Source organism: Triticum aestivum, chromosome 6B (assembly GCF_018294505.1).
Source record: "Triticum aestivum cultivar Chinese Spring chromosome 6B, IWGSC CS RefSeq v2.1, whole genome shotgun sequence".
NCBI lineage: Eukaryota > Viridiplantae > Streptophyta > Magnoliopsida > Poales > Poaceae > Triticum > Triticum aestivum.
The window spans coordinates 701,279,824-701,419,533 of record NC_057810.1 but is presented as its reverse complement, the minus strand read 5'-3'; the positions used below and the strand labels follow the sequence as shown (position 1 = coordinate 701,419,533).

Sequence of the window (139,710 nt, the reverse complement as noted above, 5' to 3'; positions counted from 1 at the left end):
CGATCATCGGCACGTTCACCAGCGGCAGCAGCACCTGCGGGGACAGCGCAATTCAGGTGCCGCCGGGGGGTAGGGTTTGGGGGGAGGGGGGACGCGGTACCTTGGGGCGCTCGAGCGTGATGGGGCGGAACTTGAGCGTGAAGCTGTCGGCGAGGAGGACCGCCTGGAGGGGCGAGCGCGAGAGCTCGTCGGCGTCGTCCCCGGCGGCGGCCCCGCCGCGGGACTTCTTCTGGGACATGGCTGCGGCGGCGGCGGCGGCGGGGAGGGGTTGGGGAAGGTTTAGCTTTGGTCGCTCGCGCCGTCGTCGCCGCCGTGGCTCCGCTAGTATCGCAGCAGGGAGGCGTAGTGGGTCGTACCTGGGCTTTGGAGCTTGGGCTTTTTCGGGCTTATAGTGGGCTGAGTGGGTCATGCCTTTTTCAGGCTTGTGGGGGATTGAAGCACGGCCATTCGTTCAGCCCATCTGTGCTGATCGAACTTGCCTCAAAAAAAAAAAACTGTGCGGATTGAACAAAGCTTGCATGCTCGATTTTAGAGAAAAGGTCTCGAAACTTTGAGGCTGGTAGCTTAGCTAAATTTGCTTTTGTCTTTAGATGTTGGAAGGCATGTGTGGTTCCTTCAACCACATGACATCGTAACGATTCCGTTGAACTTGAATAACGAATCATTATACCCATCAAATAAACGCATGCTTGATTTTAGAGAGAAAAAAAAAGGTTAGATTTTAGAGAATTTGAAATGCTTGTTTTAGTTTTATCAGAAAACTGTGTTACTTGAGTCCACTTTGGTTCATCCACAGTTGTGTGTCTAAAGAAGAAACAATGATAATTAATTAATGTGTGGGCATTGACCAAGTTAGACTCTTCATTTGTAGTACTATGCCTGTTACGGTGTATTTCTTGAGGTGTAATCTTAGACATACGACTTTCTATAAACCACATTTCATGAAACAGATCTCAAAAAATAAAAGTATGCCATCTCAGTCGAGTGAGGCTGAGCCCGCACACGAGCGAAATCTCCCCCCGCCCCACTTTGCTCGAATGACTACCCTCCCCTGCCCTCGCGCGACCCGCTCCTCCCTCCCCTTGCGCGACCCCCTCCTCTGCTCTCCTCCCGCGACGCAAAACCTAGCCGCCAGATCTGCATTGAGATGGGCCAGTAGCTACCCCGCTGTCGGTCCCCTCTTTCTCCAATCTCTCCGCCGCGCCGCCCCAGCTCCTGTCCGGCCCTTCAGTCGTCGTCGGCCCGCCATAGCTCCTGGCCCCAGCCGTCAACTCGCCTCCGCCGCCGTCCCTGCAGTACCTCGCCAGTTGGGAGACGTAGCCGCTCCGCCTTCCCTTCCTCCTCCCCCTCCTTCCCTTCCTCCGCCCCCTCCTCCCCTTCCTCCCCGTAACCCACTCCTTCCTACCTCGAGCCGGGAAACAATGAACAGGGACGAGTTCTGTTGCTGTGGATCTAATCGTATGCTTAATTGAAATATGATACTTTTATTTTGTTTACTGTCTATCTTCTGTACGGAGAGTGTACTATGGTTTAGACAAAAAAATTATGCATAAAGGAATTTGTGAACTATCTATCTTCTGTTCATTGCTTGTGATGCTGAATTTTTTTTGTTGTGCTAAGTTTACTGTTATTTGTTTGTATTGTCGTGGATGAATTGGCAAGAAAACGAAGACAACTAATTGTGAGAGGAGCCGGTCTAGTGGTTGGATTGTATGCTTACATGATGCTCATGTTTAGAAGATCTAGGCAACAAACACCGAGGATAACCGTGGGCAGCATGGCCGATCGTGCCATATCTAGAGTCAAATTTGAGATATATTTATTACTCTAGTGATATAAATTGTTCTAATCAACTAAGAATGAGAAAAGCTCCTTTTTTTCGTTTGTGTGCTATATTTAGAGAGAGAAACTTATTGTTGGATAGCATCTATACTTCTATCGAGGAACAAGTTGCCATGTTTCTTCTAGTAGTTGGCCATAACCAAAGGTATAGGACACTACAACCAATCTTTAGAAGATCTACCGAAGTCATTAGTAGGATATTTTAAGGCAGTGCTTTATGCTGTTGGGGAGTTGAGAGATGAGATGATTCGGCCTCCCTCCAACCATTGCCATCGTAAAATACAAGAAAGCACCCGCTTCTATCCATATTTCAAGGTAAAAAAAATTCCAAACAAAAGAGAAACAATTGATGAGACTTATGAATAACAATCATTTGTCTTTATTAACTAGGATTGTGTTGGAGCAATAGATGGAACTCATGTGCTTGCTGGGAACGCCTATTGTTGTGAAAGACAAAGATAAACCCAATGCCATGGAGGGGCAAGGAACAACTGATGAGGTATTGCAACATCTTCCTGGGTCTAACGTTGTACTTCCTACTGCTAGTGCCACTCAGGACCCTTCACCTACTTCAAATAAGAAGAGAAAGAGGGCATCAGGTTTGACCGAGGAGGACTCGCTCCAGTGTAGCAACATGACTGATGCTATGAGATTGCAAGTGCTATAAACAACACTTGTCATGCTGAAACACACCCTGACTTGTACAAGGCTATCATGGACCTTACCGTGTTTGATCAAAATGAGCGCTTGGCTTTTTAGATTATCTCACAGAACATAAGGCAAAATGCCTTAACTTTGTGAAGATGAATAACGAAGTCCGTCAAGTAGCGTTCAAACGTATCTTGAAAGCCAATCATGATCTTCTTTGAGTTGATGTTAGTTGGTGCTCGTTGACACTATCCCTTTTTTAACTATCCCTTTTTTAACGACTATTATAGCGTATTTCGAATGAGGCTATGTAATATGAATCTAGTGATGGACTGGTTATTATGTCTTATGTAATTTGAATCAAGTGATGCACTGGTTATTATGTCTTATGTAATTTGAATCTACTGATGCATTGATATAAATTATGGTGATTATGTCTTATGTGAAATGTTAATTTTTTTTTCATATATCATTGTTCAGATTATGTTGGCATGGTAATGGTTTGTTGCTCGAATCTCATCGAACGTAAGGCAAAAATTCCGTTCATGCAGCCTACCTCATACAGGCTACCAAACACAGTCTCAACACACCATGTCTTGTCTGATGCAGGCTATCAAACACAGTCTCAGCTCAGCATGCGTCAGTACATACATTGCTACCAAATAGCCGCAGTTGCATGTACTCGGCATGTCTAGACTAAGCATGTCTCAAAGGGGAACAACTATGCTAGGGTGGGAATAGCTACCAAACACACCCTTAGGTCATAGCAATGCACGAAATTCGAGTATTTAACCAAAAGCTACCATATTTCGTCGATATGTGCCCATAAATTACCATTTTAAGAATTTATGCCAAAAACTACCATTTTTTTGCTAATCAGTGACTAAAACCTACCATGTTCGTAAATCAACCGATTCATCCTTTTAAATGCGCTTATGACAGCCTTGGCCCGCATGTAATTGCTGACATGACATCATAAGTCAACGCCGTTTGATTGACCGTTAAGTTCGTATGTGGGGCGGCAGCCAGCTGCGACATCTGCTCCAAGTCCGACTACCGCGTCGCCAACATGTCGTTGGTGCTGCTTCCGTCATTTGGCCACAACAAATACATGTCCTCCTGCCCACGGCAGCGGCTAGAGGCGGACGGCTACAAGCAGCTCGCCCCGCTGCGCGGAGGGCAGCGCGGTGGCCAGCTCCTGCCCGCGGCAGCGGCTAGAGGCTGCCGGCAACTAGCTCTCGTGGCTGCGCGGAGGCCAGCGCTTGCCCACGGAAACGACTAGAGGCGGCCGACAACCAACTCGCCCGGCTGCGCAGAGGCCAGCGCGGCGGCGAGCTCCTACCAGCGGCAGCGGCTAAAGGCGGCGCCGCGGCTGTCGAGCTCCTCCTGCTTTTGCCGTAGAGATCCTGCCGGCAGCGACAAGCTCCTCCTAGGTGGTCGTCGATCTCCTGCTTTGTCGTAGAGATCCTGCCGGCGGCCGCGAGCTCCTCCTGAGCGGGCGGTCGTAAGTGCCGGTGCACACCAAGTGTTCGATAAAATGTCCATGTGACGCTTAACAGTCAACACAAACAGTCAAACAACTTGATGGTCTGTCAGCCCTGACGAGTGGTCCCAACCTGTCATAGTCAAGTTTATTTTTTGCTAATCAGTCGTTAAGTCGTTGTGGTAGTTTTTAGTCATAGATTTGGAAAAAAGTGGTAGTTTTCGGCACAAATCATAAAGTGGTAATTTGTGTGCAGGGATCAATGAATGTGGTAGTTTTTGGTTAAATACTTCATAAAATTCAAACCCATTTTTTTCTTCTAAAAATCTGAGAAAAAGTGTGTAAATGTTCACATGATGTGTGCTTGTGATCCCCAGGAATTTTAAACCCCACTGTGATCTACACACAGGGCGCGGGGCAAGAAGATCAAGCATGAATAGTGCAAAGGGAGATAATATACACATTTGGTTTTTGTCTTCTTTTGTTTCTCTAAGTGTGAATCGAATATGGATATGGATTTAAAGTTAGACATATATTTGTGAATATTCACAATTTTTTTCAGAAAGTTGGAAACTTTCAAATTTGGTATATGTGGTAGTATATGACGGTATCATCTAAAATGTGGTATCACTGGATACTCTCCAAGCGAGTATGCTACACGCACGGACTTGTTTTTATGGATTCAGCGGACTGTGAATAGGTGGCAATTTTTGATTGGAAATTAGGAGCAAGGCGGGGCCCATCTCCATGAAAATCAGAAGGGGGAGAAGATTAATTAGTGTTGAGATGCCCGTCAAATGCATGTATTCCTCCGTGGATTAGGCCAACTCCAGCGCGCAACCCCATCATGTCCGGGTGCGTTCGTTTGGGGCAAAACGGATAAACCAGATGGCCCAACGCGCGGGCGCAAACGGACTTTTGTCCATTTTATGTTCGCTTTTGACCCATCCCGGCACAAGTTTGGGCTGCTTTTGGGGTGAAACGGACAGCGCGCAGACGGGCGGGACGCGCGCGCTTGTCCTCCCCTGGCCCGCCCGTCGATGGCACAAAACACCACCCGGGCGCCCCATTTCGCCCCCCCCCCCCCCAAACCCTCCCATGTCCCGCCCACCACCCTCCCCGTCCATAGCCGACGCCCCACCGAATTTCGGCGGCCAGTCCGTCGATGCGCCAGCAAAGGTGTAGAAGAAGGTGGCGAAGGCTCCGAGGAAGCCGCGGTCGGAATGCACGCTGGCGGAGCTCGCAAAGTTGGACGCGGAAACGGCGAAGAGGAGAAACCGGAGGGCGGTCGTCAAGGGCAAGAACACCGCGGCCAAGTTCGCCACCGAGCACGATGAAGTGGAGGCCGTGCGGCGCAAGGCCGAGGTCGACGGGAAGGAGGACATCGTCAACAAAGCGCACGCCCTTCTCATGCTTGGGATTGCTAGCTCGTCGGCCCGGCGAGCACAGGCTCGTCGGTCGCCAGGCCTCCGCACTGCCCCTCGCCGATGTCGCGGACCACGCCTTTGTTGCCCGCATTTCCTCCGCCGAGGCTTGATGGCCAGACCCGTTTTTCGGCATCGCCGAACATTGGCGTGATCGCGCCGTCCACCCCATGCCCCTCGGTCGTCATCGACCTCAACATCACCCCAGGGTCCAGCAGCGGCGGCCGGCCGGCCGTCGAGATGCAAAGAAAGCAAGCACGGCCGCCGTATACGGGCACCATGCCGTCGCCCCGCGTCCTGTTCGACGAAATGGCAACCCCAACGCCAACGGTCGACGACCCCTTCTACAGCCAGTTCATGGGGAATGTAATCTTTAAGGGTGGGCATGGTCGTGCCTACGATCCCGACGAGACCCAAAGTCAGGATGGCCGCGCGCCAGTATGTTGCCGATGAAGAGGCCCACGACCATGCTGACTACGACCATGGTGATTCGTGGCATGAAGATGATGACATCTATTGCGAAGGTGATGGTGATGAAGAAGAAGGCATCAATATTGAGGGTGAGCCATTGTTCATCGACAAGTTCACTCAAAGAGCAGAAGCACAAAAGAGAAAGAAGAGCATTCGTATGGTTCATACACACAAGAAGAGGACAAGTTGATTTGCCAAAGTTGGATGGAGATTAGCCAAGATCTGAGGACCGCTGCGCAACAAAAGGGACTTGTTTTTTGGACAAGAGTTCAGAAAACATTCCACGATAGAAAATTGTTTGTGCCCTACCAATTTACGAGCGACCGTGGCATCACCTCGATTCAAAAAGAGGTGGTTGTTCATCCAACAAGAATGCAACAAGTATTGTGCCGCACTTGAGAGCGTTGAAGCACAGCCCGTGAGTGGCCTCGGCATTGGGGACATGGTATGCTCTCCTCATCCTAGTTCTTTTGTTGCTACGGCCACGAGTCTTCGGCCTTCTATATGTTTGCATGTTCAATTGTTGTTAGTTATGTAGGCATTTCAATCTTTGAAAGCATTCAAGGCCCGGCACAATGACAAGCCATTCATTCTTACGCATTGTTGGACAATCATCAACAATTGCCCTAAGTTAAAAGATCAATACAGTGAACTTCAAAGGAAGAGAGACAAGAAGACGGCTGCGTTGGCCGGAGGTGGAGATGGTGAGGCGTTGAAGAGGCCGAGGGGCAAGACCAACTCCAAGGTGGACAACATACGTGATGCGTCATCCATGGCCTTGCATGAGACTTTGCACGGCATGATGTCTCAAAAAAATGTGAGGGACGAGAAAAGGCGACAAAGCAAGGACGAACAAATGAAGCAATACCTAGAGCTTCAAAGGAAGAAACTTGAGATGGAGGAGGCGGCCAAGAAGAGGAAGATCGACATGGAGGAGGCGTCCCGACAAAGGCAGCTCGACATCAAGGCCGCCAATGTCACAGCCAGGCAGAGGCAGCTCGACATCAAGGCCACCAACGCCGCAACAAAGCAAAGGAGGTGACCCTAGCGATCATGAGCGTGGACTTGAGCAAGATGAGCGAGAAAGACAAGGAGCTGGTTCGAGGCCAGACAAAAGGAGATGTTCGACGCCGACGGCCTGAACTAGATCGTCTGTTCGGCCATGGCCGTTCTTTTGGAGGCTGGCACGGGTGCCTGCCGCTGGCTGTGTGCTGACGAGAAACCTATTCATTTTGAGGGCTGGCTGTGTTGCCGGCGATAAAACTATTTATTTTGTAGGCTGGCTCTGTTCTCGGGCCGCTGGCTTTGTTGCCGGCGAGGACGTGTAAGGGCCGCTGGCTCTGTTGCCGTCGAGGACGTGTAGGAGCCGCTGGTTGTGTTGCCGGTGTGAACTGGGGCTGCTGGCCTGAACTTGGTCGTGGTTTGAAAATTTGGCGTTTGAAAAAATGATGCGAACAGGATGCAGTCGGGATGTACGCGTTGGGCGCACGGCCACCGCATTCCAGAATTGGCCCGGTCACAATCTCATTACCCTATCCAAACGGATAAAACCCGGACAAAACAAACGTCCGTTTGAGGTCGCGTAGTGGAGTACATTATGGCTCTCCAAGCTGGCCAGCTAAACCGGAGGTGCTCGATCGAGGCATCCAGTCCACAATACACGCGGAGACGTACGCGACTTGTCTCTGGCGTGGAATTGCGGATGCTCTAGCCTAGAGAGCCAAAGTCGCACTCGGCGAGCTGTCGTACGTCCAGCCGGTCCTCCATGACATCATGCATGACTAATTATTAAGATTTCAGCTTGGACGATCATGTTGGGGTTCAGCGTGAATCACATTCACATCCGCGTGTGCGTGCTCCTGTCCGTCCACTTTGATATGATGCGTGCAAAGGCTAAATTAGTCGGGATACGCACTGGCTCACGTCTCATCCTAATTGTTATTGTTATCTCGTTCTAGCACACGCCTGCCTCTGCGAACAGCTTGCACTGTCGATCATCACCATGCTGTCCAGCTCCAAAGCCGGCGGCAATGGCGACGGGGAGCACCTGGTTTGCGTGACGGGGGCAGGGAGCTTCATCGGGTCGTGGGTGGTGAAGGAGCTCCTCCTCCGTGGCTACCATGTCCGGGGAACCGCCAGGGATCCCGGTAAGCGCAAGCGTCGGTCCATCCAGCTCTCTCATTTCCATCCCTTCGCTCGACTGATTGGTTTCATTTGTTCGTGAAGCTCACCGCAAGAATGCGCATTTGCTGGCAATGGATGGAGCCGGGGAGAGGCTCAACCTGTGCCGCGCCGACGTCATGGACGGCAACAGCCTCCGCGCCGCGTTCCATGGCTGCCGCGGCGTGTTCCACGTCGCCTCCCCGGTCTCCAACGACCCTGTCGGTTCACTGCCTCCTCTGCTCCTCTGAAACCTCCGGACGCGCGCCACCTAACACGGACATGGAGCACTTACTAGCCCGTGCTGCTTGCGTGCAGGAGCTCGTGCCTGAGGCCGTGGAGGGGACGAGGAACGTGATCAACGCGGCGGCTGACGCGGGTGTGGGGCCTGTGGTCTTCACTTCCTCCTACGGCGCCGTGCACATGGACCCCAACCGAAGCCCGGACACCATCGTTGACGAGACGTCCTGGAGCGACTACGGCTACTGCAAACAAACCGGCGTACGTATGATGAAGCTCGATTCTATCCTCCCCACCTTTCTCGCCGGTGAACTAACCGCACCGATCCTCAACTCCTCATGCGCAGAACCTGCACTGCTGCGCGAAGATGATGGCGGAGGTAGCGGCGACGGAGGAGGCGGCTAGGAGAGGGCTGGAGCTGGCGGTGGTGGTGGTGGTGCCGGCGACGACCATCGGTCCCGCGCTGCAGCAGACGCTCAACTTCAGCAGCGACCACGTCGCCCGCTGCCTGACGGGCGCCAAGCCGGCCTACCAGAACACCGTCACCGCCTACGTCGATGTCCAGGACGTCGCCCGCGCGCACGCCCTCGTCTACGAGCACCCCGACGCCTGCGGCCATCGCTACCTCTGCGTCGCCGCCGTGCTGCACCGCGCACACTTCCTCCGGCTCCTCCGAGACCTCTTCCCGCAGTACCCCGTCACCGCCAAGTGCGAGGACGACGGCAAGCCCAGGGTGAGGGAGTACAGGTTCTCGAATCAGAAGCTCGGAGATCTGGGCTTGGAGTTCACTGACGTGAGGAGAAGCTTGTACAAGACGGTGATATGCCTGCAACACAGGGGGCATGTCCCCATCATCGTGCCACGTCAACGTGCATCTCTACTTCTAATGGAGCAGTTGGTAGTCTCGCTTCCAGGTTTTTTTTCGTCCCACCACTTTCGTCCGGTTTTTTTTCGTAGGTTAACCATCGTAGATTTTTTTCGATGCTGGTTTCTTATTCATCGGTTTATTTACCCCTCAGCTCTTTCCTTACAAATCAGCACTTTCCAAACGTGCACGCAATCACGGATCTAAATTTACTAACTTATCCAAATCAACTGATACCTTCCATTATTGCAAATTTCTTTAGGAAACAAATAATAGATTTTAAGGAAACAAATAAAAAATTTTAAAGATGCATCATACTTTACTAACAATCACTAAAAAACAAATCTAAATTAATTAACCTTACCTTAAATCATTCAATCACTTTAATTAGAAAACATTTTCTTTCCTAACTGCAGTTGGTAGTCTTGCTTTCAGGTTTTTTTTTGTCCCACCACTTTCGTCCGATTTTTTTCGTAGGTTAACCGTCGTAGATTTTTTTCAATGCTGGTTTCTTATTCACCGGTTTATTTACCCCTCAGCTCTTTCCTTGCAAATCAGCACTTTCCAAACATGCTCGCAATCACGGATCTAAATTTACTAACTTATCCAAATCAACCGATACCTTCCATTATTGCAAATTTCTTTAGGAAACAAATAATAGATTTTAAGAAAACAAATAAAAAATTTTAAAGACGCATCATACTTTACTAACAATCACTAAAAATCAAATCTAAATTAATTAACCTTACCTTAAATCACTCAATCACTTTAATTAGAAAACATTTTCTTTCCTAACTGCACTCTGCTTAGTGTGCACATAACAATCCGAAGTAATTAGAGTCACATGATTGAATCCATTTATTTAGAGCGACATGATTGAATTCATTTATTAACAATAATCCTCACCAAAAGTGCGTTTAGCAATTTTAGAGGGCGGACCAAAACTCTGCCATCCGCTCGCCCGCGTTTGTTTAGGTACAGGAAAAAATGTCATAATATATGGAAACAACACGACCGGGGCGGCGGCGCAATCTTCGGGGATAGGGGATCGGAGGAGAAGGATTGGCCTGGCAGCATGATCGGGGTGCTTCCCCGCGGCCGCGGCCGTCCTCGCGATGCCACCTACCCGAAATCAACGCTGCTCCCTGCCGTCAACCGAGGCGGCGCCGCCTGCCCTCCTACCCACGGTCCGCTGCCGCGTGCAGCTACGGCGGGAGGAGTAGCGACGGGGCCGAGGTCCTTCATGCGTTCCGGGATGGAGGCCATGATATCGTCCAGGTCGTTGCTGCCTCCTACACTCAGGGTGTGTCGCCGAGATCGAGGCGAGCATGAGGAGCTGTGGCCACCGCCATGGTCACCCCATCGCAGGGGATGGAGCACGCCGTCGGCCTACAGCTTGTGGAGATCACTGTTGCTCTTCAGGTCGCGTGGTGACCGGATCTTGCCGATGTGTCCCTCCCCAACGACCTCCTCTTCGCCCGGTTGGCCAACATGGATCTCGCCACTGCTGCCCTCAACTTCTCTGCCTCGAGCTCGACTGTCAGCCACCATGGATCCCCCAGCTGGAGGGTCACGTGAACCAGCCGTCCTCCCATGCTGCAGCGGCGAGAAGGTGACATGGCTCTCCGTACACGAAGAGTGGAGTTTAGTCAAGTACTTATATACTTGGCTTCTACTGCTGATCCATGTACATGGAGAAGAACAGGCAACCGCTCATTCATGCTTCGTTCCACTCCTTTGCGCTACATTACTGGAGGTGACATTTTCCTATCTCTCTATGTTGTAACAAGCCTGCTGCCTGCATAGTATATGGATTTTTTATTTAAATTTATCGCTGCTTAGTGCTTTGTTGCAATTGTTCACCCAAGATTCTTATATATAATCTGAGTGTATGTAGGCATACTTAGCTTTGCTATTCCATTTTTTCTGGCGCATAGAAATAAGAGTATTGTCCAGATTAGGTATTCAATTGAGTATGGTATTTGGATTGCTATCAGAATATCTTTTCTATGCATGTGATTTCTCACATCTGGTTATAATATTTGTGAAGACGTGCATTGCACGTGCACTTGGAAGCGGGCCCGTGGCCCGCGCTGGACGGCGCCGACGCCGACACGAGCCACCTCGTCCGCGTATTCTTGGAGCTGTGGCTGGTCGATTTACATGAAATTAATTCCCCCAGTTCTGGTGACAAATATAATACACATAATCCATATTGTTATGCACTAGCGTGTATGTGTGAAATAGATTGATTATGGTCCCGTACCCAATAAGATAGATATGTGTGTGTTAGAGAGAGAGGGAGAGGGGGATAGAGAGTGAGGAAGAGGGAGGGAGAGTGTGTGTCTGTGTGTGTGAGGATTTGATGGTAAAAAAGATCGCCAATGTCGTAATATTGAACTCTTAAAGTTAATGTGGCCCCGTTGCAACGCACGGACGTTCTTCTAGTGCTTGTAAAAGACCAATGTGTGTACACGAACTGAACTCAATTCAACAAACAAAATAAGTTTTCTTTTCATTTTTTGCGGCGTAAAAGTTGCGCAACAGCAAACACACACCACGGTATTCAAATCACAATTGGCGGGGCAAAAATAATCCCTACAGTGCAACATCCAGAAAACACGACGTGCAACATCATTCAGTGGGATAAAAGGTTTTTGTCGACTTCAAGGCGTCTGTGGTGACTTCGTAAAATCTCAAGATGCCAATTGGCTCAGCCTCTTAAGGTGCTCATAAGGGTAGGAGATGCGCGCGTGCATTTATAGGATGTTCGTGTATGTGAGCGACTTCGATTGTATTGTGTTTTTTTAGAAAAGGAGGAGGACCCCCGGCCTTTGCATCTGGACGATACATACGGCCACTTTATTAATTATTCTCACAAGACCTTACAAAGTCATACAACAATAAGACTAAAGCCACCGTCTAAGCAATAACTGTCGCTACTCCTATCCAATTAATGAAGGGGCGCTGATAGCCTGGGCCTAATACCAAACAGACATCGCAGCCAGACCTAACATCTAAGACCTGAGGTCCCAACCAGGACGCCTGCCGGGTATGGGCACCCACCAGTCCAGCGTGCTCCTCAACCAGGACGCCTGCCGGGTATGAAGCCGCCGCAACCACTTGCCACCAATCCATCTTCAGAGCTGTCTGCTGCATCAACCTTGCCCGGTCTAGCTGCCGCCGACGCCACCACGACGCCAGACAGTGTCGACCTCCTACGCGTGTCCATCACCACACATCTGACGCCAAGCCTCCGCTGCTCCATGCCGCCAAGAGCCACCGCCATGAATATGTAGAACGAAATACCGCTCCACCGAAGAAGCCATCCGCTAGTCCCTCGAGCCCGAGTGCATCTCCAAGAATGCCGCCCCCAAGGGGGTAACGACACATGAATGCGGCCGACATCCAATCAATTGATCTAGGGTTTCCACCGGAGGTATTGGGTGGGTTTGGGATTTGTACCGTCCCAAGGAATCCACCTGACAACCTGTGCACCGTCTCGACCGCCTTCAAAGCCCCAGATCTAGCCACCTAGATCCGGCGACCAACCGCAACAACAGTGCCATCGTAAGAGTCCTGGCGCACCTGCCACTGCCAGAGTGTGCCTCCAGTGAAGCCTGGGAGGAGGGCTCCCATCCCACCTCACCAAACCGCGAGAGCCGCCGAGATGGATCCCGCACGCTCGTCACTGTCTCTGAGCCGAACCAGTCTGCAAACAAATCGCCGTCACAGGTCCGCCTTGGACAGGGACTGCACCACTCCATGCCGTCGTGGGAAGCCTGAGCTTCACCCGCCACCACCATCAAGGGCCGCCGCCCCGAGATCCAGACAGAACATCGCCGCTGCCACCGGCCTTGTTCCGCCGCCACCGACCGGACACTGCGACCTCCGCCGCCATGCCACCGACAGATCTGGGCGAGGATATCCATCCTCCCCGAGGGCACACGCTGCAGCCTCTTCTCCGCGTACCTCCGGTCGCACAGGAAGCCACCGTGGCCGCGTGCCCACCCCTCGCCGAATGCCGCGCACGTGCCGTCCTGCCGCCGTCGAAGCCCTCCGCCACGAGGAGACCCGCACGCAGCCACCACACAGCAAGACGGCGACCCATCTGCAACCGCGCCATTGGGCCCACCTCCGTCAAGATCGTCGCCGCCGCGCCACCAGAATCCTCGCGCCCCGACGCCTCCGCCCGGCCTGGCCGCCCCTGCAGACCATGGACGCGAGGAGGGGAGAAGGCCCCCGCCACCAGCCACCGCGGGGGACTTTGCCCCGGCGGCTCTGGCCGGAGGCGGCGGGGAAGGGAAGGAGGGGGAGGGCGAGCGGCGGGAGGTGGCGGTGCCGCCCGAGTCGCCCGCGGGAGGGGCGACGCGGGGGCTAGGGTTAGGGGCCCAAGGGTTGTCGATTGTATTGTGTTAAAAAGTTGAATTCCCAGAACTTCACTTGCCACCTCCTCGGAGATGTGAGTGAACCCAACCACTGAATGGCCGATGTCTAGTAGGGAATGTGTCCCACGAGCTCGTGCGGGTTCATTATTGATCTAGAGTAGCTCAATGGTAGGGGCACTACTGTCTTATGTTCCGGGCCAGGGTTTGATCCCCACGGGGAGCAAAAAAACATTTGGTTAGTTCTCTTCTAGACATGAACGTGCATTGCATGGGAGAAGAAAAATGTCATACGCTCAAAAACATCTGATTAGTTCTCTTGTAGACATGAAGGTTGTAAAAAAAAATTAACTAAAGTGTGAGAAAACAAACATAATAGATTACATTACATGTTCTTATTTAATCATTTGATCAAACATTTTTTTGCCGCATGTTCGCCTTATACTCTTTCTCAGTCAAAACTTCTATAGTTAAACAGATTCAAAGGTTTAGATATACATCCTTTTTTAGGAAAAACTTTCGATCTATTCATCTTCAATCATGGTAGTACAACAAACACTAGAAATAATATCCCCTAGGTCTGGCGACTAGGGTTCTCTAGTCCTCTGGAGGCGCCGCCACCAGAGTTTACTACTTCCGTCCGGCAAATCGCGTCGATCGTACTCAATTCCCCGATCTCACGACCACCCCCCTCCTCGAGATCACTTCCTGGACTCGGTTGGGGAAAGGATCGGCTGCGAGCTAGGGTTGTCGTAAGGCTGTCATGGCGGCTTCAGGAGAGGGCAGCGGGGTAGCAGGACTGGCCGTGGAGGATACTGAAAAGCTCCTGCAAAGGCTGAACCTTGAGGATGATGAGGCTGATGATCTGGTGTGGGAGGATGAGATAGATGCTTAGGAGATTAAACCTAAGTGGCTTGCCCTTGGTCGCCTCCTGACAAGCAAGAACTTCAGTCAGAGCGCTTTGATCGCGGACATGAAAGCAACATGGAACTCTGCTCAAGAAGTGGTTTGGAGAAGGATTAACTCAAATTTGTTCTCAATTCAATCCAATTGTTTAGGGGACTGGAATAAGGCTATGCATCAAGGGCCATGGGATTTCCGTGGAGTTGCTTTGATTTTGACCGAGTATGATGGATTCTCAAATCCGGAGAAAGTAAGTTTGGATAGGCTGGAAACCGTGTGTCAAATCCATAAACTACCATTTTCACTACTTTTGGCCACAGGCGAGATAGAGTTTTTTCTTGAAATTGAGTTCGGACCGATTACTCATAGAAAATGACTACAAAGACGGAGTATTGAAAAGTGAGAGTGCTTTGAAGAATCTTGCTAGCCGTATTGGTAAAGTTGAGGAGGTGCAGGTTACTCTGCCAAATGGATTTGTGTGGGAGTTCATTAGGGCTAGAGTTAAGCTTGATGTAAACAAAAAATTAACTCGGGCCGTTGGCATAACAAAGGGTGGACAAACAGAGAAGTATCTAGTAAAATTTGAGAAACTACCAACTTTTTCCAATGCCTGTGGTCTGATGGGACACTGGCACGAAGAATGTGGCACAGGAGAGCATGATGTGAGTAAGTTTGAATGGGGGAGTTTTTTGCTTGCCACAAGGAGAGGCAGAGGAGGAGGCCGTGGTGATCGAAGCTCAAGCGATCGTCAGAGAAGTGGGAAAGAGGACTACAGTACCCGTGGTAGGGGTCCTGGAAGAGGATTTGGTCGAGAACATGCAAGTAATATGGACCAGAGCCACCCTGTTGATCTAAAAAATGGGGGAACAACTCATGTTAGTTGGAGGCATAACTCTGTACATAATGCAAGTGCAGGTTTAGAAATTGTGGCTGGAGGGGGTTTTGGCCCAGTTACTAATAGTCAGGATGTGAGGACGGCAATGGCCTCGGACAATATCTTGGGGAAGAGGTTAGCAGCGGATAGTAATTCGGGTGCTTCTTCTGAGATGATAACAGGGTCTGATTTGGTGCCGGGGACGACCCTTGTTTCTTATACTGAATCTAAATCAGAAGCTACCCCTGAAACAGCGACAGTGGCAGGAAAAGCCAGCATGTTTGAAGGAGAAACAGAGGAGGAGGAAGACAAATCCACCCTTGTGGGTACACCCCAAAAAAATGCAAACAGAAAGAAGCTGAGAGGACGTGAAGGCCAGGCGGTGGACAGTAACTTCAACATGACAAATGAAGCAGGATCGACGACACCCCTCGAGGGTGATCGCCGGGAGCAATGAAAACCATCGCTTGGAACTGCCGTAGTTTGCTCTCGGCCACGGCAGTTCGTGAGCTCCTGGATCTACAGGAGCGAGTGAGGGCGGACGTGATTTTCCTCTCGGAAACTCACATGAATAAGGAAAAAGCTGATGAGGTGCGGCGTAAATTAGGTTTAGATGAGATGTATGTGCAAGAAAGTGATGGTAGATCAGGAGGGTTAGTTCTGTTTTGCAACTTCATTAATAAAGTGATTTTGAATTACTCCTCGCCCTCTTTTATTGATATTGTTTCTATGAGGGGGGATGAGGTAGATTGGAGATTGATAGGGTTTTACGGCTTCCCAGCATGGGATCAACGACACCTGTCATGGACTTGCTTGCGTGATCTCCATAAGATGGTAACCATCTGTGGGCTATAATAGGAAATTTCAATGAGATTTTGTATGCAAATGAAAAGGAGGGAGGTAATCCTCGACCGAACAATATGATGCAAGCTTTCCGGGACTGCTTGGTGGAGTGTGGACTAGAGGACATGGGCTATATGGGAGACTTGTACACTTGGAGGAGAGGAGAGATTAGGGAAAGATTGGACCGGGCAGTGTGTAACTCGCAGTGGTCTACCAAATTTCCGAAAGGGGCGTTGATCAATGAGAGTCATGTCCATTCGGATCATAGACCAATTATACTTGACACCGAGTACCAGGAGGGTGTTCAATTTAGCAGGACGACAGGAGGCCAAAAGTTTGAAGCTAAGTGGTTGAAGGAGGAAACAGTGGAAGAGATTGTGAATACAGCATGGAGTCGGGCCAAACTTGCTGGCTTGGGTCCATCGTTAGCCGACCAAACTCGTCTGTCAAGTCAGATCTTCATCAATGGGATAAGGAGGTGTTACAGGGGCCAAAGATAAGGATCAAAAAGTTGAAAACAGAATTAGAAAATCTTCGTTGTGGATTGAATAATGCGGACAATAGAGCTAGGCAGAAGGAAATCCGTGTTTTGCTTGAAAACTTACTGGACCAGGAGGAGATCTATTGGCTCCAAAGAGGGCGCGCCAACTGGCTGTTACATGGTGACCGAAACTCTAACTTTTTCCATAATGCAGCCACTGCCAGGAAGAAAAGGAATCACATTAGAAAATTGTTGGATGACACTGGAGTATGGCGTCAAGGTACAGAAGATCTAAATAAACACATTACTGATTATTTTGCTAAACTGTTTACTTCCGAAGTGCACGGTGCAGATCAGAATGTAATTTCTCGAGTTAAACGGTGTGTATCACCAGAGATGAATAATACCTTGCTGGCACCGTACACTGCTGATGAGGTGCGCAATGCCCTGTTTAATATAGGCGACCTGAAAGCGCCAGGCCCGGACGGGCTACATGCTGTTTTCTATAAGCGATTTTGGCCAATGCTAGGAGATGACCTCATTGAGGAGGTTCTTTTGGTAGTGAATATATGCACTATACCGAAAGGTTGGAACGACACCGCAATCGTGATGATCCCAAAAATAAACACACCAGAAAAGGTAACACAATTCAGACCTATCAGCCTTTGTAATGTAGTTTACAAGGTTATTTCCAAGATGATTGCAGGCCGATTGAAGGTAATCCTCCCGGAAATTATCAGTCCAACACAGAGTGCATTTGTTCCTGGTAGGCTCATCACTGATAATTTCCTTGTGGCATATGAGCGCTTTCATGCAATTAAAAATAAAAGATCAGGGAAGGAGGGACTGTGTGCAGTCAAGCTAGATATGCACAAAGCTTACGATCGAGTCGAGTGGGCTTTCTTGGAAGGAATTATGCTGCAGATGGGATTTCACGCTAATTGGGTGAAGATGATTATGCAGTGTGCCACTGTGGAGTATCGGGTTAGATACAATACTGAGGAAACTGAATCTTTCTCGCCAACGCGCGGTCTGAGACAAGGAGATCCACTATCTCCCTATTTATTTCTGTTTTGTTCAGAAGGGCTAACTGCACTCTTGGCGCATCATGAGGACAGGGGAGATTTACAAGGAGTCAAAGTGTGTCGTGAGGCACCATCTATTTCAAACTTGTTATTTGCTGATGATTCACTAATACTCATGAAAGCAAACAATCAGAATGCCCAGGTCCTTAAAAGCATCCTTGATTCGTATTGTGCAGCATCGGGACAGCTGGTGAGTGTGGACAAATCTAGTATTTTCTTTAGCCCTAACACGGATGTGCTTATTCGCGCTGAGATGTGCTCGACCCTCAATATATTGACCGAGGCATTGAATGACACATACTTGGGCCTCCCAGCAATTATTGGCATGGACAAAATAGATTGTTTTCAATTCCTTATTGATAGAGTGAACAAAAGGATTAATGGATGGAAAGAAAGACAGTTGTCGGCAGGAGGTAAGGAGGTTCTACTTAAATCGGTTATACAGGAAATTCCATCATATGCAATGGGCGTCTTCAAAATTCCTAAACAAACTTGCAAAGGAATAACTGACGCAATGTCGCATTACTGGTGGGGTGACAGTGGTGACCAGAAAAAGATGCATTGGATGGCTTGGTGGAAGTTGTGTGTACCGAAACAACAAGGAGGTATGGGGTTTGGGGACATCCATTGCTTTAACCTTTGCGTTGTTGGCTAAGCAAGCATGGAGGCTAGTGGACAATCCAGACTCACTATGTGCAACAATTCTCAAAGCAAAATATTTTCCGAATAGTGATTTACTCAATGCAAGCCTCAAGAAGGGTGCCTCATTTACTTGGCAGAGCATAATGTCAGGGGTGAATACACTCAAACATGGATATATTTGGAGGGTGGGAGATGGTACAAAAATTAATATCTGGTCAGATGCCTGGGTGCCAGGTTCGGCGGACTGAAAAATCATCACACCCCGGGGACATAATATTATTTCAAAGGTTGTTGATCTCATCGACCCGGTCACTAGGCAATGGGATGAGGAGCTAATTAATCAGACTTTTTGGCCTGTAGATGCGCATCAGGTCATGGCTATACCATTACCAGCACATGAAATGAAAGACTTCGTTGCATGGAGTTATAACAAAGGTGGTTTTTTCTCTGTCTGCTCAGCTTACCACATGGAATGGAACCATCAACATGGAAGGAAACTGAGACGAACAACTGGTGTTGAAGCTATGGGTAATAATGGAATCTGGGACAAAATCTGGAAATTGCGATGTCCTGCAAAGGTGAAAGTATTTCTTTGGAGAACACTCAGGGGGACTCTTCCGTGTAGGGTTAATCTAGCAAACCGTCACATCAAAGTATCGGGACAGTGCCCAGTCTGCAACTGTGGAGCTGAGGATGTGACACATCTCCTGTTTAGATGTAAGAGAGCAACAGAAGTTTGGCGCCTCCTGGGACTTGAAAATTTTATTAAGAAAGCATGTGGTGTGGATAGAGCAGGTGGGGCTGTCCTTGATTTTTTGATGCAAACTCCAGCGAAGGAAATTGCACTAATCGGCCAGGCTAATGTACATGAGCTAATCTCTATCACTTCCTGATACATTTGGTGGGAACGAAGGAGAGTGGTTTACGATAAGGTCATACAGAGTGCAGAGAAAATGGTGTCATCAATTAAAGCAATTACAGCAAACTTCATAGCTTCCATGGCGCAAAAGGCAGTAGCTAAGCCGGAGGGATGGATGAAGCCGCCTGCTATGTCGAGGCAGCGTTTAACTAGGAGCTTCTCACAGGGGCGGCTGGAGCCGTGCTACGGGACTCCTCTGGATCGTTTATAGCTGCAGGGAATTGGAAACTGGAGCATTGTGTTGATGCTCTGTCGGTTGAAGCAATGGCTCTAAAGAAGGGCCTAGAGTTGGCACAGATGATGGGATGCAATAAACTGATGGTGAATTCCGATAATCTAGAGGTGGTGGAAACGATGAATAACGGTGGTCGCTCAATGGGAGTAGCGGCAGCTATTTTTGATGATTGCTACAATCTGGCTTGCGAGTTCTCTCGATCTTATTTTGATCACTGTAATAGATTAGCAAATTCAGTAGCGCATAAGCTAGCTAGTATGGCTATGAGAGCTCATTCTTCTCTGTGGGTGGATAATGCACCGCCGGAGATTCTCCCTCTCTTACTTAATGATGTAACAGTTATCAGAAGCTAATAAAGGGAGGGAAGTATTTAAAAAAAACACTAGAAATAATAAAAATTAAATCTAGATCCGTAAACCACCTAGCGACGACTACAAGCACTGAACCGAGCCGAATGCGCGCCGCTGCCATCGCCCCTCCCTCGCTGAAGCCAGGCAAAACTTGTTGAAGACAGTCGGAAAGTCATCGTGCTAAGGCCCCATAGGAACAACGCACCAGAACAACAATTGCCGCCGATGAAGAGTAGCGTAGATCAGAGCAATCTAAGCTGAAGACGTGCGAACATAGACGAATGACAACCAGATCTGAGAAAATCCACCAAAGACAGATCCGCCGGAGATACGTCTCCACACGCCCACCGGCAATGCTAGACGCACCACCGAAACGGAGACTAGATGGGGAGACATTTATTCCATCTTCAAGGAGCCACCTCCGTCTCGCCTTCTGAAGAGAACACAAACCCTAACAAAACTCAAAGAAAGATATAAAAATGAAGCCCTCCCACCGGCAAGGACCGGGATCCACTCCGCCCTCATGGCCCTAAGGCCACCGAAGACGAGGAGGACCAGCGCTGGCGCCGACGGGAGGCAGAGGAACCCTAGCTTTTGGGAGCTGGCATGGAGAATACATCAGAGGAGGGATACAATAATATAGCTAATCCTTATCGAGCTATGGACGTTGTTGGTTTCCTTTCCATCTTACATGTCCTAGTAGTCACTCAGTATGAGTTTGTGAGGGACACATAGCCAAATCCAACCCCAAAAGAAACATATATAGCACCAAATCCGACAACACAAACACATGCATGCACACGTTAACACGTCCATGTGATGGACTCAGAGATATACCGGTCTGTGAAGCCAAACAACATCCATACGTTGTATGCCCCCCCCCCCCCCCTCCCCGCCACACACACACACACACATTCTTTCCCGTACTTTCATGTGTCGATCGCAACCATATTATTGTCCCGAGTTTCTCTTCCACGAGCTCGTCCATCTCTCTTCTAGCCTCCCCCGACGCCAGGCCTAAGGAGTGCCAGTGTTATAGGCGTCAGCTGCTCGCATCGGTGCTTCATTAGACCTTGTACAATGGGAGGTGCTTAGGGAAGATGCTTAGAGAAATAAATCAGATTTTTTTTAAGCACCGGTGCTTATTTGTACAGGATAGACGCTTAACTAAGCGCCTCTCCTATAGAAATAGGCACCGGTGCTTCAGAAAAATCCGGTTTATTTTTCTAAGCATCTCTCTACGCACCTCCCATTGCACAAGGTCTTAGGGCATCTCCACTAGGCCCCCCAACAGCCCCCCCAGAGGCCTTTTTCATCGCCGGCGCGTGTTTTTTCTCCCAGTCATGCCCCCAGAAGCTCAAAAAGCGCCGGATTTCGTCAAAGTTACGGCCGGCAGTCCCGACCCAAACCCACAAAGCTGGGGTGCAGCTGAGGGCGCCGGCGATTTATTTCGCATGCATCGGCCCACTTGCCAGCCCCCCTCTCTCTCCTCTCCTCTCCTTTCTCTATTTTCTTTCTCCTCTCTCCTCGCAAGCATCGGCCCACCACCTACCACACACAGCCGGAGCGGGGAGGGGCTCGCGCGGCCATCCGTGGCGGGCCTCGCGCTCGCGCGGCCGTGGCGGAGCACGGCCGGGGCGGAGCATGGCCGGAGGAGGAGGAGCGGGACGACGGGGCGGAGCGGGATGCTGGGGGCGGGGCGGAGCATGGCCGGAGGCGGGGTGGTTGGGGGACTGCCGGCGCTGCGGCGCAAGGCGAGGCAGGGGATCGCGCGTGCGGCCGGGGCCGTCGCGGCGGAGATTCAGACGTGGGCTGACCACGAGCTCGCCGCGCGCCTCGTGGCCGCGCTGAGGGAGCAGGACGACGCCCGGGCGCGCGTGATGCTGGCGGAGCTGGAGGCGCGGCTGCTGGGCGCGGGGCGGGGGCGCCGTGCGTGCGCCGCGATGCAGCCGTGCAGCGTGGCCCGTGAAGAGCACGCAGTCTGCGCGGCGCGGGGAGGACGTCGGCGGCGGCGGCGGAGGGCGCGCCGAGCTCGAGCAGCCCGTCGCCGGCGGCGGAAGACGAAGACGCGGCCGAGGAAGTCGCCCGGTCGGCTGGGGTCGTCGCCGACGAGCTCGAGCTGGCGTGGCCCGGCAGTGCCCACAACATGTTTATTGTAATGACAAAGCAAAAAAAAAAACGCAACCTGGGGGGCACAACGGCTGGAAAATTTTTGCACCCATACGCAAAGTTAGCGCCGGGGCCTCCCCAGGAGGCCGAAAAAACGCCTCCTGGGAGGCACAACGGCTGGAGATGCCCTTAGGCTGCTGTGCCATCCGAGACTGCTAGTCACCAGCTCTTTTTTTGCGAGTTAATTCCTTCCTTCATACGTCATCCTCTCTTTGTTGATGCCTTGGTTGTTGATTCTCACAACTCGCAAATGTCTATAAGTTGGTCTGATTTGATGAAAATGAGCTGGGTGGGATAATTAATTAGTAAACGGTTCCAAAATTAAGCATCACAAGCCACTTTTTTAGCGGACCAATAACATACATTCTGGACCAAATATGAAAGCTGGATTACGAACCGGGTGAACGACCCAAACACGTACGAAGCTGTACAATTGCCTAAAAATGAAACCGGACGAGCGACTCGATCACGTGCAGGAAAGCCGTGTGAAAACAGGGTTTTGACGTATAGAATGAAGTGCCCCGTGCAATGCTTGTAGTCATTTTTTCTTTGGTACTTAATTGTATGTGCATCTTTGATTTAATTTTATGCTGGTTTTCCTTCAGTACACATAATGCATGTGCCTATGGACTTTTTCTTTTGACGATCATGTATGCATGATTTTCCTTTATTCCTCCCCGGCTAGCTGCCATATTGTAGCTGAGTTGGTTGTAGCCCTTATTGTGGGACCTAATATCCTGAACTCGAGCCCACCAGGCGCAACACTATTTCTACTTAATTTTAGGAACTGCTTGCTAGCGGCCAATTCAGGAGTAAGAAACATTCTTCTCTTTAATAGTAGGTATAGGTATAGATATAGATTTTGTAATCTTTACATGGGCCCATGTTTGTGTGCGTTTTGTTTGTGAATATGAAGCAAAGGCATATACAGACATGGTTCATATACCTTCTATATATGTATACACGTACACGCGTGACGTACACTCATTATCATGTTAAGTAAAACTTCTAAATCTCAGCCATTATTATTCTAATCAAACCGTAGAAATAATATTAGCACATGTGGATGAATATAATCGCTTGTTTGTCTTTTATTTTAATAATAATATAATAGATAGATATGCCGAGGAGTGCTTGCTCCTCTGGTCTCCTTTTTGTTTTATAATTGATCTAGAGGTACCACGGCCACGAGAGTTATAAATACATGTTAAGACTTCTCCAAGTGCCGATGGAGTTCTCCAAATATTTTCAAGTTACAATTCTCCACGAAGACATCTAACCCAGTAATTTGTGTTGTCCTGAACTCATATGATCTAGCTTACTTCATAAGAGGTAAGAAGTATTCGATTTTAGCCGTCCATTGATTAAGGTTATATTTGCCCGTGTAAATGTTGGGTTTATGGTCAGATTATTCATTGAATTATTTTAAATCTTTTGAATTCTTTCTATGCGTAATTTTGTAGTTATGTATGCCTTCCGATCTATAAGTCTTCCTTGGCCAATTGAATGAGTAGACCTTCCGAGGAAGTGGTGCATAGTGGTGGGTTCAACCCAGCACTGATCTTGCCCAATGACAAAAAGGGCAAAGGCACATATTGTGTTGTTGCAAATAAGGATAAAATGATGGGGTTCAGTCATATTAATTGATCCTACTCTGTTTACATTATGTCATCATGCTTATTGTGTTACTCTATTTGTATGAACTTAATACTTTGACATGCATGCTGGATAGCGGTCTTCGGGTGGAGTAATAGTAGTAGACGTCAGTAAGTTTAATAGTCCACTTGTGCCATGAATGATCACAATTATAACTGCAAAATTTTATCAATTGCCCAATAGTAATTTGTCTACCCACCGCTGCTATGTTTTCAAGAGAGATACCACTAGTGAACCTATGGTCCCCGGGTTTATTTTCCATCAATACAAAAGTCTATATAATTGCTCTTTTTATTTGTTCTTTACTTCCTACCACTTTGTGTATCACTATATGTGTTTAACCTTGTAACCGGCAAGAACAAGAGTAGTGACGCCCCTGCCTTCGTTAGATGCAAGCAATTGTTTTGTTTGTGTGCAGGTGCTGCCAAAGTTGTTCGTGTGCTGCCTCCTACTGGTTCGATCAACCTTGGTTCTTAACCGAGGAAAATACTTCCCACTGCTGTGCTACATCACCCTCTCTTCGAGGACCCAACGACTCTATCGTGAGTAGCTAGGGCATTGCAGAAAGGCAAGGCTGTTACAGTGCTGTCTGTGGGCAAGGGAGATAACCGACTGGGTTGGATAAAAATACGGGTCAGCAAACATAGTGGCTGGAGGGTGAAGATGAAGGGTGCCATTATATTTAAATACAAATAAAAATCACAATGATTTTCGTGAATTCGAAGGCAAATGTGCGCCTGACAATCAGAGAGAACCAGATTGAAACGTCAATGGTTCTTAACTATATCGTGCATGGCGAAGTTTTTTGTTTCTATCATGCTAGTTGAGAGTGTGTAAGACTATCATTGATTATCCTATCAGAATTCTAACCGGACCTAACTAACTATTTCGTTGCTACATTACACATATTAATGTGATGGTGCTACTCGTACACTTTGATCATGGTTCTACTTGGCCATACATATCTTAAATTGATATGTGTGCATCTACACCTAACAGATTATCTGATAGGTCTGTACACCTTGGATCAACTAAAGCTTAGGCGACTAGAAATTTCACAAACCTTTGTTGTTTTTTGAACCATATGATTCTGCTGTGATTCATGTTCACTGATCTAGAGACAATGCAACATCGGCTGTGGTGTGGGGTCACAGTTGAGGCTGGGACACCGGTGTTGGAGAAGAAACACACGAGCCTAGGGTTTGAGAAATTGTCAGAGAGCGGTGACAGGACCCACAATGATGACAATTGGGTGAGGGCACTGTGGAGGCGAGGCGATAGTGGCACTGTTCGTGGGCAGGGGAGATAGCCGTCTGGGTTCGATAGAAGGATGGGCCAGTAGGCGTGGTGGCTAGAGGATGAAGATGACGAGGTGTCATTAGATTGAAATACAAATAAAAATCGTGGTGATTTCGTGAATTCGAAGGCAAAGGTGCACCAGACAACTAGAGAGACCTGGATTGAAACGCCAATGGTTTTCAACTATACCGTGCATGGCTAATTTTGTTGTTTCTATCATGTTGGTTGAGAGTGCGTAAGACTCTCATTTATTCTCCTATCAGAATTCTAACCGAACCAAACTCCCTATTTCATTTGTACATCACACGTATTAATGCGCTGTATGGATGCTACTTGATCATGGTTGTACTTGGCCATGCATATCTCAAATTGATATGCATCCATCTATACGTAATATGTTGGATCTGTCTTGGTGTATGTAATCTCAAATTGATATGCATCCATCTATACGTAACCCATCCATCTATACAAATAGGTTCGTATACCATGCATGGCTAAGTTTGATGTTTCTATCAAGCTGGTTGAGAGTGCGTAAGGCTATTGATTCTCCTGTCAGAATTCTAACCGGGCACAACTCCCTATTTCATTGCTACATTACACATAATAATGCGCTGTACGGGTTCTACTCGTACACTTCATCATGGTTGTACTTGGCCATGCATATCTCAAATTGATGTGCATGCATCTACACGTAACAGATTCGTTCACACCTTGGATGTGCGAAAGTCTTCTAAATTACAGGTATGTGTCCTCTTCGTGCGCTTGATTATGGTTGTACTTGTCCACCACAAAAATGTTAGGTTGATAAATATGGGTGAACATATATATCACGTGCGGCTGGCCTTTTAAAAGTTATAAGCATGTCCGCTTCGGATGCGGCTCCTCCATAGTACTGCTATTACTGCACTGATACAGTGGATACAAGTACAATCTCCCGTTCACATGCGATCGGAAGGCCAGCTCTCCTTGCTCTCCTAAATTTGGCCTCTTCCGGTAAGAGCATCTACAGCCGGAATTGACAAATTCGATCCCCTCAAACGTTCGCGGATGCGCCCGCGGACAGTGACCCGTCACGCCTTAAAAAATGCATTTCATATTCGGATACCTCAAATTAGAAACCTCAAATCCATATTATTATCTGCAACGTGAAACATAATCTAAGCGGAGCTCGTTCGATTGCGCTCCCCTCTTGCCCGGCTCCGCCCTGGCCATGTCCGGCGGTCGGCTGCGCTCCTCAGAGTGTTGGTCCGGTTGCCGGCAAGGTAGAGTAGGGCATGGGACACGAGCCGGCTCACGGGACTCGAGGCGTCGCCGTCTCCCATGCCCTACTCTTCCTCGCCGGAGCCCGGAACCCGAACGATGCCGGGCGGACGTCAAATCGATAACGGATCTGTTTGGGGATGAGCCGCCGGCATCCACAACGGTGCGGTTGCATCGCCCAGACTGATGCCCCATACAGGGCACTGGAGAATGCGACTCCGCCTCGGCGGCGTCCGCCGCCGAGTCCCACGCCCGGTGCCTTGCACGGCGGGCACGACGTGCCACGGCCTCGTGGGACGATGGTGCGTGCTGAATATCGGCGCGCCAACGGAGGGGTTGCGCGTCCGCCAGCGCGTTCGGACGCCAAACGGACCGCACGGCCTCCGACGAGGCAGCTACAGCTTCTAGATCCATGCGCCATTTGGGCGGACGCAATGAATTCCCGACAGATGGAGTCTGAGCGCAGCCGTGCACGGGCCTCCTCCCGGGCGCGGCAGAGCGCAAGCCGGACGACAATACCTCCTCGGGGCCGTGTGGGTTGAGCTCGGGGTCGACGGATCTGGAACTGAACGACTCAGATCCGCTGGCCACCATGCCGGAGATGGCCAAAAGGAGCCGGAGATGAACTTGGGTGGCGGAGGGGATTGGAAGAAAGCGGAGTGAAGTGGCTAGGGTTTGGTCCGGTGAGCGGATGGGGAGAAATTTATGTGGGGGTCGGGTGGGCAGCATGGGCCGGGTCTGACATGGCGGGCATGACCGAGCGCGGCCATATCCGCCCCATATTTGGGCTGGACATGGGAAGTGCCGGTCAGCCCGGGCATTTGAGGGCCGTTTGAGGGGCCCGTCTGGGTCAAAAAATCGTGACCGGATAGTGACCGAGCGGCCCGCCCGGGCATATGAGGCAGGTTTGAGGCGTCCGACTGTAGATGCTCCAAGTCCACCAATGTCGCCTCCGACCTCGACTCTCTCAACCTGTTCACCAACGTGCAGGCGCCGCTCTCGCCGGCTGGAACGCCGGCCATGACGCGGACTTCTACGTCATGAGGTACAACATCCAGTGCTGCTTATGACAACGACCGTGCAGATGTAGTTTTTTTCGAAACGGAGGCATAAGATTCGCCTCATCCATTAAATAAGAAAAGAGTTTAGAGTGTTACAAGTAGCCCACATACATGGCATACAATTACTCACGTAAAGTAATAAGCCCTAACTTTTTAGCAACCGCGGTAACCCAAAGTTTGGTCTCCTCTAGGATGATGTTAAGGAGAATGGGCGGTGGCGAATACTTGTGTCGGAACATCCGAGCATTTCTTTCATTCCAAATAGTTCAAGACACAAGGATGGTGAGAGAGGCCATGACTTGTCTATTAGGGTTTTGATTGTTGGTTCTCTTATTCCACTATTCGTTGACGGCCTCGGTAAGATGACAACTGAAAGTGTCCATGCAACCATGCCACATCAACGATCATGCATGGTGTTCCACTCATATTTTTGTGGCTATGGACGGTATATATGTTGGACGCTTGAAGCAAATATTGCAAAATGGGTCTCCTCGTGTATATTTTTATCAGATGATTATATGCTTTATTTATACATAAGTTTTATCAAGGTTCCGCAGCAACACGCGAGCATCATCTATTATCTACTTAGCGATGCAATAATAGCAGTACTGTAGAGGAGGAGCCGAACCCGTTTGCTTCGTATCTTCAGCGTTTCCAGGCATCTCATTTCCATTTCTGTGTGTTTTATTTGGGTCAGAGACAACCCGCTTTCTTCCTTGACCTCTCCCATGGCCAACCATCCAGCTACACTTAGACAAAAAAAGAGGTCTAACTTCCGACTAAGGCCTCCTTTGGTTCATATGATAGGAATGTTATAGGAATAGGAAAATCATAGAAAGCGAGATGACATGCATCTCAATTCCTATAGAGAAAGGGATGTCATTTGATGCATATGATAGGAATTTTTTCATTGAGTTAAGCTAATGTTTTCTTTCCTCCAAAATATGAAGGATTGATTCTTATCCTACGTAGGAACAGGAATCCATTGCTACAAACCAGATGGTCTCAAAGGAATTTTTACTTTGCAAATCCTATAGAATTCCTATAAATTTCTTACAAACCAAAGGAGGCCTAAATTAGTTTCACCTCCCAACTTCCAGCTTTCATTTTCACCTCAAAATAAATTATATTTAACCTGATAATAGTACAAAAAAAGCTTTCATTTTTTCCTTTAACTTTCAGCTACACTTAGATATCTCTCCTCCTAATGTACAAAATTATCTATTTAACCTGAAAATAGTACTAAAAAAGCTTTCATACTTTTTCCTTTAACTTTCAGCTACACTTAGATATCTCCTAAAATATAGATTTCCTACTTTAAAATAGATAACTTTTTAGTCAAATTTTTACGGCTTTCGGACTCCAGGAACGACAAGTTTCAACCCCTAAAATGAGGGGAGGGGGGGGGGGGGGTGAGTAAAAAGTAGAAAAGGACTCTAGATATCTGGTTTGATAGCTTGTTGGTCCTCCACCCTCTCCATCCTGCACATGCCGGTTGCGCACCGTAGTAGCCATTGCTGGATGTTACTCATAGCATCCACGTAGGTAATTGCGAAGTCATTGGTCTCTGCCGTGGAAAATGATCCTAAAGGATATACAACCCACGGAACAAAACGAAAGTGGGTCGATCACGCCTAGATGTCCACCCGAGTCAACGAATGAGGAAATCAAGGTACGTCATTGTTTTTGAAGCACCATTGCCCTGACAAAGATACAACCCACTCCCTCTGCTTTGCGAAAGGCAAAAAATTGCACCTGCTTGATCCGATCATTCACGCACCACCGAAGCCGTAAAGAAGCCCGAGGATACCTTATTGAGCACTATTGTAACCGCCATCGTAAGTTTCAAAGCGACAAATGATGAATATACCTATCTGCCTTATATCTCCACTAGACCCGATGGCGCATGCACCTCTGGGGCAGGAAGAAGTCATAGGAAACATTATTGAGCACCACCACCACCACCATCGCTGGAAGGGCCGGACTGATGATCAAGTGGACACCTACCTAGTGACCTAAGACAAGGTAAACTATAGGTCCCACTGGTTGATCGTGGCCTCCACGCACACCCATGGACAGTGGCTGATCTAGGGGTGGGTCGTGGGGACATGGGCCCGCAAACAATTTGCGGAACTTTATTTACTAGTGCATTCACATGTATATTCAGTACTTTATTAACTATTTGTAATGTGTTTTGACAAAAAAATGCTACCCTTTGTAATGTTGCGCCCACGTTGGTCAAGTTCTAGATCCACCACTGCCCATGGAGGGAGCTGCGGAAGAGAGGGAGGTTGTCGATCTACCAATGGAGGATGGATGGCGGCTTGGGAACCTTATACCGGGGAGGATTCAAGAGGAACGACACGATTCAGATAGGTGCAGCTCTTCACTTCTTTTCACAATTCAATATGATACTCAACAATACATAGAACTAAAACTAAACTTTTAACGATCCACATGAGGAGAGATTTCATCTCGGTCGTGTAGTTTGCGCGCACATTGGAAGAGGTGGAGGCGATAGAAAAGGTGATGATGAGTAATTTTGTGCACTAAGGACCGTAGTCTATGTGAATATATAAGTGGAGAGAGAGAGAGAGAGAGAGAGAGAGAGAGAGAGAGAGAGAGAGAGGGCAAATATATGTCCTGTTATGGAATGCCGTGTTGGAACCTATGATCATGTGTAAGAAATGATTTCACTTGTTATATATTGTTTTAAAAGAAGCCTTTTATTGGTTTTTTAGAAGTGCCAAGCTGATACAACTGCAAAAGAGTTCAACCTCTTGACCTCTACATCGAGGATGTACATAGCCAAAGTCACGGGAACAAGCATGGTATTTGATGGAGTGAAAACACTCAAGATGCATGTCTTGATACGAATGCTAGGTCACCGTCTTTGGCTTGCAAAATAGTTGGGCGCTAGATTCCACCATCAAACATACACTAGGTACAATACCTACAAAGTCAAACTGACCAACACAAAACAGTTACAGCTAAATCACTCAGCTTACTTATGATGCATGCGTCGATTGATGCAGAGGCCGAAGGCCAACCTCCTTTTCTAAAAAAAAAGACCACTCAACTTACCGCTAAGACACCCCTAACCCCCACCCCTCCCCAAAACCAATTACCAAGCATAATGGTAACGCCTCAAGAGTGGTAAGCGCCACACGACTCTAGCAAAATTCCAATAAAAGATGTTGCACGCCAATTCATTTACTAAATGAAAACTTTTGTTTCCATAGTTGCCTGATTTTGGTCCCCGGAAAAAGAAAAAAAAGATAGTTGCCTGATTTGGATCTGTATATCATATTGCATTTGGTCCCTGTACATTGATTTGACTGAAATGTAAAGTGTCTTTTTCGTCCACTACTGATTAGGCAAGCCGCTTGTTCTATATATGCCAGTATGGCATGTGATCTGCTCCTGTGCCCACATATGTTCATTTAGGAAATTCTGACGAGTAACTAAACCAGCCACGATCACAGAAGTCGACATGTCTTCCCATTCCGAAACCAGGTCCAACAGCAATGGTGAGAGGCAGCAGCAGCAGCAAGTTTGTGTGACCGGAGCAGGAGGCTTCATTGGTTCATGGGTGGTGAAGGAGCTCCTCATCCGTGGCTACCGTGTCAGGGGAACTGCCAGAGAGCCTGGTAAGTAAATGAGTAGCTTGCACATCTCTAGCATCCTTAAATTAGGTGCTAATTAAACTGCATATACGTTAGTGTTTTTTTCTTCTTCTGAATATATGCTTATATAATTCTTCAACTTTTGTCACATCTTCTGAATAGGTGCTAATTAAACTGCATATACGTTAGGTTATGACAACCGCAACCAGATTACATGTTACACTAATGCAACACTAGCTACTAGTACAATTATAGGACCCTCATCAGAGCTTGTGAGTTTGTTGAACATGGAGTACATAATACATGCTACCATGCCCAAATGGTTGCACCAAAAAATCAGCAATTCCAGCATCTCCATATACGCTATGGTCTTGTTTCAAAAAAAAAAAAAACACTTTGGTGAGGGTGAGGACTACGAACGGATTCATTACACAGCCAAGTGGATAACCTGTAAAAAAATGGAAACTCTTTTTTGTTATTAAAAAAATATATAATTACAATATTTTGAAATAGCCAAACATAAAGCACTTGCTCCCATCCGATTTTGAGCTTTAAGTAGTCTATCGACCCCTCTGTCAACCAGTTCCAAAAAACATATACACTAATCAAGTTGCAATTATTCATGTTCGGAATCAAGTTTTACAAGGCTACATGGTATTAGCTAGTAATGATATGATATATAACTATATATCGGTGTAACTATCAAAAGAGTGACAACTTTTTAACATGAAAAATAGTATATGTATAAATTTTGAATATCAGGGGGACATCCACTCAAGTGTTAAAATACATTTACCCTTTTTGCCATTTGAAACCTAGCAGTATCAATCAAAATAATCAATTAGAGTAGATTTTTTTTGAAAAAAAAATTAGAATATTTTTAAGCAGCATCAATTAGAGTAGAAAAAACGTGAAAAGAATTCAGAATATGTCTAGGTCGATTCTTGAAATATACAACTTCAATTCAGTCCTTGTTCTTTGGAGTTTGCTTAGCAACTACTCGCCCCGTTCCATAATTATTGTGTGGTTTTACTTAACAACAATAATTATGAAACTGTGGGAGTATGTACCGACTAGCGACTATACGGTCCCGGTAGTAAAACGAGGTGATTGATACATGCCTGCTATGACTGTGAAGCTGATCACAAGAACGCCCACTTGCTTGCTCTCGAGGGAGCCAAGGAGAGGCTATCCCTGTGCCGCGCCGACCTCCTGGACCGCGACAACCTCATCGCCGTGTTCAGCGGATGCCACGGCGTCTTTCATATCGCCTCACCGATCTCCAATACGGACCCGGTAAGTTCACAAACATTCTTCTTTTTCGATAAGGGGAAAGCCCGGTATCTGCATCATAAAGATGCACACAACCATTGTTCACAAACATTCCGAAGCTTGAAGATATATAAGGAGTGATCCTTACTGAATTATGAGCTTTTAGGACCTCATGGTGGTTGCCGTGGAGGGAACCAAGAACGTGATCAACGCGGCGGCGGACGCGGGCGTGCAACGCGTGGTGTTCACCTCCTCCTACGGTGCGGTGCACATGGACCCCAACCGGAGCTCCGACGCCGTGCTCCAGGAGTCATGCTGGAGTGACTACGAGTTCTGCAAGCAAACAGGCGTAAAAATCACAGCTCCCCTCTTGCGATCCTGACCGAATCTCAGGCTTTAAAACCTCATTGTGTGCCATGCAGAATCTGTACTGCTGCTCGAAGATGATGGCCGAGATCACCGCGAAGGAGGAGGCGGCCAAGAGGGGGCTGGAGCTAGTGGTGGTGGTGCCGTCGGTGACGATCGGCCCGGCTCTGCAGCAGAAGCTCAACCTGGGCATCACTCACATCATCCGCTACGTGACGGGCGCCAAGAAGACCTATCCCAACGCCGTCGCCGCCTACGTCGACGTCCGTGAGGTCGCCCGCGCACACGTTCTCGTCTACGAGCGCCCCGACGCGCGCGGCCGCTACCTCTGCATCGGCGCCGTCGTTCACCGCGCCGACTTGGTGAAGCTCCTCGGTGACCTCTTCCCCGAGTACCAGATAACTGCCAAGTAAGTACGAAGACAAATGAACTTCTGGCCGTGCATGCCTCCCTACGAAAGCGATGTGTAACGAGTATTTCTATCATATGACGTGCATGGCATGGCAGATGTGAAGATGACGGCAAGCCTATGGCCAGGCCATACAGGTTTTCCAACCAGAGGCTCAGGGACCTGGGCTTGGAGTTTACTCCCCTCAGGCAGACTTTGTATGACACAGTGGTATCGCTGGAGCAGCAGGGTCACCTGCTTCTGCCTGCGGTTCCGGGGCCAGAGCGTGCACGCCTCTAAACCAACATATCTACACATGATGGGAGAGCTACAAATTATCCTTATGCATTAATACTGCAATAGCCGAATACCAATAACTTGCGCCTGTTTACGATAATATAATCCAATAAGAAGTATGGTCTTATTCTGATGGGCGTGGAGTTTAGAAATAAGTTACAAAAGCCAACGGGGTTGTGGAGCGAAGAAAAGATATCATTTCTGTAGTTTTGGTAACATTAACTAAAGAGGTCGAGACCACTAGGCATCGGAGAGGAAGCACTATGAACTGGGACAACTGCTGCCACATGTTTTATCCTGAAAATACGTCTAAATGTCAAAACGGGTTGTACCGTGTACATAGCCGACAAAAAGGATAAATGAAATATAAATGTAAGGCAAATATCTTGAAATAAATGTAGGATAACATTTCAACTTGGAAGGAAAATTTTGAGCTTGTTCGGGCAACGGCCAGACCCTGCGTTGGGCACTTATTCAACTCTTCGACGCTGCCATGGTCTAGGCTTCCTGTATATGAGCACAATTTCCGAATGATCAAATCACCCGATGAGAGCATCGGGGAGTAGAGATATCGATTGAGAGGCGCGCGCGATCGAGACACCAACCGCTTGCGAGATGAAGCTCCTGATGGACATGGTCCCGGACTCTCGCTCCCCTCATTCGCCGCCATCCTCCAAATCATTTTCCTCTCCCCCCAACCGACATGTCATCTTGGATGGCGAAAAACTGGGTGGTGCATGGTCCAGGGTGAAATAGCCCACTTATCCCTCCAACGGGTTTAATTCACTTGGGCCTTCATCCTTTTTTCTTCTTCTGTTAACTACTCCTTCTTTTACTTGTTTACCATGACTAGGTGGTCAGATTTGTAGTGACTTGCATATGAGTAGAATATTTTTCCAAAACAACTGTTGTGAAGATCATATTGAGCTAAGGCTACTCTTGCCTAGTTATTCTGTTGGGAATAAGCCGCGGCGGTGCATCGAGCACGTTGGGCGCGTGTATGGGCACGTGCCGGACGAGCTGGACGCGCCGGGTCCGCGACGGGTGCGTGCATGTGTGCAGGGGCGGATCCAGGCTAGTACTGGGCCCCGGGCCTGCTTCATTGCTACAGTGTTTAACAGTGTCAAACAGTGCAAACAACACCACATTCAACAAAGGATTACATTCACACGCCCCGGGCCCAGGCCCCAGGGGCCTGGGCCCTGTCTCCGCCATTGCGTGTGTGCGTGCGTTGAGTGCATGGGCATGTCCGTGCGGGTGTGCGGGTGTGCGTGAATTTAGGGAGTAGCTGTTAGGCCGGGCCGCGTGGCACGATCGAGGGCGCGGTCGCTGGTGCTCGCCGTGGGGCGCGCGCTGCGGAGCGCGACGCGGGCACGAGCGGAGCAAGCGGAGCGCGAGCGATCGGGAGGGAGTGGAGGAGTGGGTTCGAGCCCGGTGCGCTGGCTCAAGTATAAAGTCGCGCGAGGGGGGCCTTGTAACAGCTGTGGGTTCAGCTCGAGTACGTGCTCGAGGGAAAAACTGAAAGCGTTCGTGCGCTGGTACACCACCGTGTCTTCCTTCTCCTCGTGTCTCCTTCTTCCTTGCTTCAGTTTGGTCCCCGGCGAGGTGACGCAGAAAGAGAGCTAGGGTAGAGGGAGAGCTAGGGCATAGCCACGGCGTCTGAGAGAGCGAGGAGGAGCAAGGCAAGGGACTGGCGGTTCCAACAATTGGCATCAGAGCCACGTGGAGGTGGGAGCTCGCCGGCGATGTCCATCGTGCCGTACGCCGGCGGATCGGGCGGTGCAGTGTCGCACCCAGCGCCCGTGCTCACGGGCGACAACTACACCACCTGGGCCATTAAGGTGGAGGCAGACCTTGATGCCGCAGGGGTGTGGGAGGCGGTGGTGCCGCCGGAGGACGCGGCGTCGGCGGTGATCGCCAAGAAAGACAAGCCGGCGAGGGCCTATCTACTCCGGGCGCCGATGACCTTCTGTTGCAGGTGGCTGCGAAGAGGACGGCAGCGGAGATATGGGCGAGCTTGAATGCCAGGTTTGTGGGCGCAGATCGTGTGCGCGCTGTGCGGTTCGGCACGCACCGGGAAGAATTTGAGCTCCTGCGCATGGCGGAGTCCGAGTCTCTGGACGCGTTCGCTGGGAGGCTCGGTGGCATGGCGGCGCGCTACGCGGCGCTGGGCTTAACCCTGGAGGATGCGGCGCTCGTCAAGAAGTTGCTTGACTCGGTGCGGAACCGCCTGTACGCGGCAGTGGCCGGGATCGAGCAATTCTGCAATGTTGGCACGATGCTGTTCGAGGATGCGTTGGGGCGGCTGAAGACTTTTGACGAGTGGCTGAAGCGATGCGATCAGGCACGCGGCGAGTGAGCTGATGGCGAGCTGCTGTACGGCGGCGCAATGGAGGGCGCCGGAGCGGCGCCACGGCGGAGCTCGGGACGACGACGGGGCGCGCAGCGAGGCGGCGGGCTTCGGCGGCAACAAGAAGGGCCGGTGCTACAAGTGCGGCGAGCGGGGTCACTTCAAACGTGACTGCCCGCAGTGGAAGAAGGCGCCGGCGCCGGAACATGCACTGCTGGTCGACGGCGACGTCGAGGACGGCGGGCTGCTCTGAGCCGCGGCTTAGGGCGCGTGTGTTGGGAATAAGCCACGGCGGTGCATCGAGCACGTTAGGCGCGTGTGTGGACACGTGCCGGACGAGCTGGACCCATCGGGTCCGCGGCGGGTGCGTGCGTGTGTGCGTGCGTTGAGTGCATGGGCATGTCCCTGTGGGTGTGCCGGTGTGCGTGAGTTTAGGGAGTAGCTGTTAGGCCGGGTCGCATGGCATGATCAAGGGCGTGGTCGCTGGTGCTCGCCGTGGGGCGCGCGCTGCAGAGCGCGACGCGGGCATGAGCAGAGCAAGCGGAGCGCGAGCGATCGGGAGGGAGTGGAGGCGTGGGTTCGAGCCCGGTGCTCTGGCTCAAGTATAAAGTCACGCGAGGGCGGCCTTGTAACAGCTGTGGGTTCAGCTCGAGTACGTGCTCGAGGGAAAAACTAAAAGCGTTCGTGCGCTGGTACACCATCGTGTCTTCCTTCTCCTCGTGTCTCCTTCTTCCTTGCTTCAGTTTAGTCGCCGGCGAGGTGACGCAGAAAGAGAGCTAGGGTAGAGGGAGAGCTAGGGCATAGCCACGGCGTCTGAGAGAGCGAGGAGGAGCAAGGCAAGGGACTGGCGGTTCCAACAATTGGCATCAGAGCCACGTGGAGGTGGGAGCTCGCCGGCGATGTCCATCGTGCCGTACGCCGGCGGATCGGGCGGTGCGGTGTCGCACCCAGCGCCCGTGCTCACAGGCGACAACTACACCACCTGGGCCATCAAGGTGGAGGCGGACCTTGATGCCTCAGGGCTGTGGGAGGCGGTGGTGCCGCCGGAGGACGCGGCGTCGGCGGTGATCGTCAAGAAAGACAAGCCGGCGAGGGCCTATCTGCTCCGGGCGCCGACGACCTTCTGTTGCAGGTGGCTGCGAAGAGGACGGCAGCGGAGATATGGGCGAGCTTGAAGGCCAGGTTTGTGGGTGCGGATCGTGTGCGCGCGGTGTGGCTCGGCACGCTCCGGGGAGAATTTGAGCTCCTGCGCATGGCGGAGTCTGAGTCTCTGGACGCGTTCGCTGGGAGGCTCGGTGGCATGGCGGCGTGCTACGCGGCGCTGGGCTTAACCCTGGAGGATGCGGCGCTCGTCAAGAAGTTGCTTGACTCGGTGCTGAACCGCCTGTATGCGGCGGTGGCCGGGATCGAGCAATTCTGCAACGTCGACACGATGCTGTTCGAGGATGCGTTGGGGCTGCTGAAGACTTTTGACGAGTGGCTGCGGCGACGCGATCAGGCACACGGCGAGTGAGCTGACGGCAAGCTGCTGTACGGCGGCACAATGGAGGGCGCGGGAGCGGCGCCACGGCGGAGCTCGGGACGACGACGAGGCGCGCAGCGAGGCGGCGGGCTTCGGCGGCAACAAGAAGGGCCGGTGCTACAAGTGCGGCGAGCGGGGTCACTTCAAACGTGACTGCCCGCAGTGGAAGAAGGCGCCGGCGCCGGAACATGCACAACTGGTCGACGGCGACGTCGAGGACGGCGGGCTGCTCTGAGCCGCGGCTTAGGGCGCGTGTGTTGGGAATAAGCCGCGGCGGTGCATCGAGCATGTTGGGCGCGTGTATGGGCACGCGCCGGACGAGCTGGACGCGTCGGGTCCGCGGCGGGTGCGTGCGTGTGTGCGTGCGTTGAGTGCATGGGCATGTCCGTGCGGGTGTGCGGGTGTGCGTGAGTTTAGGGAGTAGCTATTAGGCCGGGTCGCATGGCACGATCGAGGGCGTGGTCGCTGGTGCTCGCCGTGGGGCGCGCGCCGCAGAGCGCGACGCGGGCACGAGCGGAGCAAGCGGAGCGCGAGCGATCGGGAGGGAGTGGAGGCGTGGGTTCGAGCCCGGTGCGCTGGCTCAAGTATAAAGTCACGCGAGGGGGGCCTTGTAACAGCTGTGGGTTCAGCTCGAGTACGTGCTCGAGGGAAAAACTGAAAGCGTTCGTGCGCTGGTACACCACAGTGTCTTCCTTCTCCTCGTGTCTCCTTCTTCCTTGCTTCAGTTTGGTCGCCGGCGAGGTGACGCAAAAAGAGAGCTAGGGTAGAGGGAGAGCTAGGGCATAGCCACGGCGTCTGAGAGAGCGAGGAGGAGCGAGGCAAGGGACTGGCGGTTCCAACAATTGGCATCAGAGCCACGTGGAGGTGGGAGCTCGCCGGCGATGTCCATCGTGCCGTACACCGGCGGATCGGGCGGTGCAGTGTCGCACCCAACGCCCGTGCTCACGGGCGACAACTACACCACCTGGGCCATCAAGGTGGAGGCGGACCTTGATGCCGCAGGGGTGTGGGAGGCGGTGGTGCCGCCGAAGGACGCGGCGTCGGCGGTTATCGCCAAGAAAGACAAGCCGGCGAGGGCCTATCTGCTTCGGGCGCTGATGACCTTGTGTTGCAGGTGGCTGCGAAGAGCACGGCAGCGGAGATAAGGGCGAGCTTGAAGGCCAGGTTTGTGGGCGCAGATCGTGTGCGCGCAGTGCGGCTCGGCACGCACCGGGGAGAATTTGAGCTCCTGCGCATGGCGGAGTCGGAGTCTCTGGACGCGTTCGCTGGGAGGCTCGGTGGCATGGCGGCGCGCTACGCGGCGCTGGGCTTAACCCTGGAGGATGCGGCGCTCGTCAAGAAGTTGCTTGACTCGGTGCCGAACCGCCTGTACGCGGCAGTGGCCGGGATCGAGCAATTCTGCAACGTCGGCACGATGCTGTTCGAGGATGCGTTGGGGCGGCTGAAGACTTTTAACGAGTGGCTGCGGCGACGCGATCAGGCACGCGGCGAGTGAGCTGACGGCGAGCTGCTGTACGGCGGCGCAATGGAGGGCGCCGGAGCGGCGCCACGGCGGAGCTCGGGACGACGACGGGGCGCGCAGCGAGGTGGCGGGCTTCGGCGGCAACAAGAAGGGCCGGTGCTACAAGTGCGGCGAGCGGGGTCACTTCAAACATGACTGCCCGCAGTGGAAGAAGGCGCCGGCGCCGGAACGTGCACTGCTGGTCGACGGCGACGTCGAGGACGGCGGGCTGCTCTGAGCCGTGGCTTAGGGCGCGTGTGTTGGGAATAAGCCGTGGCGGTGCATCGAGCATGTTGGGCGCATGTATGGGCACGTGCCGGACGAGCTGGACGCATCGGGTCCGCGGCGGGTGCGTGCGTGTGTGCGTGCGTTGAGTGCATGGGCATGTCCCTGCGGGTGTGCGGGTGTGCGTGAGTTTAGGGAGTAGCTGTTAGGCCGGGTCGCATGGCATGATCAAAGGCGTGGTCGCTGGTGCTCGCCGTGGGGCGCGCGCTGCAGAGCGGGACGCGGGCATGAGCAGAGCAAGCGGAGCGCGAGCGATCGGGAGGGAGTGGAGGCCTGGGTTCGAGCCCGATGCGCTGGCTCAAGTATGAAGTAACGCGAGGGGGGCCTTGTAACAGCTGTGGGTTCAGCTCGAGTACGTGCTCGAGGGAAAAACAGAAAGCGTTCGTGCGCTGGTACACCACCGTGTCTTCCTTCTCCTCGTGTCTCCTTCTTCCTTGCTTCAGTTTGGTTGCCGGCGAGGTGACGCAGAAAGAGAGCTAGGGTAGAGGGAGAGCTAGGGCATAGCCATGGCGTCTGAGAGAGCGAGGAGGAGCGAGGCAAGGGACTGGCGGTTCCAACAATTGGCATCAGAGCCACGTGGAGGTGGGAGCTCGCCGGCGATGTCCATCGTGCCGTACGCCGGCGGATCGGGCGGTGCGGTGTCGCACCCAGCGCCCGTGCTCACGGGCGACAACTACACCACCTGGGCCATCAAGGTGGAGGCGGACCTTGATGCTGCAGGGCTGTGGGAGGCGGTGGTGCCGCTGGAGGACGCGGCGTCGGCGGTGATCGTCAAGAAAGACAAGCCGGCGAGGGCCTATCTGCTCCGGGCGCCGACGACCTTCTGTTGCAGGTGGCTGCGAAGACGACGACAACGGAGATATGGGCGAGCTTGAAGGCCAGGTTTGTGGGCGCGGATCGTGTGCGTGCGGTGTGGCTCGGCACGCTTCGGGGAGAATTTGAGCTCCTGCGCATGGCGGAGTCTGAGTCTCTGGACGCGTTCGCTGGGAGGCTCGGTGGCATGGCGGCGCACTACGCGGCGCTGGGCTTAACCCTGGAGGATGAGGCGCTTGTCAAGAAGTTGCTTGACTCGGTGCTGAACTGCCTGTACGCGGCGGTGGCCGGGATCGAGAAATTCTGCAACGTCGGCACGATGCTGTTCGAGGATGCGTTGGGGCGGCTGAAGACTTTTGACGAGTGGCTGCGGCGACGCGATCAGGCACACGACGAGTGAGCTGATGGCAAGCTGCTGTACGGTGGCACAATGGAGGGCGCGGGAGCGGCGCCACGGCGGAGCTCGGGACGACGACGGGGCGCGCAGCGAGGCGGCGGGCTTTGGCGGCAACAAGAAGGGCCGGTGCTACAAGTGCGGCGAGCGGGGTCACTTCAAACGTGACTGCCCGCAGTGGAAGAAGGCGCCGGCGCCGGAACATGCACCGCTGGTCGACGGCGACATCGAGGACGGCGGGCTGCTCTGAGCCGCGGCTTAGGGCGCGTGTGTTGGGAATAAGCCACGGCGGTGCATCGAGCATGTTGGGCACGTGTATGGGCACGCGCCGGACGAGCTGTACGCGTCGGGTCCGCGGCGGGTACTTGCGTGTGTGTGTGCGTTGAGTGCATGGGCATGTCCGTGCGGGTGTGTGGGTGTGCGTGAAATTAGGGAGTAGCTGTTAGGCCGGGTCGCATGGCACGATCGAGGGCGTGGTCGCTGGTGCTCGCCATGGGGCGCGCGCTGCAGAGCGCGACGCGGGCACGAGCGGAGCAAGCAGAGCGCGAGCGATCGTGAGGGAGTGGAGGCATGGGTTCGAGCCCGGTGCGCTGGCTCAAGTATAAAGTCACGCGAGGGGGGCCTTGTAACAGCTGTGGGTTCAGCTCGAGTAAGTGCTCGAGGGAAAAACTGAAAGCGTTCGTGCGCTGGTACACCACCGTGTCTTCCTTCTCCTCGTGTCTCCTTCTTCCTTGCTTCAGTTTGGTCGCCGGCGAGGTGACGCAGAAAGAGAGCTAGGGTAGAGGGAGAGCTAGGGCATAGCCACGACGTGTGAGAGAGCGAGGAGGAGCGAGGCAAGGGACTGGCGGTTCCAACAATTGGCATCAGAGCCACGTGGAGGTGGGAGCTCGCCGACGATGTCCATCGTGCCGTACGCCGGCGGATCGGGCGGTGCAGTGTCGCACCCAGCGCCCGTGCTCACGGGCGACAACTACACCACCTGGGCCATCAAGGTGGAGGCGGACCTTGATGCCGCAGGGGTGTGGGAGGCGGTGGTGCCGCCGGAGGACGCGGCGTCGGCGGTTATCGCCAAGAAAGACAAGCCGGCGAGGGCCTATCTGCTCCGGGCGCCGACGACCTTCTGTTGCAGGTGGCTGCGAAGAGGACGACAACGGAGATATGGGCGAGCTTGAAGGCCAGGTTTGTGGGCGCGGATCGTGTGCGTGCGGTGTGGCTCGGCACGCTTCGGGGAGAATTTGAGCTCCTGCGCATGGCGGAGTCCGAGTCTCTGGACGCGTTCGCTCGGAGGCTCGGTGGCATGGCGGCGCGCTACGCGGCACTGGGCTTAACCCTGGAGGATGCGGCGCTCGTCAAGAAGTTGCTTGACTCGGTGCTGAACCGCCTGTATGCGGCGGTGGCCGGGATCGAGCAATTCTGCAACGTCGGCACGATGCTGTTCGAGGATGCGTTGGGGCGGCTGAAGACTTTTGACGAGTGGCTGCGGCGACGCGATCATGCACGCGGCGAGTGAGCTGACGACAAGCTGCTGTACGGCGGCACAATGGAGGGCGCGGGAGCGGCGCCATGGCGGAGCTCGGGACGACGACGGGGCGCGCAGCGAGGCGGCGGGCTTCGGCGGCAACAAGAAGGGCCGGTGCTACAAGTGCGACGAGCGGGGTCACTTCAAACGTGACTGCCCGAAGTGGAAGAAGGCGCCGGCGCTGGAACGTGCACTGCTGGTCGACGGCGACGTCGAGGACGGCGGGCTGCTCTGAGCCGTGGCTTAGGGCGCGTGTGTTGGGAATAAGCCACGGCGGTGCATCGAGCATGTTGGGCGCGTGTATGGGCACGCGCCGGACGAGCTGGACGCGTCGGGTCCGCAGCGGGTGCGTGCGTGTGTGCGTGCGTTGAGTGCATGGGCATGTCCGTGCGGGTGTGCGGGTGTGCGTGAGTTTAGGGAGTAGTTGTTAGGCCGGGTCGCATGGAATGATCATGGGCCTGGTCGCTGGTGCTCGCCGTGGGGCGCGCGCTGCAGAGCGCGACGCGGGCATGAGCAGAGCAAGCGGAGCGCGAGCGATCGGGAGGGAGTGGATGCGTGGGTTCGAGCCCGGTGCGCTGGCTCAAGTATAAAGTCACGCGAGGGGGGCCTTGTAACAGCTGTGGGTTCAGCTCGAGTACGTGCTCGAGGGAAAAACTGAAAGCGTTCGTGCGCTGGTACACCACAGTGTCTTCCTTCTCCTCGTGTCTCCTTCTTCCTTTCTTCAGTTTGGTCGCCGGCGAGGTGACGCAGAAAGAGAGCTAGGGCATAGTCACGGCGTCTGAGAGAGCGAGGAGGAGCGAGGCAAGGGACTGACGGTTCCAACAATTGGCATCAGAGCCACGTGGAGGTGGGAGCTCGCCGGCGATGTCCATCGTGCCGTACGCCGGTGGATCGGGCGGTGCGGTGTCGCACCCAGCGCCCGTGCTCACGGACGACAACTACACCACCTGGGCCATCAAGGTGGAGGCGGACCTTGATGTCGCAGGGCTGTGGGAGGCGGTGGTGCCGCCGGAGGACGCGGCATCGGCGGTGATCGTCAAGAAAGACAAGCCGGCGAGGGCCTATCTGCTCCGGGCGCCGACGACCTTCTGTTGCAGGTGGCTGCGAAGAGGACGGCAGCGGAGATATGGGCGAGCTTGAAGGCCAGGTTTGTGGGCGCGGATCGTGTGCGCGCGGTGTGGCTCGGCACGCTCCGGGGAGAATTTGAGCTCATGCGCATGGCGGAGTCCGAGTCTCTGGACGCGTTCGCTGGGAGGCTCGGTGGTATGGCGGTGCGCTACGCGGCGCTGGGCTTAACCCTGGAGGATGCGGCGCTCGTCAAGAAGTTGCTTGACTCGGTGCTGAACCGCCTGTATGCGGCGGTGGCCGGGATCGAGCAATTCTGCAACGTCGGCACGATGCTGTTCGAGGATGCGTTGGGGCGGCTGAAGACTTTTGACGAGTGGCTGCGGCGACGCGATCATGCACGCGGCGAGTGAGCTGACGACAAGCTGCTGTACGGCGGCACAATGGAGGGCGCGGGAGCGGCGCCATGGCGGAGCTCGGGACGACGACGGGGCGCGCAGCGAGGCGGCGGGCTTCGGCGGCAACAAGAAGGGCCGGTGCTACAAGTGCGACGAGCGGGGTCACTTCAAACGTGACTGCCCGAAGTGGAAGAAGGCGCCGGCGCTGGAACGTGCACTGCTGGTCGACGGCGACGTCGAGGACGGCGGGCTGCTCTGAGCCGTGGCTTAGGGCGCGTGTGTTGGGAATAAGCCACGGCGGTGCATCGAGCATGTTGGGCGCGTGTATGGGCACGCGCCGGACGAGCTGGACGCGTCGGGTCCGCAGCGGGTGCGTGCGTGTGTGCGTGCGTTGAGTGCATGGGCATGTCCGTGCGGGTGTGCGGGTGTGCGTGAGTTTAGGGAGTAGCTGTTAGGCCGGGTCGCATGGCACGATCGAGGGCGTGGTCGCTGGTGCTCGCCGTGGGGCGCGCGCTACAGAGCGCGACGCGGGCACGAGCGGAGCAAGCGGAGTGCGAGCGATCGGGAGGGAGTGGAGGCGTGGGTTCGAGCCCGGTGCGCTGGCTCAAGTATAAAGTCACGCGAGGGGGGCCTTGTAACAGCTGTGGGTTCAGCTCGAGTACGTGCTCGAGGGAAAAACTGAAAGCATTCGTGCGCTGGTACACCACCGTGTCTTCCTTCTCCTCGTGTCTCCTTCTTCCTTGCTTCAGTTTGGTCGCCGGCGAGGTGACGCAGAAAGAGAGCTAGGGTAGAGGGAGAGCTAGGGCATAGCCACGTCGTATGAGAGAGCGAGGAGGAGCGAGGCGAGGGACTGGCGGTTCCAACATATTCAAGTGTGTGGATAACACTAAAGTCAGTGGTCAATATTGAGTTACTTGAACTAGCCAACTTATCCAAATGTCTAAATTAATGGGCAAGAATGAGCAATATATTACAACACTTTCTCTCATGCCTAAGCTGCTCGAAGCCATAGAAGTGGGATCATTGTAGGTTGCAACAACATTTTGTTGAATAATGCATTAGCCGGGTCTTATAATCGAGACATCTTAGCATTCATATCATATTGAGTTACATGCTCCAGCTAGTTCATTCAAATGTCTGAACTTATAAAAAAGAGTGAGCAATATATTTTGAGAGTCAAAAGACTATATGCTCTGGGTAACTCTTCTGAAGGAAAGTATGTACGTGCAAATCCTACAAGTGGGCATCTCTGGCATGAATCAGCTATGTGAATAAATAATTTGATGATGTCATCCACACCCTTTTTTGAAAAAAAAATCAGCACTATGAACTTAATAGCTTAAGCAACGAAGAACTATATAGGATATAGTGGTGGATTATGGAATACACAACCGAACAACTTAAAAAGACTCATCTCCCTTGACTGGCTGTGCATCCTCCATGTATTTCAAAAAGAAGGTGATTGCAACTCTAGATATGCTTATCAATTGTCTTATGCATTGTAAATTATTGATTTGTAGAAATCCGGGCACTTTTCCTAGCCATTCCAGCTTGCAAGATACACCAAAGGTTGACTCTTATGACATGATAACATTTTGTGTGCTACAAATGTTGAACAATCGCAGCCAAACACATGCCGGCTTGCTTGTTCTTTTAGGGCAACTCCAACGGGCAAACCCAAACATATAGAAATTTTGTCCGCCTTTTGTCCGTTTAGCTGGCCAGGCGGACACCAAATAAAGTCATTTACATGAATTAAATTAAGAAAACACAACTAGAAATTAAATAAACACTAGATCTAACTAGGGTGGCCGCCGGAGCACGCGCGCGCGGTGGCGCTGGAGCCTACTGCCCATCCTCTTCGTCAACGAGGTCGATAAAGGTTGGAGGCGACCATGGCCATGTAGTGTGGGTGGTGGTGGTGGCCCTACCGCCGGTGCGCGCGGTGGCGCTGGAGCCTACTGCCCATCCTCTTTGTCGACGAGGTCGATAAAGGTTGGAGGCGACCATGGCCATGTAGTGTGGGTGGTGGTGGTGGCCCTACCGCCGGTGCGCGCGGTGCGCTGGAGCCTACTGCCCATCCTCTTCGTCGACGAGGTCGATAAAGGTTGGAGGCGACCATGGCCATGTAGTGTGGGTGGTGGTGGTGGCCCTACCGCCGGTGCGCGCGGTGTCATAGATGGTGCCTCCTGCTTCTCGTCTGCGGGCTCCTCCTTTGGCTCTGGCGTCGCTGGCAACGTGGAACTCCATGTCCACCTCTGCCCCAATAGTGGTAGTAGTGGTCACGGCTCCGGCTCCAGCTCCAAGTGGGGACGGGCACGGTGGCATTCATCACCGATGCGTGATGCGCTAGGGGTAGGTCAGGCCAGAGCGCGAGCTCATCCAACATGGAGGCCTCGAGGGACTGCTTGAGCGCGTTGTCCTCGGCCTGCTCCTCCTTCACCATAGGAAGCCATGACTGCTCGAGCATTGGAGCACTAGCGTGAGGTGGCGTTGGACCATGCGCATGTGCGAAACATGAGTGGCGGCGCTGGTCATGCTCACCAACGAACCATGTGTCCCAGTAGGGGGACTCCTCGGCGAAAATCGGATCATTGAGGAGGTCGTCCGAAAGTACTGGCGGTGGATTTCTGCTGCCCGTGCGCGACCAGAGGCCGAAATGGCTGGTACAGGAACCCTTTCTGGGTTCAAGTGCCAGCCGTTCAGTAGGTGCACATCGGGCGGGACACTAGGATGGCCGCCTCCAAGTACATGCGGTCCAGCCACGGCAGCAGAGCCCTCGGCGTCAAGGTGAACGGGGCCGTGTAGCGCCGCCCTGAGGAGGAGCCGGCCTCGTGGTCGTGCTCCCTTGGAGTCCACTTCCACAACATTGCGACAGTGGTGGGCTAGGGTTACTGTTGGCCCGGGGGGGGGGGGGGGGAGTGGGCGCCTTCCCCCATCCCCACATGTGTGGCATTTAAAAGTACTAGGAGCTGGTCGTTGGGTGGCTGGCGTGTGGGCCCGGGATGGACATCAAGCGGACGTGCGATGCTTCTGTCTCCTATCCACGAGGACGCAAATCAAAAGTCAAATTTGGGCTGGAAATGAGACCACGCGGACATGAAACGTGAAATGAGTCGCCACGTTGGGCCGTGGTTTCTATCCACGCGGTCAAAAACTGACATGCGGATGAAATGCATTGGAGTTGCCCATAGAGTAGACTTTTGTTGTTGTTTAGTCTCACGAAGAACAAATCTTGGGAAATCTACCTAGTTATAGATTTGTTGACAAGGTAACAAATGTAATCATGGAATCTTTGATGTCTCAGGGGTAAGATTTGGCTAATGTTGTTGTAGATGCTGTTACGCTTTGGACATGCAGGGGCTTATATATACGCGCACACGCATACTCTATCTCTACGAGTACCTTTGAGAGACTGAGCCGGCATAAAAAATACTGAAACAAATTTTAAAAAATGCGAACACCGGGACTTAACTTGGTGGGCTGAGAATACCACTGCCCTTCTAACCATACAACCACAGGTTGGTTCACCCATGTCATGGAATGTTTGAAATGTAATATAGTATACACATAAAGAAATCAGTGACACACTACTAATAAAATGTAACATATAATACGTGAAACAGAAACAATTTTGTATTATTTCAGAGACAAACAAATGCAACAACATACACATGAACAAATCAACTACATGCTACAGCTCGCTTGAGTACCATTTATTTAGTAATGATACAGAGGAATTTTTGCTGAGAAACTGTGATACAAAGTTGGCGAGAGCGAACCCACCCTACATGAACTTGGCCTTGATAGCGTCCACTTGGCTGTTGTCGATCCGGAAGGCCTTGGCCAGCACATCGCTAGGCACCGGCGGTGCGGCAGCGAAGAGCGTGGTGGCGATGACTTGTGTGCCTTGGAGCTGGCTGTTGAAGCCGGCGATGATGGAGGCGGGGCCACGTCCCCTGTTCTGCTGGAAGTGCACGAGGCCACGCGGGAAAACGAACACGTCTCCGACGGTGACAGTCTTAGTGAAGAGCTTGTTGGCGGTGGTGATGAAGCCCACCTCCAGGATTCCTTGGGTGACGAAGATGATCTCGGTGGCGCGCGGGTGGGTGTGCGGCGGGTTCTGGCCTCCGCGCGCGTAGTCGATGCGCGCCATGGACACACCGAGCGTGTTCACCCCAGGAAAGGACTGTACATTCGCCGCCGTGACGTTTGACCCTGCCGGGTTGTTGGTGTTGCCGGCGTTCTTGAGACCGGCAAAGAAGAAGTCATCTGCAGTGATGGCCGCCTTGCATGGGAACCCGTTCAGCTTGATCGCTGCCGCCATTCATTTTGAGGAAAACACTGCATCAGCAAGAACCGGCACGAAAGATGCAAGGACGAGCTTGAGAAAGATGATGACTCACGGGATGCCAAGTCGGCGACGCAGACGTCCTGGAGCATGTCGGCGCCCCCGGCCAGGGAGGAGGCAGCTAGCGAGAGGAGGACGGTGCAGGTGGCAACCGCGGAAAACTGAAGCATCACCATGATCGATTGGCCAATGCTTGCTTGCTATCAGCTTGGTGGTGTAGTTGTGAGAGTGCTTCTTGGGTGTGGAAATTAGCAACGGTAGAGCTGGTACTTATAGGCAGTGTGGTTTGTGTATGGACTATGAAACTATGGATAGCATCGCCGCCTCAAGGTCGTAGGCTTGGGGATGGGGAGGGAAACACGCAAGAGCCTGCGCATCTGATTCCATTAATTTGGAGCCAATGGGGATATATTACTGGCAGGCTAGTTCCTGCTGCACATGCGTTCTTGAAGGACCATGATCCATCCATTCGGTGGTATATCCCGTTGGAGACAACAGACCCGAGTTGCACATGATAGTTTGTATCGTACTTAGACCAAGTTGAGCTTATTTTTCGGGCCGGGGTGGCAAGCTGTTCATTTGGATCAGAGAGGAGTCATCATTTGGTCAATTACTCCAAGAAACTATCCTGATTTTACTTCTGACTTTTGCTGCTTACGAGTCACGAGGCTGAGCTGGGATAGCTCTCGTACAGAGAAGAATAGAACCCATGGTGGAATTGTCTGACCTAGTCCTCCTGCATGTTATGACGGAGATCTCTTGTCAAGAAAAAAAGATTAAGAACATCTACAGCTGGATTTAACAAATCCCGCACATTAAATCGTTCGTGGACGTGTCCGACCACTGTCCGGGCATGTTTGTTTTGACCCCCTATTTGTTCGTGCATGGAGCCACGGTCCTCATTTTCTCTTTGTATGCCCGGTCACTTGCATGTGATTAGAGAAAATGAAGAGAGAAAGAAAAGAAAGAATAAAAAAGAGAAAATATGGTCCAAGGTGTGCCGCAACCTACGTGGCGGACTAACCTGGCACGTCCGCGTGCCCTCATGTCCTCTCCATATTTGATCTCAATATGAGGGTTTGCAGACAAACTAGACGTGTAGGGATGATATAAAGGGTCTAGCTAGGTTATCTTTTCCCTTCTTCGGTCACTGACTGGGTGCGCCCACAGATGTTTGAGGAGGATTTGAGGGGATCGACTGTAGATGCTCTAAGGCCACGTTCTAGTGTTGTGGAATCAATCAAGTTGATATCCTTAAAGATCGAGTTGGCAACGACCGTTTGGTTACCGGAAATCATGAGTTCATGGCGACTCCCGGTAAAATTCACAGACCAGTTAAAAAGCCAAGCTACTTATGCTGACCAATCAGATGCAAACCCTGGCAGCTACAGAGCAAATCAATAGCTGGCCGGCTATCTCTATCACTGAAAATAAGTGCTTGCTCGTGGACAAGGAAGGAGACACTCTCTTCCCTTGTCCGAAACGCTCATCGTCGTCTACCAGTTGTCGTGTTCCGGTCGTAGCCAGTCTGGGCAGCCGGAAACTTGGCATTCTTATTTAGGTCCGGTGATTTGAAACATTATCTCCCCGAGCAGGCATGCGGGCTGATGCTCCTTTTAGGTCAGTTACACTTGGAAGCTAGCAAAGGTAGGCCATCGCGCTGGCTTGCTTTGCCATGGTACCATGCTAAAACACCCTTAATTAACAAGTACTCCTAATGCTACTTACCGTATGTTTGTTTTGGGAACGAAATGGAATGAAATGTAATGATTCCATTCCATCAGAATGGGTCGATTCTGTTCCTGTGTTTGGTTTAGAACAATAGGTGGAATGGAATGGTTATGTTCCAGTGTTTGGTTGAAGAGATGAAATAGAATGATTTGGTTCTTCACCTCTTGAGATAATTTTCAACAACCATGATTGACCATCAACATATAACCCTCTCTTTATGTAAAATTTGTACTCAAAACAACTTTTCTGAAAATAGACAACAAAACTTATCCCCAATTTCAACAGAGCACACATATGTAGCTCAATCAAGCTAAGTAATCTATTTTCTCTATTTTCATCAACAAAGAACAAAATTGATGCTAGATCTGCTACTGCTGCTTCAAAATTGACACCACAGATGCTATTACTGGCACTACTAAAATGTATCATCATCAGTACCGTGTAAGCTTAGATTGCTTGCCTGATTCGTAGCCTTTAGCAGTAGAGGCAGATGAACTCTAGATTAGAAGTAGTCACAGAAGCCGAAGTTGAATCGATCAAACAGTTCGTGAGCTGCTCTCATGGTCTGGTGAGTGGGTTGGGGAGCGGGGCTCCACCCCCTTGTCAGAGTTGTAGGGGAGCAGGTCGCCACCATGCCCGACGCATTCCCCCGATGTCCAGATCTTCGACTGTGCGGTCTCCTTCGCTGGTTGCTCCGCGTGGTTCCTGCCATGGGCGTCGTCTTCTGGCGGCGGATCTGGGAGCGCTCAGATCTAATCAGGGATGGAGGCTGCTGACTGGGGAGTGGCCGGTGGCCCTGCGGGACAGAGGTGGTGATGCAACTGGTGGCCAGGCTCTGCAGGTGCGGTGTGGCAGGGGCGCCATGAGCATATGGCCAGGGCGTGGAAGCGCGAGGTGAAGCGGTGGTGATTGGAGCACCAGCGACACTGAGGTGCTGTGGGTGGTCGAGTTCAGATGCACATGATGATGGATGAAGGTTCGTCGAGCAGATCCGGGTGGAAGCCGTGCTCTCGGCTAGGTGCCAAGGCCGGCGATGGCGGCGCTTTTCTGTGTCATATCCTTCCTGAAGGCATCGCCGTGGAGAAGCTCAATACCTCAATCCGCTACCTCCGGGGGAAACCCTAGCCCTCTTGGGGGCGTCATTCTTGGAGGTTGCATTTCGACTCGAGGGACCAGTGGAAGGCGACTTTGGTGGAGCGATGCTTCATCTTATGCAATGATGGCGGCGGATCTCGGCAGCGTGGCGCAGTGGAGAATCGGTGTCCGGTGCGCGGAGATGGACTCACGCAGGAGGAGGACGCTGTCTGGCGTCATGGTGGCGTCGATGGCAGAGAGGCCTAGTAAGGTCGATACATCAGGTCTCTCTGAGGATGGATCGATGGAAGATGGAGGTATGGCCCTTGCAGCGTGCGGTGCTCACTGGGAGTGTGACGTACCGGTATGTGACCCAGTCTAGGGAGTGGCTTGGAATGGGCATCCGGCTTTAGATGTTAGGTTTTGGTGTGATGTCTGTTTGGTATTAGGCTCAGACATTCGACACCCCTTCTTCAAGGGTTAGGAGTAGCAACAGGCGTTGCCAAGATGGTGGCTTCAGACTCTTTGATCTATTACCTTGTAAGGTCTTTGGGAATAATTAAGAATATGGCCAAGGACATGTTTGGTGGGGGCAGATTCAAATTACGCAACCTATCTATTAGAAATTGCACGCATGCAAAAGAAAAAGACACAAAGGGTCACGAGTTGATTTTTTTGGAAAGGCCTTCTAGCTTTATATATGTCTGTGCTTCCAATGGCGGTCGAAGACTTGGGCTACCATTTGATTCCCTTGAGTGGGATCTTTGTAAAGTCGGTGACCTTGCTGATGTTGGTCTCGTGCTTTGATCTGCTCCTCGTATACATGGTAATGTCCTGTTGTGATGTCCACATAAGGGTTGTGAGTGTGTACACATATCAATGCAAGATGCTTCGGCTTGCAGCAGGGACTTCTTCATGGAAAGTGGGGGCGGCAGTACAAGACGAGTCAAGTTTTGTGATGCCTTTGAGCACAAGGTCTCGAACTCCGGAGAGAAAAATCTTGGTTTGGCCTGCTTTTTCTTTTACCTGTCAATGGTAGTGGTTCACATCATCTTCTTGTTGGAGGCATTATCTAGAGTTTACTCGGACTCCCTCTTCGTGGTGAATACCCATGATCTAGCCCCAATGGGTGGATCTAGAGACATCGACACTTGCAACATCGTTCGTGGAGGAATGGTTGTCGAAGCACTTTTCCCATAGCCGCTCTACCATCGACGGTGGTTGATGTTGATAGTTGTTGATCCATTCTTGAATTCGCTTCGGTAGGATATTTGAAGGGCGCATGTTTTTCTATTTATTTTGCTTGTGTGTGGGGGGGGGGGGGGGGGGGGGGGGGGGGGGAGTGTGCATCCTATCCATGCAGAAGATAGGCGTGTACTCATTTTTATATATTCTCTTGAGGCGACATTATGAGTCAATAAAATGTGCCTTCATATTTCTTTAAACAACCACTAGGTTAGTTTTATCTGCAATACTACAGAAGCACCAGATTGAGAGAAATAGTTTTCTCAAAATATTATCTCAAGTTAATAGACATAAAATTTTCTAAGTGGAATGAAATACATGTCATGTAGAGACATGCAAGTGGGTGATCAAGCGGTTCTTCTCTCTTGCCGACGTCACTAGCTACCGTTACGGCCCGCCTCTAGTGGTCTTGTGGACCTTGGAGGTGCGATGGACCCTAGTCCCCCTCTGGTTCGAGGGTTACCATCGGATCCGAGCAAGGGCCGGCAGTGCCTTTGCTTCGAAATGAGATCATTCCTGCTCTGTCTCACTCTAGCGCCAGCGGATGGCATGTGAAGTTTTGTCTCACGACTAGGGTGTTTGGATTCACTGGGTTGTTCTGGAGTAGTCAACATCCATGCTTGATTCGAGCGACAACAATGGTGCTCGTGGTGGAAGCTTTGCCATTTGCATTTAGGGCGGTGGTCGCTCTAGTGATTGCTTTCAGTTCTTGGAAATGATATTCTTCCTCCTCGGTGGTTGAGGGTGGTGGATCTTGGGGTTGTGGTGCTCGAGATGTTTCTCGGGGGCCATAGGTTTTCTATGACTCCGGCAATTTCTTTGGCCCTGGATGTTGATCTGATAGTATTAATGACTTCTGGTCCGCACTGAGAAAATGTAGTCTGGCTCTAGCAGGAATGGAACGGGAATGGTGTGCCTTCTACTCGTTCGGTTGGTTGAAGACTAATGGCTCTATAGTGGCTGACTTGTAATTTTATCTTTTGTAGGGGTGTTTTATATCATTCTAGAGGTCATTATATTGAGTTGAGTGCTTTGTTGCACAAAAGAAACATTTACAGAAATACGACCATACAACCACAACCCCAACAAATCCAGCAGCGAAGTTCACATATACTCCCTTCGTCCCAAACTATAAGATGCATCAATTTTCTTGAAATTTAAACATATATATGTTTGACCAAGATTATAAAATAAAATATTAACATATGTAATACAAAAAAATGAAAATACTTTTCATGATAGATCTAATGATATAGATTTGCTATTATAGTATGATCTCATTACAATTGAAAGAAGAAGAAAATTAGTATGATGTTTGATGTAATTTTATCTTTTCTAGTTTTTTGTGTCTTGTTATCTTTTCATTGTACTGGCTAATGTTTTTCGGGTTAATTTTACATAAGACGTCCTTTTTGTCATATTTTCTCAAAAAATGCAACCTTTCTATTTATCCCACCACGAGGAGCCCACTCATCGGTGTTATTCACATTTTTTGTGTGCTTTACCTATGTTTTTTCCATCACCTCGTAGCCACGTGGAGGCCACACCATCACGGGCGACCTCTATCCCAGCCACCGTATGCTCTGGCGTCCCGCATTCTGGTCAATTTCCGATGGCCAAGCCTATGAGCTGGTGTGGCGGCAGTACTCGACACCAGCAGGGGAAGCGCAATGGGGGGCGCCTTCTATCCTTTAGCTGCCAGGGGTTCAGGTGGGGAGGGAAACAAGCAAGAACTACTTGCTACACAAGCATCCGGTTTCATTAATTTGGAGCCAATAGGTAAATGCTAGTTGTTTTATGCACTGGAATGGTTAGCCGGTACCTACAGGTCATGCCTCTTAAAATATTTATTGCACAATAAACAAAGCCGAATACGCAATGTTATTCGGTTTGGAACTTTTGCCATATGTGCTAAACATATTGAGGCTTTTGGTGATTCATTATGAGTAGTGCAACAAATATCCAAGGGTTGTCAATGTTTTGACGAATCATTTATAGTTTATCTTGGGGAATGTCTAGATGCAAAATTTACCTTGGGTTGCTTTAAAATTGTTCATATATCTAGACATGACAATTTGAGAGAGTTGGCACAGCAAGCGTCCGGCAACTATGTTAACCATGGTGTATTGTATTTCTAGTAATAGCCGATGCTAGGTTTTGTCAACATAGGTAAGGCCAAACCGAAGCCCACCGCTTCAGCTACTAATGACATTTTTATGCAGACGAAGTAAGGATTGAAGGAAGTTCATTCTTAATTATCTGCAAAATCCTAGCGAAAGGGTGAATAATATGGTTCGGAGGATGGTTTTGATCTATGAAACCTTATCACCGGATTGTTATTGAAGTTGGGAAAGTTTCACCCAAACTTGCATCGAAATATTCACACAAGCAATGGCCGATATAAACTTATCGTCCTAAGCATACGCAAAATGGCCGATGAAGTGTTGACATCATCCTTAGAGCAAGCTATGTGCAAGTTATTTTCGGCACACAAGCTTTGCCGAAAAACAGGGGGACATGTGTTGACACCAGATTTTGGGACGGTCGATAACTTATTTAAGATGACCTCAAATGGATAAGTGATCTACATAAAAAAGTTTCATATTGTCCATACGAACATCTTTGAAGTTTGGGCCATCACCATCCGATCTCATCTCGAAGGCCGAAGTTGTGTTCGAAATACTGATATTTTGTATTCAAAACACTATTGTGCACATTACGCCCCCATGACTGCCTCGTATGGAAAAGGGATCTACACGGATTGTCTTCGTCTCGTCGAAACAATCGATTTTGATATAAGAATTGTTCCAATCCGAGTTTGTATGCAAAAGTTAAAGCCATCAGAATGCAGCTCTATCAGGAGGCTAAAAGTGGCGCGCCCCACCAGACACATGTCTGATGGGTAGCGCGAGTAATAGCCCGATTTGCACGAGGTAGTGCGAATAATAGCCTGTTTTGCGCGACTAATTTGACCCTCAAGACGACCTCTGATCAAAAAACGTTCAACATGAAAGTTGTTCTTCTTGTCGAAACGGTCAAGATTGCTTTTAGGCTCATTTCCATCCGAGATCGTTGACCATCATAAAAAAGACCCGCAAGGTGCAGCCAGTTTAAACCGAACAGTTTTGAAAAGTTCGGACAAAACCAATCCGAATTTGACTAGGGTTTTGGACGTGAATCCAAGTCTTTTCCTTGCACAGGAAGTCCAGCCGCCTCTTATTTATCTAAGGGGTGATGGCCGATTGAAAAACACACAATCGATCAAATCATCTACCACCTTTTACCTTTATCTTTTCTCCTTAACCCTAGTTCTTCTTCTTCCTCGTTCTTCGTCTGTTCTTCTTGTTGCAGGGCGGCGAAACTCGAGGCCCTAGGGGCGATCAGGTCGATCCTAGGGCAGCCCATAGCCGCCGCGCGCCCAAACGGGGTCCCTCCCGGGCGTGTGGGGTTTCGGGTCCTGAAAAGCACCCGCCGGATTGCCTGCGTACCGCGCTTCCGGCCGGGTCTCCTTAAATGTGAGCTGCGGTGCATCACCCTCGGCGTTGGAGGTACACGGTGACGTGTTCGTGTGCGAACAACGCCTTCTATCCTTTAGCTGCCAGGGGTTCCGGTGTGGAGGGAAACAAGCAAGAGCTACTTGCTACACAAGCATCCGGTTTCATTAATTTGGAGCCAATAGGTAAATGCTAGTTGTTTTATGCACTGGAATGGTTATTTTTTTACTAGAGCCGGTACCTACAGGTCAAGCATCCACAATTGGTCTCCTTTTGGGGATTCATGCCCTTGTTTTGTGTATAAGAGAGATGAATGGGAATACACATGAAAACATGTACCTGCGTCATACGATTTCAGCTTTTAAAGAGGAGAGAGAGAGAGAGAGAGAGGAGCCGAGAGAATAGTGCATGCATGCATTCTCTCACCCCATACACTTCACATGCGTTTTATTTTCATCCTCATATTTTTAATGATTCATATCTTTTGAACAAAATGTTCCTTATTGAAGCTATTTATATATTTCAATTCATGGTGTAAAGACCTTTAAAATGTTTCACTATTTCATAGAAGTGATTTCTATGATTTCAAACGTTTTCACAAACTGAATTATGGAACTCATGAACACATTGAAATATCTTTCATATATTATCAGTTTAATAAATTTCTAATAAACAATTCCGCACTATTTTAACTGATTTGAAAATATCAATTTCAAACATTTGAAAACACAGTTTCGGTCATTTCAAAGAACTGGCTTCGTTCATTCCATAAAACTGATTTCATTCATTTAGAAAAATCATTTCATTCGTTTCAATAACAAATTCAGTCATTTGAAAAATCGCTTTTCAAAAACATATTTCACCCATTTTTTAAAAACAGATTCCATTCATTTCAAAAATTGATTTCACTCATTTCATATAACACATATTGAAAATATTCCACTCATATATTTGAAAAATACATGTTTCATTTATTTGAAATAACAAGTTTAACGGATTTCTCACCGAAGTATGTGTCATGTGTATGAACAAATGATTTCACTCATTTCAAAAAGTTATTTTGGTTTCATTATTTCAAAAAACTATCATCTTAAAAACAATTTCATTCGTTTCAAAACAAGATTTCACTAATTTTATAAATAATTTGAAATAATCAGCTTCACATTGTGTAAGTAACAAGTTTCACATTTTTGAAATAATAAGTTTCACATATTTGACACTGAAATATGTTTCATATGCATGAATACAAATTTCATTCATTTCAAAAAATTGGTTTCACTAAATTGAAAAAAGTTATTCCACTTATTTCGGAAAACAGATTTCACTCATTTGAAATCTTGAAATTTAAACAGGTTTGAATGTATTCAAGATTGGTCTTGCTCTAAAGGTCTTGGTGCCAGGAGTTCAAATATATATAAAAAATCAAGAACATAATTTTGGGTTGAAAGATTAAATGTTCAAAAATCTCAAAAGGAAATTAAATTATATGACTTTGTGCAGGGATAGATCACATGCATTTTGATATTATAGAGGTTAATGGGAGATACAAATTCTCTCTGGTACTCTCTCTTGGTTTCTGACAAAAATTACTGGTAACAAGACAAGCCGAGTTGACATAATGGGAGATACAAATTGAAGCAAGGTGAATACATAAAATTGCACGCATCTCTAAGCCTTTGTGTGCTGAATGCTTCACCGGTAGCTACCGGTTCCGGTAAAAAGAGCTTTGCGTCTTATGCTCTCCTTGCAGGCTTGTACCTGCTACACATGCGTCTTTGATTCAATCCGTGATCCATCCATTCAGTGGAATATCCTATGGAGACAACACACATTAGCTTCGTCGGCCTCGATCAACATGGGCGTTGTGCCAGGAGCAATGCACAATTGCACATGTTGTTGGTGGCTTATCATGTAGTTGTGCATGCTAAGTTTGTAGCATTACAATTTCTGTTTTTGGGACTGTTCATAGCAGAAGGGAGATTATTTAGTTCACAGATTAGATTTTTCTTAAGTCAAACTTTTTAAACTTTAACCAAGTTTGTAGAAAAATCAAGATTTAAAATACCAACTCAATATTGCTAGATTCATCATGAAATATATTTCAATATTGTACTTATTTGATACTATAGGTGTGAATATTTTAATATGATGTTGGTCAAATGTTACAAAATGTTTAAGATAAATCTAATATATATGCATAGTAAAAAAAACAGAGTACTGTAACCTTTAAGAGTTTGAATCATTAAGCCTCCCGTGAAACCATCCAGAAGGTTCCAAGATAGTGTTAGCATGTTGATAGTATCATATGATTTGTATCTGTCTCTATCTCCCTTCTCCTAGCGTGCAAGTCACGATTTAGTCATGGTTGTATCAAACTCATTGTGTGTGTATCTCGGAATAAGCATCCATTTATTAAAAGACTGTTGCGCTCTCTATAGAGGGTGAGACGCTTCCACCAAAGTTTAGAGGTGCTACATGCATGTACATGTATAACCTGCCAGTTGCTGGCAAGCTGCCTCAGCGAGCGGTCAGTCTCACTTGCATAACGGAGGAGTCATTTTCCATGTAATCATCAATCGTACGTACTCTGATTTTTCTATGAAGAATGATTTTGACTTTTGCTGATTGCAAAAGCTGATCTGGGACAGCTCTCTGCACAGAATAGAATAGAACTAGTGGTATTGTGCGAAATAGCCTTCCAAGTGCATGTTTGAGGGAGACCCCTGGTAAAAAAAAGACCCGTTCTAGTACGGTATACATACATCAGATATACCAGAATTCTGTTGTGAAATCGATCAACTTGACAAGTGGATGACGGCTGACTGGTTACCAATATCATGCCGACTCCAAGTAAACTCACAGATCTGGTACAAACCCAAGCGACATGCAACTACAGTTGCCCGCATGTACACGGACGTGCAAAGTTAACTACATTTGTGTGCGACGATGTGGGTGTGCAAATGTAGTTGTGTGTCGCATGGGAAAAGACAAAGTAAAATAATAATAAACATAAATCGATAAAAAAAATCCACATGAATATTCGCGTAAAATCAGATGGTGTTGGAGATTATGACATGAGATTTGCTGATTGCCATCTAGACTGAAATTAGCAAATCCGGTATTTCTAACATGGGATTAACCATTTTTTAAATTTAATTTAAGACAAATCTAATATGTGAAGTAAATAAAATAAACAAAGGGATAACCGTTCGAGTTTGAATCATCATCGGAGCTTATCCGAGATACACATGCAATTAATCTATTACTCCCTCCGTCCGAAAATACTTGTCATCAAAATGGATAAAGAGAGATGTATCTAGAAGATACATCTCTCTTTATCCATTTTGATGACAAGTATTTTCGGACGGAGGGAGTACAACTCTGACACCATTGTGACTTGCACACTAGGAGAAGGATGATAGAAATAGATACAAAGCATATAACTATCAACCGGGTAACAAGTCTATCCACGAAAGGGCAGATGCTCCCACCAAAGTTTACTAGTATTTCGTACATGTATATGCATACCATGTCTGATTGGTGGCAAACTGTCTGAGGAGTCATTTTCTACGAAACTATGAAGCGCATCCGTACAGAGTACAGATTACCTTCTGACTTTTGCTGCTTGCGAAGCTGAGCTGGGACAGCTGCCGTACAGAGTAGAATAGAACTAATGTCTAGTGGTATTGTGCGACTTAGTATTCCAAGAGCATGTTCTGATGGAGAACCCTCGTCAACAACAAAAAAACAAGATCCCATATACACACAAAGCATATGTCAAATTTATGCATCGATTGATGCAGAGGCCGGGGGTTTAACCTCCTTTTCTAAAAAAAAATACACACAAAGCATATGCCAAAATTGTGCTTTGAAATTGATCAACTTGACGAGGGGGTGACGGGCGTCTGGTTGCCAGAAATCATGGTGACTCCAGTCCAGGTAAACTTATGGACCGGTGGAAAACCAAAACCAGATATTGGATTTGGAAAACCTAGCCCCCCCCCCCCCCCCCGGCAACTCGGGCGGCAGCGCGCCTTCCCACCTCCTCTTCCCCTCCCTGCCCTCCCCCGCCCTCGCCGGTGGCTGGCGGCGGGGCCCCTCTCTCCGCCGCGCAGGGTTGGCCGGTGCGGGGCGGCTTGGTCTGGCGGCGACGCCGGGCGTGCGTGGGGGCTCGGTGGTGCGGCGGCGGTGGCTCCCGGCGGCGGCGTGCGAGCGGCAGCGTGGTGGACGATGATGGCAGCGCGGCGGCTGCGTGCCCGTGGTGGCGGCGGTGGTCGGGATCTGACCACGGGCTGCTGCGGGTGGATCTGGTGGATCCCTTCTCTTCGGGCTCTGGCTCGGCCTCCCTCTCCTCTCGGTCGGAGCCGGAGGTGGGGGCGTGCCGGCCGGATCTGACGCAAGTTTTCTGGCAGGCGGCGTGGGTTGGGGCAGCGACCGGGCGTGGCTGCTGCTCCGGCCATGGGCGGCGGCGCGGGAGGTCCGGGGGTGGTGGCCTCCTGGTGGCGCGGCAGCTACACGGTGGCCGGTGGCTCTGGCCGCGGCAGCGGCCGGCTTTTTCGGCGTCGGCCCATCTGCGGTCGGGCCTTTTCGACCTTTGCTTCACCTCCTCGTCGTCCGGGCTCTACTTGCATCGAAGGGCTGGCCCGCTCCCAGCTATGGCCATCGCTCGTCTCGCGCCCGGTGCCGCGAGACCGAGCTCGTCTCGCGCCCGGCAGCAGGACCGAGCTCGTCTCGCGCCCGGGGCTGCAGGACGGGGCGATGGTGGCCAATCGTGGCCGGCCTATTGGGTCTCGGCGCTGGGGGCCGCTCAGGGGTGCGAAAGGCTGGGCCTTTCCGCTCGTCTCTTTGGTTGGGGTAGCGAAGGGTCTCGAGTGAGGTGGTGTCTTGGTCTTGGATGCCGGGGCGGCGGCCCTAGTGGTGGTAGCACGGAGCTCATGGGCAGAGCCCATGGCTTGGTGCTGCCCGGCTGCTATGGCCGTGTGGGCGGCGTGGTGGCCGGGGTGTGGCGTTCGGTGGCGGTGAGTGTTGGCCGGGGTGAAAACCTGCTCTATCCTGGGACGGACCGGCGACAGTGAAGCTCGTTTCCTTTTTGAAGCCGTCGTCGCGACTCATTTTGCCCGTTGTGTTGCTCCAGGGGAAACTCTGACTCTCTAGTCGGGCGGCGGCGGCACTCCGGTGTTGTATCCTTCCTGAAGGCGCCCGCCTTGAAGTCCACAGTTCGTTGTATGCGGCTTCATCTCTTCATAGATAGGAATGGTGTTGCTGCGCCCAGCATCTTGTCCGAAACGCTCGCCGGCATCTTGTGGCGAATTTACCAGTTGTTCTGTTCCGGTAGGATTAGGAACATCACAGCCCGTCATGGCGGCCGGGAACTCGGCATTCTAAACAGGACTGGTGGCTTGAGATTCTATGACGCACGAGTATAGAAATTATTATCTTACCGAGACGGCATGGGGTTGCTGTTCCTTTTAGATCGAGTTAGTTGGGAGGCAGCAAAGGTGTGAAATTAATTTGAAGACTGTTGGTTAGACTATGAAAACTAGATGATACCCCGCTTGTTGAAAATTTGGGTTGATAACATATGATTTGTATTTGATTGTGTAGAGATGTAAAATATTTATTGAACATATGTAGAATAATTAAAAGGAAAACATTTTTATATGCATGGTTGAATGTTGTGGTTGGTCTTTCTCTATACATGATTGCATGTTGAGGTGGGCCTTATCTCATTTATAGTTGTATATGGTGAGGTGGCATGATTGCATATTGAGATAAATAAGTTAGTGAGGATCACTCTCTTATGTATATAGGATAAGGTACGGGCATCTCTAACATGAACCCTTAAAACAAAAATAGTATCTGTCCCTCGACGGCAAGCTCACCGGCCGTGAGCCTCGGGAACTGAAGCTGTGGGAGGGGAAGGATAAAATGTGGGGCATGGCCGACTTGGGACACCAGGCGTGTCCTAGTCCCATTTCCTATTCTTCCGTGCTAGAGTCCGACATGTTGATGGCGGCGGACGTGGCCGGCCGGCCTCATGGTCATTGTGGCGGGGCATTTGTCGACAATGGTTTGTCGTGCAATTGCATATGCCGAGTTTGTAGTGTTAGAGTTTCTGACCCCGTGTAACTACAAAGTAGAATAGAACTGGTGGTATTGTGCAACCTAATCTTCCAACAACGTGTTATGACGGAGACACCTCGTCAAATCAAAAGGTAAAGAAAAATATGTCATTCTAGTGCATACATACATAGCATATGTCAAAATTGTGCCGTGGAATTGATCGACTTGACGAGTGGATGACGGACCAGGTAAACTCACTGAGGGGGTAGAAACTCAAGCGACTTCTACTAAACAAAGCAAACCAATAGCTGGCTCGTTATCTCTATCACCGACAACACACATACCCCGCTTGTTATTACGTGTGTGTGCTCCCAGAAGAGGGATGCAGCGAGGATGAGGGGGAGAAGGAGGAATGAAGGAGTGGTGAGGAGGTTGCTAGGATGCAGCATTGAGGTGCGCATAGGTCGCACAGAGGTAGGAAAAGACATGGATGGAAGATGAGTGAGTTTGGTCGGCCCTATAAACCATCTAGTGTGAACATCACACATCTTGCATAGAATGTTTGTCCAAAACAACTTTTGTGAAGGTCATTTCTGAACTACTTCTACCTATTCATTTAGGAGTGTGCACAACAATAACGACATTGGTAAATATTAAATTACATACAACAACCGACATCTGCAACACCGATGGTGGTCTTCCTGAGGAGCACGTCCCCATTGTGGATGTGGGCAGGATGGAGTAACCATGGGAACGCCAATGAAATGTGGCCACTTTAATTTCTTAGCCATTCCAGCTTGCAAGATAAATAAAAGGTCGACTTTTTAGATGAGAACATTAGTGTGCGTACAAATGTTGAACAATCGAAGCCAACACAAGCTTGTTTGCTCGTTCTTTACAGTAGACTTTTGTTGTTGTTTAGTCTATATAGAAGAAATCTTAGGAAATATGCAAAGTTATAAATTTGTTGACAAGTTGAAAATAACTAATGTAACATACACGCCAAGGAATGTGAGATAATTTCTAGCATAGATGCGGGGGCACACAGTCCCCTTTTTCTTTTGGCATGCGATTTTCAATCATCCATATCTTCTGAACCAAAAGTCCAAATTAAATTTCGTTTTCATGTTCGTGTTCTGGTGATGATGGCTTTCAAATGAGATCATTTTGAATATGTTTGTATGATTTTTTAATTTTCATTAAGTTTCAACTTCTGAAACTTGGTACGGGCGACCGGCAAAATCGTGAATTTCTGATCCTGTGACCGACAAAAATGTTGAACAATCGAAGCCAAACACACGCTTGTTTGCTCATTCTTTTAGAGTAGACTTTTGTTGTTGTTTAGTCTATGTAGAACAAATCTTGGGAAATCTGCCAAATTATAAATTTGTTGTCAAGTTGAAAACAACTAATGTAACATACACGTCAAGGAATGTGAGAGGATTTGTAGTACAGCTGCGGGGCATGCGATTTCTTTTGCATGCGATTTTTCATCATTCATATCTTTTGAACCAACCAAATTAAATTTCGTTTGCATGTTTGCGTTTCTGGTGATGAGAGCTTTCAAATGAGATCCATTTTGAATAAGTTTGAATGAATTTTTAAATTTCTATTAAGTTTCAACTACTTAAACTTGGTGCGGGCGACTGAAAAAATCATGTATTTCATATCCCGCGACCGACAAAAATGTTTCAACTACTGAAAATTGGTATAAATTCATAAGTTTCAGAACATGCGACCGACAAAAATGTACATTTCAAAAACAGAAACTTAAAAATTATTGTGCCCTCGTGCGGGACCAGCAACTTTGCGGATCACGAGGCAATAGGGTGACCGGCACGGCTAGGCAGGTGCGCGCTCCTGCACGTGCGTGCCCCTGCGAATTTCGGGTCAAGGAATGGATCAAATGTATAACATACACATAAAAAAATTAGAGGACACGTTACTAAAATGAACATACACTATGTGAAACAGAAACAACTTTGTATTATTTTGAAGACAAATAAATGGAACATACACATAAAAAAAATCAACTGCACGTTACAGCTCGCTTGAGTATCATTTATTCAGCATTGAACACACGGTTATTCTTCCGAAACGGATGGAGAGTTGCCAACTGCGGAGGCACCCACACTACCTGAACTTGGCCTTGACGGCGTCGATGTCCTCGTTACTGACCCGGAAGGCCTTGGCCAGCACGTCGCTAGGCACTGGCGGCGCGGCAGCGAAGAGCGTGGTGGTGATGACTTGTGTGCCCTGGAGCTGGCTGTTGAAGCCGGCGATGACGGATGCAGGGCCACGCCCCCTGTTCTGCTGGAAGTGCACGAGGCCACGCGGAAAAACGAACACGTCTCCGACGGTGACAGTCTTAGTGAAGAGCTTGTTGGCGGTGGTGATGAAGCCCACCTCGAGGACTCCTTCGGTGACGAAGATGATCTCGGTGGCACGCGGGTGGGTGTGCGGCGGGTTCTGGCCTCCCGGCGCGTAGTCGATGCGTGCCATGGACACGCCAAGCGTGTTCACCCCAGGGAATGACTGTACATTTGCTGCCGTGACGTTGGACCCTGCCGCGTTGTTGGTGTTGCCAGCCCTCTTGAGTCCGGCAAAGAAGAAGTCGTCTGCCGTGATGTCCGCCTTGCATGGGAACCCATTCAGCTTGATCGCTGCCGCCATTCATTTTGACGAAACACCACATCAGCAACAACCCGCACAAAAGATGCAACAACGAACTTGAGAAAGATGATGACTCACGGGATGCCAAGTCGGCGACGCAGACGTCCTGGAGCATGTCGGCGTCACCGGCGAGGGAGGGGGCGATGAGCGCAAGGAGGACTACAGCAGAAAGCTGAAGCATCACCATGATCGATTGGCCAATGCTTGCTTGCTATCAGCTTGGTGGTATGGTTGTGAGAGTGCTTCTTGGGTGTGGAAATTAGCAACGGTAGGAGCTGGTACTTATAGGCGGTGTGGTTTGTGTATGGAACTATGGAAGTATGGATAGGATCGCCGTCTCAGGGTCGTCGGCTCAGATGGGAGGGAAACACGCAAGAGCCTGCGCATCTGATTCCATTATGTTGGAGCCAATGGGAATATACTAGATTAGTTGATTTTTGCACTCTTGCTGGCTAGTTCCTGCTGCACATGCGTTCTTGAATCGATCCATGATCCATCCATTCGGTGGTATATCCTGTTGGAGACAACAGACCCGAGTTGCACATGATATAGCTGTTATCAAGTTGTTTGGTCGATCGATCCATGATCCACCCATTCGGTTTGTATCGTACTTAGACCGTATAGCTGTTATCAAGTTGAGCTTATTTCTTGAGGTTGGCAAGCTGTTCACTTGGATCAGAGAGGAGTCATTTGGTCAATGACTCCATGAAATTATCCTGATTTTTCTGTGGCTTCTGACTTTTGCTGCTCGCCAGGCTGAGCTGGGATAGCTCTCGTACAGAGAAGAATAGAACCAGTGGTGGAATTGTCTGACCTAGTCCTCCAAGCGCATGTTATGAGACTGAGACCCCTTGTCAAAAAAAAAGAAAGACTAAGGCCACGTTCCAATGTTGTGGAATCGATCAAGTTGATCTCCTTAAATTCACAAAACGGTTAAAAAACCAAGCGACTTATGCTGACCAATCAGATGCAAAACCTGGCGGCTAGAGAGCAAATCAATAGCTGGCCGGCCGGCTCTATCACTGATAGTATGTGCTTGCTCATGGACAAGGAAGGAGACGCTCTCTAGCCTTGTCCGAAACGCTCACCGTCGTCTACCTGTCGTGCTGTTCCGGTCGCAGCCGTCACGGCAGCCGGGAACTTGGCATTCTTATTTAGAGCCGGTGGTTTGAGATTGTAAAACGGGCGAGTATGAGACATTATATCGTTGAGCAGGCTTGCAGGTCTGCTGCTCCTTTTAGGTAAGTTACTGTTGGAAGCTAGCAAAGGTGGTTGGCCGACGCTGGCTTGCTTTGCCATGGCACCATGCTAAACACCCTTAGTTAACAAGTACTCCTAGTCCTTCTTAAGGTTTCTCCTGTTTTAAATGGAACAAGGACATGTTGGGTTGGAGCAGGTTCAAATTACGCAACCTATCTATTAGAAATTGCACGCATGCAAAAGAAAAAAGACACAAAGGGCTCACGAGTTAATTTTTTGGAAAGGTCTTCTAGCCTTATGTATATGTATGTGCTTCCAATGACTGTCTAAGATTTGGGGCTACGGTTTGATTCCTTTGAGTGGGCTTTTTGCGGCATCGGCCACCTTGTTGATGTTTGCCGTGTGCATTGATCTGCTCCTTGTATACATGGTAATGTCCTGTTGTGATGTCCACATTAAGGTTGTGAGTGTGTACGCATATCGATGCAAGATGCTCCGGCTTGCAGCAGGGACTTCTTCATCGAAAGTGGGGGCGACAGTACAAGATGAGTCAAGTTTTGTGATGCCCTCGAGCACAAGGTCTCGAACTCTGTAGTGAAAAATCTTGGCCTGACCTTCTTTGATTTTACCTGTCAATGGTAGTGTTTCACATCATCTTCCTGTTGGAGGCATTATCTAGAGTTTACTCAGACTCCCTCTTCGGGGTGAAAACCCACGATGTACCCTTGGTGGGTGGATGTAGTGATGTCGAAGCTCGCTACATCATTTCCTTCTTGGAGGCATTGTTGTTGAAGCACTTTTCCCATAGTCCGGGTTCTGACATCAAGGGTGGTGTGTGTGCTTTTTTTGGGGGGGGGGGGGGGGGGTCGTGTGTGTGTGCGTGCGCGCGCGTGCCCCCATTTTGATGTATTCTCTTGGGGCGGCATATGAGTTAATAAAATGCGCTCACTGTATTTTCTTTAAAGAACCACTAGGTTAGTTTTCCTGCCAGTATTGCAGATAATCCAAATTGACAAAATTGGTTTGCTCAATAAATTAGCACAAGTTTTTAGACATGCAATTAAGTTGTTAAGGGGAATGAAGTAAATGTCATGTAGAGAAAGGAGAAAAGAGGACGATCAAGACGTTCTTCTCTCTTGCCAACGTCAGTACCAGTATGGCCCGCCTCTAGTGGCCCTACAAATGTTGGATGCGCGATGGATGCTAGTCCCTCTCTGGTTGGAGGGCAACCATCAGATCTGAGCATTGAGGGGGTGGCAGTGACTTTGCTTTGGAATTAGGTCATTTCTACTTTGTCTCACTCTAGCGCTAGCGGATCAATGTGAAGTTTTCGCCTCACGACTAGGGTGTATGGATTCACTGGGTTGTTTTGGAGTGGTCAACAACCATGAGTCGCTTCGAGCAACAACAAAGGTGCTCATGGTGGAAGCTTTAACAATGGCATTTAGGATGGTGGCCATTCTTGTGATGGCTTTTGGTTCTTGATATGGCATTCTTCCTCCTCGGTGGTTGAGGGTGCCGGATCTTGGGGTTGTGGTGCTCGGGATGTTTCTCGGGGGCCATAGGTTGTCTGTGACGCCAGCGATGGCTTTGGCCCTGGGATGTTGGTACGACAATATTGATGACTTTTGGTCTGCAAAGAGAAAATGTAGGCATGCTCTAGCAGGAATTGAGCAGCAATGGTGTGTCTTGTACTCGTTCAGTTGGTTGAAGATCGAGGGGCTCCATAGTGCCTGACTTGTAAATTTATCTTTTTGTAGGGGTGTTTTCTATCATTCTAGAGTTTATTATATTGAGTTGTGTGTTTTGTCGCAAAAAACATTTATAGAAATATGACCATCCAAAACCACAACATGCATCAATTTTCATGAAAGTCAAACATATATATGTTTGACCAAGACTATAGAATAAAATAGCAGGTAGCTCTTGATTGTTTCCCTCCTAGTGTGCAAGTCACGATTTAGTCATGGTTGCAACAAACTCATTGTATGGTTATCTTGGAATAAGCACTCATTTATCAAAGACTCTCAAGCTTTCTATATAGTGTGAGACTCTTCCACCAAAGTTTAGAGGTGCTACGTACATGTAGATGTATAACCTACCCTGTTGGTGGCAAGCTATCTTAGCGAGCAGTCCGTCTCACTTGCATCAGAGATGAGTCATTTTCCATGTAATCATCAATCGCATGTATCCTGATTTTGCTGTGAAGAATTTTTTTTTTACTTTTGCTGCATGCAAAAGCTGAGCTGGGAGAGCTCTCTCGTAAAGAGTAGAATAGAACTAGTGGTATCGTGCGACCTAGCCTTCCAAGAGCATGTTCTGATGGGGACACCTGGTTAAAAAGAAACCAAGAACCCCCCCCCCTCCCCCCCCCCCCCCCCCCCCCCCCCCCACGCGCGGTTCTAGTAAAATCGATCAACTTGACAAGGACGACTCCAAGTAAACTCACGGATAGGGTATAAACGCAAGCGACATTCAACTGCAGTTGCGTGCATGTGTGTGGACGTGCAATTACAGTTGTGCATGACCAGGCGGGTGTGCAAGTGTAGTTGTGTGGGGCGTGGGAAAACACAAAGTAAAAATAGGAAACATAAATCAATCAATAAAAGAAAAGAAAAATCCACACAAATCATCTTATAAAATCAAATGATGTTGGATTAGATAAGACTTTGTTGATTGTGATCCGGATGAATATTAGTAGCAAATCCAGAATTTCAAATACAAAATTGATCAAACTTTACAAATTTCAACTTAAGATAAATCTAATTTGGGATGTGAAAGCAAAAAACATAGGGAATAACCGCTAGAGTTTGAATCATCATCGGAACTTATCCGACACATGCAATGAATTATTACAACCGCGACTCAATGGTGACTTGCACGCTAGGAGAAGGGAGATAGAGATAGATACAAATCATATAACTATCAACCTGCTAACAACTATATCCCTTTTTTTTGTGATGCTAACAACTCTATACACGAAGGGACAGACGCTTCCACCAAAGTTTACAAGTATTGCGTAGATGTACATAGCCAAAAAAAAGAGAGAAAAAAAATACATGTACATGCATACCATGTCTGCATGATTGGTGGCAAGCTGTCTGAGGAGTCATTTTCTATAAAACTATGACGCGCACCCTGATTTTGTTGTGAAGAATGGCTTCTGACTTTTGCCGCTTGGGAAGCTGAGCTGGGACAGCTGTTCGTACAAAGTAGAATAAAAGTAGTGTCTGCTGTCTAGTGGTATGGTGCGAACTAGTACTCCAAGAGCATGCTATGATAGAGAACCCTCGTCAACAAGGAAAGAAGAAGATCACGTGTACACACAAAGCATATGCCAAATTGGTGTTTTGAAATGGATCAACTTGACGAGCGGATGGCGGCCGTCGGGTTACCAGAAATCATGTCGACTCCAGTTCAGGTAAAGTCACGGACCGGTGAAAAACCAAATCGGCTTGTGCTAAACAATCAGATGCCATTCGGTGGCGGCTACAGCGTAAACAGTAGCTGGCCGGCGGTCTCTGTCACCGACAATACATGCGTGCTCGCGGACGAGCGAGGAGGGGGCCTTTTCTGCCTTGTCCGAAGCGCTCGCCGGCGTCTTGCCGTGAATTTACCTATTGTCCTGCTCTGGTAGGTACATCACAGCCCGTCTCGCCAATCCCGGTCTCTTCATCCTCTCTTCTAATCTATTAATATATGATACGCATGCGTGTGAGTATTCTAGAAAAGAACAGCCCGTCACGGCGGCCGGGAACTTGGCTTTCTAAATAGGACTGGTGGTTTGAGATTGTACAACGCCCGAGTAGGAAATTATTATCTCACCGACCAGGCATGGCGTTGCTGTTCTTTTTAGATCGAGTTAGTTGGAGGGCAGCAAAGGTGAGAAAATAATATTATGATCGTTGGTTGATGGACTATACAAACTAGATGATACCCTGCGTGTTGAAAATTTCGATTGATGACTTATCATTGATTGCAAATTTTTGTTGATAGCTTACCAAGATGATCGGTTGATAACATATGACTTGTTATATTTGACTAGTACTTCTTTTCCTTCTCAATATCCTACCTCTGGGCGCTCATTTCTGTTGCTCTTGGAGGCAAACTGTTCCTGCATTTTGCTCTTTCCAAAGTAAGGATTGAAAATGTTACCCCTAGATATAGGAAATAACTATGATATTAATGTATGTCTTAGTGAATGACCATATATCTGGATTTTCACACAAGATAATATCCATTAATAAGTGTGCAGTAGAAAACAAGAGCGGTTTTTATTCACAACATACCCTGTAGGTTGGTTTACTTCCACTGCAGAGACATCATCAACCTCCATTTCGCCGCTGACCTCGAGTGTTTTTGTAGCATGCGATTGAAATTCATTAAATTTGTCACTTAGATATGCTACGCAATATGCACGGATTTTGGTGGAAATCTCTATGGACTTTGAAGAAGCAAGCCTTGCATTGTCCAACAAAGACTGAGTCTCCTTGGTGATACCCTACAGATCATTGGTTTTGCAGTTGATGTAAACAAAAAAAAACAAAATAAATTGAAAAAACCCTTTACATATGTACAGTACAGTTCTCATTGGAGAAAGGAAGGCATACACGTACCAGAAGGAGCGCGTCAAGATGGATAGACCAATCCCCTTCGAACATTGCAAGTTCCAGGGCACACTCCCGAATTTCATAGCATGTGGTGTACTCTTCATAGGGAACAGAGGACCCCTGCCTCAGCCACTCAATCATCAACTCAGCCTCCTTCATAATACACTTGAAGCGATCCATCCATTATTTTAGCAAATAGTTGACAAAAAGAAACTCGTGAGGCTCTTTCATCTATGACAATCAATTTGTTAAAGTTGAACAGTGAAAAAATGAATGAATACTAAATGGCCACTTGTTAATTCCGATTCTTAGAGATAGCTACATACAGCAGCAGCATAGGTGGCAAAAGGGCGTCTTGATTCACTTCCTGCATCGTCCACAATGTCAGACATGCATTTCTGGACGCAATTGCTCCAAGACTCATCAAAAGATATGGCTTTGGCCCTCTTAATCTTCCACTCAGAGCACAGGTCTTTCTCCTTCTCTAAACACTTTAAAAGAAGGGAACAGTGGTTACATGTGCAATTAGGGAAGAATAAGAATGTTAAAAAATTCAAATAAAATAATAATACTCCAAGGTGTATGTTGTATTGAATTTAAAAGAACCCTTGAGGGGTTTTGTCTAAGTGTACCCTTAAATTTGTCTTGGGTTTGTTGTTGCTGTAAAGCTGCCATTGAGATGAAAGTATGTAGGACCTCATGAACGGAAACAAGGTCAAAAGAGTACATAGGGTTGCATATACTTGTGAAAACAATGACATGTACATATCCCTGGTAATTACTCCCTCCGTCCCATAATATAAGAACGTTTTTGACACTGGTGTAGTGCCAAAAACGTTCTTATATTATGGGACAGAGGGAGTAATTGACTATTATCTACTGTTTGTACCAGTGACATGATTTATCCAAACTGAACTGCTCTGACAGTTTTATAAATTCGTTGGGTTCCTTTGTAAATTCATGACAAGACACAAATGAGAAGATGCAGCTTTAAGTGTAGCTCTACAAAATGTCTTGAAATTTAGTAAAGTATGGAACCTCCATTCAATTAATGAGGAAAACTCTGCGCTTGTATTGCACAGCAGAAGATGTAAGAATATATTGCAGAGCCATTATACCCTTCGCAGTAGTTTATTTCAACAACAGGAATTGCATACGGATTTCGAGAGAACACAAGCCCGGTTGAGGCAGGCAGGCAGGCAGTGACTTTAATTACCTTCAAGGCAGCGTCGGCAGCTGCTTTGCTGTTATAATGATCAGAAGCAGCACCACTATTCAAGTTGTAAAACTGCTCCAGGTAGGACTCGTACATGGGCAAGTCAGATGGATCCTCTAAAACCAAATCATAAGGAAGTAGCCTGTCCCATCCCCACAGTTCCTCGAACACAACTGATGTAGCCAAAGAGCCATCCGGCCGTTGAGGAACCAAGAGATTTGAAGATGATAGGAGGAAATAAAAGTAAATTAGAGGACAACTCAACCAAACGGATCCGAGTTTAATATAAGCTATAAATCAATTACCAGGGAATTTGAGAATTTTAACCGGCGGAATCCCCTCTATATCAATCCAGCCACGAAATTCCTCCCATCCGGATGCTTCCAAAGGGGCATCGACACTCTTGCAGCGGACGGCGCCGCCGGAGATGTAGGTGCAACCTTCCTCGTCTGTGATGGCAAGGTGGCCCAAACGGCTGGCCTCGATTTGGACCCCAAGCTCCTTCGACATTGCCGTAGATTAGAACTTGCTCTTGGTTTAGGGTTTGGTGGTTGCGGCGCTGCGTGTGCGGGGTTTTTTTGGGTGGGGGGAGGATGAGGAACGCTCGCGACTAAAAACCCTTCGTCGCTCGCTCGGCTCCCGCGAGCCGACGGGCGACTCTGCGCCGCCCCTTCCTCCGCCCCCCTCCCTTCCTCCCTCCCCCCACGCCGCCGCCAGAGGGCGCGACCGGGCAAAGCCCGGCCGGCGCCGCCGGCGGCGGGAGTCCTTCCTCATCCCTCGGCTGGTGGTGGCGCGGGACACGGCCGCTAGGTGGAGGCGCCATGTTGGTGCGGGGCATGGCGGCGCGTGGCTGCAGCGGTGGCGCATGTGCGTGTTGGCGGCACGGCGGCGGGGTTGTGCGTGCTCTGCCTGCCCCTTCGGTCGGGTCTGCTAGGGTTCGCCCTCCTCAGATCTGACGTGGCGGCTACCATGGTGGCGCGATGCGGCCTCCCTTCCGTTGGTGCGTGCGTGTCTCCTGGTGGTGGCGGGCTGCGGGGGTGGTGCCCGATCTGGTGGTCTTGCTTCAGCTCGTGTTGCGGGATGACCTAGATCTGGCGGCCACCATGGCGGGCGGCGCGGGCTGTGGATGGCTTGGGCTGCGGTCGACGGCTTCTTCCTTGCCGCTAGGCGGAGGTAGCAGCGGCGTGGTGGTGGTGCTGGAGGTGTGGACCGGGGTCGCTCCGGGCAACTTGGTGTTGGCGTCCGGGGTGGATGTCTGGTGGCGCAGGTGCGTGTCCGGCGGCTCCGACGCTTGGAGCTCGCCTGACTGTGCAGGTTGGGCAGTGGCCCGGTGTGGCTGCTGCTCCGGCTGTGGGTGGCTCCACGGCGGCTTGGCAAGCTGGCTACGGCGGCGGCTGGTTCCCTGGTGTCGGCTTGTCCGTAGGCCGCTTGTATCGGTCTTCGATCTATCTCCTCGTCCGGGTGTTATTCCCGTTGAAGGTATGGCCTTCTCCCAGCTGTGGCCCATCGTTAGTCTCGCGCTAGGGCAGCAGGACCGTGCCCGTCTCGCGCCCGGCAGCAGGACCGAGCCCGTCTCGCGTCCGGCAGCAGGACCACACCCGTCTCGCGCCCGGCAGCAGGACCGTGCTCGTCTCGCGCTCGATGCGTCGGGACGAGTCGATGGAGGCTAGTTTGCCATGGGGTCCGCTCGTCTTTTCGGTTGGGGTAGTGACTGGTATCGAGTGAGGTGTTGTCGAGGTCTTGGATGCCGGGGCAGCGGCCCTGGTGGTGGTAGCGTGGTGCTCTTGGGCAGAGACTGTCGCTCGGTGCTGCCCAGTGGCCATGGCTGTCGTGGTTCTAAGCCTGACAGTAGAGTGGGGGGTAGGTATGGAGAGGCAAGGTCCTAGCTATGGAGAGGTTATAAGCACAAAGGATGTACGAGTTCAGGCCCTTCCCGGAAGAAGTAACAGCCCTACGTCTCGGAGCCCGGAGGCGGTCGAGTGGATTATGAATGTATGAATTACAAGGTGCCCAACCCCTCTGCCTGTGGAGGAGGGTGGCTTATATAGAGTGCGCCAGGACCCTAGCCAGCCCACGCAGGAGAGGGTTTAAGGTGAGTTAAGTCTGGGGCGTTACTGGTAACGCCCCACATAAAGTGCCTTTACTATCATAAAGTCTACTTGATTACAGGCCGTTGTAGTGCAGAGTGCCTCTTGACCTCCTGGTGGTCGAGTGAGTCTTCGTGGTCGAGTCCTTCAGGCCAGTCGAGTGAATCCTCGTTGGTCGACTGGAAGGCGACCTCTTCTAAGGATGTCCTAGGGTAAGTTACTTGAATCAGATCCATGACCCTACCCTAGGTACATAACCCCATCATTAGCCCCCGAATGGATTGAGGCTTCGAGTGAAGAAGGAGTTGATGTCGTTTCCGATTAATCTTTGTGCTCCGGTTGTGCGCTGTTCCGGACCAAAGAATCCCTTCGTTGACAGGGAGCAATTTTGCCTTCAGTCGACTCGATCCATTCTGTTTTTGCGTTGAGTGATCTTTCAGGCTTCGACGATCTCCGAGCGACGGATCGCCGGAAACACCGCGCCTGACAGACTGATTTGTTGCTCGCGGATTCCGCGGGATGCGAAATTTTGGGGCGCGCGCGAAGCGGGGCGGACCGCGGCGTTCGGATGGGACGGGGCATGGACGCCTCGATCTCCGCGCCGCCTTTTTCGCCACGTATCCCGTCTGCATAACTGTTCCAGATATGACTAGATCGACCGGGCCCACCTGTCATCCACTCGGAAGGGACCTTATAAATGTGCCCGGCGAGGATTTCTGTGCTGCGCCTTAGCATTCTCCCCCTCTCTCTGCTTCCTTCTTCCCTGCTCAGCGTGCTCGCTCTCGCCCCCGCACCACTTCCCTTCGCGCATCTCTCCGGCGACCATGGCCAAGGAGAAGACGGCGGCGCTGGAGCGCGCCAAGAAGGCATCGGCGTCGGAGAAGGCAAAGGGGAGATCCACCAGCCGCGGAGGGTCCTCGTCCAGATCCCGCCTGCCGAAGGGCTGGGTCCAAGGAGACTGGATCCAGTCGACCATCACAGAGAAGGACCTCCTCGACATGGCCAACGAGGGCTTGATCCCTCACGGAGCTGCGAGGTTGCCGGGGAAGGAGTGGCAGCCACAGCCAGAAGAGGGTGAGTGTGTGCTTTTGGCCACTCATGTTGATCGTGGGTTTTCCTTGCCGCCAAGTATTTTCTTCCGTGGCTTCTTGAATTTCTTTGGAGCGCAGCTCCACCACTTTACCCCAAACTCCATTGCCTATCTTGCTGCGTTCGTGTCCATGTGTGAGGGTTTCTTGGGCTGTCGACCGCACTGGGGTTTGTTCAAACATATATTCACGTGTCGATCTCAGACCATGAAGAAGGCGAGCCCCGGTGATGAGAGAACCCGAGTCGTCCAAATGTGCGGGGGGCTGGGGATTCAGGTGAGGAATAAGAGCACCTTCCCGCCCATGACCTTTCCCGAGTCCGTTAGAGGCTGGCAGTCGACTTGGTTCTACTGCCAGGTCCAGTCGACGCCAGGGCAGTCGAGTGGACTCCCTCCGTTCACCATGGACCGAGTGAGCAAGCCTTCCCCTCTGAAGCTGATTCCGGAGGAGAGAGCCGACGTGAAGATGTTGATGGAGCGCGTGGTGCAGTTGGTATTATAGAGGTTAATGGGAGATACAAATTCTCTCTGGTACTCTCTCTTGGTTTCTGACAAAAATTACTGGTAACAAGACAAGCCGAGTTGACATAATGGGAGATACAAATTGAAGCAAGGTGAATACATAAAATTGCACGCATCTCTAAGCCTTTGTGTGCTGAATGCTTCACCGGTAGCTACCGGTTCCGGTAAAAAGAGCTTTGCGTCTTATGCTCTCCTTGCAGGCTTGTACCTGCTACACATGCGTCTTTGATTCAATCCGTGATCCATCCATTCAGTGGAATATCCTATGGAGACAACACACATTAGCTTCGTCGGCCTCGATCAACATGGGCGTTGTGCCAGGAGCAATGCACAATTGCACATGTTGTTGGTGGCTTATCATGTAGTTGTGCATGCTAAGTTTGTAGCATTACAATTTCTGTTTTTGGGACTGTTCATAGCAGAAGGGAGATTATTTAGTTCACAGATTAGATTTTTCTTAAGTCAAACTTTTTAAACTTTAACCAAGTTTGTAGAAAAATCAAGATTTAAAATACCAACTCAATATTGCTAGATTCATCATGAAATATATTTCAATATTGTACTTATTTGATACTATAGGTGTGAATATTTTAATATGATGTTGGTCAAATGTTACAAAATGTTTAAGATAAATCTAATATATATGCATAGTAAAAAAAACAGAGTACTGTAACCTTTAAGAGTTTGAATCATTAAGCCTCCCGTGAAACCATCCAGAAGGTTCCAAGATAGTGTTAGCATGTTGATAGTATCATATGATTTGTATCTGTCTCTATCTCCCTTCTCCTAGCGTGCAAGTCACGATTTAGTCATGGTTGTATCAAACTCATTGTGTGTGTATCTCGGAATAAGCATCCATTTATTAAAAGACTGTTGCGCTCTCTATAGAGGGTGAGACGCTTCCACCAAAGTTTAGAGGTGCTACATGCATGTACATGTATAACCTGCCAGTTGCTGGCAAGCTGCCTCAGCGAGCGGTCAGTCTCACTTGCATAACGGAGGAGTCATTTTCCATGTAATCATCAATCGTACGTACTCTGATTTTTCTATGAAGAATGATTTTGACTTTTGCTGATTGCAAAAGCTGATCTGGGACAGCTCTCTGCACAGAATAGAATAGAACTAGTGGTATTGTGCGAAATAGCCTTCCAAGTGCATGTTTGAGGGAGACCCCTGGTAAAAAAAAGACCCGTTCTAGTACGGTATACATACATCAGATATACCAGAATTCTGTTGTGAAATCGATCAACTTGACAAGTGGATGACGGCTGACTGGTTACCAATATCATGCCGACTCCAAGTAAACTCACAGATCTGGTACAAACCCAAGCGACATGCAACTACAGTTGCCCGCATGTACACGGACGTGCAAAGTTAACTACATTTGTGTGCGACGATGTGGGTGTGCAAATGTAGTTGTGTGTCGCATGGGAAAAGACAAAGTAAAATAATAATAAACATAAATCGATAAAAAAAATCCACATGAATATTCGCGTAAAATCAGATGGTGTTGGAGATTATGACATGAGATTTGCTGATTGCCATCTAGACTGAAATTAGCAAATCCGGTATTTCTAACATGGGATTAACCATTTTTTAAATTTAATTTAAGACAAATCTAATATGTGAAGTAAATAAAATAAACAAAGGGATAACCGTTCGAGTTTGAATCATCATCGGAGCTTATCCGAGATACACATGCAATTAATCTATTACTCCCTCCGTCCGAAAATACTTGTCATCAAAATGGATAAAGAGAGATGTATCTTCTAGATACATCTCTCTTTATCCATTTTGATGACAAGTATTTTCGGACGGAGGGAGTACAACTCTGACACCATTGTGACTTGCACACTAGGAGAAGGATGATAGAAATAGATACAAAGCATATAACTATCAACCGGGTAACAAGTCTATCCACGAAAGGGCAGATGCTCCCACCAAAGTTTACTAGTATTTCGTACATGTATATGCATACCATGTCTGATTGGTGGCAAACTGTCTGAGGAGTCATTTTCTACGAAACTATGAAGCGCATCCGTACAGAGTACAGATTACCTTCTGACTTTTGCTGCTTGCGAAGCTGAGCTGGGACAGCTGCCGTACAGAGTAGAATAGAACTAATGTCTAGTGGTATTGTGCGACTTAGTATTCCAAGAGCATGTTCTGATGGAGAACCCTCGTCAACAACAAAAAAACAAGATCCCATATACACACAAAGCATATGTCAAATTTATGCATCGATTGATGCAGAGGCCGGGGGTTTAACCTCCTTTTCTAAAAAAAAATACACACAAAGCATATGCCAAAATTGTGCTTTGAAATTGATCAACTTGACGAGGGGGTGACGGGCGTCTGGTTGCCAGAAATCATGGTGACTCCAGTCCAGGTAAACTTATGGACCGGTGGAAAACCAAAACCAGATATTGGATTCGGAAAACCTAGCCCCCCCCCCCCCCCCGGCAACTCGGGCGGCAGCGCGCCTTCCCCCCTCCTCTTCCCCTCCCTGCTCTCCCCCGCCCTCGCCGGTGGCTGGAGGCGGGGCCCCTCTCTCCGCCGCGCAGGGTTGGCCGGTGCGGGGCGGCTTGGTCTGGCGGCGACGCCGGGCGTGCGTGGGGCTCGGTGGTGCGGCGGCGGTGGCTCCCGGCGGCGGCGTGCGAGCGGCAGCGTGGTGGACGATGATGGCAGCGCGGCGGCTGCGTGCCCGTGGTGGCGGCGGTGGTCGGGATCTGACCACGGGCTGCTGCGGGTGGATCTGGTGGATCCCTTCTCTTCGGGCTCTGGCTCGGCCTCCCTCTCCTCTCGGTCGGGGCCGGAGGTGGGGGCGTGCCGGCCGGATCTGACGCAAGTTTTCTGGCAGGCGGCGTGGGTTGGGGCAGCGACCGGGCGTGGCTGCTGCTCCGGCCATGGGCGGCGGCGCGGGAGGTCCGGGGGTGGTGGCCTCCTGGTGGCGCGGCAGCTACACGGTGGCCGGTGGCTCTGGCCGCGGCAGCGGCCGGCTTTTTCGGCGTCGGCCCATCTGCGGTCGGGCCTTTTCGACCTTTGCTTCACCTCCTCGTCGTCCGGGCTCTACTTGCATCGAAGGGCTGGCCCGCTCCCAGCTATGGCCATCGCTCGTCTCGCGCCCGGTGCCGCGAGACCGAGCTCGTCTCGCGCCCGGCAGCAGGACCGAGCTCGTCTCGCGCCCGGGGCTGCAGGACGGGGCGATGGTGGCCAATCGTGGCCGGCCTATTGGGTCTCGGCGCTGGGGGCCGCTCAGGGGTGCGAAAGGCTGGGCCTTTCCGCTCGTCTCTTTGGTTGGGGTAGCGAAGGGTCTCGAGTGAGGTGGTGTCTTGGTCTTGGATGCCGGGGCGGCGGCCCTAGTGGTGGTAGCACGGAGCTCATGGGCAGAGCCCATGGCTTGGTGCTGCCCGGCTGCTATGGCCGTGTGGGCGGCGTGGTGGCCGGGGTGTGGCGTTCGGTGGCGGTGAGTGTTGGCCGGGGTGAAAACCTGCTCTATCCTGGGACGGACCGGCGACAGTGAAGCTCGTTTCCTTTTTGAAGCCGTCGTCGCGACTCATTTTGCCCGTTGTGTTGCTCCAGGGAAAACTCTGACTCTCTAGTCGGGCGGCGGCGGCACTCCGGTGTTGTATCCTTCCTGAAGGCGCCCGCCTTGAAGTCCACAGTTCGTTGTATGCGGCTTCATCTCTTCATAGATAGGAATGGTGTTGCTGCGCCCAGCATCTTGTCCGAAACGCTCGCCGGCATCTTGTGGCGAATTTACCAGTTGTTCTGTTCCGGTAGGATTAGGAACATCACAGCCCGTCATGGCGGCCGGGAACTCGGCATTCTAAACAGGACTGGTGGCTTGAGATTCTATGACGCACGAGTATAGAAATTATTATCTTACCGAGACGGCATGGGGTTGCTGTTCCTTTTAGATCGAGTTAGTTGGGAGGCAGCAAAGGTGTGAAATTAATTTGAAGACTGTTGGTTAGACTATGAAAACTAGATGATACCCCGCTTGTTGAAAATTTGGGTTGATAACATATGATTTGTATTTGATTGTGTAGAGATGTAAAATATTTATTGAACATATGTAGAATAATTAAAAGGAAAACATTTTTATATGCATGGTTGAATGTTGTGGTTGGTCTTTCTCTATACATGATTGCATGTTGAGGTGGGCCTTATCTCATTTATAGTTGTATATGGTGAGGTGGCATGATTGCATATTGAGATAAATAAGTTAGTGAGGATCACTCTCTTATGTATATAGGATAAGGTACGGGCATCTCTAACATGAACCCTTAAAACAAAAATAGTATCTGTCCCTCGACGGCAAGCTCACCGGCCGTGAGCCTCGGGAACTGAAGCTGTGGGAGGGGAAGGATAAAATGTGGGGCATGGCCGACTTGGGACACCAGGCGTGTCCTAGTCCCATTTCCTATTCTTCCGTGCTAGAGTCCGACATGTTGATGGCGGCGGACGTGGCCGGCCGGCCTCATGGTCATTGTGGCGGGGCATTTGTCGACAATGGTTTGTCGTGCAATTGCATATGCCGAGTTTGTAGTGTTAGAGTTTCTGACCCCGTGTAACTACAAAGTAGAATAGAACTGGTGGTATTGTGCAACCTAATCTTCCAACAACGTGTTATGACGGAGACACCTCGTCAAATCAAAAGGTAAAGAAAAATATGTCATTCTAGTGCATACATACATAGCATATGTCAAAATTGTGCCGTGGAATTGATCGACTTGACGAGTGGATGACGGACCAGGTAAACTCACTGAGGGGGTAGAAACTCAAGCGACTTCTACTAAACAAAGCAAACCAATAGCTGGCTCGTTATCTCTATCACCGACAACACACATACCCCGCTTGTTATTACGTGTGTGTGCTCCCAGAAGAGGGATGCAGCGAGGATGAGGGGGAGAAGGAGGAATGAAGGAGTGGTGAGGAGGTTGCTAGGATGCAGCATTGAGGTGCGCATAGGTCGCACAGAGGTAGGAAAAGACATGGATGGAAGATGAGTGAGTTTGGTCGGCCCTATAAACCATCTAGTGTGAACATCACACATCTTGCATAGAATGTTTGTCCAAAACAACTTTTGTGAAGGTCATTTCTGAACTACTTCTACCTATTCATTTAGGAGTGTGCACAACAATAACGACATTGGTAAATATTAAATTACATACAACAACCGACATCTGCAACACCGATGGTGGTCTTCCTGAGGAGCACGTCCCCATTGTGGATGTGGGCAGGATGGAGTAACCATGGGAACGCCAATGAAATGTGGCCACTTTAATTTCTTAGCCATTCCAGCTTGCAAGATAAATAAAAGGTCGACTTTTTAGATGAGAACATTAGTGTGCGTACAAATGTTGAACAATCGAAGCCAAACACAAGCTTGTTTGCTCGTTCTTTACAGTAGACTTTTGTTGTTGTTTAGTCTATATAGAAGAAATCTTAGGAAATATGCAAAGTTATAAATTTGTTGACAAGTTGAAAATAACTAATGTAACATACACGCCAAGGAATGTGAGATAATTTCTAGCATAGATGCGGGGGCACACAGTCCCCTTTTTCTTTTGGCATGCGATTTTCAATCATCCATATCTTCTGAACCAAAAGTCCAAATTAAATTTCGTTTTCATGTTCGTGTTCTGGTGATGATGGCTTTCAAATGAGATCATTTTGAATATGTTTGTATGATTTTTTAATTTTCATTAAGTTTCAACTTCTGAAACTTGGTACGGGCGACCGGCAAAATCGTGAATTTCTGATCCTGTGACCGACAAAAATGTTGAACAATCGAAGCCAAACACACGCTTGTTTGCTCATTCTTTTAGAGTAGACTTTTGTTGTTGTTTAGTCTATGTAGAACAAATCTTGGGAAATCTGCCAAATTATAAATTTGTTGTCAAGTTGAAAACAACTAATGTAACATACACGTCAAGGAATGTGAGAGGATTTGTAGTACAGCTGCGGGGCATGCGATTTCTTTTGCATGCGATTTTTCATCATTCATATCTTTTGAACCAACCAAATTAAATTTCGTTTGCATGTTTGCGTTTCTGGTGATGAGAGCTTTCAAATGAGATCCATTTTGAATAAGTTTGAATGAATTTTTAAATTTCTATTAAGTTTCAACTACTTAAACTTGGTGCGGGCGACTGAAAAAATCATGTATTTCATATCCCGCGACCGACAAAAATGTTTCAACTACTGAAAATTGGTATAAATTCATAAGTTTCAGAACATGCGACCGACAAAAATGTACATTTCAAAAACAGAAACTTAAAAATTATTGTGCCCTCGTGCGGGACCAGCAACTTTGCGGATCACGAGGCAATAGGGTGACCGGCACGGCTAGGCAGGTGCGCGCTCCTGCACGTGCGTGCCCCTGCGAATTTCGGGTCAAGGAATGGATCAAATGTATAACATACACATAAAAAAATTAGAGGACACGTTACTAAAATGAACATACACTATGTGAAACAGAAACAACTTTGTATTATTTTGAAGACAAATAAATGGAACATACACATAAAAAAAATCAACTGCACGTTACAGCTCGCTTGAGTATCATTTATTCAGCATTGAACACACGGTTATTCTTCCGAAACGGATGGAGAGTTGCCAACTGCGGAGGCACCCACACTACCTGAACTTGGCCTTGACGGCGTCGATGTCCTCGTTACTGACCCGGAAGGCCTTGGCCAGCACGTCGCTAGGCACTGGCGGCGCGGCAGCGAAGAGCGTGGTGGTGATGACTTGTGTGCCCTGGAGCTGGCTGTTGAAGCCGGCGATGACGGATGCAGGGCCACGCCCCCTGTTCTGCTGGAAGTGCACGAGGCCACGCGGAAAAACGAACACGTCTCCGACGGTGACAGTCTTAGTGAAGAGCTTGTTGGCGGTGGTGATGAAGCCCACCTCGAGGACTCCTTCGGTGACGAAGATGATCTCGGTGGCACGCGGGTGGGTGTGCGGCGGGTTCTGGCCTCCCGGCGCGTAGTCGATGCGTGCCATGGACACGCCAAGCGTGTTCACCCCAGGGAATGACTGTACATTTGCTGCCGTGACGTTGGACCCTGCCGCGTTGTTGGTGTTGCCAGCCCCCTTGAGTCCGGCAAAGAAGAAGTCGTCTGCCGTGATGTCCGCCTTGCATGGGAACCCATTCAGCTTGATCGCTGCCGCCATTCATTTTGACGAAACACCACATCAGCAACAACCCGCACAAAAGATGCAACAACGAACTTGAGAAAGATGATGACTCACGGGATGCCAAGTCGGCGACGCAGACGTCCTGGAGCATGTCGGCGTCACCGGCGAGGGAGGGGGCGATGAGCGCAAGGAGGACTACAGCAGAAAGCTGAAGCATCACCATGATCGATTGGCCAATGCTTGCTTGCTATCAGCTTGGTGGTATGGTTGTGAGAGTGCTTCTTGGGTGTGGAAATTAGCAACGGTAGGAGCTGGTACTTATAGGCGGTGTGGTTTGTGTATGGAACTATGGAAGTATGGATAGGATCGCCGTCTCAGGGTCGTCGGCTCAGATGGGAGGGAAACACGCAAGAGCCTGCGCATCTGATTCCATTATGTTGGAGCCAATGGGAATATACTAGATTAGTTGATTTTTGCACTCTTGCTGGCTAGTTCCTGCTGCACATGCGTTCTTGAATCGATCCATGATCCATCCATTCGGTGGTATATCCTGTTGGAGACAACAGACCCGAGTTGCACATGATATAGCTGTTATCAAGTTGTTTGGTCGATCGATCCATGATCCACCCATTCGGTTTGTATCGTACTTAGACCGTATAGCTGTTATCAAGTTGAGCTTATTTCTTGAGGTTGGCAAGCTGTTCACTTGGATCAGAGAGGAGTCATTTGGTCAATGACTCCATGAAATTATCCTGATTTTTCTGTGGCTTCTGACTTTTGCTGCTCGCCAGGCTGAGCTGGGATAGCTCTCGTACAGAGAAGAATAGAACCAGTGGTGGAATTGTCTGACCTAGTCCTCCAAGCGCATGTTATGAGACTGAGACCCCTTGTCAAAAAAAAAAGAAAGACTAAGGCCACGTTCCAATGTTGTGGAATCGATCAAGTTGATCTCCTTAAATTCACAAAACGGTTAAAAAACCAAGCGACTTATGCTGACCAATCAGATGCAAAACCTGGCGGCTAGAGAGCAAATCAATAGCTGGCCGGCCGGCTCTATCACTGATAGTATGTGCTTGCTCATGGACAAGGAAGGAGACGCTCTCTAGCCTTGTCCGAAACGCTCACCGTCGTCTACCTGTCGTGCTGTTCCGGTCGCAGCCGTCACGGCAGCCGGGAACTTGGCATTCTTATTTAGAGCCGGTGGTTTGAGATTGTAAAACGGGCGAGTATGAGACATTATATCGTTGAGCAGGCTTGCAGGTCTGCTGCTCCTTTTAGGTAAGTTACTGTTGGAAGCTAGCAAAGGTGGTTGGCCGACGCTGGCTTGCTTTGCCATGGCACCATGCTAAACACCCTTAGTTAACAAGTACTCCTAGTCCTTCTTAAGGTTTCTCCTGTTTTAAATGGAACAAGGACATGTTGGGTTGGAGCAGGTTCAAATTACGCAACCTATCTATTAGAAATTGCACGCATGCAAAAGAAAAAAGACACAAAGGGCTCACGAGTTAATTTTTTGGAAAGGTCTTCTAGCCTTATGTATATGTATGTGCTTCCAATGACTGTCTAAGATTTGGGGCTACGGTTTGATTCCTTTGAGTGGGCTTTTTGCGGCATCGGCCACCTTGTTGATGTTTGCCGTGTGCATTGATCTGCTCCTTGTATACATGGTAATGTCCTGTTGTGATGTCCACATTAAGGTTGTGAGTGTGTACGCATATCGATGCAAGATGCTCCGGCTTGCAGCAGGGACTTCTTCATCGAAAGTGGGGGCGACAGTACAAGATGAGTCAAGTTTTGTGATGCCCTCGAGCACAAGGTCTCGAACTCTGTAGTGAAAAATCTTGGCCTGACCTTCTTTGATTTTACCTGTCAATGGTAGTGTTTCACATCATCTTCCTGTTGGAGGCATTATCTAGAGTTTACTCAGACTCCCTCTTCGGGGTGAAAACCCACGATGTACCCTTGGTGGGTGGATGTAGTGATGTCGAAGCTCGCTACATCATTTCCTTCTTGGAGGCATTGTTGTTGAAGCACTTTTCCCATAGTCCGGGTTCTGACATCAAGGGTGGTGTGTGTGCTTTTTTTTGGGGGGGGGGGGGGGGGGGTCGTGTGTGTGTGCGTGCGCGCGCGTGCCCCCATTTTGATGTATTCTCTTGGGGCGGCATATGAGTTAATAAAATGCGCTCACTGTATTTTCTTTAAAGAACCACTAGGTTAGTTTTCCTGCCAGTATTGCAGATAATCCAAATTGACAAAATTGGTTTGCTCAATAAATTAGCACAAGTTTTTAGACATGCAATTAAGTTGTTAAGGGGAATGAAGTAAATGTCATGTAGAGAAAGGAGAAAAGAGGACGATCAAGACGTTCTTCTCTCTTGCCAACGTTAGTACCAGTATGGCCCGCCTCTAGTGGCCCTACAAATGTTGGATGCGCGATGGATGCTAGTCCCTCTCTGGTTGGAGGGCAACCATCAGATCTGAGCATTGAGGGGGTGGCAGTGACTTTGCTTTGGAATTAGGTCATTTCTACTTTGTCTCACTCTAGCGCTAGCGGATCAATGTGAAGTTTTCGCCTCACGACTAGGGTGTATGGATTCACTGGGTTGTTTTGGAGTGGTCAACAACCATGAGTCGCTTCGAGCAACAACAAAGGTGCTCATGGTGGAAGCTTTAACAATGGCATTTAGGATGGTGGCCATTCTTGTGATGGCTTTTGGTTCTTGATATGGCATTCTTCCTCCTCGGTGGTTGAGGGTGCCGGATCTTGGGGTTGTGGTGCTCGGGATGTTTCTCGGGGGCCATAGGTTGTCTGTGACGCCAGCGATGGCTTTGGCCCTGGGATGTTGGTACGACAATATTGATGAGTTTTGGTCTGCAAAGAGAAAATGTAGGCATGCTCTAGCAGGAATTGAGCAGCAATGGTGTGTCTTGTACTCGTTCAGTTGGTTGAAGATCGAGGGGCTCCATAGTGCCTGACTTGTAAATTTATCTTTTTGTAGGGGTGTTTTCTATCATTCTAGAGTTTATTATATTGAGTTGTGTGTTTTGTCGCAAAAAACATTTATAGAAATATGACCATCCAAAACCACAACATGCATCAATTTTCATGAAAGTCAAACATATATATGTTTGACCAAGACTATAGAATAAAATAGCAGGTAGCTCTTGATTGTTTCCCTCCTAGTGTGCAAGTCACGATTTAGTCATGGTTGCAACAAACTCATTGTATGGTTATCTTGGAATAAGCACTCATTTATCAAAAGACTCTCAAGCTTTCTATATAGTGTGAGACTCTTCCACCAAAGTTTAGAGGTGCTACGTACATGTAGATGTATAACCTACCCTGTTGGTGGCAAGCTATCTTAGCGAGCAGTCCGTCTCACTTGCATCAGAGATGAGTCATTTTCCATGTAATCATCAATCGCATGTATCCTGATTTTGCTGTGAAGAATTTTTTTTTTACTTTTACTGCATGCAAAAGCTGAGCTGGGAGAGCTCTCTCGTAAAGAGTAGAATAGAACTAGTGGTATCGTGCGACCTAGCCTTCCAAGAGCATGTTCTGATGGGGACACCTGGTTAAAAAGAAACCAAGAACCCCCCCCCCCCCCCCCCCCCCCCCCCCCCCCCACGCGCGGTTCTAGTAAAATCGATCAACTTGACAAGGACGACTCCAAGTAAACTCACGGATAGGGTATAAACGCAAGCGACATTCAACTGCAGTTGCGTGCATGTGTGTGGACGTGCAATTACAGTTGTGCATGACCAGGCGGGTGTGCAAGTGTAGTTGTGTGGGGCGTGGGAAAACACAAAGTAAAAATAGGAAACATAAATCAATCAATAAAAGAAAAAGAAAAATCCACACAAATCATCTTATAAAATCAAATGATGTTGGATTAGATAAGACTTTGTTGATTGTGATCCGGATGAATATTAGTAGCAAATCCAGAATTTCAAATACAAAATTGATCAAACTTTACAAATTTCAACTTAAGATAAATGTAATTTGGGATGTGAAAGCAAAAAACATAGGGAATAACCGCTAGAGTTTGAATCATCATCGGAACTTATCCGACACATGCAATGAATTATTACAACCGCGACTCAATGGTGACTTGCACGCTAGGAGAAGGGAGATAGAGATAGATACAAATCATATAACTATCAACCTGCTAACAACTATATCCCTTTTTTTTGTGATGCTAACAACTCTATACACGAAGGGACAGACGCTTCCACCAAAGTTTACAAGTATTGCGTAGATGTACATAGCAAAAAAAAAGAGAGAAAAAAATACATGTACATGCATACCATGTCTGCATGATTGGTGGCAAGCTGTCTGAGGAGTCATTTTCTATAAAACTATGACGCGCACCCTGATTTTGTTGTGAAGAATGGCTTCTGACTTTTGCCGCTTGGGAAGCTGAGCTGGGACAGCTGTTCGTACAAAGTAGAATAAAAGTAGTGTCTGCTGTCTAGTGGTATGGTGCGAACTAGTACTCCAAGAGCATGCTATGATAGAGAACCCTCGTCAACAAGGAAAGAAGAAGATCACGTGTACACACAAAGCATATGCCAAATTGGTGTTTTGAAATGGATCAACTTGACGAGCGGATGGCGGCCGTCGGGTTACCAGAAATCATGTCGACTCCAGTTCAGGTAAAGTCACGGACCGGTGAAAAACCAAATCGGCTTGTGCTAAACAATCAGATGCCATTCGGTGGCGGCTACAGCGTAAACAGTAGCTGGCCGGCGGTCTCTGTCACCGACAATACATGCGTGCTCGCGGACGAGCGAGGAGGGGGCCTTTTCTGCCTTGTCCGAAGCGCTCGCCGGCGTCTTGCCGTGAATTTACCTATTGTCCTGCTCTGGTAGGTACATCACAGCCCGTCTCGCCAATCCCGGTCTCTTCATCCTCTCTTCTAATCTATTAATATATGATACGCATGCGTGTGAGTATTCTAGAAAAGAACAGCCCGTCACGGCGGCCGGGAACTTGGCTTTCTAAATAGGACTGGTGGTTTGAGATTGTACAACGCCCGAGTAGGAAATTATTATCTCACCGACCAGGCATGGCGTTGCTGTTCTTTTTAGATCGAGTTAGTTGGAGGGCAGCAAAGGTGAGAAAATAATATTATGATCGTTGGTTGATGGACTATACAAACTAGATGATACCCTGCGTGTTGAAAATTTCGATTGATGACTTATCATTGATTGCAAATTTTTGTTGATAGCTTACCAAGATGATCGGTTGATAACATATGACTTGTTATATTTGACTAGTACTTCTTTTCCTTCTCAATATCCTACCTCTGGGCGCTCATTTCTGTTGCTCTTGGAGGCAAACTGTTCCTGCATTTTGCTCTTTCCAAAGTAAGGATTGAAAATGTTACCCCTAGATATAGGAAATAACTATGATATTAATGTATGTCTTAGTGAATGACCATATATCTGGATTTTCACACAAGATAATATCCATTAATAAGTGTGCAGTAGAAAACAAGAGCGGTTTTTATTCACAACATACCCTGTAGGTTGGTTTACTTCCACTGCAGAGACATCATCAACCTCCATTTCGCCGCTGACCTCGAGTGTTTTTGTAGCATGCGATTGAAATTCATTAAATTTGTCACTTAGATATGCTACGCAATATGCACGGATTTTGGTGGAAATCTCTATGGACTTTGAAGAAGCAAGCCTTGCATTGTCCAACAAAGACTGAGTCTCCTTGGTGATACCCTACAGATCATTGGTTTTGCAGTTGATGTAAACAAAAAAAAACAAAATAAATTGAAAAAACCCTTTACATATGTACAGTACAGTTCTCATTGGAGAAAGGAAGGCATACACGTACCAGAAGGAGCGCGTCAAGATGGATAGACCAATCCCCTTCGAACATTGCAAGTTCCAGGGCACACTCCCGAATTTCATAGCATGTGGTGTACTCTTCATAGGGAACAGAGGACCCCTGCCTCAGCCACTCAATCATCAACTCAGCCTCCTTCATAATACACTTGAAGCGATCCATCCATTATTTTAGCAAATAGTTGACAAAAAGAAACTCGTGAGGCTCTTTCATCTATGACAATCAATTTGTTAAAGTTGAACAGTGAAAAAATGAATGAATACTAAATGGCCACTTGTTAATTCCGATTCTTAGAGATAGCTACATACAGCAGCAGCATAGGTGGCAAAAGGGCGTCTTGATTCACTTCCTGCATCGTCCACAATGTCAGACATGCATTTCTGGACGCAATTGCTCCAAGACTCATCAAAAGATATGGCTTTGGCCCTCTTAATCTTCCACTCAGAGCACAGGTCTTTCTCCTTCTCTAAACACTTTAAAAGAAGGGAACAGTGGTTACATGTGCAATTAGGGAAGAATAAGAATGTTAAAAAATTCAAATAAAATAATAATACTCCAAGGTGTATGTTGTATTGAATTTAAAAGAACCCTTGAGGGGTTTTGTCTAAGTGTACCCTTAAATTTGTCTTGGGTTTGTTGTTGCTGTAAAGCTGCCATTGAGATGAAAGTATGTAGGACCTCATGAACGGAACAAGGTCAAAAGAGTACATAGGGTTGCATATACTTGTGAAAACAATGACATGTACATATCCCCTGGTAATTACTCCCTCCGTCCCATAATATAAGAACGTTTTTGACACTGGTGTAGTGCCAAAAACGTTCTTATATTATGGGACAGAGGGAGTAATTGACTATTATCTACTGTTTGTACCAGTGACATGATTTATCCAAACTGAACTGCTCTGACAGTTTTATAAATTCGTTGGGTTCCTTTGTAAATTCATGACAAGACACAAATGAGAAGATGCAGCTTTAAGTGTAGCTCTACAAAATGTCTTGAAATTTAGTAAAGTATGGAACCTCCATTCAATTAATGAGGAAAACTCTGCGCTTGTATTGCACAGCAGAAGATGTAAGAATATATTGCAGAGCCATTATACCCTTCGCAGTAGTTTATTTCAACAACAGGAATTGCATACGGATTTCGAGAGAACACAAGCCCGGTTGAGGCAGGCAGGCAGGCAGTGACTTTAATTACCTTCAAGGCAGCGTCGGCAGCTGCTTTGCTGTTATAATGATCAGAAGCAGCACCACTATTCAAGTTGTAAAACTGCTCCAGGTAGGACTCGTACATGGGCAAGTCAGATGGATCCTCTAAAACCAAATCATAAGGAAGTAGCCTGTCCCATCCCCACAGTTCCTCGAACACAACTGATGTAGCCAAAGAGCCATCCGGCCGTTGAGGAACCAAGAGATTTGAAGATGATAGGAGGAAATAAAAGTAAATTAGAGGACAACTCAACCAAACGGATCCGAGTTTAATATAAGCTATAAATCAATTACCAGGGAATTTGAGAATTTTAACCGGCGGAATCCCCTCTATATCAATCCAGCCACGAAATTCCTCCCATCCGGATGCTTCCAAAGGGGCATCGACACTCTTGCAGCGGACGGCGCCGCCGGAGATGTAGGTGCAACCTTCCTCGTCTGTGATGGCAAGGTGGCCCAAACGGCTGGCCTCGATTTGGACCCCAAGCTCCTTCGACATTGCCGTAGATTAGAACTTGCTCTTGGTTTAGGGTTTGGTGGTTGCGGCGCTGCGTGTGCGGGGTTTTTTTGGGTGGGGGGAGGATGAGGAACGCTCGCGACTAAAAACCCTTCGTCGCTCGCTCGGCTCCCGCGAGCCGACGGGCGACTCTGCGCCGCCCCTTCCTCCGCCCCCCTCCCTTCCTCCCTCCCCCCACGCCGCCGCCAGAGGGCGCGACCGGGCAAAGCCCGGCCGGCGCCGCCGGCGGCGGGAGTCCTTCCTCATCCCTCGGCTGGTGGTGGCGCGGGACACGGCCGCTAGGTGGAGGCGCCATGTTGGTGCGGGGCATGGCGGCGCGTGGCTGCAGCGGTGGCGCATGTGCGTGTTGGCGGCACGGCGGCGGGGTTGTGCGTGCTCTGCCTGCCCCTTCGGTCGGGTCTGCTAGGGTTCGCCCTCCTCAGATCTGACGTGGCGGCTACCATGGTGGCGCGATGCGGCCTCCCTTCCGTTGGTGCGTGCGTGTCTCCTGGTGGTGGCGGGCTGCGGGGGTGGTGCCCGATCTGGTGGTCTTGCTTCAGCTCGTGTTGCGGGATGACCTAGATCTGGCGGCCACCATGGCGGGCGGCGCGGGCTGTGGATGGCTTGGGCTGCGGTCGACGGCTTCTTCCTTGCCGCTAGGCGGAGGTAGCAGCGGCGTGGTGGTGGTGCTGGAGGTGTGGACCGGGGTCGCTCCGGGCAACTTGGTGTTGGCGTCCGGGGTGGATGTCTGGTGGCGCAGGTGCGTGTCCGGCGGCTCCGACGCTTGGAGCTCGCCTGACTGTGCAGGTTGGGCAGTGGCCCGGTGTGGCTGCTGCTCCGGCTGTGGGTGGCTCCACGGCGGCTTGGCAAGCTGGCTACGGCGGCGGCTGGTTCCCTGGTGTCGGCTTGTCCGTAGGCCGCTTGTATCGGTCTTCGATCTATCTCCTCGTCCGGGTGTTATTCCCGTTGAAGGTATGGCCTTCTCCCAGCTGTGGCCCATCGTTAGTCTCGCGCTAGGGCAGCAGGACCGTGCCCGTCTCGCGCCCGGCAGCAGGACCGAGCCCGTCTCGCGTCCGGCAGCAGGACCACACCCGTCTCGCGCCCGGCAGCAGGACCGTGCTCGTCTCGCGCTCGATGCGTCGGGACGAGTCGATGGAGGCTAGTTTGCCATGGGGTCCGCTCGTCTTTTCGGTTGGGGTAGTGACTGGTATCGAGTGAGGTGTTGTCGAGGTCTTGGATGCCGGGGCAGCGGCCCTGGTGGTGGTAGCGTGGTGCTCTTGGGCAGAGACTGTCGCTCGGTGCTGCCCAGTGGCCATGGCTGTCGTGGTTCTAAGCCTGACAGTAGAGTGGGGGGTAGGTATGGAGAGGCAAGGTCCTAGCTATGGAGAGGTTATAAGCACAAAGGATGTACGAGTTCAGGCCCTTCCCGGAAGAAGTAACAGCCCTACGTCTCGGAGCCCGGAGGCGGTCGAGTGGATTATGAATGTATGAATTACAAGGTGCCCAACCCCTCTGCCTGTGGAGGAGGGTGGCTTATATAGAGTGCGCCAGGACCCTAGCCAGCCCACGCAGGAGAGGGTTTAAGGTGAGTTAAGTCTGGGGCGTTACTGGTAACGCCCCACATAAAGTGCCTTTACTATCATAAAGTCTACTTGATTACAGGCCGTTGTAGTGCAGAGTGCCTCTTGACCTCCTGGTGGTCGAGTGAGTCTTCGTGGTCGAGTCCTTCAGGCCAGTCGAGTGAATCCTCGTTGGTCGACTGGAAGGCGACCTCTTCTAAGGATGTCCTAGGGTAAGTTACTTGAATCAGATCCATGACCCTACCCTAGGTACATAACCCCATCATTAGCCCCCGAATGGATTGAGGCTTCGAGTGAAGAAGGAGTTGATGTCGTTTCCGATTAATCTTTGTGCTCCGGTTGTGCGCTGTTCCGGACCAAAGAATCCCTTCGTTGAAAGGGAACAATTTTGCCTTCAGTCGACTCGATCCATTCTGTTTTTGCGTCGAGTGATCTTTCAGGCTTCGACGATCTCCGAGCGACGGATCGCCGGAAACACCGCGCCTGACAGACTGATTTGTTGCTCGCGGATTCCGCGGGATGCGAAATTTTGGGGCGCGCGCGAAGCGGGGCGGACCGCGGCGTTCGGATGGGACGGGGCATGGACGCCTCGATCTCCGCGCCGCCTTTTTCGCCACGTATCCCGTCTGCATAACTGTTCCAGATATGACTAGATCGACCGGGCCCACCTGTCATCCACTCGGAAGGGACCTTATAAATGTGCCCGGCGAGGATTTCTGTGCTGCGCCTTAGCATTCTCCCCCTCTCTCTGCTTCCTTCTTCCCTGCTCAGCGTGCTCGCTCTCGCCCCCGCACCACTTCCCTTCGCGCATCTCTCCGGCGACCATGGCCAAGGAGAAGACGGCGGCGCTGGAGCGCGCCAAGAAGGCATCGGCGTCGGAGAAGGCAAAGGGGAGATCCACCAGCCGCGGAGGGTCCTCGTCCAGATCCCGCCTGCCGAAGGGCTGGGTCCAAGGAGACTGGATCCAGTCGACCATCACAGAGAAGGACCTCCTCGACATGGCCAACGAGGGCTTGATCCCTCACGGAGCTGCGAGGTTGCCGGGGAAGGAGTGGCAGCCACAGCCAGAAGAGGGTGAGTGTGTGCTTTTGGCCACTCATGTTGATCGTGGGTTTTCCTTGCCGCCAAGTATTTTCTTCCGTGGCTTCTTGAATTTCTTTGGAGCGCAGCTCCACCACTTTACCCCAAACTCCATTGCCTATCTTGCTGCGTTCGTGTCCATGTGTGAGGGTTTCTTGGGCTGTCGACCGCACTGGGGTTTGTTCAAACATATATTCACGTGTCGATCTCAGACCATGAAGAAGGCGAGCCCCGGTGATGAGAGAACCCGAGTCGTCCAAATGTGCGGGGGGCTGGGGATTCAGGTGAGGAATAAGAGCACCTTCCCGCCCATGACCTTTCCCGAGTCCGTTAGAGGCTGGCAGTCGACTTGGTTCTACTGCCAGGTCCAGTCGACGCCAGGGCAGTCGAGTGGACTCCCTCCGTTCACCATGGACCGAGTGAGCAAGCCTTCCCCTCTGAAGCTGATTCCGGAGGAGAGAGCCGACGTGAAGATGTTGATGGAGCGCGTGGTGCAGTTGGTATTATAGAGGTTAATGGGAGATACAAATTCTCTCTGGTACTCTCTCTTGGTTTCTGACAAAAATTACTGGTAACAAGACAAGCCGAGTTGACATAATGGGAGATACAAATTGAAGCAAGGTGAATACATAAAATTGCACGCATCTCTAAGCCTTTGTGTGCTGAATGCTTCACCGGTAGCTACCGGTTCCGGTAAAAAGAGCTTTGCGTCTTATGCTCTCCTTGCAGGCTTGTACCTGCTACACATGCGTCTTTGATTCAATCCGTGATCCATCCATTCAGTGGAATATCCTATGGAGACAACACACATTAGCTTCGTCGGCCTCGATCAACATGGGCGTTGTGCCAGGAGCAATGCACAATTGCACATGTTGTTGGTGGCTTATCATGTAGTTGTGCATGCTAAGTTTGTAGCATTACAATTTCTGTTTTTGGGACTGTTCATAGCAGAAGGGAGATTATTTAGTTCACAGATTAGATTTTTCTTAAGTCAAACTTTTTAAACTTTAACCAAGTTTGTAGAAAAATCAAGATTTAAAATACCAACTCAATATTGCTAGATTCATCATGAAATATATTTCAATATTGTACTTATTTGATACTATAGGTGTGAATATTTTAATATGATGTTGGTCAAATGTTACAAAATGTTTAAGATAAATCTAATATATATGCATAGTAAAAAAAACAGAGTACTGTAACCTTTAAGAGTTTGAATCATTAAGCCTCCCGTGAAACCATCCAGAAGGTTCCAAGATAGTGTTAGCATGTTGATAGTATCATATGATTTGTATCTGTCTCTATCTCCCTTCTCCTAGCGTGCAAGTCACGATTTAGTCATGGTTGTATCAAACTCATTGTGTGTGTATCTCGGAATAAGCATCCATTTATTAAAAGACTGTTGCGCTCTCTATAGAGGGTGAGACGCTTCCACCAAAGTTTAGAGGTGCTACATGCATGTACATGTATAACCTGCCAGTTGCTGGCAAGCTGCCTCAGCGAGCGGTCAGTCTCACTTGCATAACGGAGGAGTCATTTTCCATGTAATCATCAATCGTACGTACTCTGATTTTTCTATGAAGAATGATTTTGACTTTTGCTGATTGCAAAAGCTGATCTGGGACAGCTCTCTGCACAGAATAGAATAGAACTAGTGGTATTGTGCGAAATAGCCTTCCAAGTGCATGTTTGAGGGAGACCCCTGGTAAAAAAAAGACCCGTTCTAGTACGGTATACATACATCAGATATACCAGAATTCTGTTGTGAAATCGATCAACTTGACAAGTGGATGACGGCTGACTGGTTACCAATATCATGCCGACTCCAAGTAAACTCACAGATCTGGTACAAACCCAAGCGACATGCAACTACAGTTGCCCGCATGTACACGGACGTGCAAAGTTAACTACATTTGTGTGCGACGATGTGGGTGTGCAAATGTAGTTGTGTGTCGCATGGGAAAAGACAAAGTAAAATAATAATAAACATAAATCGATAAAAAAAATCCACATGAATATTCGCGTAAAATCAGATGGTGTTGGAGATTATGACATGAGATTTGCTGATTGCCATCTAGACTGAAATTAGCAAATCCGGTATTTCTAACATGGGATTAACCATTTTTTAAATTTAATTTAAGACAAATCTAATATGTGAAGTAAATAAAATAAACAAAGGGATAACCGTTCGAGTTTGAATCATCATCGGAGCTTATCCGAGATACACATGCAATTAATCTATTACTCCCTCCGTCCGAAAATACTTGTCATCAAAATGGATAAAGAGAGATGTATCTTCTAGATACATCTCTCTTTATCCATTTTGATGACAAGTATTTTCGGACGGAGGGAGTACAACTCTGACACCATTGTGACTTGCACACTAGGAGAAGGATGATAGAAATAGATACAAAGCATATAACTATCAACCGGGTAACAAGTCTATCCACGAAAGGGCAGATGCTCCCACCAAAGTTTACTAGTATTTCGTACATGTATATGCATACCATGTCTGATTGGTGGCAAACTGTCTGAGGAGTCATTTTCTACGAAACTATGAAGCGCATCCGTACAGAGTACAGATTACCTTCTGACTTTTGCTGCTTGCGAAGCTGAGCTGGGACAGCTGCCGTACAGAGTAGAATAGAACTAATGTCTAGTGGTATTGTGCGACTTAGTATTCCAAGAGCATGTTCTGATGGAGAACCCTCGTCAACAACAAAAAAACAAGATCCCATATACACACAAAGCATATGTCAAATTTATGCATCGATTGATGCAGAGGCCGGGGGTTTAACCTCCTTTTCTAAAAAAAAATACACACAAAGCATATGCCAAAATTGTGCTTTGAAATTGATCAACTTGACGAGGGGGTGACGGGCGTCTGGTTGCCAGAAATCATGGTGACTCCAGTCCAGGTAAACTTATGGACCGGTGGAAAACCAAAACCAGATATTGGATTCGGAAAACCTAGCCCCCCCCCCCCCCGGCAACTCGGGCGGCAGCGCGCCTTCCCCCCTCCTCTTCCCCTCCCTGCTCTCCCCCGCCCTCGCCGGTGGCTGGAGGCGGGGCCCCTCTCTCCGCCGCGCAGGGTTGGCCGGTGCGGGGCGGCTTGGTCTGGCGGCGACGCCGGGCGTGCGTGGGGCTCGGTGGTGCGGCGGCGGTGGCTCCCGGCGGCGGCGTGCGAGCGGCAGCGTGGTGGACGATGATGGCAGCGCGGCGGCTGCGTGCCCGTGGTGGCGGCGGTGGTCGGGATCTGACCACGGGCTGCTGCGGGTGGATCTGGTGGATCCCTTCTCTTCGGGCTCTGGCTCGGCCTCCCTCTCCTCTCGGTCGGGGCCGGAGGTGGGGGCGTGCCGGCCGGATCTGACGCAAGTTTTCTGGCAGGCGGCGTGGGTTGGGGCAGCGACCGGGCGTGGCTGCTGCTCCGGCCATGGGCGGCGGCGCGGGAGGTCCGGGGGTGGTGGCCTCCTGGTGGCGCGGCAGCTACACGGTGGCCGGTGGCTCTGGCCGCGGCAGCGGCCGGCTTTTTCGGCGTCGGCCCATCTGCGGTCGGGCCTTTTCGACCTTTGCTTCACCTCCTCGTCGTCCGGGCTCTACTTGCATCGAAGGGCTGGCCCGCTCCCAGCTATGGCCATCGCTCGTCTCGCGCCCGGTGCCGCGAGACCGAGCTCGTCTCGCGCCCGGCAGCAGGACCGAGCTCGTCTCGCGCCCGGGGCTGCAGGACGGGGCGATGGTGGCCAATCGTGGCCGGCCTATTGGGTCTCGGCGCTGGGGGCCGCTCAGGGGTGCGAAAGGCTGGGCCTTTCCGCTCGTCTCTTTGGTTGGGGTAGCGAAGGGTCTCGAGTGAGGTGGTGTCTTGGTCTTGGATGCCGGGGCGGCGGCCCTAGTGGTGGTAGCACGGAGCTCATGGGCAGAGCCCATGGCTTGGTGCTGCCCGGCTGCTATGGCCGTGTGGGCGGCGTGGTGGCCGGGGTGTGGCGTTCGGTGGCGGTGAGTGTTGGCCGGGGTGAAAACCTGCTCTATCCTGGGACGGACCGGCGACAGTGAAGCTCGTTTCCTTTTTGAAGCCGTCGTCGCGACTCATTTTGCCCGTTGTGTTGCTCCAGGGAAAACTCTGACTCTCTAGTCGGGCGGCGGCGGCACTCCGGTGTTGTATCCTTCCTGAAGGCGCCCGCCTTGAAGTCCACAGTTCGTTGTATGCGGCTTCATCTCTTCATAGATAGGAATGGTGTTGCTGCGCCCAGCATCTTGTCCGAAACGCTCGCCGGCATCTTGTGGCGAATTTACCAGTTGTTCTGTTCCGGTAGGATTAGGAACATCACAGCCCGTCATGGCGGCCGGGAACTCGGCATTCTAAACAGGACTGGTGGCTTGAGATTCTATGACGCACGAGTATAGAAATTATTATCTTACCGAGACGGCATGGGGTTGCTGTTCCTTTTAGATCGAGTTAGTTGGGAGGCAGCAAAGGTGTGAAATTAATTTGAAGACTGTTGGTTAGACTATGAAAACTAGATGATACCCCGCTTGTTGAAAATTTGGGTTGATAACATATGATTTGTATTTGATTGTGTAGAGATGTAAAATATTTATTGAACATATGTAGAATAATTAAAAGGAAAACATTTTTATATGCATGGTTGAATGTTGTGGTTGGTCTTTCTCTATACATGATTGCATGTTGAGGTGGGCCTTATCTCATTTATAGTTGTATATGGTGAGGTGGCATGATTGCATATTGAGATAAATAAGTTAGTGAGGATCACTCTCTTATGTATATAGGATAAGGTACGGGCATCTCTAACATGAACCCTTAAAACAAAAATAGTATCTGTCCCTCGACGGCAAGCTCACCGGCCGTGAGCCTCGGGAACTGAAGCTGTGGGAGGGGAAGGATAAAATGTGGGGCATGGCCGACTTGGGACACCAGGCGTGTCCTAGTCCCATTTCCTATTCTTCCGTGCTAGAGTCCGACATGTTGATGGCGGCGGACGTGGCCGGCCGGCCTCATGGTCATTGTGGCGGGGCATTTGTCGACAATGGTTTGTCGTGCAATTGCATATGCCGAGTTTGTAGTGTTAGAGTTTCTGACCCCGTGTAACTACAAAGTAGAATAGAACTGGTGGTATTGTGCAACCTAATCTTCCAACAACGTGTTATGACGGAGACACCTCGTCAAATCAAAAGGTAAAGAAAAATATGTCATTCTAGTGCATACATACATAGCATATGTCAAAATTGTGCCGTGGAATTGATCGACTTGACGAGTGGATGACGGACCAGGTAAACTCACTGAGGGGGTAGAAACTCAAGCGACTTCTACTAAACAAAGCAAACCAATAGCTGGCTCGTTATCTCTATCACCGACAACACACATACCCCGCTTGTTATTACGTGTGTGTGCTCCCAGAAGAGGGATGCAGCGAGGATGAGGGGGAGAAGGAGGAATGAAGGAGTGGTGAGGAGGTTGCTAGGATGCAGCATTGAGGTGCGCATAGGTCGCACAGAGGTAGGAAAAGACATGGATGGAAGATGAGTGAGTTTGGTCGGCCCTATAAACCATCTAGTGTGAACATCACACATCTTGCATAGAATGTTTGTCCAAAACAACTTTTGTGAAGGTCATTTCTGAACTACTTCTACCTATTCATTTAGGAGTGTGCACAACAATAACGACATTGGTAAATATTAAATTACATACAACAACCGACATCTGCAACACCGATGGTGGTCTTCCTGAGGAGCACGTCCCCATTGTGGATGTGGGCAGGATGGAGTAACCATGGGAACGCCAATGAAATGTGGCCACTTTAATTTCTTAGCCATTCCAGCTTGCAAGATAAATAAAAGGTCGACTTTTTAGATGAGAACATTAGTGTGCGTACAAATGTTGAACAATCGAAGCCAAACACAAGCTTGTTTGCTCGTTCTTTACAGTAGACTTTTGTTGTTGTTTAGTCTATATAGAAGAAATCTTAGGAAATATGCAAAGTTATAAATTTGTTGACAAGTTGAAAATAACTAATGTAACATACACGCCAAGGAATGTGAGATAATTTCTAGCATAGATGCGGGGGCACACAGTCCCCTTTTTCTTTTGGCATGCGATTTTCAATCATCCATATCTTCTGAACCAAAAGTCCAAATTAAATTTCGTTTTCATGTTCGTGTTCTGGTGATGATGGCTTTCAAATGAGATCATTTTGAATATGTTTGTATGATTTTTTAATTTTCATTAAGTTTCAACTTCTGAAACTTGGTACGGGCGACCGGCAAAATCGTGAATTTCTGATCCTGTGACCGACAAAAATGTTGAACAATCGAAGCCAAACACACGCTTGTTTGCTCATTCTTTTAGAGTAGACTTTTGTTGTTGTTTAGTCTATGTAGAACAAATCTTGGGAAATCTGCCAAATTATAAATTTGTTGTCAAGTTGAAAACAACTAATGTAACATACACGTCAAGGAATGTGAGAGGATTTGTAGTACAGCTGCGGGGCATGCGATTTCTTTTGCATGCGATTTTTCATCATTCATATCTTTTGAACCAACCAAATTAAATTTCGTTTGCATGTTTGCGTTTCTGGTGATGAGAGCTTTCAAATGAGATCCATTTTGAATAAGTTTGAATGAATTTTTAAATTTCTATTAAGTTTCAACTACTTAAACTTGGTGCGGGCGACTGAAAAAATCATGTATTTCATATCCCGCGACCGACAAAAATGTTTCAACTACTGAAAATTGGTATAAATTCATAAGTTTCAGAACATGCGACCGACAAAAATGTACATTTCAAAAACAGAAACTTAAAAATTATTGTGCCCTCGTGCGGGACCAGCAACTTTGCGGATCACGAGGCAATAGGGTGACCGGCACGGCTAGGCAGGTGCGCGCTCCTGCACGTGCGTGCCCCTGCGAATTTCGGGTCAAGGAATGGATCAAATGTATAACATACACATAAAAAAATTAGAGGACACGTTACTAAAATGAACATACACTATGTGAAACAGAAACAACTTTGTATTATTTTGAAGACAAATAAATGGAACATACACATAAAAAAAATCAACTGCACGTTACAGCTCGCTTGAGTATCATTTATTCAGCATTGAACACACGGTTATTCTTCCGAAACGGATGGAGAGTTGCCAACTGCGGAGGCACCCACACTACCTGAACTTGGCCTTGACGGCGTCGATGTCCTCGTTACTGACCCGGAAGGCCTTGGCCAGCACGTCGCTAGGCACTGGCGGCGCGGCAGCGAAGAGCGTGGTGGTGATGACTTGTGTGCCCTGGAGCTGGCTGTTGAAGCCGGCGATGACGGATGCAGGGCCACGCCCCCTGTTCTGCTGGAAGTGCACGAGGCCACGCGGAAAAACGAACACGTCTCCGACGGTGACAGTCTTAGTGAAGAGCTTGTTGGCGGTGGTGATGAAGCCCACCTCGAGGACTCCTTCGGTGACGAAGATGATCTCGGTGGCACGCGGGTGGGTGTGCGGCGGGTTCTGGCCTCCCGGCGCGTAGTCGATGCGTGCCATGGACACGCCAAGCGTGTTCACCCCAGGGAATGACTGTACATTTGCTGCCGTGACGTTGGACCCTGCCGCGTTGTTGGTGTTGCCAGCCCCCTTGAGTCCGGCAAAGAAGAAGTCGTCTGCCGTGATGTCCGCCTTGCATGGGAACCCATTCAGCTTGATCGCTGCCGCCATTCATTTTGACGAAACACCACATCAGCAACAACCCGCACAAAAGATGCAACAACGAACTTGAGAAAGATGATGACTCACGGGATGCCAAGTCGGCGACGCAGACGTCCTGGAGCATGTCGGCGTCACCGGCGAGGGAGGGGGCGATGAGCGCAAGGAGGACTACAGCAGAAAGCTGAAGCATCACCATGATCGATTGGCCAATGCTTGCTTGCTATCAGCTTGGTGGTATGGTTGTGAGAGTGCTTCTTGGGTGTGGAAATTAGCAACGGTAGGAGCTGGTACTTATAGGCGGTGTGGTTTGTGTATGGAACTATGGAAGTATGGATAGGATCGCCGTCTCAGGGTCGTCGGCTCAGATGGGAGGGAAACACGCAAGAGCCTGCGCATCTGATTCCATTATGTTGGAGCCAATGGGAATATACTAGATTAGTTGATTTTTGCACTCTTGCTGGCTAGTTCCTGCTGCACATGCGTTCTTGAATCGATCCATGATCCATCCATTCGGTGGTATATCCTGTTGGAGACAACAGACCCGAGTTGCACATGATATAGCTGTTATCAAGTTGTTTGGTCGATCGATCCATGATCCACCCATTCGGTTTGTATCGTACTTAGACCGTATAGCTGTTATCAAGTTGAGCTTATTTCTTGAGGTTGGCAAGCTGTTCACTTGGATCAGAGAGGAGTCATTTGGTCAATGACTCCATGAAATTATCCTGATTTTTCTGTGGCTTCTGACTTTTGCTGCTCGCCAGGCTGAGCTGGGATAGCTCTCGTACAGAGAAGAATAGAACCAGTGGTGGAATTGTCTGACCTAGTCCTCCAAGCGCATGTTATGAGACTGAGACCCCTTGTCAAAAAAAAAAGAAAGACTAAGGCCACGTTCCAATGTTGTGGAATCGATCAAGTTGATCTCCTTAAATTCACAAAACGGTTAAAAAACCAAGCGACTTATGCTGACCAATCAGATGCAAAACCTGGCGGCTAGAGAGCAAATCAATAGCTGGCCGGCCGGCTCTATCACTGATAGTATGTGCTTGCTCATGGACAAGGAAGGAGACGCTCTCTAGCCTTGTCCGAAACGCTCACCGTCGTCTACCTGTCGTGCTGTTCCGGTCGCAGCCGTCACGGCAGCCGGGAACTTGGCATTCTTATTTAGAGCCGGTGGTTTGAGATTGTAAAACGGGCGAGTATGAGACATTATATCGTTGAGCAGGCTTGCAGGTCTGCTGCTCCTTTTAGGTAAGTTACTGTTGGAAGCTAGCAAAGGTGGTTGGCCGACGCTGGCTTGCTTTGCCATGGCACCATGCTAAACACCCTTAGTTAACAAGTACTCCTAGTCCTTCTTAAGGTTTCTCCTGTTTTAAATGGAACAAGGACATGTTGGGTTGGAGCAGGTTCAAATTACGCAACCTATCTATTAGAAATTGCACGCATGCAAAAGAAAAAAGACACAAAGGGCTCACGAGTTAATTTTTTGGAAAGGTCTTCTAGCCTTATGTATATGTATGTGCTTCCAATGACTGTCTAAGATTTGGGGCTACGGTTTGATTCCTTTGAGTGGGCTTTTTGCGGCATCGGCCACCTTGTTGATGTTTGCCGTGTGCATTGATCTGCTCCTTGTATACATGGTAATGTCCTGTTGTGATGTCCACATTAAGGTTGTGAGTGTGTACGCATATCGATGCAAGATGCTCCGGCTTGCAGCAGGGACTTCTTCATCGAAAGTGGGGGCGACAGTACAAGATGAGTCAAGTTTTGTGATGCCCTCGAGCACAAGGTCTCGAACTCTGTAGTGAAAAATCTTGGCCTGACCTTCTTTGATTTTACCTGTCAATGGTAGTGTTTCACATCATCTTCCTGTTGGAGGCATTATCTAGAGTTTACTCAGACTCCCTCTTCGGGGTGAAAACCCACGATGTACCCTTGGTGGGTGGATGTAGTGATGTCGAAGCTCGCTACATCATTTCCTTCTTGGAGGCATTGTTGTTGAAGCACTTTTCCCATAGTCCGGGTTCTGACATCAAGGGTGGTGTGTGTGCTTTTTTTTTGGGGGGGGGGGGGGGGGGGGGGGGTCGTGTGTGTGTGCGTGCGCGCGCGTGCCCCCATTTTGATGTATTCTCTTGGGGCGGCATATGAGTTAATAAAATGCGCTCACTGTATTTTCTTTAAAGAACCACTAGGTTAGTTTTCCTGCCAGTATTGCAGATAATCCAAATTGACAAAATTGGTTTGCTCAATAAATTAGCACAAGTTTTTAGACATGCAATTAAGTTGTTAAGGGGAATGAAGTAAATGTCATGTAGAGAAAGGAGAAAAGAGGACGATCAAGACGTTCTTCTCTCTTGCCAACGTTAGTACCAGTATGGCCCGCCTCTAGTGGCCCTACAAATGTTGGATGCGCGATGGATGCTAGTCCCTCTCTGGTTGGAGGGCAACCATCAGATCTGAGCATTGAGGGGGTGGCAGTGACTTTGCTTTGGAATTAGGTCATTTCTACTTTGTCTCACTCTAGCGCTAGCGGATCAATGTGAAGTTTTCGCCTCACGACTAGGGTGTATGGATTCACTGGGTTGTTTTGGAGTGGTCAACAACCATGAGTCGCTTCGAGCAACAACAAAGGTGCTCATGGTGGAAGCTTTAACAATGGCATTTAGGATGGTGGCCATTCTTGTGATGGCTTTTGGTTCTTGATATGGCATTCTTCCTCCTCGGTGGTTGAGGGTGCCGGATCTTGGGGTTGTGGTGCTCGGGATGTTTCTCGGGGCCATAGGTTGTCTGTGACGCCAGCGATGGCTTTGGCCCTGGGATGTTGGTACGACAATATTGATGACTTTTGGTCTGCAAAGAGAAAATGTAGGCATGCTCTAGCAGGAATTGAGCAGCAATGGTGTGTCTTGTACTCGTTCAGTTGGTTGAAGATCGAGGGGCTCCATAGTGCCTGACTTGTAAATTTATCTTTTTGTAGGGGTGTTTTCTATCATTCTAGAGTTTATTATATTGAGTTGTGTGTTTTGTCGCAAAAAACATTTATAGAAATATGACCATCCAAAACCACAACATGCATCAATTTTCATGAAAGTCAAACATATATATGTTTGACCAAGACTATAGAATAAAATAGCAGGTAGCTCTTGATTGTTTCCCTCCTAGTGTGCAAGTCACGATTTAGTCATGGTTGCAACAAACTCATTGTATGGTTATCTTGGAATAAGCACTCATTTATCAAAAGACTCTCAAGCTTTCTATATAGTGTGAGACTCTTCCACCAAAGTTTAGAGGTGCTACGTACATGTAGATGTATAACCTACCCTGTTGGTGGCAAGCTATCTTAGCGAGCAGTCCGTCTCACTTGCATCAGAGATGAGTCATTTTCCATGTAATCATCAATCGCATGTATCCTGATTTTGCTGTGAAGAATTTTTTTTTTACTTTTACTGCATGCAAAAGCTGAGCTGGGAGAGCTCTCTCGTAAAGAGTAGAATAGAACTAGTGGTATCGTGCGACCTAGCCTTCCAAGAGCATGTTCTGATGGGGACACCTGGTTAAAAAGAAACCAAGAACCCCCCCCCCTCCCCCCCCCCCCCCCCACGCGCGGTTCTAGTAAAATCGATCAACTTGACAAGGACGACTCCAAGTAAACTCACGGATAGGGTATAAACGCAAGCGACATTCAACTGCAGTTGCGTGCATGTGTGTGGACGTGCAATTACAGTTGTGCATGACCAGGCGGGTGTGCAAGTGTAGTTGTGTGGGGCGTGGGAAAACACAAAGTAAAAATAGGAAACATAAATCAATCAATAAAAGAAAAAGAAAAATCCACACAAATCATCTTATAAAATCAAATGATGTTGGATTAGATAAGACTTTGTTGATTGTGATCCGGATGAATATTAGTAGCAAATCCAGAATTTCAAATACAAAATTGATCAAACTTTACAAATTTCAACTTAAGATAAATGTAATTTGGGATGTGAAAGCAAAAAACATAGGGAATAACCGCTAGAGTTTGAATCATCATCGGAACTTATCCGACACATGCAATGAATTATTACAACCGCGACTCAATGGTGACTTGCACGCTAGGAGAAGGGAGATAGAGATAGATACAAATCATATAACTATCAACCTGCTAACAACTATATCCCTTTTTTTTGTGATGCTAACAACTCTATACACGAAGGGACAGACGCTTCCACCAAAGTTTACAAGTATTGCGTAGATGTACATAGCAAAAAAAAAGAGAGAAAAAAAATACATGTACATGCATACCATGTCTGCATGATTGGTGGCAAGCTGTCTGAGGAGTCATTTTCTATAAAACTATGACGCGCACCCTGATTTTGTTGTGAAGAATGGCTTCTGACTTTTGCCGCTTGGGAAGCTGAGCTGGGACAGCTGTTCGTACAAAGTAGAATAAAAGTAGTGTCTGCTGTCTAGTGGTATGGTGCGAACTAGTACTCCAAGAGCATGCTATGATAGAGAACCCTCGTCGACAAGGAAAGAAGAAGATCACGTGTACACACAAAGCATATGCCAAATTGGTGTTTTGAAATGGATCAACTTGACGAGCGGATGGCGGCCGTCGGGTTACCAGAAATCATGTCGACTCCAGTTCAGGTAAAGTCACGGACCGGTGAAAAACCAAATCGGCTTGTGCTAAACAATCAGATGCCATTCGGTGGCGGCTACAGCGTAAACAGTAGCTGGCCGGCGGTCTCTGTCACCGACAATACATGCGTGCTCGCGGACGAGCGAGGAGGGGGCCTTTTCTGCCTTGTCCGAAGCGCTCGCCGGCGTCTTGCCGTGAATTTACCTATTGTCCTGCTCTGGTAGGTACATCACAGCCCGTCTCGCCAATCCCGGTCTCTTCATCCTCTCTTCTAATCTATTAATATATGATACACATGCGTGTGAGTATTCTAGAAAAGAACAGCCCGTCACGGCGGCCGGGAACTTGGCTTTCTAAATAGGACTGGTGGTTTGAGATTGTACAACGCCCGAGTAGGAAATTATTATCTCACCGACCAGGCATGGCGTTGCTGTTCTTTTTAGATCGAGTTAGTTGGAGGGCAGCAAAGGTGAGAAAATAATATTATGATCGTTGGTTGATGGACTATACAAACTAGATGATACCCTGCGTGTTGAAAATTTCGATTGATGACTTATCATTGATTGCAAATTTTTGTTGATAGCTTACCAAGATGATCGGTTGATAACATATGACTTGTTATATTTGACTAGTACTTCTTTTCCTTCTCAATATCCTACCTCTGGGCGCTCATTTCTGTTGCTCTTGGAGGCAAACTGTTCCTGCATTTTGCTCTTTCCAAAGTAAGGATTGAAAATGTTACCCCTAGATATAGGAAATAACTATGATATTAATGTATGTCTTAGTGAATGACCATATATCTGGATTTTCACACAAGATAATATCCATTAATAAGTGTGCAGTAGAAAACAAGAGCGGTTTTTATTCACAACATACCCTGTAGGTTGGTTTACTTCCACTGCAGAGACATCATCAACCTCCATTTCGCCGCTGACCTCGAGTGTTTTTGTAGCATGCGATTGAAATTCATTAAATTTGTCACTTAGATATGCTACGCAATATGCACGGATTTTGGTGGAAATCTCTATGGACTTTGAAGAAGCAAGCCTTGCATTGTCCAACAAAGACTGAGTCTCCTTGGTGATACCCTACAGATCATTGGTTTTGCAGTTGATGTAAACAAAAAAAACAAAATAAATTGAAAAAACCCTTTACATATGTACAGTACAGTTCTCATTGGAGAAAGGAAGGCATACACGTACCAGAAGGAGCGCGTCAAGATGGATAGACCAATCCCCTTCGAACATTGCAAGTTCCAGGGCACACTCCCGAATTTCATAGCATGTGGTGTACTCTTCATAGGGAACAGAGGACCCCTGCCTCAGCCACTCAATCATCAACTCAGCCTCCTTCATAATACACTTGAAGCGATCCATCCATTATTTTAGCAAATAGTTGACAAAAAGAAACTCGTGAGGCTCTTTCATCTATGACAATCAATTTGTTAAAGTTGAACAGTGAAAAAATGAATGAATACTAAATGGCCACTTGTTAATTCCGATTCTTAGAGATAGCTACATACAGCAGCAGCATAGGTGGCAAAAGGGCGTCTTGATTCACTTCCTGCATCGTCCACAATGTCAGACATGCATTTCTGGACGCAATTGCTCCAAGACTCATCAAAAGATATGGCTTTGGCCCTCTTAATCTTCCACTCAGAGCACAGGTCTTTCTCCTTCTCTAAACACTTTAAAAGAAGGGAACAGTGGTTACATGTGCAATTAGGGAAGAATAAGAATGTTAAAAAATTCAAATAAAATAATAATACTCCAAGGTGTATGTTGTATTGAATTTAAAAGAACCCTTGAGGGGTTTTGTCTAAGTGTACCCTTAAATTTGTCTTGGGTTTGTTGTTGCTGTAAAGCTGCCATTGAGATGAAAGTATGTAGGACCTCATGAACGGAACAAGGTCAAAAGAGTACATAGGGTTGCATATACTTGTGAAAACAATGACATGTACATATCCCCTGGTAATTACTCCCTCCGTCCCATAATATAAGAACGTTTTTGACACTGGTGTAGTGCCAAAAACGTTCTTATATTATGGGACAGAGGGAGTAATTGACTATTATCTACTGTTTGTACCAGTGACATGATTTATCCAAACTGAACTGCTCTGACAGTTTTATAAATTCGTTGGGTTCCTTTGTAAATTCATGACAAGACACAAATGAGAAGATGCAGCTTTAAGTGTAGCTCTACAAAATGTCTTGAAATTTAGTAAAGTATGGAACCTCCATTCAATTAATGAGGAAAACTCTGCGCTTGTATTGCACAGCAGAAGATGTAAGAATATATTGCAGAGCCATTATACCCTTCGCAGTAGTTTATTTCAACAACAGGAATTGCATACGGATTTCGAGAGAACACAAGCCCGGTTGAGGCAGGCAGGCAGGCAGTGACTTTAATTACCTTCAAGGCAGCGTCGGCAGCTGCTTTGCTGTTATAATGATCAGAAGCAGCACCACTATTCAAGTTGTAAAACTGCTCCAGGTAGGACTCGTACATGGGCAAGTCAGATGGATCCTCTAAAACCAAATCATAAGGAAGTAGCCTGTCCCATCCCCACAGTTCCTCGAACACAACTGATGTAGCCAAAGAGCCATCCGGCCGTTGAGGAACCAAGAGATTTGAAGATGATAGGAGGAAATAAAAGTAAATTAGAGGACAACTCAACCAAACGGATCCGAGTTTAATATAAGCTATAAATCAATTACCAGGGAATTTGAGAATTTTAACCGGCGGAATCCCCTCTATATCAATCCAGCCACGAAATTCCTCCCATCCGGATGCTTCCAAAGGGGCATCGACACTCTTGCAGCGGACGGCGCCGCCGGAGATGTAGGTGCAACCTTCCTCGTCTGTGATGGCAAGGTGGCCCAAACGGCTGGCCTCGATTTGGACCCCAAGCTCCTTCGACATTGCCGTAGATTAGAACTTGCTCTTGGTTTAGGGTTTGGTGGTTGCGGCGCTGCGTGTGCGGGGTTTTTTTGGGTGGGGGGAGGATGAGGAACGCTCGCGACTAAAAACCCTTCGTCGCTCGCTCGGCTCCCGCGAGCCGACGGGCGACTCTGCGCCGCCCCTTCCTCCGCCCCCTCCCTTCCTCCCTCCCCCACGCCGCCGCCAGAGGGCGCGACCGGGCAAAGCCCGGCCGGCGCCGCCGGCGGCGGGAGTCCTTCCTCATCCCTCGGCTGGTGGTGGCGCGGGACACGGCCGCTAGGTGGAGGCGCCATGTTGGTGCGGGGCATGGCGGCGCGTGGCTGCAGCGGTGGCGCATGTGCGTGTTGGCGGCACGGCGGCGGGGTTGTGCGTGCTCTGCCTGCCCCTTCGGTCGGGTCTGCTAGGGTTCGCCCTCCTCAGATCTGACGTGGCGGCTACCATGGTGGCGCGATGCGGCCTCCCTTCCGTTGGTGCGTGCGTGTCTCCTGGTGGTGGCGGGCTGCGGGGGTGGTGCCCGATCTGGTGGTCTTGCTTCAGCTCGTGTTGCGGGATGACCTAGATCTGGCGGCCACCATGGCGGGCGGCGCGGGCTGTGGATGGCTTGGGCTGCGGTCGACGGCTTCTTCCTTGCCGCTAGGCGGAGGTAGCAGCGGCGTGGTGGTGGTGCTGGAGGTGTGGACCGGGGTCGCTCCGGGCAACTTGGTGTTGGCGTCCGGGGTGGATGTCTGGTGGCGCAGGTGCGTGTCCGGCGGCTCCGACGCTTGGAGCTCGCCTGACTGTGCAGGTTGGGCAGTGGCCCGGTGTGGCTGCTGCTCCGGCTGTGGGTGGCTCCACGGCGGCTTGGCAAGCTGGCTACGGCGGCGGCTGGTTCCCTGGTGTCGGCTTGTCCGTAGGCCGCTTGTATCGGTCTTCGATCTATCTCCTCGTCCGGGTGTTATTCCCGTTGAAGGTATGGCCTTCTCCCAGCTGTGGCCCATCGTTAGTCTCGCGCTAGGGCAGCAGGACCGTGCCCGTCTCGCGCCCGGCAGCAGGACCGAGCCCGTCTCGCGTCCGGCAGCAGGACCACACCCGTCTCGCGCCCGGCAGCAGGACCGTGCTCGTCTCGCGCTCGATGCGTTGGGACGAGTCGATGGAGGCTAGTTTGCCATGGGGTCCGCTCGTCTTTTCGGTTGGGGTAGTGACTGGTATCGAGTGAGGTGTTGTCGAGGTCTTGGATGCCGGGGCAGCGGCCCTGGTGGTGGTAGCGTGGTGCTCTTGGGCAGAGACTGTCGCTCGGTGCTGCCCAGTGGCCATGGCTGTCGTGGTTCTAAGCCTGACAGTAGAGTGGGGGGTAGGTATGGAGAGGCAAGGTCCTAGCTATGGAGAGGTTGTAAGCACAAAGGATGTACGAGTTCAGGCCCTTCTCGGAAGAAGTAACAGCCCTACGTCTCGGAGCCCGGAGGCGGTCGAGTGGATTATGAATGTATGAATTACAAGGTGCCGAACCCCTCTGCCTGTGGAGGAGGGTGGCTTATATAGAGTGCGCCAGGACCCTAGCCAGCCCACGCAGGAGAGGGTTTAAGGTGAGTTAAGTCTGGGGCGTTACTGGTAACGCCCCACATAAAGTGCCTTTACTATCATAAAGTCTACTTGATTACAGGCCGTTGTAGTGCAGAGTGCCTCTTGACCTCCTGGTGGTCGAGTGAGTCTTCGTGGTCGAGTCCTTCAGGCCAGTCGAGTGAATCCTCGTTGGTCGACTGGAAGGCGACCTCTTCTAAGGATGTCCTAGGGTAAGTTACTTGAATCAGGTCCATGACCCTACCCTAGGTACATAACCCCATCATTAGCCCCCGAATGGATTGAGGCTTCGAGTGAAGAAGGAGTTGATGTCGTTTCCGATTAATCTTTGTGCTCCGGTTGTGCGCTGTTCTGGACCAAAGAATCCCTTCGTTGACAGGGAACAATTTGCCTTCAGTCGACTCGATCCATTCTGTTTTTGCGTCGAGTGATCTTTCAGGCTTCGACGATCTCCGAGCGACGGATCGCCGGAAACACCGCGCCTGACAGACTGATTTGTTGCTCGCGGATTCCGCGGGATGCAAAATTTTGGGGCGCGCGCGAAGCGGGGCGGACCGCGGCGTTCGGATGGGACGGGGCATGGACGCCTCGATCTCCGCGCCGCCTTTTTCGCCACGTATCCCGTCTGCATAACTGTTCCAGATATGATTAGATCGACCGGGCCCACCTGTCATCCACTCGGAAGGGACCTTATAAATGTGCCCGGCGAGGATTTCTGTGCTGCGCCTTAGCATTCTCCCCCTCTCTCTGCTTCCTTCTTCCCTGCTCAGCGTGCTCGCTCTCGCCCCCGCACCACTTCCCTTCGCGCATCTCTCCGGCGACCATGGCCAAGGAGAAGACGGCGGCGCTGGAGCGCGCCAAGAAGGCGTCGGCGTCGGAGAAGGCAAAGGGGAGATCCACCAGCCGCGGAGGGTCCTCGTCCAGATCCCGCCTGCCGAAGGGCTGGGTCCAAGGAGACTGGATCCAGTCGACCATCACAGAGAAGGACCTCCTCGACATGGCCAACGAGGGCTTGATCCCTCACGGAGCTGCGAGGTTGCCGGGGAAGGAGTGGCAGCCACAGCCAGAAGAGGGTGAGTGTGTGCTTTTGGCCACTCATGTTGATCGTGGGTTTTCCTTGCCGCCAAGTATTTTCTTCCGTGGCTTCTTGAATTTCTTTGGAGCGCAGCTCCACCACTTTACCCCAAACTCCATTGCCTATCTTGCTGCGTTCGTGTCCATGTGTGAGGGTTTCTTGGGCTGTCGACCGCACTGGGGTTTGTTCAAACATATATTCACGTGTCGATCTCAGACCGTGAAGAAGGCGAGCCCCGGTGATGAGAGAACCGGAGTCGTCCAAATGTGCGGGGGGCTGGGGATTCAGGTGAGGAATAAGAGCACCTTCCCGCCCATGACCTTTCCCGAGTCCGTTAGAGGCTGGCAGTCGACTTGGTTCTACTGGCAGGTCCAGTCGACGCCAGGGCAGTCGAGTGGACTCCCTCCGTTCACCATGGACCGAGTGAGCAAGCCTTCCCCTCTGAAGCTGATTCCGGAGGAGAGAGCCGACGTGAAGATGTTGATGGAGCGCGTGGTGCAGTTGGTTCGGGAGGGAGTGACAGGCATGGACCTCTTGGAGGTTTTCCTCAGGCGTCGCATCCAGCCTCTCCAGTTCCGGAGCCACTGCATGTGGTTGTACTGTGGGACCGAAGACGAGACTAGAGTCCATCCAGAAGCAGTCGACGATGTCACTCTGGAAAGATGGATGGCGGCCGTCACCGGAAACAAGGACAACCCGCGCGGAGCCAGAAGGATTCCTCCACTCGACCACAACAGTGATCCAGATAAGGTACACTTGCCCTGCTCTCCACTGCGCCCTCGTCGTATTCATTTCTGTTAATCCTGTCGACTGGTCGACTGATTCTTGTCTGGGTATTTGTTAGGCCCTCACCGAGCTGTACTCGATGCCCAATGGGGCACAAGCTTCGACTGAGGAGGGCGAGGCGAGCGGAGGCGAGAGCCAGGAAGAGGAGGAATGGGACTCAGATGTCGCAGAGGACGATGACGACGATGATGATGATGTCGATGATGAAGACGACGTCGAGGACGAGGAACAGGAGGAGGAGGAGGTCGTGCCACCGCGCTCGGAAAGGCGGTCGAAGCTCGTCCACGACCCTTCGACTGAATGTGGCAAGGGGGTTGCGACGCAGTCGACCAAACGCCCTAGGACCACCTCTCCAGCGCCGACTGAAAAGGCGCCGAAGCAGCCCAGGGCGGCCTCGTCGAAGCCGATCAAACTCTTGCCGAAGATGAAGGTGTCCATCCCTACCATATCAGGGTAACCGTGCTGCTCATATTTTCTTATTCTGTGTGAACTTTATTTCTGGTCGACGCTGAAGTTAGTCGACTGATCCTTTGGAGTTGCAGTGCTGCTACTTCTGAGACCTCGGCCCGGGCCGATGACCACGACATGGAGGATGCGGCAACTTCGAACCCAGGTACTGTATTCTTAACACCGTTTTTAGTCGACTGACTCGCGACCTCTGATCCTGATTCTTCTTCGCAGCTCCGCCCCATACTGTTATCAATCTTCCTGACGACGACGAGGATGAAGAACCACTGGCACGCAGGAAGAGTCGGAAAACGCCCGCCAGTGAGGTGCCTCAGGATGTGACGGCGCCTGAGACTCTGACTGTGGAGGAAGAGAACACCACTCGACACACGGTGTCCTTCGCAAATCCACTGACGAGTGCTCAGCAGCCCTCCCTCTTCACGACTCACCACGTCCCAGAGGACCAAGCTGGTGCAGCGAAGGAGGCAATACGCCAGGCGGGACTCATGATGGAGCAGCTGAAGACCATCCGGGACGCGAGCCAGGCAGCTTATGACGCCAGCTCTGCCCTCCAAAGCAATGTCCAGGTCAGTCGACCGCTGTTTGTTCTGTTGGATATGCTACCAAAAACTTTTCTTTTCCGGAATTTATAGTAATCACCCACTGGGTGTGTCGAATAAACTCCGTGTTAGCGGGGGCACGCTGAGTGCACCCGCTGGGTGTAGTCCCCAAGGCTAAGGTCGACTGCTGGCAGTCGGCCTTAGGCTTTATGATGTCAATCTTTCTGTCAGTCGACTGGTCGACTGGATTTCACAAACCGGTGGGGGCACGCTGAGTGCACCCACTGGGTGTAGTCCCCGAGACTGTGGTCGACTGCTTGCAGTTGATCACAGTCTTAGAGAATGCATCTCGCACACTTTTTTTTTGAGGTCGACTGGTCGACTTTGTCTTCAACAGGATTAGTGGGGGCACGCTGAGTGCACCCACTGGGTGTAGTCCCCGAGACTACGGTCGAATGCTTGTATTCGGCTGTAGTCTTAGAAACGTGTGTTTTTCCCTTTTCACTCGGAAGTGAATTATTTTTGACATTTAGTCGATTGGTTCTTCGCAGAACTCTTGTGATCTTGTGGCTCGCTACTCAGAGCTGGAACAAAAACATACTCAAGTCGAGCTGAGCTTGAAGCTGGTTCAGGAGAAGCTGACAAAGGCAAAGGAGGAGACCGAAGGTATGTTTGGTGAGACCCTGACGACTGCTTTTCCCCTTGCTTGTTTCAGCATCTGATCTTGCTGTAACTTGCAGGTAAGGTAAGGGAGGCCCAGCAGAAGAAAGACCTTGAGCTAGCTGAGAAGATCAAGCTTGCTGACGAGAAGTTAGCTTCAGTCACCAAGCTCGAACAAGACAATACCAATCTGAAAACTGCTCTTGGGATTGCCAACAAGGAGGTCAGTCGACTGAGAACTGACAAAGCTGCCCTGACCGACCAAGTCAGCAAATTGACTGAGAAGAAAACTGAACTGGAGGCCTTCCTGAGTGGCCTTGCCAAGAAGCTGTTTCTTATGCTTGAAGGTAAACCTCCATGTTTGGCAAATATTTCCAATTGTGGCTTTTTCCATTCGACTATCTCCTTGACTTAGTGATCACCCTTGCAGAATTTTGTCAAAACTTTGAAGAAGAAACCAGCCGACTGGAGCCAAACCTCGACCCCGTCAATTCTCCGGTGAATGACGAAGTTGCCATGGATGTTTTCCGACTGGAGTCTCGTGTTGCAGCTGTCGTGGACTATCTCGCAAGGCTGAAGGCCGCCACATCTCGCATCGACTCGACGCTCTGGCCTGAGGAGACACTTCAGAATGACCTTGAGTCGCTGATGGCCCGCTTGAACACGATCCCTGGTCGAGTGCAGGAGTGGAAGAAGTCCTCGGCTCGGTGTGGTGCAGATGTCGCTCTGTGTCTGGCCCGAGTCCACTGCAAAGATGCGCGAGAAGAGAAGCTGGCGGCCCTTCGGGTGGCCAATACCAAGAAGCACGACTTCAGGTCCTTTATGGAAACTTTCCTTGCAGCTGCCACTCGGATCGCCGACGGGATTGACCTTGATGAATTTGTTGCACCTTCCAGCCCTCCACAGGAGGGGTAAAAAACTTCTTCTGGCTCGACGCTTTAAATTTGCCTCGGTATGCCGAGTGGAATTGTAACCGACAAACCTTAACAGGCTTGATGCCTGAGCACTTTCGGTTCCTTTAGATACCGATTCAAACTTGAATTTGGCGCTTGAATATGGCTGCCTTCGGCTCAAAATGTCTTTTGCAGGTTCAAAGCAAGGCGCCTTTTCTGCAATCGACCTATTCTTTGGTCCACTTAGGCGAGCACTGGGCTGCAGCTAAGCCTCCGAGTGAGAGGGTTGCTCTTCACTCGGTAGGATTTTATAACTTAGGCGAGTGCTTGGACCGCAGCTAAGCCCCCGAGTGAGAGGGTTGCTCTTCACTCGGTAGGATTTTTGTAACTTAGGCGAGCACAGGGCTGCAGCTAAGCCCCCGAGTGAGAGGGTTGCTCTTCACTCGGTAGGATTTTTATAACTTAGGCGAGCACGAGGCTGCAGCTAAGCCTCCGAGTGAGAGGCTGCTTTCACTCGGTAGGATTTTTATAACTTAGGCGAGCACGACTGCAGCTAAGCCCCGAGTGAGAGGCTTGCTTACACTCGGTAGGATTTTATAACTTAGGCGAGCACGAGGCTGCAGCTAAGCCTCCGAGTGAGAGGGTCTCTTCACTCGGTAGGATTTTATAACTTAGGCGAGTGCTTGGACTGCAGCTAAGCCCCGAGTGAGAGGGTTGCTCTTCACTCGGTAGGATTTTTATAACTTAGGCGAGCACGAGGCTGCAGCTAAGCCTCCGAGTGAGAGGTTGCTCTTCACTCGGTAGGATTTTATAACTTAGGCGAGTGGGACTGCAGCTAAGCCCCGAGTGAGAGGGTTGCTCTTCACTCGGTAGGATTTTTATAACTTAGGCGAGCACGAGGCTGCAGCTAAGCCTCCGAGTGAGAGGTTGCTCTTCACTCGGTAGGATTTTTATAACTTAGGCGAGTGCTTGGACTGCAGCTAAGCCCCCGAGTGAGAGGGTTGCTCTTCACTCGGTAGGATTTTTATAACTTAGGCGAGCACGAGGCTGCAGCTAAGCCTCCGAGTGAGAGGATCGCTCTTCACTCGGTAGGATTTTCACAACTTAGGCGAGTGCTTGGACTGCAGCTAAGCCCCCGAGTGAGAGGGTTGCTCTTCACTCGGTAGGATTTTTATAACTTAGGCGAGCACGAGGCTGCAGCTAAGCCTCCGAGTGAGAGGATTGCTCTTCACTCGGTAGGATTTTCACAACTTAGGCGAGTGCTTGGACTGCAGCTAAGCCCCCGAGTGAGAGGGTTGCTCTTCACTCGGTAGGATTTTTATAACTTAGGCGAGCACGAGGCTGCAGCTAAGCCTCCGAGTGAGAGGATTGCTCTTCACTCGGTAGGATTTTCACAACTTAGGCGAGTGCTTGGACTGCAGCTAAGCCCCCGAGTGAGAGGGTTGCTCTTCACTCGGTAGGATTTTTATAACTTAGGCGAAACGGATTCGCAGCTAAGCCTCTGAGTGGGAGTCTGGCTCACCACTCGGTAGGATTTTGATAACTTAGGCGAAACGGATTCGCAGCTAAGCCTCCGAGTGGGAGTCTGGCTCACCACTCGGTAGGATTTTTACAAACTTAGGCGAAACGGATTCGCAGCTAAGTCACCCACTGAGGGGAATTTCATTGGACAAAAATAAAAAGTGACAGATATTATGGAGGAACTATGACACTTATTATTTTGAGGTCCATGAACTACAGAAGTACTTTATTGCAACTCATCCGAGTGATAAAACTTAAGTGTAAAACGGGCGGAGTAGCTCCGCGTTCCAAGCTCGGGGCTCGTCGATATTATGCTCGACGTTGTAAAGACGGTACGCCCCGTTGTGGAGAACGTTGGTGACGATGAAGGGGCCTTCCCAAGAAGGAGCAAGCTTGTGTGGTTTGTGCTGATCCACTCGGAGAACCAAATCCCCTTCCTGGAAGGCTCGACCTCTCACATTACGGGCGTGGAAACGGCGCAGATCTTGTTGGTAGATGGTCGACCGGATCAGAGCCATCTCCCTTTCTTCCTCTAAAAGGTCGACTGCGTCCTGCCGCGCTTGTTCAGCTTCTGCTTCGTTGTAGATTTCAACTCGAGGAGCATTGTGGAGAAGATCACTCGGCAAGACGGCTTCAGCTCCATAGACCAAGAAGAATGGAGTTCTTCCGGTCGACCGATTAGGCGTGGTCCGCAGTCCCCAGAGTACAGATGGAAGTTCGTCGACCCAAGCTCCAGCCGCGTGTTTGAGATCACGCATCAGTCGAGGCTTCAGTCCCTTGAGAATCAGTCCATTAGCTCGCTCTGCTTGTCCATTCGACTGCGGGTGGGCGACTGATGCGTAGTCGACCCGTGTGCCCTGGGAGTTGCAGAAGGTTCTGAATTCCTCTGAGTCAAAGTTCGACCCATTATCCGTAATGATGCTGTGCGGGACTCCATATCTGAATATTAGTTCCCTGATGAAGCTAACAGCAGTACCGGTGTCAAGGCTCTTGATTGGTTTAGCCTCGATCCACTTGGTGAACTTGTCGACTGCCACCAGTACATGCGTGAAGCCACTTCGTCCTGTTCTCAAAGGACCGATCATGTCCAGCCCCCAAACTGCGAAAGGCCAGACGAGTGGGATGGTCTTCAAAGCTGACGCAGGCTTGTGCGACATATTCGAGTAGAACTGACATCCCTCGCACTTATCTACTATCTCTTTTGCCATCTCATTCGCCTTGGGCCAGTAAAATCCGGCTCGGTATGCTTTGGCCACGATGGTCCGAGAGGACGCATGATGACCACAGGTCCCCGAGTGAATATCATTGAGGATGAGTCGACCTTCTTCTGGTGTTATGCACTTCTGACCGACTCCAGTCGCGCTTTCTCTGTATAATTGTCCTTTGATTACGGTAAAGGCCTTAGATCGACGGACGATCTGTCGAGCCTCTTCCTCATCCTCCGGAAGCTCTTTCCTCAAGATATATGCGACATACGGAATCGTCCAGTCGGGAATGACCACCAAAACCTCCATGATCAAGTCGACCACCGCTGGGACTTCAACTTCAGTCGGATCTGTGGCGCTCTTGGGCTGCGGAGTTTCTTCGGTGAAAGGATCTTCTTTGACTGACGGAGTGTGTATATGCTCCAAGAACACACCACTCGGAATGGCTTCTCTCTTGGAACCTATCTTTGCTAGATCATCAGCTGCTTGATTTTTCAGTCGGGGTATATGATGGAGCTCCAACCCCTCGAACTTCTTCTCCAGCTTCCTCACTGCACTGCAGTATCCAGTCATGGCTGGGCTTCTCACGTCCCACTCTTTCATCACCTGATTGACCACTAAATCCGAGTCGCCATAGACCATTAGGCGACGGACGCCGAGTGAAATGGCCATGCGCAACCCATATAGGAGGGCCTCATATTCTGCCTCATTGTTGGAGGAATCAAAGTGAATCTGGAGCACATATCTGAGCTTATCTCCTCTGGGGGAAACCAGGACAACCCCAGCACCGGAACCATTCAACATCTTAGAGCCATCGAAAAACATGGTCCAATGCTCCGAGTGAACTTCAGTCGGCTGCTGTTGTTCAATCCACTCGGCGAGGAAATCTGCTATCGCCTGGGACTTAATGGCTTTCTTTGCCTCAAACTTGATATCAAGGGGAAGAAGTTCAATCGCCCATTTGGCCACTCGACCAGTTGCATCTCTGTTGTGCAAAATCTCTGATAGTGGAGCGTCGCTGACGACTGTGATGGAATGGTCAGAGAAATAATGAGCAACCTTCTTTGTGGTCATGTATATTCCATACACAAGCTTCTGATAATGAGGATATCTCTGCTTGGATGGAGTCAAGACTTCAGACAAATAATACACTGGGCGCTGAACTTTGAGAGCTTTTCCTTCTTCTTCCCGCTCGACCGTTAGCACAGTACTGACGACTTGTCCTGTGGCTGCGATGTAGAGCAACAGAGGCTCTTTGCTGATTGGAGCAGCAAGCACCGGCTGGGTGGAGAGCAGAGCTTTTAGCTCGGCAAACGCTGCATCAGCTTCTGGAGTCCACTCGAACTTGTCAGCCTTCTTCATCAGTCGGTAAAGAGGCAGTGCCTTTTCACCGAGTCGTGAGATGAATCGACTTAATGCGGCCAAGCATCCAGTAAGCTTCTGGACATCGTGCACTCGCACAGGGCGTTTCATTCGGAGAATAGTGCCAATCTTCTCTGGGTTAGCGTCGATTCCCCGTTCGGAAACGAGAAAACCGAGTAACTTGCCACCAGGAACTCCAAATGTGCACTTTGATGGATTGAGCTTGATATCATACCTTCTGAGGTTGGCAAATGTTTCGGCGAGGTCAGCGAGCAGGTCGGAACCTTTTCGTGACTTGACAACAATATCATCCATATAAGCTTCCACATTCCGACTGATTTGGGTGAGTAGACACTTCTGAATCATTCGCATAAATGTGGCTCCGGCATTCTTGAGGCCGAATGGCATGGTGATATAGCAGAAGCACCCGAATGGAGTGATGAAAGCTGTTTTTACCTCATCGGGCCCGTACAGACGGATCTGGTGGTACCCGGAGTAAGCATCTAAAAAAGACAACCTCTCGCATCCCGCGGTCGAGTCAACAATTTGATCTATGCGAGGGAGAGGAAAGTGATCTTTCGGGCAGGCCCGGTTGATGTGCTTGAAATCAATGCACATTCGGAGCGACTTGTCCTTCTTAGGAACCATGACGACATTAGCGAGCCACTCGGAGTGGTATATCTCTCGGATAAATCCTGCCGCCAACAGTCGAGCCACTTCTTCACCGATGGCCTTTCTCTTCTGGACGGCGGACCGCCGAAGATGCTCTTTGACTGGTTTTGCAGACGAGTCGACTCTTAGGCGATGCTCAGCCAGTCCCCTGGGAACACCTGGCATGTCAGCGGGCTTCCATGCAAAAATGTCCCAGTTCTCACGGAGGAACTGGATGAGCGCTTCTTCCTATTTTGGGTCGAGTGTTGTGGAGATGCGGGTCGGAGCTGCTTCGGGGTCGGTCGGGTGAATGTGAACAGGCTTCGTCTCACCGGACGACTGGAATGCAGACTCTGTGGCGGGCTTCTTGGATCGCAGCAAGTCACTCGGATCTGCGTTTTGCTTGTATTCTTCGAACTCGACCGCTGTCACTTGGGAATCGGCAATCTTGGAGCCCTTCTGAAAGCACTCCTCTGCCTTTTTCCTATCACCGGTGACAGTGATCACACCTTTGGGACCGGGCATCTTCAATTTGAGGTACACGTAACATGGTCGAGCCATGAACCGTGCATAGGCTGGTCTCCCCAAAATGGCATGATATGCACTTTGAAAATCCACGACCTCAAACGTCAACTTTTCTTTGCGAAAATGCTTCGAATCACCAAACACTACGTCCAAAGCTATCTGGCCGAGTGACTCGGCCTTCTTCCCTGGTATAACTCCATGGAAGCTCATGTTACTAGTGCTCAGTCGGGACATCGGAATGCCCATACCTTTCAATGTGTCTGCATACAATAAGTTCAGCCCACTTCCACCATCCATCAGCACCTTTGTCAGTCGAGTGCCTTCGACAACTGGATCGACCACCAAAGCTTGCCTCCCGGGGGTGGCAATATGAGTCGGGTGATCAGATTGGTCGAATGTGATGGGTGTTTGAGACCACTTCAGATAATTTGCCTTTGCTGGGGCAACCATGTTCACCTCTCGGTTAATCACTTTCAGTCGACTTCTGCTTTCCACATCTGCAAAGATCATCAGAGTGGAGTTGATATGCGGATATCCTCCCTCACTGTCCTCTTTGTCTTCGGCCTTGTCCGACTCCTTCTCCTTGTCCTTAGACTGTTTTCCCTGAAACTGCTGGATCAGGAGTCGACATTGGCGAGTGGTGTGCTTTGGGTAAATGATATTCCCCTCTTCATCTTTCTTCGTGTGAATGTGACACGGCATATCCATCACGTCGTTCCCTTCTTTATCCTTTACCTTCTTGGGGTTCCAGGATCCTTTTGGTTTCCCCTTAAACTTTCCTTGAGTCACGGCCAGAGCCTCTCCAGGAGCTGCCGGTTCAGCCTTCCGCTTCTGTTTCCGACTGGTGTTTCCTTTTTCCGACTGACTCGGCTTGTGCTTGCCGCTTCGGAGTCGGTCTTCTTCTTCGCCGTTGGCGTACTTGGTAGCAATCTCCATCATCCGACTCAAGGTCATGTCACCGGTTCGACCAAATTTCAAACTCAGTTCTCTGTTCTTGACGCCGTCTTTGAAGGCGCATACTGCCTGATGATCAGAGACATTTTCCACAGTGTGGTGCAAAGTGATCCACCTCTGAATATACTCTCTGAGAGTCTCATTAGTTTTCTGCACGCAGACTTGCAACTCTGTCAATCCCGCTGGTCGCTTGCAAGTCCCTTCAAACGTTCTGACGAACACTCGGGACAGATCTTCCCAAGTGTAAATGCTGCTAGGAGGTAATTGAGTCAACCATGCCCTGGCAGAACCTTCCAACATGAGGGGCAAATGCTTCATGGCCACCTCGTCGTTCCCACCACCGATCTGAACTGCCACTCGGTAGTCTTCAAGCCAAGTTTCAGGCTTAGACTCACCAGTGAACTTGCTGACTCCTGTTGCCAACCTGAAATTGGGGGGGATAACTGCGGCTCTGATAGCTCTGCTGAAACATTCAGGACCAGAAACATGTACTCGACTGCTCGTGGGTACATCTCTGTCGAGTGCGCCTCGATGGGCTCTGTTCCGGTCGACCAACCCTTGCACGATAATGGATCGCGCGTCGAAGCCTGGCTCTCTGGGGTCAACTGGAACCCTACGCCCTGTACTGTACTGACGCCTATCATCTGGCTGCCGAGGAGCGTAAGACCCACCCCTCGGAGGGGAATAGGGCACTCGACGCCTATCATCTCGGTCGAGTCTGTCGCCATATTGATCTCGCCGATTCTCACGCCCTTCGCGCCGCGGAGGCGATCTGGGGCTGTGAGCCGACTGAACCGTATTCACAGTGACAGATCGACTGTGAATTCTGTTGCGCGACTGAGACACGGCTGAATTCTGATCTCCTGCTGCCCGGAGCAGATCCCTGATCTGCAGCAAACCTCTGCCAGCTTCCGACTGCGAAGGCTGAATGGACTCTGCTATACGGGTCGCAGCTGCTAAATTCTGAATTGGGGTTCGATATACCTGAGTCGGCGGGAAGAGTTGACGTCGACTGGTGTCGGGAACTCGTTGCCGCGCGCGCTCGTCGAGTGCTCGCTGAAGGTTCTCCAGTCGAGTGCGCTCGGCCAAATTGGCCAGACGCGCCTCCTCCAAGGCACGAGCCTCGGGGGTTTCTCCTGCGATGGGAATACGCAGGGATCCTCGTTCCTGCGGCGAAGCTCTTCTCTTTGCAGAGAGTCGAGTGGCTCGGGCTGGTACTCTTCGTAGTCTCGTGCAGGGTCGCCGCCGTCACCTGCTCCACCACCACGGGCGAAGCCAGGAGGGCTGTGGGGCCCGTCGACCATCAAGATTTCCGCCGCTGGATCACTGCTTCCGCACTCGGATGCAGTCTCTCCGGAGCCAGTCGACTGATCGAACAAGCCGTAGAGAGATTCGTTGGGCTCGATTGCCGCAACTTGTGTAGTGGCCGACTGGCGAGCCACCGCGTGACTCACCCATCGCTGAAGCCTCGACCGGCCTGAGCGCTTGCGCTGGCGGGAGACCGGGAGGGTGGACGATGGAGGAGCCGACCGATACTGGGTCGACGGTTGCCGCAGCAGAACGCCGCGGACACATGCGCGAAAATGCGTCGCACCGCGGACGGGGAGCGCATCTACGTCGAGTGGAGCCTCCTGGAGCCATGCGGAGTCGTCGGCGATGAAGGTGAGAGTGCCGAGACGGATCTCTTGACCCTCGACCAAAACTCCAGCAGACACCATGATGAAAGTACTCGGAAGAATCGCAACTTCTCCACAAAATCGCTAAAACACCTGCCCCACGGTGGGCGCCAACTGTCGTGGTTCTAAGCCTGACAGTAGAGTGGGGGGTAGGTATGGAGAGGCAAGGTCCTAGCTATGGAGAGGTTGTAAGCACAAAGGATGTACGAGTTCAGGCCCTTCTCGGAAGAAGTAACAGCCCTACGTCTCGGAGCCCGGAGGCGGTCGAGTGGATTATGAATGTATGAATTACAAGGTGCCGAACCCCTCTGCCTGTGGAGGGGGTGGCTTATATAGAGTGCGCCAGGACCCCAGCCAGCCCACGTAGGAGAGGGTTTAAGGTGAGTTAAGTCTGGGGCGTTACTGGTAACGCCCCACATAAAGTGCCTTTACTATCATAAAGTCTACTTGATTACAGGCCGTTGCAGTGCAGAGTGCCTCTTGACCTCCTGGTGGTCGAGTGAGTCTTCGTGGTCGAGTCCTTCAGGCCAGTCGAGTGAATCCTCGTTGGTCGACTGGAAGGCGACCTCTTCTAAGGATGTCCTAGGGTAAGTTACTTGGATCAGGTCCATGACCCTACCCTAGGTACATAACCCCATCATTAGCCCCCGAATGGATTGAGGCTTCGAGTGAAGAAGGAGTTGATGTCGTTTCCGATTAATCTTTGTGCTCCGGTTGTGCGCTGTTCTGGACCAAAGAATCCCTTCGTTGACAGGGAACAATTTGCCTTCAGTCGACTCGATCCATTCTGTTTTTGCGTCGAGTGATCTTTCAGGCTTCGACGATCTCCGAGCGACGGATCGCCGGAAACACCGCGCCTGACAGACTGATTTGTTGCTCGCGGATTCCGCGGGATGCGAAATTTTGGGGCGCGCGCGAAGCGGGGCGGACCGCGGCGTTCGGATGGGACGGGGCATGGACGCCTCGATCTCCGCGCCGCCTTTTTCGCCACGTATCCCGTCTGCATAACTGTTCCAGATATGATTAGATCGACCGGGCCCACCTGTCATCCACTCGGAAGGGACCTTATAAATGTGCCCGGCGAGGATTTCTGTGCTGCGCCTTAGCATTCTCCCCCTCTCTCTGCTTCCTTCTTCCCTGCTCAGCGTGCTCGCTCTCGCCCCCGCACCACTTCCCTTCGCGCATCTCTCCGGCGACCATGGCCAAGGAGAAGACGGCGGCGCTGGAGCGCGCCAAGAAGGCGTCGGCGTCGGAGAAGGCGAAGGGGAGATCCACCAGCCGCGGAGGGTCCTCGTCCAGGTCCCGCCTGCCGAAGGGCTGGGTCCAAGGAGACTGGATCCAGTCGACCATCACAGAGAAGGACCTCCTCGACATGGCCAACGAGGGCTTGATCCCTCACGGAGCTGCGAGGTTGCCGGGGAAGGAGTGGCAGCCACAGCCAGAAGAGGGTGAGTGTGTGCTTTTGGCCACTCATGTTGATCGTGGGTTTTCCTTGCCGCCAAGTATTTTCTTCCGTGGCTTCTTGAATTTCTTTGGAGCGCAGCTCCACCACTTTACCCCAAACTCCATTGCCTATCTTGCTGCGTTCGTGTCCATGTGTGAGGGTTTCTTGGGCTGTCGACCGCACTGGGGTTTGTTCAAACATATATTCACGTGTCGATCTCAGACCGTGAAGAAGGCGAGCCCCGGTGATGAGAGAACCCGAGTCGTCCAAATGTGCGGGGGCCTGGGGATTCAGGTGAGGAATAAGAGCACCTTCCCGCCCATGACCTTTCCCGAGTCCGTTAGAGGCTGGCAGTCGACTTGGTTCTACTGCCAGGTCCAGTCGACGCCAGGGCAGTCGAGTGGACTCCCTCCGTTCACCATGGACCGAGTGAGCAAGCCTTCCCCTCTGAAGCTGATTCCGGAGGAGAGAGCCGACGTGAAGATGTTGATGGAGCGCGTGGTGCAGTTGGTTCGGGAGGGAGTGACAGGCATGGACCTCTTGGAGGTTTTCCTCAGGCGTCGCATCCAGCCTCTCCAGTTCCGGAGCCACTGCATGTGGTTGTACTGTGGGACCGAAGACGAGACTAGAGTCCATCCAGAAGCAGTCGACGATGTCACTCTGGAAAGATGGATGGCGGCCGTCACCGGAAACAAGGACAACCCGCGCGGAGCCAGAAGGATTCCTCCACTCGACCACAACAGTGATCCAGATAAGGTACACTTGCCCTGCTCTCCACTGTGCCCTCGTCGTATTCATTTCTGTTAACCCTGTCGACTGGTCGACTGATTCTTGTCTGGGCATTTGTTAGGCCCTCACCGAGCTGTACTCGATGCCCAATGGGGCACAAGCTTCGACTGAGGAGGGCGAGGCGAGCGGAGGCGAGAGCCAGGAAGAGGAGGAATGGGACTCGAATGTCGCAGAGGACGATGACGACGATGATGATGATGTCGATGATGAAGACGACGTCAAGGACGAGGAAGAGGAGGAGGAGGAGGTCGTGCCACCGCGCTCGGAAAGGCGGTCGAAGCTCGTCCACGACCCTTCGACTGAACGTGGCAAGGGGGTTGCGACGCAGTCGACCAAACGCCCTAGGACCACCTCTCCAGCGCCGACTGAAAAGGCGCCGAAGCAGCCCAGGGCGGCCTCGTCGAAGCCGATCAAACTCTTGCCGAAGATGAAGGTGTCCATCCCTACCATATCAGGGTAACCGTGCTGCTCATATTTTCTTATTCTGTGTGAACTTTATTTCTGGTCGACGCTGAAGTTAGTCGACTGATCCTTTGGAGTTGCAGTGCTGCTACTTCTGAGACCTCGGCCCGGGTCGATGACCACGAGATGGAGGATGCGGCAACTTCGAACCCAGGTACTGTATTCTTAACGCCGTTTTTAGTCGACTGACTCACGACCTCTGATCCCGATTCTTCTTCGCAGCTCCGCCCCATACTATTATCAATCTTCCTGACGACGACGAGGATGAAGAACCACTGGCACGCAGGAAGAGTCGGAAAACGCCCGCCAGTGAGGTGCCTCAGGATGTGACGGCGCCCGAGACTCTGACTGTGGAGGGAGAGAACACCACTCGACACACGGTGTCCTTCGCAAATCCACTGACGAGTGCTCAGCAGCCCTCCCTCTTCACGACTCATCACGTCCCAGAGGACCAAGCTGGTGCAGCGAAGGAGGCAATACGCCAGGCGGGACTCATGATGGAGCAGCTGAAGACCATCCGGGACGCGAGCCAGGCAGCTTATGACGCCAGCTCTGCCCTCCAAAGCAATGTCCAGGTCAGTCGACCGCTGTTTGTTCTGTTGGATATGCTACCAAAAACTTTTCTTTTCCGGAATTTATAGTAATCACCCACTGGGTGTGTCGAATAAACTCCGTGTTAGCGGGGGCACGCTGAGTGCACCCGCTGGGTGTAGTCCCCAAGGCTAAGGTCGAGTGCTGGCAGTCGGCCTTAGGCTTTATGATGTCAATCTTTCTGTCAGTCGACTGGTCGACTGGATTTCACAAACCGGTGGGGGCACGCTGAGTGCACCCACTGGGTGTAGTCCCCGAGACTGTGGTCGACTGCTTGCAGTTGATCACAGTCTTAGAGAATGCATCTCGCACACTTTTTTTTTCGAGGTCGACTGGTCGACTTCGTCTTCAACAGGATTAGTGGGGGCACGCTGAGTGCACCCACTGGGTGTAGTCCCTGAGACTACGGTCGAATGCTTGTATTCGGCTGTAGTCTTAGAAACGTGTGTTTTTCCCTTTTCACTCGGAAGTGAATTATTTTTGACATTTAGTCGATTGGTTCTTCGCAGAACTCTTGTGATCTTGTGGCTCGCTACTCAGAGCTGGAACAAAAACATACTCAAGTCAAGCTGAGCTTGAAGCTGGTTCAGGAGAAGCTGGCAAAGGCAAAGGAGGAGACCGAAGATATGTTTGGTGAGACCCTGACGACTGCTTTTCCCTTTGCTTGTTTCAGCATCTGATCTTGCTGTAACTTGCAGGTAAGGTAAGGGAGGCCCAGCAGAAGAAAGACCTTGAGCTAGCCGAGAAGATCAAGCTTGCTGACGAGAAGTTAGCTTCAGTCACCAAGCTCGAACAAGACAATACCAATCTGAAAACTGCTCTTGGGATTGCCAACAAGGAGGTCAGTCGACTGAGAACTGACAAAGCTGCCCTGACCGACCAAGTCAGCAAATTGACTGAGAAGAAAACTGAACTGGAGGCCTTCCTGAGTGGCCTTGCCAAGAAGCTGTTTCTTATGCTTGAAGGTAAATCTCCATGTTTGGCAAATATTTCCAATTGTGGCTTTTTCCATTCGACTATCTCCTTGACTTAGTGATCACCCTTGCAGAATTTTGTCAAAACTTTGAAGAAGAAACCAGCCGACTGGAGCCAAACCTTGACCCCGTCAATTCTCCGGTGAACGACGAAGTTGCCATGGATGTTTTCCGACTGGAGTCTCGTGTTGCAGCTGTCGTGGACTATCTCGCAAGGCTGAAGGCTGCCACATCTCGCATCGACTCGACGCTCTGGCCTGAGGAGACACTTCAGAATGACCTTGAGTCGCTGATGGCCCGCTTGAACACGATCCCTGGTCGAGTGCAGGAGTGGAAGAAGTCCTCGGCTCGGTGTGGTGCAGATGTCGCTCTGTGTCTGGCCCGGGTCCACTGCAAAGATGCGCGAGAAGAGAAGCTGGCGGCCCTTCGGGTGGCCAATACCAGGAAGCACGACTTCAGGTCCTTTATGGAAACTTTCCTTGCAGCAGCCACTCGGATCACCGACGGGATTGACCTTGATGAATTTGTTGCACCTTCCAGCCCTCCACAGGAGGGGTAAAAAACTTCTTCTGGCTCGACGCTTTAAATTTGCCTCGGTATGCCGAGTGGAATTGTAACCGACAAACCTTAACAGGCTTGATGCCTGAGCACTTTCGGTTCCTTTAGATACCGATTCAAACTTGAATTTGGCGCTTGAATATGGCTGCCTTCGGCTCAAAATGTCTTTTGCAGGTTCAAAGCAAGGCGCCTTTTCTGCAATCGACCTATTCTTTGGTCCACTTAGGCGAGCACTGGGCTGCAGCTAAGCCTCCGAGTGAGAGGGTTGCTCTTCACTCGGTAGGATTTTATAACTTAGGCGAGTGCTTGGACCGCAGCTAAGCCCCCGAGTGAGAGGGTTGCTCTTCACTCGGTAGGATTTTTGTAACTTAGGCGAGCACAGGGGTGGAAGCCTTTTTCGGTAAGATATTCATGACCAAGGATCCAAAAAATAATCCCGTGGACCACCCGCAGGCGGCAAGCCCAGGCGCCCGGCCCACCGACTCGCCACTTCCTTTCTATGTACTAGTAGAACGTCCGTGTGTTGCCACGGGCTTTTAATTTATTCTTTTTGATTACGCATATAATGTACAACCCCCGTCTAGAAAAATTTGTCGGAGAAAGAAATAGATAAAAATGGATGTATCTACAATTAAAATACGTCTAGACACATCAATTTCTCTGACAAGTATTTTTGGACAGAAAAATTATGTCATATTTCGCATGCATAGAAATGATAGCGTATAACAATTGGAAAATAACTAAAATCCTCTTCACCTACAAGGTAACTTGATGATACATAGAGAGACATGATACGCTTAAGATATTATATATTACAAACTAAGATTTACTTACAAGGTAGGAATGTTGTCTTTAGGTTCATATGCACGGTACTTCGACAAGTGTAATAAAAATCTATTATATAATTAAGACAGGCAAACAAGCTATCACATTCATCCACACAGATTAAATTATCTTGACCGTAAACTTTAATTTTCATATAGGGTTCACGGACACTCAGGAACTAATATGTATTTTCCCATCAAGTACACCATGGCATTTTCCTTCTCCATTGCTCGCCCTGCACGATCAGCCACTATTTTGCACAATTGTAACATCACATGATGCAACATAATGAAGGAAGGTAAACCTAGAAAAGACACGGCAGGCAACCTACATATATTATTGATAGATAAAATAGTTTCATTTTAGAAACAAAATAATTTCATAATCAATACATGCCCGTGATCTTATAATACATAAACATGTTCAAAAATGACCCTAGAACAAATAAAGCGACCTTCCTATACAATACATGCAAGCACAACACTAACTTAGAAATTGTTTTTCTGAAATTAATATGGCATGTGACTGTTCCGGCAGAATATACAAACCATTTTAATTTAAATAGAAAAAAAATGAAAACTTACCAATATAAGTGAGGTGCTTAGCGATGCAATCTACGATTTGCCATGAACTGCATTGCAAATAGCCACTCCACGTATCCTGAAACAAAGCATCATCAATAAACTTTACAGTAATGATAAAAGCATATTTCAAGTTATTACTATTGAAAAGATACAGAATAGCAGATCCTAATATATACAGGTGGTGAAAAATCAATAAATGCCGAAAAATTAGTGTACCAAGAGAATCCAAGTATGCACTTATTTGAAGATGGTGGCAGAAGCATTGGTTCGAGTAAGTATCTTCATGGCAAATTAAGAGAGACTCAGTTGTTGTTGGCACAGTGACATAAGCAGTGGAGTGCTAAACCACATGGAAAAAAACACAACACCATGCCATCAGTCATCCATGATCCATCAAATGCATCTACAATGTGCTAAAACTATAAAACATTGTAGTGGGTATCTAGTTAACTTAAAAAACGCCAGTCTGGCCAGTGGAGAATTTGCCTAGGTAGATGGTATTGTGCACATACCGTAGGGACATCCTAATCTTCCTATATTGCATCTTAAAATGATACACGAGATGCAGGTAACCGATGTTGCTGACCTCGTTGTGCATTGTAAATGACATCCTCAACCATTGCCTCCACCCCCACATGCCCAAGGCGCTGTTGCACGCCCAAGCAGTGGGACATGCACAACAACCAAGCGGGCAAATGTCAAGCATCAACCCAAGCAGTGGCGGAGCTAGACAAGATCTTCAGGGAGGGCCAAACACAAATTGTGCATGTTTGGGGGGGCCAAAGGCTCTAATTTTTCTAATCTAAGCAAGCTCTTAAAATTTTTCTTCATAGCTTTTAGCAATGATGGGGGGGGGGGGGGGGGGGGGGGGGGGGCCATGGCCCCTGCAGGGCTCCACATAGCTCCGCCACTGAACCCAAGTAGCTTCCCGACCATGAAGAATATGCAAACTCATAAGGCACCCCACCCAGCAGCAGCCGCTCGAGGACCTCCTTGTCCTGCAGCCTGAAAGGATGCTGACGTCAGCCGCATCGGTACGCCATGGCGGGTCCCTTCAACGGCGCCGCGCCGTACCCTCAAAAAAGAAAACGGCGCCGCGCCGCGACGAGCGTGGCGGCGGTGGCCGCGCTGCTGCTGCTGTTGGCCGTGTCGGTTACGGAGGCGACGACCGGCAGCACAGTGGTCGCCCGCATGGTGTTCTGCGACCAGTGCAAGGTCGACACCCGCTCTACGGTACGAGGGTACGTACGCACGTAAACCACCTCGCTCCTACACGCGCACGCACGCGTCCATGACCGCCCACCTACTAACACAACATGCAACGTGCATGCATGGCAATCAGATGGATGGATGGCGATCCAGTGCGGTGGTGACGACTCCCCGATCACGGTGCGGGAGTGCAACACCAACTGGTTCCGCGGCTTCTCTGTGTGCATGGAGGGTCGCCGGACATGAACCGTTGCACGGCGCGCGTCATCCACGTCACCGGCCACTGCTCCGCCGCTGCCAACGCCGAGTCGCGCGAGCTCACGCTCGCCTTCCGCATGCTCGGCCTCGCCCTCTATACTGTCTTGCCGCTCCTCTCGCAGCCGGATCAGCCCATGGGCTCTAGCTCCGGCTCGGCGTGCGCGTACGACCAGTGGGCGCTGCCGGAGCACCCGTGCCACTGGAAGGTGGTGACGCCCAATACGACGGTGGCCATGGCGTTCGGCCCTCTGGCCGCGCGGCGATACGGCCCGGACATGACGCTGCGGGAGGCGCTCGACGGCCGCGATGACCCCTACCGGACGCTCCTCCGAGAGGCCACGGCGGCGCTCCTCAATGCCTACTACAACGCGCCGGAGTCGCCCTTCCTATACCCGACCACCGCCAGTGTCATCGACCACCTCATCGACGCGGCTGACTGTGCGGGCGGCGCTTGCGCGCGAGGATGGCGTGGGAGGGGGCATAGGCGTCGAGGCCGTAAGAGCATCTCCAACAGCCGCGCTTCGCGCCGCGCGCTAAAAACTAGTATGGTGCGTGCGCTTCGGCTGGTTTAGCGCGGCCGCCAGCGCTGACTCCAGCAGCCGCGCTATAATGCAGCGCGCAAAAATACAGCGCGCGTGGCACACACAAACCACATATACATTTCAAATAAAAATAAAAATGATCAAACAAACAAAATAAATCAACAATAAATAGTTCAATTTCGTTATTACAACCCAAACAAATAGTTTAGTACAACAAATACTACAATAAACCCACCCAAAATCTAGCCGGTCCTCTCACAATAGCAAATTGGGCTTGCAAAATCCCAAATGCTCTCTCCACATCTTTTCTAGCCGCCGCCTGAGCATTGTGAAAATCAAGATTTTTCTTACCTTCCGACTTTTTCAACGGCTTCATGAAGGTTTGCCACTTTGGATAGATGTCATCCGCTAAATAATAGCCATAGTTGTACGTACGGCCATTTGCTACAAACTGCACCGGTGGCAACTCACCATTTGCAATCTTATTCATTAGTGGTGACCGGTTGACAACATTGATGTCATTCAAAGATCCAGGCATTCCAAAGAATGCATGCCAAATCCAAGTCTCCTGATCGGCCACCGCTTCAAGGATTATAGTGGACCCCCTTTTTTGGCGGTGGAATTGCCCATGCCATGCCTTTGGACAATTCTTCCAACTCCAATGCATCCAATCTATTGAGCCAAGCATGCCAGGAAAGCCGCGAGCTTTGTTCATCGCCAATAGCATCGCGACGTCTTCAACATTGGAAGATCTCAAATACTCCTCGCCAAACACTTGCATAATTCCCACTGCAAAGCGCTTGACACACATGATGGCTTGGCTCTCACCCATAGCCAAGTGATCATCAACTAGATCAGCCTGGATACCGTATGCCAACATACGCAAAGCGGCTGTCACCTTCAGAAAGGTGCTATGCCCGAGCTCTCCAGCGGCATTCCTCCTTTGCTAAAAAACCGGTCATGGCTTGCTAGTTTTTCTGCAATGCACCTGAACAAGTCGGTGCTCATCCTAAACCGGCGACGAAAATACGACTCCGGGTATGTGGAATTCTCCACGAAATAGTTCCTCATCAATCTGTTATGGGCATCAATCCTATCTCTCCAAATTTTCTCCCGACCCATAACCGAACCACCGTGCTTCGGTTTTTTGTTGATATGCATAGCTAGGATCATTGCAAGATCCTCCTCCTCTTCCATATCAAATTCTTCTTCGGAAGAATCATACGACGAACTCATCTACAATGTTCAATACTATACTATAAAAACTACAATTAAAAACATGCACCAAATTCATCAAGTTTGAGCAATACATACCTTGTAGGCGTTTTGCCGAACACCTTGCGGGCGCGGCGCGATAGCGAGCGCTCGGGCGCTGTTCCTCGGACGACGGGCGCATGTGAGGGCCGGCGGGACTAGGAGGGGGGGGGGGGCGGAAGCGCGGCGGCGCGGGGATAGGCGGGGGAAGCGCCGGAACGGTCGCCGGGGGACACGGGCGGCGGCGGCGACGCGGCCGGATGGGGGTGGAAGTGGGAGAGGAGAGAGTGCGGCGCGAGCGCTCGAGTGTGCCGCGCGCGGAAGCGGGCGCCCCAAATACACCGCACGGGATAGCGTATCCGACCGCGCGCCCAACTCGTTATAGCGCGCGCGCAGTTTTTGCGCGCCCGCTGGAGCCGCCCGCCGCGTTACGCGCGCGCTAAAACGGCCTAATTTGCGGCGCGACGCTAGTTTAGCGAGGCTGTTGGAGATGCTCTAAAGGCGGACGCATAGGCTGGCGATGGCGGTGGCGGTGGCGAAGGCGAGGGGGCGGCGGTCGGGTGCAGAGGATGGAGCTGGCGGTAGAGGAGGGATGTGGATCTTTATCAGGAGATTAGGAAGGGAAAACGAGGGATGGGGCCGGGACTCGGGTGAGATTGACTTCCTTCGACGGTGGGGGATTTCCTTTCAATCGACTCGCGGCTTCGATCAATGTAGCGAAACGAAACGACTACGGATTGTTTCATTAGGAGTAGATTAGGAGTAGGGATAGGCTTTGAGGTAATTTAAATTTGTTACCATATAATTATCATAATCAAAATTTCCTGAGTTATGGCTTTACCATACCTGGATTGATAGCCTTTGGGGTAATTCAAATTTATTAACATATAAATACCATATTCGAAATTTCCTAAGTCATGGCCTTACCATACCTGGATTGATTTATTACTATAATTATCATATTTGAGATTTCTAAGTTTATAGCCTTACCATATGTGGATTAATTGTGATTGATTACCATAAATATGTTGGGTATTGCTGGCCAGACGAGAAAAGAGGAAAACCGATGGAAGGGGGTGGTGGGAGGTGGGACGAAAAAACCCAGACGAAAGTGGTAGGACTATTCAACCAACTCGTTTATTAGGAGTAGAGATTATATAGAGTTGTAAAATATAAACATATCTAGAATAATTAAAAGAAAAACATTTTTCCATGCATGCATGGTTGAATATTTCTAGTTTGTCTTTCTCTATACTTAATTGCATGTTGAGGTGGGCTTTGTCTCATTCATAGTTGGCATGCTTGCATGTTGGGATAAATAAGTTAGTGGGGATCACTATGTTATGTATATAGGATAAGGTACGGACATCTGCAACACGGACCCTTAAAACAGAATCAATATCCATCTGTCAACGGCAAGCTCACCGGCCGTGAGCCTCGGGAAGTGAAGCTGCGGGAGTGAAAGAATAAGATGTGGGGCATGGCCCACGTGGGACACCGGGCATGTCCACGCCCCATTTCCTATTCTTCCTCGCCAGAGTCCGCCATGTTGACGGTGCTGGACGTGGACGAGGCGGCCTCATGGTCATTGTGGTGGGGCATTTGTCGACATTTGTCGATGGTGGTTTGCCGTGTAATTGCATATGCTGAGTTTGTAGTGTTAGAGTTTCTATTTTTGGAACGACAGATAGCACAAAAGAGTTTATTTACTTCATATACTAAATTGTCTTAAGTCAAAGTTTTTATAGTTTAAGCAAGTTTATTTTGACTAAATGCGGTGGTAAGTTTATTAGACTAGTGACATGATGAATCTAGTATTGAAATATATATTCCATGATGGATCTCATTTCAATATTGTATTAATTTGATACTATAATTATTCATATTTTCTAATATAAAATTGGTCACGAACATGTTAAGTAAAAAAACAAAATAAGTATCATTAGATTTGTATCACCATGCCGTCCGTGACACCCTAGATAGAGTTGTTAGCCGGTTGATAGTCATATGATTTGTATCTATCTCCCATTTATTAAGAGACTCTCGAGCTCTCTATAGAGGATGAGATGCTTCCACCAAAGTTTACATGTGCTACTTACATGTACATGTATAACCTGCCCAGTTGGTGGCGAGCTGTCTCAGTGAGCAGTCAATCTCACTTGCATCAGTGAGGAGTCATTTTCCATATAATCATGAATCATACATATCCTGGTTTTGCTGTGAAGAATGGTTTTAACTTTCGCTGCTTGCGAAGATGAGCTGCGACAGCTTTCGTACATAGTAGAATAGAACTAGTGGTATTGTGCAACCTAGGCTTCCAATAGCATCTTATGACGGAGACACCTCATCAAATCAAAAAGTAAAGAAGAAATATGTTGTTCTAGTGTGTACATACATAGCACATGTCAAAATTGTGTTGTGGAATTGATCAACTTGACAAATGGATGACGGACCAGGTAAACTCACTGAGTGGGTAGAAACTCAAGCGACTTCTGCTAGACAACTACAAAGTAAACCAATAGCTGGCTTCTTATCTATACCACCGACAATGCACATACCCTGCTCGTTATTATGTGTGTGTGCTCCCGGACAAAGGGACACAACGAGGATGACGCGCGGGGGGGGGGGGGGGGGGGGGGGGAGGAATGAAAGAGTGATGTGGAGGTGGCTAGGATGCAACATTGAGGTGGGCATGGGTCGCACAGAGGTAGCAAGAGACATGGATGAAAGATGAGTGGGTCTGGTCGGCCCTATAAACCATCTAGCGTGAACATCACACACCTTATAGGGTCTGGTCGGCCCTATAAGAAATGGAGGACACGTTACTAAAGTGAACATACACTATGTGAATGAGAAACAATTTCGTATTTTTTAAAGAAAACAAATGGAACATACACATCAACAAATCAACTGCACGCTACACCTCGCTTGACTATCATTTATTCAGCAATGAACACACCGTTATTCTTCCGAAACGGATGGAGAGTTGCCAACTCCGGAGGCACCCACACTACTGAAACTTGGCCTTGACGGCGTCGATCTCTTCGGTACCGACCCGGAAGGCCTTGGCCAGCACGTCGCTAGGCACTGGCGGCGCGGCAGCGAAGAGCGTGGTGGCGATGGCTTGCGTGCCCTGGAGCTGGCTGTTGAAGCCGGCGATGACAGAGGCGGGGACATGTCCCCTGTTTTGCTGGAAGTGCACGAGCCCACGCGGGAAGACGAACACGTCTCCGACGGTGATGGTCTTGGTGAAGAGCTTGTTGGCAGTGGTGATGAAGCCCACCTCGAGGACTCCGTCGAGTACAAAGATAATCTCGGTGGCACGCGGGTGGGTGTGCGGCGGGTTCTGGCCTCCCGGCGCGTAGTCGATGCGGGCCATTGACACACCAAGCGTGTTCACCCCGGAAAATGACTGCACGTTCGCCGCCGTGACGTTCGACCCTGCAGGGTTGTTTGTGTTGCCGGGCTTCTTGAGACCGGCGAAGAAGAAGTCGTCCGCCGTGATCTCCGCCTTGCACGGGAACCCGTTCAGCTTGATCGCTGCCGTTTTCAAGAAAACGCCATGTCAGCAAGAGCCAGCACACAACGAAGTTGAGAAACAAAGATGTGTGTATAATTGAGCAGAAGTGATGACTCACAGGATTTCAGGTCGGCGACGCAGACGTCCTGGAGCATGTCGGGGTCGCCGGCAATGGAGGGGGCGGCCAGCGCGAGGAAGACTGCGAAGGCCGCTATGGCAGAAAGCTGAATCCTCGCCATGATCGACTGGCCAATGATTGCTTCCTATCAGCTTGGTGCTATAGCTGTCGTGCGCTTCCTGGGTGTGGATTGAGCAAAGATAGGATGTGGTACTTATAGGCAGGATGATGTGTGTATGGAACTATGGATAGCATCGCCATCTCAAGGTCAAACAGGGGAGGCCGCGAGGGGTTCGGATGGGCAACGAAGCAAAGCATCCGAACATTGAAAAAATAGCGCGCTATAGCGCCGCTAATAGCACGCTATAGCGTGTAAAGAATTGCGTCGCTAAATTAATTTATGTCTAATGTCTCGCTAATAGCACGTTGTAGCGCGCTATAGTATACTAATAGTATATTTTTAGGGGCCGCGCTATTTTCTGTAGCGCGCTATTTTTTTCATTCCGATTCCGTTAATTTGGAGCCAATCAAATGGGGATATGGTTGTTTATGCAGGCTGCCTGCTACACATGCGTCTCTGAATCAGATCCATGATGCATCCATTTCGTGGGACTATCGTCGTCGCGGGCGGAGCTCCAGGAACGATGCACGATTGCACATGGCGACGGGTGGCTTATCGAGTAGTTGCACATGATAATGTTTGTACCTCCAGACCTCCTGGCAACCAAGTTGTGTGTCTTTTTTTGGAGGGGCTGACAAAACAAAAGAGGTAGGTACTACGTACATACATGGACATAGCTGTCCGATTGATGGTGGCAAGCTGTCTCAGCCAGTAATCAATTACACTCGCATCAGAGAGGAGTCACATCACATGAGACTTCTGTCTCTTCCGGGGTAAAAAATGTTCTGGGCTAAACCGAGCACCGAGCCACTAGCTAGCCATATTCAAATACAGCGGACGAAGCAGGCTGCGAAGAGCGATTTGTTCAAGCCAATCCGATGCAATTCAGCTGCTCGGCCGTCTCTATCACCGACAACGCGCGTATCCCGCCCGTTATTACGTGCGTGCTCGATCGCGGACGAGGGAGGAGACACTCCCTTGCCTTGTCCGAAGCGCGCTCGCCGGCGTCTTGCCGCGCCATTACCTGTTGTCCTGTTCCGGTCGGTACATCTGATCCCGTCACGGCGGCATTCTAAATGGGACCGGTGCTTTGAGATTGTACGACGCAGGAGTAGGAAACATTATCTCGCCGAGCAGCCATGGCGTCTGCTGCTCCTTTTAGGTCAGTTATTAGTTGGAAAGCAGCCAAGGTAGGCCAACCCTGGCCTGGCTTGCCATGCTAAAACACCCTTAGCTAGTTACACAAGAAGACGGGTTTCCTTTCTGTTTTTGAATGTAACAAAGACATGAGTTTGGGGCAGGTTCAAACCACACAACCGGCGGTCTATTAGAAATTGCAAGCATGCAAAAATAAGTAAAGAAGAAAAAGACAGAGACAAAGAAAAAGGGCTCGCAAAAATTGGACTGATAATTGCCCTAGCCACTATTTACCCCCACCTTTACTCCCACTCTACAAAACCTACCATCTTAGACTACCCACAGTGTGAGTAATTTCAGCAGTAACATCGAGTCCAACTCAGCAAATTTGCTTATGTGGCAGTGAGTTAATGAGGAGAGAGGTAGTTATAGTAACTTAGCTAGTTACTGTAACACCACATGTCCCAATGCAATATGAGTCTATAACCTAATAAATGAAGCTTTGCATGTTATCACACTTATGTTACTACCCACTATGAAGGTAGTAACATAGTCTAGGGATATGTGTATGTTACTCACCATTATGGCTAGTCTTAGGCACGTTAGGATCACCTCCAACTTTTTTTTGTGAGGCTAACACACGCTTGCTCTTTATTGCTCAATAATGTTTTGAGGAATACAATTGAAAGGAGGTCGCAAAAGCCATAAATGACGACCTGCAGATAAACTAAGCACATGTTTAGCGAGGCTATGTGCCTCCAGATTCGAGCTCTTCCTTCGAAAACGAAAGAGCATTCTTGGAACTCCGATGCCATAATCTTTATCTCCCGGATGATATGACGATGTTTCCTGCCAGTGCCGTCCTTTTATGTTTGACACGACACCTTTACAATCTGATGCAACAATTAATGATGCTTGTTTGTAACAGGTCAGATGATAGGGCCATGGCCTCTCGGCATGCTAAAGCTTCAAGCATAGTCGGGTCGGTTACCCCAGCAAAAACCAGTGCCGAGGATCCAAGATAATTCCCTTGGGCACCTATGCAAATAGCACTAACATATCCATGATTAGATGAATTGCCAACAGCTCCGTCTACCTTTACTTTGGCTGATCCCACTGGAGGAGCGACCCAGGTTGGGCCAGCCATGACTTGCATGCTTACATGGCGTATAATGGTATGTGCAGGTTTAATAGCATTTATCTCACAAATGAAGAATCTCTCTATGAATTCATGTGTACCTCTCGGACTCTGGAAGACAGCTTCATGAATTGCCTTGCGTCGTGCGTGCCATATCGCCCAGAGAGTAACCAGCAACCGTATAAACTGGTTGTGTGGTAGTGAGTCCAACATAGTAAAAACCTGACGTTTTGCGTCCAGTTCCCTGGATTGGTGCATGGCGTGAACTATTCCTCCATCAGTAAGCTCCCATACACAACGTGATGTCGTGCAGTCCAGAAGCGAGTGGCGCAATGAGTCCTCCATTCTGTAGAGCTTATAATTACTGCAAGTTGCCATATTACGGTGATGGAGAAGATCTCTGAAGGTATAGACTGTTCAGCAAGTCTCCATAGGAATATACGAATTTTTAACGGAACCTGAACCTTCCAAAGATTAGTCCATGATCGCTGGTCCGCCTGAGGGTCCCGCATGTCCCTCTAGCCAAGCTTCTCTCCGATGCTTTGTCAAAACTATCATTCTGTATGCTGACCTGACAGAGAAGATGCCCTTTTGGTCGTATTGGCATGACCAGAAGTCGTCAACTGCCATGTTACAGAGTGGTATTGAGAGGATGGCCTATGCATCAACATGTATAAAAGTTTGTTGGATTAATTCACTGACCAACTGTGGAGGATCCACTAGTAGAAAAATGTTGGTTTTTGATCGCTAGACCAAAACTCCCAGGAGCAAATACACGTACGATGTGCAAAGCTAGCTAGCAGGCAAGCAACTTAATTGATTCCTGTACGTAGAACTGGCGAGCTTGCAACTAGCGAAGCTAGCAATCGGCTGTCTCGGCGAAACCTCTCGGCAGAACAAAACTGATCGATGGATTGATAGCCAAAGGCTCTTGACGTGCCTTACTTTTCTTTATTGCTTTGAACTGTTTTGTTGGTACAAAGATTACAGGGGTACGTATATATATACTACTAAGCCAGCAACCTCAGCTAACCTAGTCAGCTAGGACTTCTAGCACTACACGGACACGTACTCGAGACGTACACGGTGCCGTGCTTATTCCTTACAGTCAACCCCCTAAGCATGACATCCTGGTTTCGACCTGGATCCCAAATGCGACTACTACTATTCATAGTCATAATCTTTGGCATTGCTTTTGCCATTTTTCGTAGCATCTTAGGGACCGTCTTTGCTGCCGTGGGCTCGTCCGTAGCTTGACGCCAGCGCTCCTTCTTAGTCGCGTCTTCAACCTTCACCTGTTTTTCGGTGCTTGGTAGACTGTCATTTGGATCGTCGAGGGGTCTTTTGAACCCGAGTGAGACCAATCTTTGGTCTAACTTTGAGTTCCAAGCTCTTCGCGCTTGCTTCAGCCCATAAAGTGCCTTCTTGAGCTTGTACACTTTTCCTTCGTCTCTTTTCTTCTCGTAGCTGAGGGGTTGTTCCACGTATACTTCTTCTATAAGGTCACCGATGAGGAAAGCGGATTTAACATCCATATGATGAACCTTCCAATCCTTTTGTGCTGCCAAAGCTAGGAGCACTCTCACCTTCTCGATTCGAGCAACCGGTGCAAACACCTCCTCATAGTCAACTCCTTGACGTTGTACGTAGCCCTTTGCAACGAGTCTTGCCTTGTACTTCACAATGGCACCTTTTGTGTCCTTCTTCAACTTGTAAACCCACTTCAAACCTATGGCCTTTTGGTTCGGAGGTCGGGTTACCAAATGCCTCGTGCCATTGCTCTCGATCGCCTTCATCTCCTCATCCATGGCGTGCATCCAACTTGAAATTTTGCTCGCCTCTACGAAGTTCGCTGGGTCCTTAACTCCGAGTAAACACAAATCGGAGTACTCAAGTGTAACTGGCTTTGCGTACTTGTAGACTTTCTTGAGGGTCTTGTAGCGACGAGGCCCGGAAGAATCCGTTGTGGCTTGTGAAGGGGGCGACACAAATTGTGTCGGCGTCGATGCACTTGAGGAAGATTGACGAGTCTCGGGCGTGGTAGATGTCGGGTCGTTGGCATCCGCATCGTTGACATCTGCATCGTTGGCATAGTCATCGTGACCATGACCATCATCTTGATTGCCATTGTCACTATGCGCCTCATTTTCGTCGTCGAGATCTCCGCCCGTGTCATGCGCGTCGTTGTCGCTATCACCTTGCGACCCATGCGCGTCGTCGTCGGTATCGGCACCATGGTTATCACTGCCTTTGCGGTCACCTTGGTTGGGTGTCTTGCCAACCACCTGGACATCCTCCCTTGCATCATCATCAGTTAGAAATTCAACTGTGAATATGTTACCTTTTGGAGCATCGTCGGCTGCCGCGCTCGAATTCCACGCTTGGTTTTCTTCAAACACAAAGCCGCGTGAAATGCTTAGACGCTTGGTTCGTGGATTGTAGAAGCCGTATGCCTTGGTGCCGGAACTCCTCTCGTATCCGATAAACACCATCTTGGTGCTACGATCGGCAAGCTTTGAGAGATGCGGCTCCGCCGTTTTCACATGCGCCACGCACCCGAATGTCCGTAGATGAGACACATTCGGCTTACATCCGTAAATTGATTCATACGGAGTCTTGCCGATCACTGCCTTTGTTGGATCCCGGTTGAGAAGATAGACCGCCGTCGAGATAGCTTCTCCCCAAAAAGTCCCCGGCAAGTTCTTGCTCTTGAGTAAACTTCTCGCCATGTCAACGACGGTTCGATTGCGCCTTTCAACAACCCCGTTCTGCTGTGGCGTATAAGGTGTCGTGAGGAACCTCTTTATGCCAATCTTCTCGCAGTAGTCGTTGAACTCGTTTGACGTAAACTCTCCGCCGCGATCTGTCCGTAGAGCGCGAACCTTCAGCTTGTGTTCCATCTCCGTTGCAGCCTTCAGCTTCTTAAACGCTTCAAACGCCTCATCTTTAGATCGTAGGAGAACGACCCACATATATCTCGAGTAGTCATCTACCACAAGGAAGAAGTACTTCTTTCCTCCGTGAGTTGCTGGGGTGATAGGGCCACATAGATCACCATGGAGCAGCTCGAGTGCATCACTTGCACGATAGGTAGACTGAGGAGAGAACGGCCTGTGATGTTGTTTTCCAACCAAGCACCCGTCACATACTCGATTGACATGGTCGATAAATGGCATCCCAGATACCATCTCCATCTTTGACATCTTCTTCAAGGCATAGAAGTTAACGT

The 139,710-nt window shown here is 49.8% G+C and overlaps 11 protein-coding genes and 1 pseudogene across 11 annotated transcripts in view; 3 read left to right on the top strand and 9 right to left on the bottom strand.

Annotated features, from left to right (window-relative positions):
• LOC123139590 (translation initiation factor eIF-2B subunit epsilon) overlaps nt 1–344 on the bottom strand; it is a 6,550-nt gene extending 6,206 nt beyond the window's left edge. The window contains exons 1-2 of the mRNA XM_044559353.1: nt 101–344; nt 1–34 (exon numbers count right to left, since the gene is read on the bottom strand). The exon at nt 1–34 is cut by the window's left edge and continues 206 nt beyond it. Coding sequence (XP_044415288.1) covers nt 1–34; nt 101–238 — 172 coding nt within the window. The 5' untranslated portion in view covers nt 239–344. The remainder of the gene's footprint in view (nt 35–100) is intronic.
• Nucleotides 345–7,686: 7,342 nt separating this feature from the next.
• On the top strand, nt 7,687–10,605 carry LOC123134987 (cinnamoyl-CoA reductase 1). Its single transcript, XM_044554124.1, has 4 exons — nt 7,687–8,015; nt 8,095–8,249; nt 8,347–8,529; nt 8,615–10,605. The coding sequence occupies exons 1-4, from the start codon at nt 7,871–7,873 to the stop codon at nt 9,338–9,340; spliced, it is 1,209 nt and encodes a 402-aa protein (XP_044410059.1). The 5' UTR covers nt 7,687–7,870; the 3' UTR covers nt 9,341–10,605.
• Nucleotides 10,606–30,788: 20,183 nt separating this feature from the next.
• On the top strand, nt 30,789–33,247 carry LOC123134986 (cinnamoyl-CoA reductase 1-like). Its single transcript, XM_044554123.1, has 5 exons — nt 30,789–30,945; nt 32,060–32,217; nt 32,360–32,542; nt 32,616–32,968; nt 33,067–33,247. Exons 1-5 carry the CDS (start codon nt 30,789–30,791, stop codon nt 33,245–33,247), a joined length of 1,032 nt encoding a protein of 343 aa, XP_044410058.1.
• A 13,549-nt stretch (nt 33,248–46,796) lies between these two features.
• On the bottom strand, nt 46,797–47,674 carry LOC123134985 (germin-like protein 1-1). Its single transcript, XM_044554122.1, has 2 exons — nt 47,498–47,674; nt 46,797–47,408 (listed from the first exon to the last, which is right to left on the bottom strand). Exons 1-2 carry the CDS (start codon nt 47,616–47,618, stop codon nt 46,879–46,881), a joined length of 651 nt encoding a protein of 216 aa, XP_044410057.1. The 5' UTR covers nt 47,619–47,674; the 3' UTR covers nt 46,797–46,878.
• A 15,508-nt stretch (nt 47,675–63,182) lies between these two features.
• LOC123134984 (germin-like protein 1-1) lies at nt 63,183–63,909 on the bottom strand. Its single transcript, XM_044554121.1, has 2 exons — nt 63,801–63,909; nt 63,183–63,712 (listed from the first exon to the last, which is right to left on the bottom strand). Exons 1-2 carry the CDS (start codon nt 63,907–63,909, stop codon nt 63,183–63,185), a joined length of 639 nt encoding a protein of 212 aa, XP_044410056.1.
• Nucleotides 63,910–69,178: 5,269 nt separating this feature from the next.
• On the bottom strand, nt 69,179–71,322 carry LOC123134983 (uncharacterized). Its single transcript, XM_044554120.1, has 4 exons — nt 71,054–71,322; nt 70,749–70,921; nt 69,539–70,023; nt 69,179–69,423 (listed from the first exon to the last, which is right to left on the bottom strand). Exons 1-3 carry the CDS (start codon nt 71,256–71,258, stop codon nt 69,841–69,843), a joined length of 561 nt encoding a protein of 186 aa, XP_044410055.1. The 5' UTR covers nt 71,259–71,322; the 3' UTR covers nt 69,179–69,423; nt 69,539–69,840.
• Nucleotides 71,323–81,089: 9,767 nt separating this feature from the next.
• On the bottom strand, nt 81,090–81,816 carry LOC123134982 (germin-like protein 1-1). Its single transcript, XM_044554119.1, has 2 exons — nt 81,708–81,816; nt 81,090–81,619 (listed from the first exon to the last, which is right to left on the bottom strand). The coding sequence occupies exons 1-2, from the start codon at nt 81,814–81,816 to the stop codon at nt 81,090–81,092; spliced, it is 639 nt and encodes a 212-aa protein (XP_044410054.1).
• A 5,268-nt stretch (nt 81,817–87,084) lies between these two features.
• On the bottom strand, nt 87,085–89,228 carry LOC123134981 (uncharacterized). Its single transcript, XM_044554117.1, has 4 exons — nt 88,960–89,228; nt 88,655–88,827; nt 87,445–87,929; nt 87,085–87,329 (listed from the first exon to the last, which is right to left on the bottom strand). Exons 1-3 carry the CDS (start codon nt 89,162–89,164, stop codon nt 87,747–87,749), a joined length of 561 nt encoding a protein of 186 aa, XP_044410052.1. The 5' UTR covers nt 89,165–89,228; the 3' UTR covers nt 87,085–87,329; nt 87,445–87,746.
• Nucleotides 89,229–98,993: 9,765 nt separating this feature from the next.
• Nucleotides 98,994–99,720, bottom strand: LOC123134980 (germin-like protein 1-1). The gene is made up of 2 exons (XM_044554116.1): nt 99,612–99,720; nt 98,994–99,523 (listed from the first exon to the last, which is right to left on the bottom strand). Exons 1-2 carry the CDS (start codon nt 99,718–99,720, stop codon nt 98,994–98,996), a joined length of 639 nt encoding a protein of 212 aa, XP_044410051.1.
• A 5,268-nt stretch (nt 99,721–104,988) lies between these two features.
• On the bottom strand, nt 104,989–107,131 carry LOC123134979 (uncharacterized). The gene is made up of 4 exons (XM_044554115.1): nt 106,863–107,131; nt 106,558–106,730; nt 105,348–105,832; nt 104,989–105,233 (listed from the first exon to the last, which is right to left on the bottom strand). Exons 1-3 carry the CDS (start codon nt 107,065–107,067, stop codon nt 105,650–105,652), a joined length of 561 nt encoding a protein of 186 aa, XP_044410050.1. The 5' UTR covers nt 107,068–107,131; the 3' UTR covers nt 104,989–105,233; nt 105,348–105,649.
• A 21,094-nt stretch (nt 107,132–128,225) lies between these two features.
• On the top strand, nt 128,226–129,223 carry LOC123139671 (uncharacterized; annotated as a pseudogene).
• Nucleotides 129,224–133,293: 4,070 nt separating this feature from the next.
• Nucleotides 133,294–134,315, bottom strand: LOC123134977 (germin-like protein 1-1). The gene is made up of 2 exons (XM_044554114.1): nt 134,086–134,315; nt 133,294–133,987 (listed from the first exon to the last, which is right to left on the bottom strand). The coding sequence occupies exons 1-2, from the start codon at nt 134,204–134,206 to the stop codon at nt 133,458–133,460; spliced, it is 651 nt and encodes a 216-aa protein (XP_044410049.1). The 5' UTR covers nt 134,207–134,315; the 3' UTR covers nt 133,294–133,457.
• Between the last annotated feature and the right edge of the window lie 5,395 nt (nt 134,316–139,710).

Excerpts from the sequence above, each read along its gene's own strand:
- LOC123134987 (XM_044554124.1), top strand. The coding sequence starts at position 7,871 with ATGCTGTCCAGCTCCAAAGCCGGCGGCAATGGCGACGGGGAGCACCTG. Across the intron at positions 8,016-8,094 it reads GGGAACCGCCAGGGATCCCG|CTCACCGCAAGAATGCGCAT; the intron begins GTAAGCGCAAGC and ends TTGTTCGTGAAG. Across the intron at positions 8,530-8,614 it reads GCTACTGCAAACAAACCGGC|AACCTGCACTGCTGCGCGAA; the intron begins GTACGTATGATG and ends CCTCATGCGCAG.
- LOC123134986 (XM_044554123.1), top strand. The coding sequence starts at position 30,789 with ATGTCTTCCCATTCCGAAACCAGGTCCAACAGCAATGGTGAGAGGCAG. Across the intron at positions 32,218-32,359 it reads CGATCTCCAATACGGACCCG|GACCTCATGGTGGTTGCCGT; the intron begins GTAAGTTCACAA and ends ATGAGCTTTTAG. Across the intron at positions 32,543-32,615 it reads AGTTCTGCAAGCAAACAGGC|AATCTGTACTGCTGCTCGAA; the intron begins GTAAAAATCACA and ends TGTGCCATGCAG.
- LOC123134985 (XM_044554122.1), bottom strand. The coding sequence starts at position 47,618 with ATGGTGATGCTTCAGTTTTCCGCGGTTGCCACCTGCACCGTCCTCCTC. Across the intron at positions 47,409-47,497 it reads CGTCGCCGACTTGGCATCCC|CGATCAAGCTGAACGGGTTC; the intron begins GTGAGTCATCAT and ends GAATGGCGGCAG.
- LOC123134984 (XM_044554121.1), bottom strand. The coding sequence starts at position 63,909 with ATGGTGATGCTTCAGCTTTCTGCTGTAGTCCTCCTTGCGCTCATCGCC. Across the intron at positions 63,713-63,800 it reads CGTCGCCGACTTGGCATCCC|CGATCAAGCTGAATGGGTTC; the intron begins GTGAGTCATCAT and ends GAATGGCGGCAG.
- LOC123134983 (XM_044554120.1), bottom strand. The coding sequence starts at position 71,258 with ATGTCGAAGGAGCTTGGGGTCCAAATCGAGGCCAGCCGTTTGGGCCAC. Across the intron at positions 70,922-71,053 it reads TAAAATTCTCAAATTCCCTG|TTGTGTTCGAGGAACTGTGG; the intron begins GTAATTGATTTA and ends TGGCTACATCAG. Across the intron at positions 70,024-70,748 it reads CTGCCGACGCTGCCTTGAAG|TGTTTAGAGAAGGAGAAAGA; the intron begins GTAATTAAAGTC and ends CTTCTTTTAAAG.
- LOC123134982 (XM_044554119.1), bottom strand. The coding sequence starts at position 81,816 with ATGGTGATGCTTCAGCTTTCTGCTGTAGTCCTCCTTGCGCTCATCGCC. Across the intron at positions 81,620-81,707 it reads CGTCGCCGACTTGGCATCCC|CGATCAAGCTGAATGGGTTC; the intron begins GTGAGTCATCAT and ends GAATGGCGGCAG.
- LOC123134981 (XM_044554117.1), bottom strand. The coding sequence starts at position 89,164 with ATGTCGAAGGAGCTTGGGGTCCAAATCGAGGCCAGCCGTTTGGGCCAC. Across the intron at positions 88,828-88,959 it reads TAAAATTCTCAAATTCCCTG|TTGTGTTCGAGGAACTGTGG; the intron begins GTAATTGATTTA and ends TGGCTACATCAG. Across the intron at positions 87,930-88,654 it reads CTGCCGACGCTGCCTTGAAG|TGTTTAGAGAAGGAGAAAGA; the intron begins GTAATTAAAGTC and ends CTTCTTTTAAAG.
- LOC123134980 (XM_044554116.1), bottom strand. The coding sequence starts at position 99,720 with ATGGTGATGCTTCAGCTTTCTGCTGTAGTCCTCCTTGCGCTCATCGCC. Across the intron at positions 99,524-99,611 it reads CGTCGCCGACTTGGCATCCC|CGATCAAGCTGAATGGGTTC; the intron begins GTGAGTCATCAT and ends GAATGGCGGCAG.
- LOC123134979 (XM_044554115.1), bottom strand. The coding sequence starts at position 107,067 with ATGTCGAAGGAGCTTGGGGTCCAAATCGAGGCCAGCCGTTTGGGCCAC. Across the intron at positions 106,731-106,862 it reads TAAAATTCTCAAATTCCCTG|TTGTGTTCGAGGAACTGTGG; the intron begins GTAATTGATTTA and ends TGGCTACATCAG. Across the intron at positions 105,833-106,557 it reads CTGCCGACGCTGCCTTGAAG|TGTTTAGAGAAGGAGAAAGA; the intron begins GTAATTAAAGTC and ends CTTCTTTTAAAG.
- LOC123134977 (XM_044554114.1), bottom strand. The coding sequence starts at position 134,206 with ATGGCGAGGATTCAGCTTTCTGCCATAGCGGCCTTCGCAGTCTTCCTC. Across the intron at positions 133,988-134,085 it reads CGTCGCCGACCTGAAATCCT|CGATCAAGCTGAACGGGTTC; the intron begins GTGAGTCATCAC and ends TGAAAACGGCAG.